The sequence below is a fragment of the Tachyglossus aculeatus genome, chromosome 5 (genome assembly GCF_015852505.1).
Source record: "Tachyglossus aculeatus isolate mTacAcu1 chromosome 5, mTacAcu1.pri, whole genome shotgun sequence".
Classification (NCBI taxonomy): Eukaryota; Metazoa; Chordata; class Mammalia; order Monotremata; family Tachyglossidae; genus Tachyglossus; species Tachyglossus aculeatus.
The window spans coordinates 85513978-85658156 of record NC_052070.1 but is presented as its reverse complement, the minus strand read 5'-3'; the positions used below and the strand labels follow the sequence as shown (position 1 = coordinate 85658156).

At 47.9% G+C, this 144179-nt stretch overlaps 1 protein-coding gene across 3 annotated transcripts; it reads left to right on the top strand.

Annotated features, from left to right (window-relative positions):
* The first annotated feature begins 79531 nt into the window (after positions 1-79531).
* LZTS1 (leucine zipper tumor suppressor 1) lies at positions 79532-143251 on the top strand. Of its 3 annotated transcripts, none has more exons than XM_038747518.1 (5): positions 79532-79574; positions 131127-131608; positions 135928-136758; positions 139684-140299; positions 142250-143251. In XM_038747518.1, exons 2-5 carry the CDS (start codon positions 131264-131266, stop codon positions 142759-142761), a joined length of 2304 nt encoding a protein of 767 aa, XP_038603446.1. In that variant the 5' UTR covers positions 79532-79574; positions 131127-131263; the 3' UTR covers positions 142762-143251. The 3 variants fall into 3 exon arrangements, with proteins under 3 accessions (XP_038603446.1, XP_038603445.1, XP_038603447.1); XM_038747517.1 differs by lacking the exon at positions 79532-79574 and adding an exon at positions 107038-107172; XM_038747519.1 differs by lacking the exons at positions 79532-79574; positions 142250-143251 and adding an exon at positions 107038-107172 and having other exon boundaries at positions 139684-140343.
* The last annotated feature ends 928 nt before the right edge of the window (positions 143252-144179 follow it).

Genomic DNA, 144179 nt, shown 5'->3' with positions numbered 1-144179 from the left:
CCTCTAGACGGTAAGCTCACTGTGGGCAGTAAACGTGTCTTTCAACTTCATTATATTGCACTCTCCCAGGAGTTTAGTACAGTGCTCTGCACACAGTAAGCACTCAATAAATATAATTGATTAATTGAAAGGAAAAAATATCCAGAGATGCAGAGTGGCTCAGTAGCAAGGTCACGTGCCTGGAGATCGGGGATCTGGGCTCTAATTCCGGCTCTGCCAGATGCCCTCTGTGTGACCTTGGGTAAATGTGTCAACTTGTTATGCCTATAGTAAAAGTATAGATATAGTATATATAGTATATATAGTATAGTTATGCCATCTGTAAAATGGTGACTCAATGCCTGTCCTCCCTCCTACTTACACTGTGAGTCCCATGTGGGACAGGGACTGTGTCCAATCTGTCCATCTTGTTTCCAGTATTTTGTATCTTGCACTCCAGTGCTTAATACAGTGCTTGGCATATAATAGGCACTTAAAAATACCATTCAAAAATAGATATGGTCCCTGGCCTTCATGGGGTTCACACTCTAACAATAAAAGAAGGGAGAGGGGATGGATACTGGACACATGAGGAATGATTGAAAAATGAAAACAATTCAAAAGTCAAGGACATAGAGATATCTACATCTATATCCATAAATAGATATCTACATCCATATCTTATCATATATATCTATATCCATAACTATATCTCAAAGGCATTGAGATATCTACATCTATATCCACAAATAGATATAGATGTAGATATCTCAATGCCTTTGAGATATAGTTATGGATATAGATATATATGATAAGATATGGACGTAGATATATGTGTAGATGATATATAGATAATGTGGATGATAGATATAAATACAGAGTTTGAATTGTACTTTCCAAGCACTTAGTACAGTGCTCTGCACACAGTAAGTGCTCAATAAATACGATTGAATGAATGAATTCCTTCTCATCTTTCCATGCATCCCTGGACCACCATTTCTCCGCTCCCAATAATCAATCAATCATATTTACTGAGCACTCATTGCTGTACAGAGCACTGTACTAAGCACTTGGGAGAATACAACATAACAGATTTGGTAGACATGTCCCTGCCCAAGATGAGCTTATAGGCTAGAGCTTACAGTCTACAGCAGTACCTTAACCAGGACTCCGATCATTTCCAACCACACTCCAACCTACATCCTGGTAGCCATAGTTCAATAGTATCAATCAATCAATCAATCATATTTATTGAGCGCTTACTGTGTGCAAAGCACTGTACTAAGTGCTTGGGAAGTACAAGTTGGCAACATATAGATACAGTCCCTACCCAACAGTAGGCTCACAGTCTAAAAGGGGGAGAAATAGTAGCCATAGACATGGGCCCAACATGGTCTAGGACAAAGATCGTGGAACTCAAGTCAGGTTACCTGGGTTCCAATCTCAGTTCTGCCATTGTCCGACTATTTGTGACCCTGGGCCAGTCACTTAACCTCAACTATACTTACATAGAGCCACAAAGAGAGGGGATATCATCTTCATCAGCCATCACTGGGGAGGCAGAAATCAGTGGACACACCACATTTAGACTGTAAGCTCACTGTGGGCAGGGAAGTGTCTGTTTATTGTCATATTGTACTCTCTCAAGGCTTAGTACAGTGCTCTGCACGTAGTAAGTGCTCAATAAATACAGCTGAATGAATGAATGAATGATACCTTAGAAGGCAGTTCCCTCAGTGCTGAGATTTGAATGAGGCTGGGTGTAATGGGATCAGAGGAAGTCCAGAGCCTCTCCAGGCTCTCTGTGTCCCAGTTCCCCAGGTAGGATCACGGTTCGAACCCAACCCCAAGCCTCTGGGGCCCCAGAAGTGAAGGTTCCTGTAGGGTACTTGGGTCGGGGGATGTTTCGGTTCCAGTTCAAAATCTCCAGTATCCCCTGCCCACTGGAATAAACCTTCCAGGGACCCCTTGGCTGGTCCTGTTTTGACCCAAATTCAAGAGTATTGAGTGGAGTCAGTCCAGACCCCAATTCATCTCCCCGCGACTCAGCTGATTGACTCCGAGAGCTTGCTGTCTCACTCTGCTGTCTCTAGGGAGTGTGACCTTTTCTCTACCTTGGAATCAGGAAAAGGGAAAAAAAAAATCATCACACACCCTCCCTTCCTCTTTTTTTTCCAAACTAGCTGTTTCTCTCTCCATATTGAGCTTTTAATCCATTTCAAATAGCTTAAGCCCCACATGGGGAGCAATGAAGTTCTCTCTCTTTCTCTCCTCTCTCTGTACACCTCTGGCTCCATTATTCACATTTCAAATGGACAGATGAGCTTCCTGCTCTATATTCCACCCTACTGTGTTGTCTGGGTCTGATTATGTAAAGTCCCGGGGTTGTTAACGCATCCTATGCATTTAAAACAGAAGCTATGAAATAATGCAAAACGGAAAGAAACTGACTCGCAAGGATAACACGGTGGCTAGAGCCTGATGCAAATTGAAATGGAAAAGATATTAGCCCTAAAGAGTCAAGAACAATAAAAGAATAATCAACTGCATGAAACGAGCAGCTCTGCTTTACTAGGGGTTTCGGTTATTTACCAAAATAAAGCCATTTAAGGGACTCTTGCTAGTGAAAAGGATGCCTCTTTTTACAAATGGGCAGCAAGGGTAAAATAGGGCTTCATTCATCACCCCTCAGTGACACCTTAGTCTTGGACCAAGGCTCCAGGCAGAGAGAGGCACAGCTGCAGAAGAACAGAACACCAGCTCACCTGACAACCGATGGAGAGGCTCTTTCCTGACATTTTGGCCAGTGGAATGGTAATACAAATGAGATCTCAGATGGAGAGTCCAGGAATGGCACAAGAAGTCCAGATGTCATCACGATAATCATTCGCCATCCAGGGCGCTGGGCTCTAATGAACATTAATCGACTGCAGAAAACAAATAACAGAAAGCTTCTCACCTGTTTCCAACAAAAAAAAGGCGTTTGGCTGCTGAAATGGTTAAGGAAAGGGGTTTGTGATGATGAGTTTTTTTTTTTATTAGAACATGTTTTTTTCCTATCAAAATCTTGTGAGATCCTGCAACAGGCACACAGCACAGCGCAGTGGGGAAAGTCTGAATCTCTCAGGGACCTGATGACTCAAGCCTGGTTCTCATGGTTACCCTGATGTCATTAGGAGCCCTGAGGCTTGTGACTAGCCTTGTAGAACAGCATTACCTGCCGGGGTCCACTTGCCCCCTCTGGCTATTACACGCTTATTCATTCCATCAGTTTGGGCATTTTGTGTGGTGATACAAGTTTCAGACAGGCAGACAAAGCAACGGTCATGCTAGTCATTCTACTGTGACACCACGACAACATCGTGAACTCAGCCATGGGAAGGTAATCACAGCTACTATCTTTGACCTATGCTCTTTACATGTTCACCAACGTAAGGCAGTTTTGCACACCGTATTTACTTGTCTATGAGCTACACACATTCGCCAATATATTTACTCTCCCACCCCCTAGACCATGTGGGGCAGGGATGGGGTCCTATATCTACCCCAGGGTTTAGCAGAGTGCTTGGCACATAGCATGCACTTATATACCCCATTTTTTATTTTTTTTTAGGTGACTTGTGGCTTCAGTGGACACTAGAAGGCGGATATAACATTTGTGCCAGCATATTTTAAAGCCCCTGAGAGTGTCAGTCATTTCAATTTTGCTACTTCTTTGACACCCACACACCCATACACATACACACCTATTTGTACACAGATACATATATGTTATTATATGTATATTAAGAGTGTATATATATATGTGTGTGTGTATATATAGCATAATATATATACTCTTATGTATATATATGTGTGTGTACATAGTCTTAATATACATACAACATATATGCACACACATACACATATGTTATTATATGTATATTAAGATTATATAGAGAGAGCATTGTATGTATATATACTCTTAATATACGTATAATAATATATATGTGTGTGTGCATATATAGTATATGTATATTAAGAGTGTATACATATATATACATACATACATACATATATATATATATACTCTTAATTGGGTAGAGTGTAATTGAGCGGATGTATTACTGGCAATCCCTTTTTACCATGGACCCTTAAAATCTTTACAAAGCCTATTATAGCCCTGTCACTTTACAAGTTTTCAATTCTACAACTTTGTGGCATTTTCTTTTTGAAGACTAAGAGAGCTACACTTTTTCTAATTGCTGGTTTTTAGTGGTATTTGTTAAGCGCTTACTATGTGCCAGGCACTGTATTAAGGGCCAGGATAGATAAAGGTAATCAAGTTGGACACAGTCCGTGTCCCACTTGGGGCTCAAAGTCTGAATCCCCACTTTGCAGATGAGGACACCGATGCAGAGAAATTAAGTGACTTACCCAAAGTCACACAATAGGCAAGTCACTAAAATTCTCTGTGCCTCAGTGTCCTCAGCTGTAAAATGGGGATTGATATCTGTTCTCCTTCCTACTTAGACTGTGAGCCCTATTCTGGACAGGGACTGAGTCCAACCGAATTAACTTGTATCTATCCCAGTGCTTAGAACAGTGTTTGGCATGTAGTAAGCACTTAACAACTACCATAAAAAAGTTAAGCACTATCCCAAATTGCTTTCCACCACCTTGATGAGAAGTCAGAGCTGTAATCATAATAATAACAATAATGATAGTACTTGTTAAGCCCTTACTATGTACTGAGCACTGTTCTAATCACTGGGGTAGATACTAGCTAATTAGTTTGGACACAGTCCCGGGTCCCACATGGGGCTCACAGTTCCCCATGAGGGAACTGAGGCCCAGAGAAGTGAAGTGACTTGCCCAAGGTCACACAGCAGACTAGTGGCAGAGCCCGGATTAGAACCCAGGTCCTTCTGACGCTCAGGCCCGTGCTCTATCGACTAGGCCAAGCTGCTTCCAGCATGTGCGGCTAAGGCAGCAGTGGTCACCTGCTTCTCATCAATCAATCAATAGCATTTATTGAGCACTTACTGAGTGCAAAGCACTTGGGATAGTATGATACAACAGAATTGGTGGGCACAATCCCTAATATTCACCCTCCTGGACCCCAGCTGAAGCCAGTGGTGGGAAATACTTGGAGGAGTGTGACACAGGAGGTAAAGGGGGATGCAGACATGGGGTTTGAAGTGGAAAACTTATATACAACCATATACAAAGGAATTGTCAGGCTACTGCCAAAACCTATCATTTAGTCCTTCTCCCCTGCTAGAACATAAGCTCCTTGAGGGGCGGGACCACATGCCCTAACTCTTTTGTACGGTCCACGGGGGTTTGTAGTAATAATGACAATAATAATTGTGTTATTTTCTAAGTGCTTACTATGTGCCATGCACCGTCCTAAGCGCTGGGGTGGATACAAGCAAATCGGGTTGGGCGCGGTCTCTGTCTCACATGGGGCCTATCCCCATTTTAGAGATGAAGTAACCGAGACTGTGAGCCCATTGTTGGGTAGGGAATGTCTCTATTTGTCACCAAATTGCACTTTCCAAGTGCTTAGTACAGTGCTCTGCACACATTAAGCACTCAATAAATACAACTGAATGAACTTGCCCAAGGTCACACAGCACACAGGTGGCAGACCCAGTGCCACCCTCTCCCAGGGATGGGTTTGTTCAGTAATCGGTGCGGCGAGAGAGAGGGCGGGGACAGAAAGCCTGAATTTTATATAAAATTTATTCCTTGAGGTGAATTGAATTATTTAATTGTCTAGATGCAATGAATTGAGCTTCCCTTCTGGGAGGAATGTGATTAATTAGTAATATTCGAGCTTCCCTAACGGGAGGAACACAATCATACATTATTTGTGCGTGGGTGAGGTGGCCAACTCTCACCCATGTGCACGTCCCACTCAGGAAGAATTCACGTGCTTTCCCTGAGGGGGAAGAATCCACTTTCCCACATGGGAGAAATCCACTTACTTTCCCACACGGGAGGAATCCATTACATTACCAGTGCACATGGGAGGAATCCACTTCTGTTCTCTGTCTACGGCTGAGCAACTGGCTCCCACCCACGAACGTTCGGCGAGACACTCACCCGTCCCGCGGCCCTTTCCTCAGTGTGTTGGTTCTGGCTCTAGACTGTGAGCCCACTGTTGGGGAGGGACCGTCTCTATATGTTGCCAACTTGTTCTTCCCAAGTGCTTAGTACAGTGCTCTGCACACAGTAAGTGCTCAATAAATACGATTGAATGAATGAATGAATGGTTACAGAGTGGGCATCTGACCTTCTGGGCAGAGAAAGACACGTGGGTCACTGCTGCTGCGACTGCTCTTGCTGCCGTTGCGCGTCTTGGTGTTCTGTCCCCAGAAGGTCAGAGGCGACAGGTATTTATCACCTGTGCTCCTAAGCCGTTCCAGCTTCCGGCCTCAGTTTATCCAATCTCTGCCATCCCCCCTCCTCCGTACCTAATTTGATTGGCACTGGGGCGAGGGACACCTTCCGTATTCATTCAATCGTATTTATTGAGCACCTATTGTGTGTGCACGCAGTATTCAATCAATCAATCATATTTATTGAGCGCTTACTGTGTGCAGAGCACTATACTAAGCACTTGGGCTGTCAATCTAGCAGTTTTGGTTGTGGGGGTGGTATCTCACCCTCAATTGCAAGTTCCGCCTGCTGGTTCGAGTGGCCATGAGATAGCATTTGACCTTGAGATGGTCGGTAACTCAGGGTCACCTTGGGCCAGTTGGGATTAGAACCCATGACCTAATGGCTCCCAGGCCCCTGCTCTATCCACTGTGTGGTTTATAATAATAATAATAATAATGGAATTTATTAAATGCTTACTATGTGCAAAGCACTGTTCTAAGCGCTGGGGAGGTTTCAAGGGGATGAGGTTGTCCCACAGGGGGCTCACAGTCTTCACCCCCATTTTCCAGATGAGGGAACTGAGGCACAGAGAAGTTAAGCGACTTGCCCAAAGTCACACAGCTGACAAGTGGCAGAGGTGGGATTTGAACCCATGACCTCTGACTCCAAAGCCCGGGCTGTTTCCACTGAGCCACGTGCACACAGTAGATGCTCAATCAGTCAATGAATCAATCAATCATATTTATTGAGTGCTCTCAGTGTGCAGAGCACTGTACTAAGTGCTTGGGAGAATATAATATAGCAGAGTTGGTAGACATATACCCTGTGCATAAGATGCTTACAGTTTAGAGGAATAATACTATGGATTGATTCTAGTTTCCTGATGATTTTGACACCTGTCTACATGTTTTGTTTTGTTGCCTGTCTCCCCCTTCTAGACTGTGAGCCCACTGTTGGGTAGGGACCATCTCTATATGTTGCCAACTTGTACTTCCCAAGCTCTTAGTACAGTGCTCTGCACACAGTAAGTGCTCAATAAATGCGATTGAATGAATGAATGAATGGATGGATGAATGAATGAATAAATATGATTGAATGAATGAATGAATCATACTAGAAAAATAAATAGCATGGATTTATTTGTGGAATGGAGGAAGGAGAATCGCTGAAACCTCACAAAACATAACCTCAGGATGCTCAAATTAACCATCTCTGTCCTTCTCTGTTGGCCCACAGAGACTTACCAAATGGGTAAGGGTTTAGGGTAAGTGTCTACACACCAAACTGGCTCTTACTTTAGCTCCAAGAAGCATTGTGAGAGGGCTGAAAGTCCCTATCTGCCTTCCTGCCCAGAGAAGGATTTTAAGGCCTAGATGCCCGGGTCCAGTACACTTCCCAGGTGGTTCAGCTATCAGAGCGTAATAATAATTGTGGTATTTTTTAAGCACTTACTATGCGCTGAGCACTGGGGTGGTTACAAGCAAATCAGGTTGGATACAGTCCCTGTCCCAAGTGGGGCTCACCGTCTTAATCCCCATTTTACAGATGAGATAACTGAGGGCCAGAGAAGTGAAGTGGCTTGCCCAGGGTCACACTGCAGACAATGGCAGAACCGGGATTAGAACCCAAGACCTTCTGACACCTAGGCCCGTGCCCTACGTCATCACAATGGGAGCATGACTGAGAAGTGCTGACAATCCATGGAAAATCAGTTTTGGATTTGTGGGGAGAAGGCTGAGCAGAGGGTTGTGGGAAGAGGAAAACACAACAAATATTCAGAGATGGTGGAGACGTGCATGCTTCTGGGGATGTGAGAGTGTCGTGTGTGTGTTTGTGTGATCTAAGGCTAGTATGTGGTTGTGTGTGCCTCTGTTTGAGGTGTGCACATATCTCTATGGGGTCCTTATGTGTTCTTCCAAATCTCCGCACTTGTTAAGAACTGGTCTTAAAAGCTTTTTGACTTCACTATTAATTGAGGCTTGGCTGAATTCTAAAATTAGCCTTTGGGGAAATAGTTGAATGTTGACCCCCTGCTTAAAAAGGTCATTGGAATTGTTGGAATTGTTGAGATAGCTTCCTTTACAATAGGAAATGTACTATCTTTCTTGGGCATGCTTTGTGAGTACTCTGTAACCGATACTGCCAGTCTGTAAATGAGAGAGGAAATGAAGGGAAATTCAACTCAAAAGGTCAGGGGCAGGAGTAAATCTGAATTGTCCACCTCCACCTTTCCCTGGAGTTGGGGCTCAGCTTGAAGTCCAAAGGAACTAATGAATGGAAAGGGGATGGCACACTTTCTTAACAAATGCCCTCCTTTCCCCCACATGGATTTGATTTTCACACTACTCCCAACCCCTCAGCACTTATGTACATATCTTTAAATTGTATATTACAAATTATTTATTTGTATGAGCGTCTCCCCCTCTAGACTCTAAGCTCATTTTGGGCGGGGAACTTGTCTGCTAATTCTGTTGCATTGTACTCTTCCAAGCGCTGCATGTAGTCAGCACTCAATAAATGTCATTAATTGGTTGATTGATATTGATAGAGTTTGAGTTTGGATGGTCTTCTAGTCAATAAAGTTTATCTCTTGGTTTAAATTCCCTTCCTGAGAGATTCTTCATTGAAGAAAATTTAGCCTTTGGATTTCTCTCTCTCGCTCTCTCTCTCTCTCTCTCTCTCTCTTACACACACACACACACACACACACACACACACACACACACACCTGTTTTGACCCCCTTACCCAGAACAAGGTTATATTTGAAATAAATCTTATTTAAAAGCCAAATGTGTGGACTTCTTCCCAACGCAAGCCAAATGGTTGAGCTCCTTCTATCTCTAATGAACTGGGGAAGACAACTGCGTGTTTAATACCTAAGCATCACACAGAGTTCGGATACAAATCATCATCTTCTGGGAGTTTAGATTAGCTCATCTCTGCCAAGGTGTCAGAGCCAAACTGCCCTTTGCTGGGGAGGAGGAAAGAGTGGAATGAGGAAGGACGAAGCATTGACTGAGCTGTCCCAGGGTGATGAGTTGAGAATGACAGCTTCATTAGGAACCGGTGACCAACGAAAGCAGAAAGACTGGTATTTTTATTCCTTCATTCACTAGGGCATCATTCCCTCTCCAACCTTCACCTCTCCCCAGCTCAGGTGCTTAATTTTTAAAATAGCAAATGACATTTGCTTTGTAAAGGGCTTCTAGCACCCCAGGAGATTTTCTGCCTTGCTACCTCACTCCCCAACAAAAACCATCTTAACTGTCTCTCCAGGATCTCTCTCTTCCACATGTGGCAAGGGAGAATAACAGCTAGCCCCAAAAGTCTTGAAGGGAAAGAGGGTATTCAGCTGTGCCTTCTGACATAAGACAAACCATTAACATCATCATTCTCATCATCGTCATCCTCAGTCATCATTAACAACAGCACTTATTGTGCACCTACTGAAAACACCTTCTAGACTGTGAGCCCGCTGTTGGGTAGGGACTGTCTCTATATGTTGCCAACTTGTACTTCCCAAGCACTTAGTACAGTGCTCTGCACACCGTAAGCGCTCAATAAATATGACTGAAGGAATGAATGAACACCGTACTGTTTATTCATTCATTCATTCATTTATTCATCCACCAGTCAACCAAGGGTATTCATTGAACACTTACTGTGTGCACAACCATTCATTCATTCATTTATTCATTCTTACATTTGTTTCTAAGGTCTCTGCTATGGGCAGAGAAGTACACAAGACCCTTAGAAACCTACTAATGAGTAAAGAATACTGTTCTTGCCTTCAAGGAGAGAGCAATATAAAAGGGGACTCCAGAGGATGTAATTGTCAAATGCAGAAAAGGTAAGCGAATCGAAGCTTGGATGGACTTGATAAAAACAAAAGCAATAAAATAGATGAAAAAAGAATAAAAACTGATATTCATAACAGAGCTAAAGAGATTGATGGGAAAGCATTGACGTCTTCCCTGACTAATCCCTCATTTCCCTGACTCCAATCCCTTCTGCAATGTCTATGTACGTGGATCTTTATGCTGTGAGCACTTGATAATCACCCCAGTCTCAGCCCCGTAGCACTTATGACCATATCCATAATTTAATTTTTTTCTCTACCTACCCCCTCTAATTTCCTGGTGGATGAGGATTGTGTGTGTCAGCTCAGTTATATTGTACTTTACCAAGTGTTTAGGAGAGCGCTCTGCGCACAGTAAGGGCCCATTCAATAGCACTGATTGATTGAATCAACAGGAACAATGGGGGCTAGTTAGGGAATGCCTCTTGAAAGAGGTCATCTTACAGGAGGAGGAATTTCCAGATGGGGAGGGATGTAGTTTAATGGATCTGAGGGGAAAATGGACCTTGGGCAACCAACTCAACTTCTCTGTGCCTCAGTTAGTTCATCTGTAAAATGGGGATTAAGACTTGGAGCCCCATGTGGGACATATGCTGTGAACAACCTGCTTAGCTTGTATCTAACCCAGGACTTGCTACAGTGCCTGGTCCATAGTAAGCACTTAACAAATACTATTAAAAAAACTAGTTCCACGCAGAGACAAACTTATGAGCAATGGGCTGGATGATGGAGAATCACAGGTTAGCTCCAGATTTTTTATTAGTTGTTGTTCTTTTGATGGTATCTGTTAAGCACTTACTGTGTTCCAGGCATTGTACACTTCTCTGTGCCTGTTAACTAGTCTAAAATGGGGATTAAGACTGTGAGCTCCAAGTGGGATATGGACTGTGTCCACCCTGATTCATTTGTATCTACCTACACTCTTAATACAGTGCCTGGTACATAGTAAGTCCTTAACAAATATCAAAAAAAAAAAAAAAGAAAGGAGGTTGGCCAAGTTGGAAAAGCCTTATAAGGTTTTCAATCTCATGTCCACTGAATTAGGGATCAGGATACCCAGAGCTCGCCCAAGAAAATCCCCTGGTAAGGCATAGTTGCATACTGGGCAAATATCATGGTTCCTTACCAAAGCCAATAGGACACATGGTAATTGTATTTAAGTGCTTACTATGTGCCAAGCACCATACTTGTGCCAAAACACAAAATAATCCGGTCGGACATAGTCCCTATCCCACAGGGGCATAGCCTAAGTGGGAGGGAGTACAGGTATTGAATCCCCACTTTCCAGATGAGGAAACAGGCACAGAGAAGGTAATTGACTTGCCCAATGTCACGCAGCAGGCAAATGGGATTTGGGATAAGAACCAAATTCTCTGATTCCCAAACCTGTGCTCTTTCCGCTATCCACGCTGCTTCCATCACAAGTCAAATTCTTTTGGAATATCAACCTTCACTGCCCTCATCATTGTCCACGCAGCCCCAGTTTAAGCAAACGACTGCGATTTTAAAGACCAAGGGGAAAAGACCTTCCCGCCAAACAGAGGCTAGTGAAGCAGAACCATTTCTAAGTGGAATGATTTCTCCCAACCCAGTCCTTACCGTGAAGTCCCATTAAAAAGCTGCAGAGCCCCAGCATAGAGGCACTATAAATTACAATATTCCAAATGTCGGAGACCAAGAACCGGAATTGGCCATTGGAGTGACTGTGCTCTGCTCCCTGTGAAGGGGCCAAGGCAGACCGTCATTTTGGAGGAGCAGCCAGAGAGGGAACAGATAAAGGGCAAGAGATTAAATAACATACAGGATTTTTCAAAAGATCATCATTTCTTCTTAAAGAGTTGACTACTCACGTTGGAGTCTCTGGACTCTGAAAGGGCAGTAGGAAGTGATTCAGCCAGAGAGAAAAGCTGACAGGCCTGTGCCTAGGAGATTGGCAGGGTCATATTCACACAAAGTTTAATTAATGGGCTAAGGGAGGACCCTAAATTAAAAGTTCAAGTTTCAGAGTTTCTAGGGAGGCATTTTTTTAAAACTGAAACACTCATCAGCACAGAGATGTCTACTTTAACCCATATGTCAGTGAATGTAGTGTATCTCCACTTTCCTACACATCACCAAAGGAGGAGTGGGGGAGGAAACGGGGGGGAGAAGGAGAAGAGGAAGAAGAAGAAGGAGAAGGAACAGAAGGAGAAAGAGAAGAGGAAGATTTGTTTAGTGCACAATAATAAGAGGGAGGGAGAACAGATTTTCCTTTTATACAAATGAGAAAACAGAAGCATAAAAAGTTACGAAACTCTCCCAAGGTGGTGGTGATGGTGGTGGTGGTAGCAGTAAGTATGAGAAGCGGCGTGGCCTAGTGACACTCGGACTTGGGTTCTAATTCCGGCTCCACCACTTATCTGCTGGGTGACCTTGGGCAAGCCACTTAACTTCTCTATGCCTTGATTACCTCATCCGTAAAATGGGGATTAAGACTGTGAGTCCCATGTGGGTTAGGGACTGTGTCCAACCTGATTACCTTGCATCTACTCCAGTGCTTAGAACAGTGCTCGGCACATAGAAAGCGCTTAACAAATACCATAATTATTATTAGTAGTAGTAGTAATAGCAGTAGTAGTTATTAAACACTTACTGTGTGTAGAGTCCTGGACTAAGCTCTGGGAGAGAATATGCAGGTGTGAATTAGACATGCTCCTTGTCCTTTGGTGACTCAGAATCTAAGAGTTTAAGTGAGGAGGAGGAGGGACTGGAGACAGATACATCCGGAGCAATGAAACTTTAAGTCTCTTTTCCCACTCCCTTCTTTATCACCCTGATTTGCCCCCTTTATATACCTTGATCTCAGCCCCATAGCACTTGGGTACATATCAGTAATTTATTTATTTATATTAATGTCTGTCTCCCCCTGCAGACTGTGAGCTTACTGTGGGCAGGGAATTTGTCTACAAACTCTGTTATATTGTACTCTCCCAAGCACACAGAGCAGTGCTCTTCACAAAGAACTCAGTAAATACAATTGACTGATTGGATGGAGGAATCCAAGAGTGGGCAAAGCAGCTTTTAACCCTGGCCCGGTGGGCATAGAGCGAAACTAGGAGGACCTCAGGGGTGGGAGGAAAGGTCACCTAGGTCACACAGAAGGCAAGTTGGGAAGCCAGGAAAAGAACCAAGGTCTCATGACTCCCAGAGCCATTTCACTAGCTCATTCTGCTTCTCAGGGTGATATTTATCCATTACATAAAATCCAGAATGGATATTGAAACTGCACCACAATCTTTGAGCAAAACTCATCCAGTCTCACACACTGCCTTCCTTCCCCTTGGCCAAGTAATGGTTTATGCTGGGGAAAGGAAATGTCAACTCGTAATATGAGCGCTGTGTTTCTCAGAGGGTTGCGAATCTTGAGGTGTAGCCGGATCATGAGGCATGTTATCATCACAATGTTTGGTGGTTGGATTGGGTAGCATACAAAAGAAGGAAAATATGTGAATCCTATCCTTGAAGAGCTTGCGATATAAAAGGATCAACAAGTCTAGCCATGATTAAGATGGGGGAACTGAGCTTAATAAATAAATGGATAAATCTATAACAAACAGATAAGTACATGGGGGTGAGACAATTGAGGTTCTGTTATGAATTATATATTATAAATTATTTATTTACATTAATGTCTGTCTCCCCCTCTAGACTTTAAGCTTTGCTGTGGACAGGGAACATGTCTACCAACACTGTTGTGTTGCACTCTCCCAAATACTTAGTACAGTGTTCTGCACACAGTTAAGCACTCAGTTAAATAACAATGATTGATGATGATGATGATGATGATGATGATGATGATGATGATGATGATGATGATGATGAATGGGGCATTGTTGAAAGCAGCAGTTCGGAGCCAAAGCCACTAGCAGAGCACGGCACACCTTAGGCTTTGAATGTACCAGAGCACATGTCTGATTATGTGGGCAGGGAATGTGTCTGTTTATTGTTATATTGTACTTCCCCAAGCATTCAGTTCAGTGCTTCACACACAGTAAGCATTCAATAAATATGGTCGAATGATAGAAAACATGAGTAGAATTAGGGAGCATCTGACCGGATACTGTGCAAAGGCAGGGTGAGGAAAAGAGGGAGTGCACATGTAGACAGTAGACACAGTAGACAAACCTGCAGCTGAGGATGTGGATGGAAGCTAAGACCCAATTTTCCTTACCGCAGAGATCTACAAGGTTAAAAACTTGTAGGTGTAGCAGTAACTTCCCTCTGTTTCCTGTCAAATTCTAGTTCTGCACTGAGAAGCCAGGGCACTCTACTCTGTATTAATAGCAGCCTTGCCACGTGAAAATCCCCAAGGCTGTATGCAGACAAAATCAAAATTCCAGTTCAATGGGTTCTTGAGCTATGGGTGATGATATGGTCCTTTGCCTAACAACTCACCACATTTCACCTGTCTCTGGGCAGCATAAAGCCTTTGATGTGAATTCTCACTTTCTTTTTTCCCTAAACATTTTTATCAATATTGGCACAGTTGCCCATCTGCTGGGTTGCTAGTAGGAGGATAGTTCACGATATTACGACTTGTTTTAGGGGCTTCATGCCTGGAATGAGTCAGGTTCGACTCAACATTGGTGGTGGCATGGCAGGGTATCTATTAAGGGATTGCTATCAATCAATAAATCAGTGGTCATTATTGAGCACTTACTGCATGATTGCTGAGCACCGTATAAGGTGCTTTGGAGAGAAAAATTCAACAGATTTGGTAGGTCCGATTCCAACCCACAAGGAGCTCAGAGTCTAGACAGGGAAACAGATATTAAAATAAATTACTCCAAGGGAGTAGGAGGTATAAGGATATGTAGCAGAGTGGTTTAGTGAAAAGAAAATGGGACCAGTACTCATACTTGTTGAGCACTTACTGTGTGCAGAGCACTGTACTAAGAACTTAGGTGAGTAAAATATAACAATATAACAGACGCATTCCCTACCCATAACGAACTCTCAATCTGGAAGGCCTAGGTTCTTAATCCTGGCTCTACCAGTGGCCTTCTGTGTGACCCTGGGCAAGTCACTTCTCTGTGCCTCAGTGTAGAATGGGGATTCAATGCCTCTTTTCCCTCCTATTTCGACTGTAAGCACCACAGGGGACAGGGACTGTGTCTGACCTGATTTACTCGTATCTATCCCAGTGCTTAGAACAGTGCTTAACACATAGAAATCACTTAACAAATTCCATAATAATAAAAAATAAATATGTACTAAAGTCTTGTGGAGCTGGGGTTAAGCATCAATAAGAAGAATAATGGTATTTGTTAAGTGCTATGTGCAAAGCACTGTTCTAGGCTCTGGGGAGGTTACAAGGTGATCAGGTTGTCCCACGGGGGACTCACAGTCTTAATCCCCATTTTACACATGAGGTAACTGGGGCACAGAGAAGTTAACTGACTTGCCCAAAGTCACACAGCTGACGGTTGGCAGAGCCGGGATTTGAACCCACGACCTCTGACTCCAAAGCCCGTGCGCTTTCCACTGAGCCACGCTGATTCTCTAGGGTACAGATCCAAGGACAAAGGCAACACAGAATGGAGGTCGAATGGGAGAAATTAGGGCTTAATCAGGAAAGGCCTCTTGGAAGAGGTGTGATTTTAGTCGGGCTTTGAAAATGGGAAGAGTGGTAGTCTGTGGGGAGTGGGGAGTGCATTTCAGGCCATGTGGAGGTTGAGGGCAAGGAGTTGCTAAAGACTGTGAGCCCACTGTTGGGTAGATACTGTCTCTATATGTTGCCACCTTGTACTTCCCAAGCACTTAGTACAGTGCTCTGCACACAGTAAGCGCTCAATAAATAAGATTGATTGATTGATTAATGAGAAAAATGAGAAAAGTGGGAGACCAGCCAAGTGAGGTAGGATGGGGTGAACTGACTGAGTGGTGAACTGTTTAAGTGGCTTTAAGGTCCATGTGGCTTTAAGTTTAGCCCGAAAGCTAGATTGTAAGCTCACTGTGGGCAGGAGCATGTCCACCAACTCTGTTGTATAGTACTCTCATTCTCACTGGAGAATGAGGCGGTTGTTGGGATGATGGGGGGTAGAGGTTGTAGTGGAGTGGGGATGGAAGACACAGTGGTGATGTTAGTGGCGGAGATGTTGGTAGGGGTGATGGAGATGATGGCGGTGGTTGTGGCGTTGGGGGAGGTGAGAATAATGAAGCGTGAGCCTCATTTTTTTCCCCTTTGCCTTGGGGAGTGAAGCAGGAACAATCAGGCCTCCTCCTTGTCCATCCTGCTTGCAGTGGCAATGCAGCTCTGTAGCTGTTCCAAGACACTTCCCCTGCCCTCCTCCCACCTCCGCCAGCTCCACAGCCAATCCGCAAGCGAAAGGGTGCATCCAGAGGGAAGTCAGTGGGCTGCGAAAAAACGGGCATGCCACTCCGGAAAAGGAGCGTATAGGCATTTGTACGAAAAGCACCTCGCTGATCACTTCTTCTCATTTTTTCTGAATTATTGTAATTGCACGCAAACCTCCCCTGTTCCCAACACCGCTTCCAACGGCCAGGACACTTGTTTGGCTCTGGCCCCCAGCGATGCTAATATCGGCCTCTGGATCATTTTTATTCATTTTGTGTGTTTCACTTACGGTACTTCATGTGACTTATGCAACCCCCGAAGCTCATATTTCTATTTGAATTGCAGGGCAAGTAGTAAGTTTTAACATTCCAACTGCACACACATTCTTCTTTCCCTCGAAATGAAAGATCATTTGAACTTTGAATTGCATTAGCATGACATTTTTCTACTAAATTACCCTGGCTGCACTCAACAGCCTGAAAAGAAACAAACATCTTTTAACTCCGCAGGTTACGTGAATGCACAAATACCGGAGGTAATGCAGGCGAGGGGATGCAGAAGTGTTGGCAGGGGTGTGTGTGTGTGTTTGGGGGTGTTTTCCCCTATATTCAGACTCCATCTGCAATACTGGTTCAACAGAGCTGGGTCAGATGTGATCTTGATCCCAACTGGGGAAATGTGTGGAAGGTTTGCAAGGATTAAGCATAATCCAGTTAGGAAATGCTCAGTAAATACGATTGATTGATTGATAGATCGATGGATTGATGTGGAAGAGCCTTTAAAAGATCATCTGTGTCCAGCCAATCCCCTGCATACAGAAAAGAAGACCTATTAAAGTTTTAATTATACTTTTCAGCTCTTAGTTAATTATTTATTGAGAGTCCCCATGGCAAGTCGTGCTGTACTAAGCTCCACAACCGGGGTTAATTATTGGTCCTTTAATGTGGTCTCTTTTCTCCCTCTCCCTTACGCGTCACCCTGATTTTCACCCCTCTCCTCAACCCCCACAGCCCCAAGACACTTCTGTGCATACCCATAGTCTATGTATTTATATTAGTGTCTGTCTCCTTTTAGACTGTAAGCTTGCTGTGAGCAGGGAATGTGTCCGTTATATTATTATTGTACTCTCCCAAGTGCTTTGTTCAGTGCTCTGCGCACAGTCAGTGCTCAATAAATATGGATGATGGACTGGTTGAAGGAGCTTCTAATCTAATAGCGAAGACAAACCCACATAGATAGGTTCAAATTAGACAGTTATTACAATGGAAGGTAACCAGCAGCTCTGGATTTTACCGGAGGAAAACTAGTTAGGAGCATCAATCAATCCATAGTATTTATGGAGGGCAAACTGCATACAGGACACTGTTATAGGGGCTTGGGAGAGTACAATTCATTCATTCATTCAATTGTATTTATTGAGTGCTTACTGTGTGCAGAGCACTGTACTAAGCACTTGGGAAGTACAAGTTGGCAGCATATAGAGACAGTCCCTACCCAACAGTGGGCTCACAGTCTAGAAGGGGGAGACAGACAACAAAACAAAACATATTAACAAAACACAACAATATAACAGACACATTTCCCTGCCCACAACAAACATCTCCTCATTCAAAGGACAGGGGTAAGAGATGCTCCTGTCGCTGATGCCAGTGGCGAAAGCCTTGTTTATCTTGTCTTATGCGGCCAAGTCATCTCTAACCCATAACAACACCATGAAAACATCTCTTCCGGGACACCCCACCTCCATCTGCAATCGTTCTGGTAGTGTATTCATAGAATTTTCTTGGTAAAAAAAAGGGAAGCGGTTTACCAGAGGCTCCTTCCGCGCAGTAAACTTGAGTCTTCACCTTTGACTGTCACCCATACCACTGGTGCCCAACGCAGGTGAGTTTTGCTTTGTAGCAGATTGCCTTTCACTCGCTAGCCACTGCCCAAGCTAGGAATGGAATGGATAGGCCTCTGCTTGACTCTCCCTCCCCTAGTCATTCATTCATTCATTCAATCGCATTTATTGAGCACTAACTGTGTGCACAGCGCTGTACTAAGCACTTGGGAAGTACAATTTGGCAACATATAGAGATGGTCCCTACCCAACAGCAGGCTCACAGTCTAGAAGGGGGAGACAGAGAACAAAACAAAACATATTAACAAAATAAAATAGAATAGTAAATATGTACAAGTAAAATAAATAGAGTAATAAATATGTACCAACATATATATAGGTGCTGTGGGGAGGGGAAGGAGGTAAGGCGGGGGGGATGGGGAGGGGGAGGAGGGGGAGAGGAAGGAGGGGGCTCAGTGTGGGAAGGCCTCCTGGAGGAGGTGAGCTCTCAGTAGGGCTTTGAAGGGAGGAAGAGAGCTAGCTTGGTGGATGTGTGGAGGGAGGGCATTCCAGGCCAGGGAGAGGATGTGGGCTGGGGGTTGGCAGCGGGACAGGTGAGAACGAGGCACAGTCGAGGCTGGTAGAGTCCTGGAAACTTTCCAGGTTCGACCCTGAGAGGTACCGATTCAGGAGAAAGGCTTGTCAGAACCCAGCTCTTTCTGACTCCCAAGTCTGTGCTCTATCCATTAAGCCCCGCTACTTCTCTACTGTTTCTTCCTATATCAACTCAACTCATGCCAATTTACAGATTGCGTTCTACCAAGAACGGATTCATAAAGCAAGAAGACCATTCCTTAATCCCTCCGTCATGGCGTGCCAAAACATATGCTATAGGGCAAATGACTCTGCATACAGTAAGCGCTCAATAAATACAATAGAATGAAACATGCACATTAGGTAGCGATCTATTAGAAGACCCTCCCTCTATCAATCTGTGCACCTTTTCTGCTAAGGAGAAGATCCTGAAAGTCCGAGACAGCTTGGCCACATATAATAATAATGATGGCATTTATTAAGTGCTTACTAAGTGCAAAGCACTGTTCTAAGCACTGGGGAGGTTACAAGGTGATCAGGATGTCCCACGGGGTACTCAGAGTCTTAATCCCCATTTTACAGATGAGGTAACTGAGGCACGGAGAAGTTAAGTGACTTGTCCAAAGTCACACAGCCGACAGTGGCATATGCAGAATAACGTCCCTCAGCGCGCGGATCGACCACGGTCCCGGGCTGAGGTCAGAAGGGACTCCCAGGCGGAAATCCAGGGAAGGTAATGGGAGGCTGGCTTGGTTGGCATTCTGAGCGGGGCCGGTTCCCCGGGACGATTCTGAGGTGCCCGTTGGACACCATGATTCTCTTTCTCGGGAAGCTTTCGGCCTCCCTTGGAGAGGGGACCGGGGCAGATGGCTGGCTGGAAATGAAAAAACCTTTTCTGACATTGGAGATAATTCCCACTCCACCCCTGTGCCAGCCTGCCACCTGGTAGTATGGCTCCTTTCCCGGACACTATTCTTCTAGGCCCAGGTGCCTGCTCTCTGGGACATCACCAGTGCTTTGGGGCTGGGAGGGTTGTGCTCAGATCTTTGGCCCGGGCCTCACGCCACCTGCAGCCCCTATTTTCTCTCTTTTCCTCCCCCATTCATTCATTCGATAGCATTTATTGAGCACTTACTGTGTACAGAGCACTGTACTAAGTGCTTGGGAGAGTACAATATAACAATAAACAAACACATTCCTCGCCCGCAACAAGCTTGCAGGCTCCCCATCCCCCACGTTCCAGCCATCTCCCGCACAAAGTAGACTCCCTTCTAGCTAAAATAGTAATTATGGTATTTATTAAACACTTACTATGTACCAGCGTGGCTCAGTGGAAAGAGCCCAGGCTTTGGAGTCAGAGGTCGTGGGTTCAAATCCCAGCTCCACCACTTGTCAGCTGTGTGACTTTGGGCAAGTCACTTAACTTCTCTGTGCCTCAGTTACCTCACCTGTAAAATGGGGGTGAAGACTGTGAGCCCCTTATGGGACAACCTGATCACCTTGTAACCTCCCCAGTGCTTAGAACAGTGCTTTGCACATAGTACACGCTTAATAAATGCCATCATTATTATTATTACTCTCTGTGCCTCAGTTACCTCATCTATAAAATGGGGATGAAGACTGTAAGCCTCTCATGGGACAACCTGATCACCTTGTAACCACCCCAGCACTTAGAACAGCGCTTTGCACATAATAAGTGCTTAATAAATGCCATCATTATTATTATTATTATTACCAGGCACTGTTCTAAGCACTGGGTTACATACAAGCTAATTAGGTTAGACACAGTCCATGTCCCACACAGGGCTCACAGTCTTCATCCCCATTTTACAGAAGAGGGAACTGAGGCCCAGAGAAGCGAAGCGACTTGCCCAAGTTCACACAGCAGACAATCGGCCCGCTGTTGGGTAGGGACCATCTCTATACGTTGCCAACTTGTATTTCCCAAGCGCTTAGTACAGTGCTCTGCACACAGTTAGCGCTCAATAAATACAACTGAATGAATGAATGAAATGGTTAGAGCTGGGATTAGAACCCAGATCCTTCTGACTCTCCATAGCGCAACCTGGGCCTTAGACTGAGGGAAATGTCTCCCACTCCAGCCAGGCTTTCCATAGCTCTCACAGTGTTTGCAAGCATTTCCTTCTGAAAGGGGAAATTAAAACAAACTGAGAGTTGGAAACACTGTAGACTGTAGCTATAACGATGCATCAATCACATCTCAATAATTGCAAGGTTTTCTGTTAAGGCCCAGCTACCTGCTAGAAAATGGCAGCAATCAGGCTATTGGCAGCAGACAATCAGCCATCATTTGTAATTCTTTATGGCTGCGTGTTCCTTGTTTCCCAGGAATTGGATGCTAATCAATCAGTTGCCGTGGCAACGCAGGACTGCACAGCTATCAATATGGGAAGAGATGGGGGAAATTATAGGGGCGGTGAGTCATGAATGGTGCAAGCCAGAGGGAAGAGGGCTAGGGGAGTGCCCACTGCCGGCACCAGTTCAATCAATCAATCAATTTTATTTATTGAGCACTTACAGTGTACAAGGCACTGAACTAAGCACTCGGGAGAGTACAGTATAATAGAGTTGGTAGATACATTCCCTGCCCTTAATGAGCTTTCAGTCTAGAGGAGGAGACAGACATTACTATAAATGAATAAATAAATTACACATATGTATATAGGTCCTAGGGAGCCGAGATGGGAGGGGGGAGCAACAAAGAAGCAGCATGGCCTAGTGAGTAGAGAATGGACCCAGGAGTCAGAAGGAACTGGGTTCTAATCCCAGCTCTGCCACTTGTCTGCTGTGTGACCTTGGGAAAGTCACTTCACTTCTCTGTGACTCAGTTACCTCACCTGTAAAACAGGGATTAAGTCTGTCAGGTTCATGTCGAGCACGGACTGTGTCCAACCTGATTAGCTTGTACCGACCCCGGTGCCGACGCTGGTACTAAGCACTTAACAAATATTATTATTATTAGCAATAATAGCACTATTTCAATAACAATAACTGATAATAATAATCAAATTGCAAGGATGACGCAGAAGGGGATGGGAGAGGAGGGAATCAGGGTTTAGCTGGGGAAAGGCTCTTGGAGGAGATGTGCTTTTTTTAAGACTTTGAAGGTGGAGAGAGTGATTGTCTGTCAGACGTGAAGAGGGAGGGCATTTCAGGCCAGAGGCTGGATGTGGGTGAGAAGTTGGCAGCGAGATAGATGAGATGAAGAGACAGGGTTAACCAACACTGAACCTCCATCCCCTTAGTGTGTGCTCATAACTGGGAAAGGCTGAGCATCATGGAGAGGGGATTGTAGGGCTCTGATTCTCCTCCCCTCCACACATCCCACCCTAGGGAACCCTTCAGTGGCACCAAGAGAAGTTGGAAGGTGGAAGGATCAGATCAAATCAGAGGAAACATTTTCCACCCGGTGGCTGGTAAGACTATACAGTGTGTTTCCATGGGGAAACCACGCAAGCAAAAATATCAATAGATTCAAATAATATTCAGATCAATTCAACGGCGAGAAATATAGAACCGGTTACCAGAAGGAAGTTAGGAGTGTTAGATAGTAATTACAATAATAATAATAATGGCATTTGCTAAGTGCTTACTATGTGCAAAGCACTGTTCTAAGTGCTGGGGGGGGATACAAGGTGATCAGTCTCACAGTCTTCATCCCCATTTTACAGATGAGGTAACTGAGTCTCAGAGAAGTGAAGTGGAATGCATCCACAATCATAAAGCTGGGTATCCAGGAGGGCAACCACCACATTGCTCTTCTAAGGAACTTAATTTTCCTCTCAGGCAGACATTGTTCTCCTCTGGATGGATTAATGGCATCACTTAGAGAAGCAGGGTGGCACTGTGGATAGAGCACGGGCCTGGGAAATAGAAGGACCTGGGTTTTTAATTCCTGCTCTACCACTTGTCTGCTGTGTGCCCTGAGGCAAATAATTTAACTTCTCTGGGCCTCGGTTACCTCATCTGTAAAATGGGGATTAAAGCTTTGAGCCCCATGTGGGACATGGACTGTGTCCAAACTGATTAGCCTGTATCTACCCCAGTGTTTTGTGCAGTGCCTGGCACAGAAAGAGCTAAACAAATACCATAAAAAATTTTAAAAACCTTAGAATCTTTTGTTCATCTTCCAGAGAAAGGACAGAAGAAAAATGATATGGGATGATTTCAGTAACAGCCAGAATAACCTTCCCTGCTACATTATAAGTAACTCAGGGATCTTAACTCTGTGTGCTCTGCACACAGTAAGCTCTCAATAAATACGATTGATTGATTAACTTCATATTCCCAAGTGATTGGTTCAGTGCTCTGCATAGAGTAAGTATTCAATAAATACCAATAATTGATTGGCAATTTATTTTACTCGCTGGGCATCCTGAACCTTTAGGAATTCTCATTCTATAAGCCTCACCACCCCAAGCCACCCCTTTTCCTTACTACTATGTCAGGAAAAATGGATTCCTTCTGAAATCAAGAAATTCTCTCCTGTAGACAATTACTGTATCCCCCTTCAAAGTCTTACTGAAAGTACCTCCTTCAAGAGGCCTTCCTTTCTCCTTTTCCCTTCTTCCGCTCCCTTCTGCATCACCCTGACTTCCTCCTTTTATTCACTCTCCCCCATCCCCAAACCCAAAGCACTTATGTATGTGTCCATAATTTATATATTTATATTAATGTCTATCTCCCCCTCTAGACTGTAAACTCGCTGTGGTCAGGGAATGTATCTGTAATATTGTATTCTCCCAAGTGCTTAGTACAGTAGGTTGCACATAGTAAGCACTCAATAAATACAATTGATTGATTGATTCTCTCCCCTCACCCTATCTATCCTCAGCCTTCCATTCAAATGCTGCGTTCTCAAAGAATGACAAGATTTTGGCTCCTCAGGCAATTACTGCAAAGATGCCATGGAATTAGAGAAACGAAACTTGAAGTGTGGGGGAATGTGAAAATAGTTACAAACCAATTTATGCATCCAACTATTCTTATGAAAATAATTTCCTACTTTAAACTAAAAGGAAATATTGGCAAAAAAAAATCTTTTAATTGATTTCTTTCCTGTAAAACTCTTCCAAACTTGGGCCCAAGGACCACATGGAGCTGGACAGGGAGAGGGGCAGTTGGGACAACGTGAGGAATGGGTGGTGATTGATCCAGGCCTGGTCATCTCCTTTCTCCTGTCTGGAAGTTGACCTGATCTATCCGGCTTAACATCGGTCAGAGGCTAACCCCTCTGCTTCCAACCTCATTTTTCTCAGAAATGAGAAACAGAGTAGCTTAGTGGAAAGAGCATGGGCCTCGGAGTCAGAGGATCTGGATTCTAATCCCGGCTGTGCCACTTGTCTGCTATGTGATCTTGGATCACTTCACTTTTTGGTGCCTCAGTTACCTTATCTGTAAAATGGTAATTAAGACTGAACATCTATGTGGGACAGGGACTCAGTCCAACCCAATTATCTTACATCTACCCCAGTGCTTAGTATAGTGTTAGGCACATCAATCAATCAATGGTACTTATTGAGTGCATATTCGGTGCAAATTGGGAGAGTACAATACCACAGAATTAGCAGACGCGTTCCCTGCCTATAACAAGCTTCTGGTCTAGAGGTACATGGTAAGAGCATTACAGATACCTTTAAAAAAAAGACCCTCTATTTTTCTAAGGTCTGGTGAGAAGTAGGAAAACAGATCTTCAAAATGCTACAAGGAAGAAAAATGCCCAGTCTTAAGAGCAGGAAGGACCACAGACATGCTGACATATCAGAATGGTCTTATCTTCCTTCAGCTCAGCTTTAACCACTCACCGAGATAGCTCAGAATCTTGGCTACGTCTCCATGTGGATTCTCTCTTGAAAAGAGCTGCATTCATCATGGGCCTCATCTTCATCAGTAGCAGTGGCTTAACATTCTGTGGGTACAAAGTGCAGAAAAGTGAAGTGACCCAAGATGACAGCAGACAAGTGGCAGAGCTGGGATTAGAATCCGGATCCTCTGACTCCGAGGCCCATGCTCTTTCCACTAAGCTACTCTGTTTCTCATTTCTAAGAAAAATGAGGTTGGAAGCACGGAGGTTGGGAGACCACAGAAGAACCCCTGGCCATGATGAGTAAATACTCAAAAGAGAGAGACAAGGAACTGCAGAGGAATAAAATCATTTAAAAGTGTTTAAAAGTGTGAGAACAGGAAGGAAGAATAAACACAGGCAGATAAATAAGTAACAAATAGCATTCCACTTGGAAACTTCTGTCTGTTCCTTGGGACAAAGAGGAGCCAACTGCAAGATGGGAACTGGGTTTCCGATCCTACCGGGATGCATGACTGATTGAAGCGATGTCGCCTGCTGAGACCTGAACATTTGGGTGGGAATTTGATCTTGGGTGTTCGGCCCAGGCAGAGACACTTAATGGCTCAGCCAGACAACTTAGCGGGATCAGATTGCTCTGAAAAGAAAATGATCGACAGGTGCGTTAAAAGTTTATCCAAAATGGGAGGCACAGCCCTAGCATGTATTTCTTTATATCTCTGCTGGTCCACTGCCCCTACTCTAATGAGGAAGGGAGGCGGCCTCAATTCTTCCCTGAAGGAAAGGGCTTGAAAGAGTTGGGCTGCCATTCCTCTGCACTAGTCCTTCCCAGTTTCAGGAATCCCAACCCTGGGTCTACTTGCCCCCGACTTCCAACCGAGTCAGATGAGGCTAAGTGGGCTTGCTGGCTGGACCAAATGTCTCTTTACCTTCAGAGAAGGAAGGGGACAACTTGAGCTCTCTTCTTTCTGGTTAGTTGTTTATACCACTGTCTTCACTTCTTCACCTCCAGCTCCCTCCTTCACCCTCTACAATCGATAAATCAATCGATAGAATGTATCTGAGAGTTTACTGTGTGCAGCGCACTGCACTAAGCACTTGGGAGAGTATCATATACAGAGTTGGTAGATATGTACCCTGCCCACAGTGAGCTTATAGTCTAAAGGGGGAGAAGCCCCCTCTACAACCTGGCCCTTTTACTCCCCTGAAGCCACTTCAAGTTCCCAGTGACCTCCTTCTTTTCAAATCTCTGCAAGAATGTAAGTTCCCTGAGGACATGGATTGACTCTACTAAAGATTGTACTTTCCCACACATCTAGTACAGTGCTTTGCACAGAGTAAGCAATAAACACTAGTGATTGATCCTCCTGGAATTCTTGGCTGCCACTGTGACGCTCTAACCTTGATTTTTTGGCACACTCCTCTCCTGGTTCTCCTACCTCTCCAGCCAATCCTTCTTGATGTCTTTAATCAGCAATTCCCTGCCTCCCACTCCCTAATTGTGAATGTCCCTCAATTCTGGGCCCCCTTCTCTCCTCAATCTACACTCACTCCCTTGAGGAACTCTATCGCCCCAGCCCTCACCTCTCTTCTTCTCTGCAATTTCTCATTTCCCACTGCCTCCAGGTCCCAGCTCGTTGTGGGTAGGGAATCTGTCCATTTATTGTTGTATTCCACTTTCCCAAGTGCTTAGTACAGTGCTCTGTGGATAGAGAACAGGCTTGGGAGTCAGAAGGAACTACGTTCTAACCCTGGCTCTGCCACATGTCTCAATAAATGCGATTGAATGAAAGACTGTTATTCCAGAAACTCAAATGCAACATATCCCAAACTGTCTCATTTTCCCTCCAAAATGTTCTCCTCTGCCTAACTTCCCCATCACAGTTGGCAACATCGCCATCCTTACCATTTCATTAAATCTCTTATTTCTCCAGCCTACATCCCCCCACAATTCCCATTTCAACATTTCTGTCCCCTAAGCACTCGAGTACTTCCCTGAAGCACTCATCATCATCATCATATTGGTATTTATTGAGCACTTACTGCGTGCAGAGCATCGTTCTAAGCACTTAGGACAGTACAACAGAATTGATAGACACATTCCCTGACCACAACATTGCTTCCTCCTACCTCTAAATTTATTTCAGCATGTCTCACTTGTTAGATTGCAAGCTCAATTTATTACTCTATTTCTTTATTTATTTTATTACTACTCTATTTATTTATTTTATCTGTACATATTTATTCTATTTATTTTATTAATATGTTTTGTTTTGTTGTCTGTCTCCCCCTTCTAGACTGTGAGCCCACTGTCGGGTAGGGACTGTCTCTATATGTTGCCAACTTGTACTTCCCAAGTGCTTAGTACAGTGCTCTGCACACAGTAAGCACTCAATAAATACGATTGAATGAATGAATGGAAAGAGCACAGGCTTGGGAGTCAGAGGTCATGGGTTCTAATCCTGGCTCTTTTTATAATGGCATTTATTAAGTGCTTACTATGTGCAAAGCACTGTTCTAAGCACTGGAGAGTTACAAGGTGATCAGTTTATCCCACTGGGGGCTCACAGTCTTAATCACCATTTTACGTATGAGATAACTGAGGCACAGAGAAATTAAGTGACTTGCCCAAAGTCACACAGCCGACAATTGGCAGAGCTGGGATTTCAACCCATGACCTCTGACTCCAAAGCCCATGCTCTTTCCACTGAACCACACTGCTTCTCTAACAAGTGGCTTTGCCACTTGTCAGCTGTGTGACTTTGGGTAAGTCACTTCACCTCTCTATGCCTCAGTTACCTCATCTGTAAAATGGGGATGAAGACTGTGAGCCCCCTTTGGGACAACCTGATCACCTTGTAACCTCCCCAGGGCTTAGAACAGTGCTTTGCACATAATAAGCGCTTAATAAATGCCATCATCATCATTATTATTATTATTATTTGGGGGAAGGAATCATTTCTACTGATTCTATAGAACTCTCCCTAGGGCTTAGTACAGTGCTCTGCACAGAGTAGGAACTTGATAAATACTGCTGATTGACTGACTGAGTTCAGATGAATAATTGCTGCAGTTCCCACCCTTGTGACCAAAAACACTTCCAGTTGAAAGTCGATTTGTTCGGTGAGGCAACCACTCAGACTGCAAATTTACCCGGGGCCAAGAGTCTCCACTGTAGCCCAGTTAAAGCCACCTAGTCCACCCTGAGGCTTGATCAGCTCTGCCACTTGTCAGCTGCATGACCTTGGGCGAGTCACCTAACTTCTTTGTGCCTCAGTTCCCTTACCTGCAAAAGGGGGATTCAATACCTATTCTCCCTCCTACTTGGACTGTGGCCCCCACGGCAGTCAATCATATTTACTGAATGCTTGCTTGGTGCAAAGCATTGTACTAAGTGGTTGGGAGAGTACAATAATAACAACACAACAGACATACTCCCCACCCACAATGAGCTTATAGTCTAGAAGTCTTATATCTACCCTAGCACTTAATATAGTGCTGGGCACATAGTAAGGGATTAACAAATACCACAATTATTATTATTAGCCAAGAGGAGAGGCTAGAAAGCTTCCCACACTGGGCTTCCTAGACACTAAAGAGGCAAGAAAGACAAAAGCAGCTGCAGCATCTTGACCACCACAAAATGTAGAACGTGTTTTCATTTTTTTGTTTTTTAAATATTTAAGTGCTTACTATGTGACAGGCATTGTACTAAACGTTGTGGTAGGTACAAGTTAATCAGGTTAGACATAGTCCATGTCCTACTCAGGGCTCACAGTCTTAATCCCCATTTTATAGATGAGGTTATATTTGGCACAGAGAAGTTAAGTGGTTTGCTCAAGGCCACACAGCAGCCAAGCCATGGAGCCAGAATTAGAACCCAGGTCCTGCTGAATCCCAAGCCCATGCTCTATCCACTAGGCAACGGTGCTTATCTTGGAATATTCACATTGGAACACCATAGCTGCGGCTGTGACTGTAGCCGTGAGTGTGACTTTTGGACTCTGAGGCTCCGGGAGTCCCCCACTTCTAGCCGCAGAACTCTTCTGCTCTTTTTGTTTGGATTTGTCCTAATTTATCCATGTCCTGGTCTTTAATGTTAGTTTTGCTTTCTTATGGTTTAATCTTTTCTGAATATATCTGTTGGCAGTCCATTCTCCTAATTAGGGGTCCCTTGAGGGCCAGGGACCACATCTAAATTCTGACCCGTATATTCTTTCCCAGTGCTTTCTACAGTGCATCGTAGGCACTGCAATCAGTCAATCGGTGGTGTTTTTTGAGTGCTTCCTGTATGCAGAGCATTATATTGAGGTCTTGGGAGAGTGCAAGATAACAAATATAAAAGAATTGGTAGATACATTCCCCGCCCACAACGAGACAATTCATCAATAGTATTTCCATGACCGAGACGTCTCCCAGAGGCCCAGGCCAGACAGAAGTGGGCTTGGCAACGTGACAGACGAGGCTTCTTTCACATGCCAGCGACATTGGACCAAATCAGTCCTCCCCACCCTCCGTATTAATAGACGGCAGATCTCCCAGACCTGATGGATCGTTTTGCCGTTCCTGTGTGAAAACGAGCCAATGGCTAGAACGTGCCTTTGCTTTCCAGTTGCTTTCAATAAGAGCTTGTATTTTTTGATACCATCGGCAGGGAATGAGAGTCCCACGCTGTCCCAGCTTCATGGTTCTGGCCTTCCTCCTCTTCCTCCAGATGCCAACTGCTCTGAGTATCAAAGGAAACCTGATAATAATAATAATAAAAATGATGGCATTTATTAAGCGCTTACTATGTGCAAAGCACTGTTCTAAGCACTGGGGAGATTACAAGGTGATCAGGTTGTCCCACGGGGGGCTCACAGTCTTAATCCCCATTTTACAGATGAGGTAACTGAGACACAGAGAAGTGAAGTGACTTGCCCAAAGCTGACAATTGGCAGAGCCAGGATTTGATCCCATGAACTCTGACTCCAAAGCCCGTGCTCTTTCCACTGAGCCACGCTGCTTCTCTTCAGATAATAATCTGAAGCCACGCTGCTTCAGATAATAATACTGATAATAATTATGGTACTTGTTAAGTGCTCTTTATGTGCCAATCACTGTTCTAAATGCTGGGGTAGATACAAGTTAATTAATTCATTTATTCAGACGTATTTATTGAGTGATTACTGTGTGCACAGCACTGGACTAAGCGCTTGGGAAGTATAAATTGGCAACATATAGAGACGGCCCCTACCCAACAATGGACTCACAGTCTGGAAGGGGGAGACAGACAACAAAACAAAACATGTGGACAGGTGTCAAGTCGTCAGAACAAATAGAATTAAAGTTAAATTAAATTAGGGGAAGAATTAAAGCTCTCCCCCTCCTCCTCCTCTCCATCCCCCCCACCTTACCACCTTCCCTTCCCCACAGCACCTGTATATATGTATATATGTTTGTACGTATTTATTACTCTATTTATTGATTTATTTTACTTGTACATATTTATTCTATTTATTTTATTCTGTTAATATGTTTTGTTTTGTTCTCTGTCTTCCCCTTCTAGACTGTGAGCCCACTGTTGGGTAGGGACCGTCTCTATATGTTGCCAACTTGTACTTCCCAAGCACTTAGTACAGTGCTCTGCACACAGTAAGCGCTCAATAAATACAATTGAATGACTGAATGAACAAATGCACATCATTAACAAAATAAATGGAATAGTAAATATGTACAAGTAAAACAGAGTAATAAATCTGTACAAACATATATACAGGTGCTGTGGGGAGGGGAAGGAGGTAGGGTCGGGGGGATGGGGAGGAGGAGAGGAAAAAGGGGGCTCACTAGTTGGACACAGTCCCTGTCCCATATGGGGTTCACAGTCTGATCCCCATTTGACAGATGAGGTAACTGAGGAACAAAGTTAAGTGACTTGCCCAAGGTCTCACAGCAGACCTGTGGCAGAGCTGGATTAGAACCCAGTTCCTCCTGACTCCCAGTCCTGTTCTCTATCCAGACTGTGAGCACACTGTTGGGTAGGGACCGTCTCTATATGTTGCCAACTTGTACTTCCCAAGCGCTTAGTACAGTGCTCTGCACACAGTAAGCGCTCAATAAATACGATTGAATGAATGAATGAACTGAGCCACGCGGTTTCGACCTGACAAGTATCTCCCCGGCATCCCCCTCATGACAGGTGGGGAGAGTGGAGGGAGAAGCTACTGTCTGGGCCAGAAAGGACAGAGCAAAGGGGAGGGAGGGGATTTAAACCCTCAAAATGATAGATAAAGTCACGAGGAAAGCAGGAAGGCCAGCCCGGAACAGCAGCAGCAGCCTCTCGTGGAGACATAACATCACGTAGCAGCGTCCCAACTGGATCCTCCGTCTGAGAGGCAGGAAATAAGATCGACGCCAAGCTCGAGTGGGGCAGCAGAGACCTAGATTCCATAAAGAGGGAAAAAAAAGTGCTTCTAAATAAAAACCATCTGCCTAAGAACCCATCGGGGCCCCGTTCATCCAAAGTGATTCTCGATTAAGGTTCTGCACGGACTCAGTTCAGACGGCTGGCCAAATCGGTCCAGCGTGGCTCAGTGGAAAGAGCCCGGGTTTGGGAGGCAGAGGTCAGAGATTCAAATCCCATCTCTGTCAATTGTCAGCTATGTGACCTTGGGCAAGTCACTTCACTTCTCTGTGCCTCAGTTCCCTCATCTGTAAAACGGGGATGAAGACTGTGAGCCCCACGTGGGACAATCTGATTACCTTGTATCCTCCCCAGCGCTTAGAACAGTGCTTCACACATAGTAAGCGCTTAACAAATGCCATCATTAATTAATTACTTAAAGTTGTCTTGGGTCCATAGATAAAAAGTGCCCCCTTCACCCCTGTTTTGCAGGACCAGCAGCAAGTTCTTGGGCAGCAACAAAAACAGCCAAAGGAAAATTAAAGAAGCTGAGTGGATGAGACAATCGACAAGTGTCTTCTTGAGCTCCTACAATTTCAGAGAATTGGAGGTCCCTTTGATGTATATGCTAAACAAGAGACCAGGCCTCTGCCCTCAGGAGCTTTCACTTGGGGAATAACAATGTTGCAGTTTGTTACTATGTGCCAAGCACTGTACTAAACGCTGGGGTAGATATAATAATAATGATGGTATTTGTTAAGCGCTTACTATGTGAGAAGCACTGTTCTAAGCCCTGATATGAGATAATCAGGTCAGATACAGTCCCTGTCCCAACTAAGGGGAAAGCAGAATGCATGGTCAATCCTCATTTTACAGAGGAAAAAACTGAAGCCCAGAGAAGTCAAGTGATCTGCCCAAGGTCATACTGCAGGTAAGTCGCAGAGCTGAGATTGGAACCCAGGTCCCCTGCCTCCAGTCCTGTGCTTATTTCCTTAGGCCATGCTGCTTCCCTGGAAAATATAATTTTCCAGCTCACTCTTCACTCTTTCTGAGAGCAGCTGTCTTCCATTTGGTGTCTGACCTGGGCTTAACCAGCTGTTGGGAGAAAATAAATAGAATATTCAATCAATCAATCATATTTATTGAGCGCTTGCTATGTGTAGAGTTTGGTGCTAAGCACTTGGGAGAGTACAATATAACAGTGAACAGTCACATTCCCTGCCTACGATAAGCTTACAGACCAAAGTGGGACAGACATTAATATAAATAAATAAATTATGGATGTGTGCATAAATATGGTGGGCCTGGGTGGGGGATAAAGGGAGCAAGTCAGGGAGACACAGAATCAATCAATCAATCGTATTTATTGAGCACTTACTGTGTGCAGAGCACTGTACTAAGCGCTTGGGAAGTACAAGTTGGCAACATAGAAAGAGGAAATGAGGGCTTAGTCAGGGAAGGCCTCTTGAAGGAGGTGTGCCTTCAATAAGGCTTTGAAGGGGAGAGCGTAATTACCTTTCAGATATGAAAAAGGAGGGTGTTCTAGAGCAGATACATGACGTTAGTGACACAGTGGTAAGAAATGAGACTGAGGTACAGTGAGTAGGTTGTTATTAGAGGAGAAAAGGGTGAGAGCTGGGTTGGAGTAGGAGAATAGTGAGGTGAGGAAGGAGTGGGCAAGGTGATTGAGTGCTTTAAAGCGTTGGTACGGAGTTTCTGTTTGATGCGGAGGTGGGTGGGCAACCACACAGCCAGTTATTCAGTGACCCAGGGGAAAGAACTGTGGAGAGAGGGGAGAGGCTCCAAAGAGGGAAGGGTTGCCCCCAAGCACGGTGGGAGTGAGTGGGAAACCTACACACAACATGGAGAATGTTTTTCAGGAAGGAGGGAGGTCCAGAAGCAATCACTTCATTTCAGTTGTAAATCGGAGCAATGTTTGGAAAGGCCCGGCCCTGTCCAGGCCCCAGGGAGGAGAACAAGAAAGGGATTTGGGGGGGGGGGGGGGGGGGGGGGCATAAAGGAGGAGGAGCAGGAGGAATGAGAAAAAGATCCCTTCAACCTCATCTTGTACTTCCCAAGCGCTTAGTACAGTGCTCTGCACACAGTAAGTGCTCAATAAATATGATTGATTGATTGATTGATCTCTTGCAAGATAATAATACTGATAATAATAATAATTTTGGTATTTGGTAAGCGCTTACTATGTGCCAAGCACTGTTCTAAGCGCTGGGGGAGATACAAGGTGATCAGGTTGTTCCACATGGGGCTCACAGTCTTAATCCCCATTTTCCTGATGAGGTAACCGAGGCACGGAGAAGTTAAGTGACCTGCCCAAAGTCACCCAGCTGACAAGTGGCGGAGCCGGGATTAGAACCCACGACCTCCTACTCCCAAGCCCGCGCTCTTTCCACTGAGCCACGCTGCTTCTCTTTCTCTCCTAATGAGAAGCAGCAGTTCTTAGTGGAAAGAGCAGCGACTTGGGAGTCAGAGAACTTGGGCTTTAGTCACAGCTCTGCCAAACGCTTGCTGTGTGGCCTTGGGCAAGTGACTTAACTATTCTGTGCCTCAATTTCCTCATCTGTAAAACAAGGGATTCGAACAGTGCCTGTTCTCCCTCCTCCTTACACTGGGAGCCCCGTGTGGGACAGGGACTATGTTCAACTGAATCTACCCCAGTTTGGGACACAAACTAAGCACTTAATAAATATTACGATTCCAATACTTATTAGGGTGAGCATGCTAAATATTCAAAAGGCTCTCTACTCAGAGTGCCACAGGACAGAGGCCCACCCTCCCTTTCCCCAGCATAGTAGCTTCAAAGTCGGAACTTGAGCCCCTGGCCCAGGAGAGGGACTACCTAAGGCCCAGCCTCCATCCTCTTCAGCCCTAGGAGGACCCCCACCCCACGTCCTCCCCCTGGCCCCGAATTCCCTCCCTCCACACATCCGCCAAGCTCGCTCTCTTCCTCCCTTCAAAGCCCTACTGAGAGCTCACCTCCTCCAGGAGGCCTTCCCAGACTGACCCTCCTCCTACCTCTCCCCCTCTCCATCGCCCCCTCCTTGCCTCCTTCCCCTCCCCACAGCACCTGTATATACGTATCTATGTTTGTACTTATTTATTACTCTATTTATTTTACTTGGACATACTTATGCTACTTATTTTATTCCGTTAATATCAGTGTCGTATTTATTGAGCGCTGACTGCGTGCAGAGCACTGGACTAAGCGCTTGGGAAGCTCAAGTTGGCAACATACAGAGATGGGTCCCTATCCAACAGTGGGCTCACAGTCTAGAAGGGGGAGGCCGAGAACAAAACCAAACGTATTAACAAAATAAAATAAATAGAATAGATATGTACAAGTAAAATAAATAAATAAATAGATAGATAGATAGATAGATAGATAGATAGATAAATAAATAAATAAATGATACGTTTTGTTTTGTTGTCTGTCCCCCCCTTCTAGACTGCGAGCCCGCTTTTGGGTAGGGACCGTCTCTATAAGTTGCCAACTTGTACTTCCCAAGCGCTTAGTACAGTGCTCTGCACGCAGTAAGCGCTCAGTAAATGCGATTGAATGAATGAATGAATACTATTCTATTTATTTTATTTTGTTAATACGTTTTGTTGTCTGTCTCCCCCCTTCTGGGCTGTGAGCCCGCTGTTGGGTAGGGACCGTCTCTATCTGTTGCCAACTTGTACCTCCCAAGCGCTTAGTCCAGTGCTCTGCACCCAGTAAGCGCTCAATAAATACGACTGAATGAATGAATACTATTCTATTTATTTTATTTTGTTAATACGTTTTGTTTTGTCGTCCGTCTCCCCCCTTCTAGACTGCGAGCCCACTGTTGGGGAGGGACCATCTCTATATGTTTCCCAGTTGTACTTCCCAAGCGCTTAGTACAGTGCTCTGCACACGGTAAGCGCTCAATAAATACGATTGAATGAATGAATGAATGAATGGATGAATGAATGAATGAATGAATGAATGAATGAATGAATGAATGAATGAATGGTCCTCTGTCCTGAAGTTCCAGGGACAAAGTGCCAACTCCCAGTTGGGAGATGTATGGCCATTGGGGGGCGCCACAGGCCAAGCACAGGAGCTCTTCTGGTCTGTGTCTCCAATCTGGCTAACAAAGGGACAGCCCCTTCCCCCTGTCCCCTGCCCATCACACAGACACCCTTTTTGGCAGGGTTTTCACCACGAAATATTCCCTTTATTCCCCACCCATCCCTGGGTTTCCAAATCTCACACACCCCTCGGGAGAAGGAGGAACCTTCAAGAGAAGCAGCGTGGCTCAGTGGAAAGAGCCCGGGCTTCGGAGTCAGAGGTCAGGGGTTCTAATCCAGCCTCCACCACCTGTCGGCTGTGTGACTTTGGGCAAGTCACTTCACTTCTCTGGGCCTCAGTTACCTCATCTGGAAAATGGGGATGAAGACTGTGAGCCCCCCCCGTGGGACAACCTGATCACCTTGTAACCTCCCTAGCGCTTAGAACGGTGCTTTGCACATAGTAAGCGCTTAATAAATGCCATTATTATTATTATTAAGCAGCGTGGCTCAGTGGAAAGAGCAGGGGCTCAGGAGTCCGAGGTCATGAGTTCTAATCCAGGCTCCACCACTTGTCAAATGTGTGACTTTGGGCAAGTCACTTAAATTCTCTGGGCCTCAGGACCCTCATCTGGAAAATGGGGATTAAGACTGTGAGCCCCCCGTGGGACAACCTGATCACCTTGTAACCTCCCTAGCACTTAGAACAGTGCTTTGCACATAGTAAGTGCTTAATAAATGTCATTATTATCATTATTATTATTATTAAGCATCATGACTCAGTGGAAAGAGCAGGGGCTCGGGAGTCCGAGGTCATGGGTTCTAATCCAGGCTCCACCACTTGTCAGCTGTGTGACTTTGGGCAAGTCACTTAAATTCTCTGGGCCTCAGGTCCCTCATCTGGAAAATGGGGATTAAGACTGTGAGCCCTATATGGGACTACCTGATTACCTTGTATCTACCCCAGTGCTTAGAACAATGCTTGGCACGTAGTAAGCGCTTAACAAATAGCATCATTCATTCATTCAATCGTATTTATTGAGTGCTTACTGTGTGCAGAGCACTGTACTAAGCCCTTGGGAAGTACAAGTTGGCAAATATAGAGACGGTCTCTACCAAACAGTGGGCTCATTATTATTACTATTAGTAGTAGTCATTACTAAAAAATAATAATAATTGGAGAAGCACCGTGGCTCAGTGGAAAGAGCCCAGGCTTTGGAGTCAGAGGTCATGGGTTCACATCCCAGCTCCACCAATTGTCAGCTGTGTGACTTTGGGCAAGTCACTTCACTTCTCTGTGCCTCAGTTATCTCATCTGTAAAATGGGGATTAAGACTGTGAGCCCCCATGGGACAACCTGATCACCTTGTAACCTCCTCAGCACTTAGAACAGTGCTTTGCACATAGTAAGCATTTAATAAATGCCATTATTATTGTTAATAATAATAATATTATTATTAACAATAATAATGGCATTTATTAAGTGCTTACTTTGTACCAGGCACTGTACTAAGCACTGGCATGGATACAAGCACATTGAGTTGGACACAGTCCCTGTCCCATGTGGGGCTCAGAGCCTCAATCCTCATTTTACAGATGAGGTAACTGAGGTACAGAGAAGTGACTTGCCCAAGGTCACACAGCAGCCAAGCCGCAGAGCCGGGATTAGAACCCAGGTCCTTCTGGCTCCCAGGCCCATGGTCAATCCACTACACCATGCTGCTTCTCTAACTTTCCAATCTGTCCTATGAAATCACCACCTACAAGTGAATAATAATAAAATAATAACTATTATGGTATGTGTTAAGTGCTTATTGATACAAGATAATTGGGTCAGACACAATCTCTTTCCCACAGAGGGCTCACAGTCTTCATCCCCATTTTACAGATGAGGTAACTGAGGTGCAGAGAAATTAAGTGACTCATCCAAAGGTCAAACAACTAAGTGGGAGAGTGCGATTAGAGCCCAAGTCCACTTACTCCAAGCCACTGGGCCAACTTCCTCCTGCCCAACTCCCTTCTTAACCCTCTGCAATTTGGTTTTGGCCCCCTTCACTCCACTGGCTTCCTCTCCCCTTCCTCTGATCTCTTCATGGTCAGCATTGACTTCCTAGTTGCCAAATCTAACTGGTTCCCCTCCCTCTTAATCCTTTTTGACTCTAGATTGCCTTGGAGTCTGTGGACCATTCCTTTCTCCCGCAAACTTTAGCCAACCTTGGTTTTAGTGGTATTGGCTTACTCACTTGGTTCTCCTCTGACCTCTCTTCTAGATCTCTTTTGCCAGGTCTTCCTCTAGTTTTACCCCTATAAGTGTCCCTTGAGGCTCTGTTCTAGGTCCCCAACTCTTCACTCAACACTCAGGGAGGCTTAATGAGAAGCAATGTGGCCGAGTGGAAAGGGCATAGTCCTAGGACTCAGAGAACCTGGGTTCTAATTCTGGATCTGCCCTTGCCTGCTGTGGGAACTTGGGCAAATCACTTAACTTTCCTGGGACTGGAAACCAGGTCCTCTGTTACTCCCAAACCCATGCTCTTTCCGCTAGGACTTCAATCACAGGAAGGATAGCGAAGTTGGCAGCGCGGATGAAGAAGCCGAGAAAAGGTAGGAAGATGAGAAGTTCAAGTTTGGAGCCATTGAGTTTGAGGTGCCAGCAGTCAAACAAGTGGTGACGTCCTGAAGGAGAGAATTGCCACAGGATTAGATAGTGGATAAATGGTCAAGACTAGAGAGGTAGATTTCCACATCATCCACGGAGGGGGTAGCTGAAGCCACATGAGGGATGAATTCCCTGAGTATCTGTACTAAGGGCTTGGGAGAGTACAATATAACAATAAGCAGACACATCCCCTGTCTGTCAGATTTAAGGAGGGAGGAGAGGGTGTTACACAAGAAACCAAGTACCAAGCCCTTGGGATGCTGTGGTTAGGAGGTAAGAAGCAGAAGAGGAGCCAGCAAAGGAAACAGAGGAGTGGTGAGCAACCAGCACTTAGAACAGTGTTTTGCACATAGTAAGCACTTAACAAATACCATCATTACTATTATTATCCACAAGACCAGGCAGGAAAGAGGGCAAGAAAGTTCACAAGTTGAGGGGCAGCATGAGCCAGAGAACTCCAAGTGAAGGAATAGGAGGAGGAGGAAGGGGAAGAAGAGGGGGAGGAGGAGAAGGAGAAGACGAAATAGGAGGAGGAGGAGAAGAAGAAGAGGGAAAGGGAGGAGGAGGAGAGGGAGGAGGAGAAAAGGAAGGAAGAAGAGATGGAGGAGGGGGAAAGCGAGGAGGAGCAGGAGAAGGGGAGGAGGAGGGGAAGGAGAAGGGGGAAGAGGAGGAGAAGGAGAAAGGGGAGGAGAAGGGGGAGGAGAGGAGGAGGAGAAGGAGGAGAAGAGGGAGGAGGAGGAGGTGGTCAGTTCGACCTTCACAACATCGCTAAAATCTTCCCTTTCCTCTCCATCCAAACTGCTACCAAGTTAATACAATCACTTATCCTATCCTTCCTGGATTACTGCATTAGCCTCCTTGCTGACCTCCCTGCCTCCTGTCTCTCCCCATCCCAGTCCATAATTCATTCTGATGCCCAGATCATTTTTCTACAAAAAAAAAAGCTCAGGACATGTTTCTGCACTCCTCTAGAAACTCCGGCTATTGCCCGTCCACCTCTACATCAAATAAAACTCCTCACAGTTGGCTTCAAAGCACTCAACCAACTTGCCCCCTCCTACCGCACCTCGCTACTCCCCTACAATCCAGCCCTCAAACTTGGCTCTAATGCTAACCTTCTCACTATACCTCTATCTCATTTTAGAGAAGCAGCACGGCTCAGTGGAAAGAGCCCGGGCTTTGGAGACAGAGGTCATGGGTTCAAACCCCAGCTTCGCCAATTGTCAGCTTTGTGACTTTGGGCAAGTCACTTCACTTCTCTGGGCCTCAGTTACCTCATCTGTAAAATGGGGATTAAGACTGTGAGCCCCCCGTGGGACAACTTTATCACCTTGTAACCCCTCCCAGTGCTTAGAACAGTTCTTTGCACATAGTAAGCACTTAATAAATGCCATCATTATTATTATTATTATTTATCTTGCCCTGATCCCTTGCCCAGTTCCTGCCTCTGGCTTGGAACACCCTCCCCTGCCTCCTCAAATCTGACAGACAGGGGCTATGTCTGCATATTGTTACATTGTACTCTCCCAAACCCTTAGTACAGTGCTCTGCACACAGTACGGGGTCAATAAATACGATTGCATGAATGAATGATGAATGAATGAAGAGGAGGAGGAGGAGGAGGAGGAAGAGATTCCCACCAGCTCTGGCCTTGTGGGACAAAACTCGGCAGCAGGAGAAAGAGGGAGTGGGCCACGTGAAGCCCGGCAATTGACAAATAGCTGCTTATTTCCACAGGAAGAGAAGAGAAGGACTAGAGATCCCGGAGGCTTAGTTCTGTAAACAGACAAACTCTTGTCAGCCAGAGCCACAGGTCAGAGGTCGACTGTGAGTCCGTTTTTGGGTAGGGACCGTCTCTCTATGTTGCCAACTTGTACATCCCAAGTGCTTAATACAGTGCTCTGCACACAGTAAGCGCTCAATAAATACAATTGAATGAATGAACAAATGGATGGGACACCACACAAGCAGCCCTAGAGTAAGAAGCCCCTGGCTCCTCACCTCAAGTTCCTCTCTAGCTTCATCCCCCTGACCCCGCAGTCACCATGACCACCATCCCAATGGAAACCTAGGAGGAATCTCCTTTTCTGGCTGTAGAGGCCAATGGCAAACTCTACGGCTTGGGAACGAAAAGTTGGGGGCTGGAAAGAGTCCCCCAAGGAATGCCCCCAGCTCCGCACCTCTCATCCATTCTGCTTTACCAGCATGGCAGCTTCTGCCGCCTGAGCTGATCTGGTGGGAGATATTAAGCGGCTTCTGTTCCCCCGGGGAAGCAGCAGCTGCGGTCCTGGCGCCGGCTGCGGCAGGGGCACGTTGCTGCCTGCCCGGAGCTGGCGGGGCTCCAGTTTCTCCTCTGCCACTCCCCAACTCTCAACCGCTCTCCCCCTGGCCACCCGACCTCTCTGCAGAGGGTCTCTGGGTGCTGCTGGATGCTGGGCGGTGGGCAGAGCTACCATCCAGAGCCTGTCTTATGGGAAACTACCCCGTCACCCCCAGGGGTAGAGGCAGCCAGCCGGAGAAGCAGCTAGTTGCAGCACGCTAAACAGGGACAACCTGTAAACCCAGCTGGGCGCAAGTGGCAACCCATTTCGCCCCCGAGGCAGGGCGGGCGGTGGCGGCCAGTGCTGGCCTGGGAACCAGTTGCCAGCCCAGCCCCTGGGTTTCCCACGGGCAGCAAGGATTTGGCTCGGCCCCGGGGAAGAATTTCAGCATTTGGGCTTCGCTGCTTCCTCTCTCACTGTCACCAGCTCCGAGTTAGCCTGCTCCCTGCCCTAGGCCCAGAGTTACCACCCAGGAGGTCAGCAGAGGGTCATGGGACCCTTTTTCTGATGTTGGAGGAGGAACGTTGTGCAGATGGGGAAAAGAGCCGGCAGAAATTCCAGTGATCCCGGAGAAAGGATTTCGGCAGACTTGCTTTCAGTCTGTCCAGGAGAGAGTAATAGCAATAATAGCAGTAACTGGGATTTGCTAAGCTCTAACTAGGGTCCAGGCATTATCCTAAATGCTGGAGTAGATATAGGTAGCTCCAGTATAATCAGTACAGTCCCTCTACCGCATGGGGCTCACAATCTAGGACGAAGGAGACAGAACAGGCATTAAATCCCAAATTTAAAGATTAGGAAGATGAGGTACTGAGAAGTTGAGCGACTTGGCCTAGGTCACACAACAGGCAAGTGGAGGAGCAGGATTAGAACACAGGTCCTGTGACTTTTTTATGGCATTTGTAAAGCACTTACTATGTGTCAGGCACTGTAGCAAGTGGAGGAGCAGGATTAGAACACAGGTCCTGTGACTTTTTTATGGTATTTGTAAAGCACTTACTATGTGTCAGGCACTGTACCAAACCTGGGGCAATAATAATAATAGTAATAATGGCATTTGTTAAGTGCTTACTATGTGAGATGCACTGTTCTAAGCGCTGGGGGGATACAAGGTGATCAGGTTGTCCCACGAGGGGCTCACAGTCTTAATCCCCATTTTACAGATGAGGGAACTGGGGCCCAGAGAAGTGAAGTGACTTTCCCAGAGTCACACAGCTGACAATTGGCGGAGCCGGGATTTGAACCCATGACCTCTGACTCCAAACCCCGTGCTCTTTCCACTGAGCCACTCTGCTTCTCTAAGATAGATGCAAGCTAGGGTAGATACCAGCTAATCAGGTTGGACATGGTCCCTGTCCCACATGGGGCTCACAGTCTTCATCCCGATTTTACAGATGAGGTAACTGAGGCATAGTGAAGTGACTTGCCCAAGGTCACACAGCTGACAAGTGGCAGAGCTGGGATTGGAACCCAGGTCCTTCTGACTACAAGACTTGTGCTCTATCCACTAGGACATGCTGCTCTGGTGCTTTTTTCACTAGGCCATACCTCTTCTTATAATAATGATGGCATTTGTTCAGCGCTTACTATGTACAAAGCACTGTTCTAAGCACTGGGGGAGATACAAGGACAAGATGATCAGGTTGTCCCACGGGGGGGCTCACAGTCTTCATCCCCATTTTACAGATGAGGGAACTGAGACCCCGAGAAGTTAAGTGGCTTGCCCAAAGTCACACAGCTGACAAGTGGCGGAGCCGGGATTCGAACCCATGACCTCTGACTCCCAAGCCCACGCTCTTTCCACTGAACCACGATGCTCTTCTTCTCTAGATCCATCTCTAGGTGCTAGAGAGGAAAGAGAAGAAATCAGCATTTCTGAATCTTTACCCCAAGTTACACTAGACGCTCTGTTGCAAGATCATGATTATGGACAGTGCTAACTTATGTCTTGACAAAGTACATTTTTTAAACTGCGTCTACATAGCATGTTTTGGACATTGTTTCATGAATCATCCCTGTTGCCTCTGAAAACGACTGGCAACGTTTGACACACCCTATCTCCCTTCGAGAGAAGGGGGATCCAAAGAGGGAAAGTGACTTACCCAAGGTCACGCAGTGAGGCGGGGACAAAGTCGGAATCAGAACGCTGGCATCTCTTTTGAACTCTTTGATTTGGAGGCTGGCTCTTGAACACCTGCTTTGTCGCCTGGGCGCCATTCAGCCAATCTGGGATGCGGGGTGAGGTACTATTACGTCCGTTGATCCACAGCAGGCCTGAGCTTTCACGGGGAGGAAAGGGAGGAGAAGAAGAGAAGGGGGAAGAGAGAGAAAAGAGAAAAATAAGATGCAGGCAGCATGCCGGAGGCTCCTCACCTGCCACTGCTCCGTGAGGAAGGAGAGACGCTTTGAGAAGCTGAATTGCCCTCTTTCAGACTTCCAAGGGAGGAGGCTTTCCCGTAAGCTCCTTGTGGGAAGGGAACACGTCAACCAACTCTGCTCTTCCCACAGTAAGCATCCCTCCTAGGTAGAACGCAACCTGTAAGTTGGTGTAAATTGATTTGGTGAAGGGAGAAACAGTAGAGAAGCAGCATGGCCTTGAGAGTCAGAGGACATGAGTTCTAATCCCAGCTCAACCACTTGTCTGCTGTGGGACCTTTGAGGAGTCACCTAACTTCTCTGGGCTCCAGTTACTTCATCCGTTAAATGGGGATTAAAACTGTGGGCCCTGTGTGGGACAGGGACTGTGCCCATTCTGATCAGGTTGTATCCTAATCAACACTTCCTAATCAGTGCCCACCCCGGCACTTAGTACAGTGCTTGACACATAGTAAGAACTTAACTAATAGTATAACAAAGCACTTAGGACAGTGCTGTGCACACAGTAAGCACTAGGTAAATATGATTAATCGGGGCATCTCTCTCTGAAAGGTGGTGTGCGCCTTTAGCTTAATAAGCAATGGCCTTGTCTCACAGTGTTTCCCACCCCAGGAAACCTGTACCTTCCACCCACAGCTCCCAGAGCCCTGGGGATAGGTGATGTGAGCCAAATGCTCAAATTTTAACCGGTTCCTTCTCCTCTTCCAGTTGTATTCCCAGCAGAAATGGGTGACTAACTATGCTCTTGAAGGGCTCGGCAGACTTCTCGGGGGATCCAAGCCCTTCCATCCCCCACCTCCAGCAAGCTACCACGGATTCCACTGGCCCATCCATTTCACTCACTGGCAGCAGATGGCTCAGGCTCCAATTACATATCTGAGAGGTGGAAAGTTACCAAAGCTACAGCCTTGGAATAGTATTGAAGTGCATAAAAAGAGACTCATCCTTTCATGACACAAAGGAATTGCTCATTTTCAGAGCTTGGATTACAGCACAGAGCATTTTAAGCAAAACGATGGAGCTTTATTGAGTTCTATCAAGGTGACATACTGGCAGCCTCAGGCCCTTTGGAGATGCACCTGTGGTTCGCTCACAGACCTAGAGGATGCTTTCAGAGCCTCATTCCCCAGAGCTGACATGTCAGCCCTGAGGGAGATGGTTGGGGAGGGATGGGAGACAGATAACTGAGAAAAAAAGAAAACCATCGCCTTCTCTCATACCACAGAGGGTCTCTGCTCCCAGCATACTCCAGAGTTGGTAGGCACACTTGGAGCCTTTGTTGTGTATTTGTTTGTATTGTTTTTCAGTATTTCACCACTCCTGATGTGTTTTTCTGCAATTCCTTCTCCCCACTTAAACGCTTAGATTGTGAGCACCCCAAGGGACCTCTGCAATCCCTCCCAGTGCTCTGCAATCCACTAATCAATGATATTTATTAAGCATAGAGCAATGTTGGTAGACATCTTCCAATCCCACAAGGAGCTTACAGTCCTGGAGGGGTGATAGATATTAAAGTAAATTATGGCTAGGTACGTAAGTGTTGTGGTTGCTTGAAAAATACCATTACTACTACTGCTACCGTGTGATACCAACCCAAGAGGAGAGCCAGTCCTTTGAATGAGGATGCCCTGCTAGTGAAGTGGAGAAAAACGCTGGGGGGTTTAAAAAGTCAAGGCCACAAGATCCCACTTCCACAGAAAGGAATGGGAAATAATGCCATTTCCCCAAATCCTCTGACCATCGATGACTTGTTAATCAATCAATTTATCACATTTATTGAGCTCTTACTGCATGCAGAACCCTGTACTAAGCACTTGGGAGAGTATAATGTAACAGAGTTGGAAGATGTGTTCCCTGACTACAAGGAGCTCAGAACCTAGAAGGGGAGCGGACATTAAAATAAATTATGCATATGTGCATAAGCGCTGAGGGGCTGAGGATGGGGGTGAAAAAACGGGGGTGAACAGTGCTTTGCACATAGTAAGCGCTTAATAAATGCCATTAAAAAAAAAAGGCTAGAAATTCAAGTGCAAGGACAACACAGAAGTGAAAGGGAGTAAGAAAAATAAGGGCTTAGTTGGGGTATTTGATGCTCGGGGGTCCCAACTGTCCCAATCCCCAGTGGGTCAACATGTCCTGGAAATCAACCCATTCAGGATCCCAATTAATCACACCTGAATTTTCATGCCAAAATCCCCCACCCCCACCTTCCCCGCCCTTCCCATCATCTCATCAATCAACCAATCTTACTTACTGAGCACTTACTGTGTGTAGATCACTGTGCTAAGCTCTTGGGAACATACAACCTAACAGAGTTGGTAGACTCTGCCCACAAGGAGTTTACGGTCTAATCTCATGTGCGTGCCAGGCCCCCAGAATAACCCTTGATCTCTCACCCTTCCCCAGGAGGATGTTAAATATTCTCTGAATTTACCCCATCAGCATAAGCCTTTGCCTCCCTTCAGTGAAGTTGTTGTACAATGATAAATTAGACCCCCTCATTGGCCAACATCTAGTGAGACAGGGGCTTTGCTGGGAGTGGAGGCAGAACTAAAAGCCCGCATAGCTCCTTGTGTTTTAAAAGATATTAATCTGTGGCTCTACTGAGGTCTCCCCCTCCAGCAGCTTGAGCCCCTTCACACCAGCTGGGGTGGTTCTTGTCGTTTCATGACTCACCGAGAAGAAAGCCTCCATAATTGGCTGGAATGCGCTTTAATTGAGCTTTCTGCGACTGCCTTCATCCCCAGGTGCATCTGGGGACTGAATTTTCAGAGGCTACCTGCTAATTGGCTTTGATGGGGCTTTCAGTTGTAGCCTTCTTTGGAAGTTACACAGAGTCGGGGGTTTCTACTACTTAGCCTTCAATTACTTATTGGGATTTAATAGCGAAGGGTTGGAGGGGGACTCTTCGTAGTAACATTTCCCACATAAGTCGATTCTAATCCAGTGTGTTAGGTGGCTTCAAGAAAAAAACCTACAAAATCTCTTTTCTGCACAATGTCACTGGTCCCAGGCTCTGCCGCAAGCACAGAAGCTCACAATAACTTGACAGAAAATGAACAGAAAGGATAGAGGCCGAGCCTGGTTGATTTCTTATAGACTTAACTGGCCAGTGTCTTTAAGGCCTTGAATTCATGGTAATGAGGGAGGCTGCTTTAATGCTAATTAGCCAGCTGGTAACCAGCAACTGCCTTTCCACTGGGGATTCCAAGCGCTGTCATTTCGCCTTCAATTTTGAGATGTCGGCCAACTAATTGCCTAATAAGAGGCCCTGAGTGGCACCATCCATTTGAGGCAAGTATCTAGTAATAATACCTTATAGAAGTAGGATCGAGGTGGCAGAAATCATAGCAGACACAAATAGAAGTGGAACACGGACTGCTTAGACTCGAACCGGGGCCTACGTGATGACGGACGGTATACACGGCAGGTGTCAGTGGCAGGTTATTTAAGAACCACACACTGAAAGATTATGTTATTTGTAGCTTTTATATAAAAATACATATAATGGTTGAATCTATCAAGGGCTTATGGTGTGCCAAGCACTGTGCGAAGCAGTGGGGTAGATATGAGTTAATCAGGTCAGATGCAGTTCTTGTCCCACATGGGGCACGTGGTCTAAGGGTGGGGCTCACAGCACACACACACTCTCTATTTCTCTCTCTCCTTCTGCGGCCGGAAAGACACACTGTACATTTAAAATTCCTCTGGGTTTGGCTGGGCATATCCCTACAGCCTGCCTGGCTCCCTTTTCCCAAAGATGGCCAGTTATGGAGACATTCTGCTGAGGGTAATTATGGAGGGCTGTGCAGGAACGCTTAATTAGTATACACTTATCTGGTGTTTAGCAAGGAAACCCTAATGACATGAATGCATGCAGAAGAAAGAAATCGAGATGGGATCTGGGACTCTGGCCTCCTCTAGCAGTGAGCCCGTTGTTGGGTAGGAACCATCTCTATATGTTGACGATTTGCACTTCCCAAGAGCTTAGTACAGTGCTCTACATACAGTAAGTGCTCAATAAATATGACTGAATGATTGAATGAATTTGGGCCCCAGGATCCAGAGGTCCAATAAAGTATTCACAAACCCAAGGAGCAGTGGGGAAGACACAATGCAATTCATAAAGGAAGAAAGGTCAAACCCAGCTCAAGGGAAATGGAGAGCCCCTTGTCTGCTGTGTGACCTTTGACAAGTTGCTTCACTTTTCTGCGCCTCAGTTCCCTCATCTGTAAAATGGGGATTAAGACTGTGAGCCCCATGTGGGACAGGGATTGGGTCTAACCTGATTAGTTTGTATCTACCCCAGAGCTTAGTACAGTGCCTGACACATAGAAAGCACTTAAATACCATTTAAAAAAAAAACTCTGAAGAAAGAAGAAAGGGCACCCTTCTGTGGTAACCAGGACCTGATACTCACCATGGGGTCTTTACTGCCACAGTAAAAACTTAAAGCTGGGCTGTCCCGAAAGCGTATTTCTCTTGCCTCCTCTCCCTTCCCCGCCACCAACCACCAAGGAAGAAAGATCCCTTTTTTCATGTGGCTTCTGCAGCAGATTGGCCAGTCCTGGCTACCTTTTCATGCTGACTTCCTATGCTGAGTCAGAATTTTAATCATAATCATTCATTAACGCCATTTATTGAGTGCTGTATACAGAGCGCTGTGCTAAACGCTTGAAGAGCACAATACAACAGAGTTGGTAGGCATGTTCCCTGCCCACAATGAAGATGTCTGTCTCCCCCCTGTTGACTGGAAGGTCCTGCAAGGATCATGTCCACCAACTCCATCATATTGTACTCTCCCAAATGTTTAGTACAGTGCTCAGCACACTGTAAGCACTCAATAAATACCATTCCCCCAATGATAATCTACCACTGCTTGCAAGCTCCTCTTGTTAACCCTCATTCTTACCTCATTCTCAATGAACACATGGAATTTATCCAATGCTTACCGTTCTCCGACCAACTCCTTAGTCAGTCACTCCTGTTTATTGAGTGCTTACTGTTTGCAGAGCACTGTACTAAGCACTTGGGAGAGTACATTATAACAATAAACAGACACATTCCCCGCCCACAGCAAGCTTACAGTCTAGAGGGGGATGTCTCCCACTCCCTGCCACACATGTGAAGAAGGAAAAAAAAAAAAGAAAAGAAAATCTTCCTTCCAGGGATTCTCAGCCCTGCTTCTCCTATAGAGATACACCAGTCCTTAATATCCAGCATTCAGCGTTTCAAACAAGGATAAACCTAAATTGGTTGACGGAGCCATATGTTTCCAGTGCCCTTAGGAATCTCCAGCCAGCTTCCAGTGTGGATTCCCCAGATTTTCTACTTTTTTTTTTCTTCTGGATGCCTGCTGATGACAAGGCTGCAATCCAGTTCCTAAAATAGAAATGGAGGAGCTGGAGGCTGTGCTGAGGAAGCACTGGGCACATGGATTGTACTGCATTGCACTGACTGTGGCTAATAGGTTTAGCTGGCCTTGGGCCCCCTTGCACAGAGACATAACCAGGAGGGAACAGGCCACAAGGGTCTTGCAAACCACAGAGCCCCACTCCTGGGGTGCAACGGGGTGAATTGCTTCCACCGCTCTCCGACTGGCTCATTCCAGGGCTGTGACAAGGCCTGGCATTGTCTGCTGTGTGACCTTGGACAAGTCACTTAACTTCTCTGTGCCTCAGTTATGTCATCTATAAAATGGGGAAAAAGACTGTGACTCCCATGTGGAACACGTGGGACGTGGACTGTGTCCAACCTGATTAACTCGCATCTACCTCACTGCTTAGTACAGTGACTGGCACAAAGTAAATGTTTAACAAATACTACTAAGAATAAAAAAAATTAAAAGCCTGAGAATTTCCAGTTGGGAGTGGAAAAGATCCAAAATGGTCATTTCTGAACTATCCATCCATTAATAATAATAATAATAATGATGATGATGGTATTTGTTAAGCACTTACTATGTGCAATGCACTGTTCTAAGCACTGGGGAGGTTACAAGGTGATCAGGTTGTCCCATGGGGGGCTCACAGTTTTAATCCCCATTTTACAGATGAGGTAACTGAGGCACAGAGAAGTTAAGTGACTTGCCCAAAGTCACACAGTTGACAGTTGAAGGAGCCGGGATTTGAACCCATGACCTCTGACTTCAAAGCCCGGGCTCTTTCCACTGAACCACACTGCTTAATCAATCAATGGTATGTATTGAGTGCTTATTGGGTGCAGAGCATTGCAGTATGCACTTGGGAGAGTTCAATAGAGTTGGTAAATATGATCCTTGCTCTCAATCAGCTTGTGATCTGTTGGCAGAGGCCAACATTAAAATAAATCACAACTAGGGAAAGCAACTACTGTGGGGGGAATTTAAGGGGTACTGGCTTAAATGCATAAGTGATGCAGAAGGGAGGAAGAATATGTTGGGGGAGATGAGACGATAGTCAGGGAAGGCTTCCTGGAGGAGTTATGATTCAACTAGGGTTTTGAAGATAGGGAGAGTAGCTATCAGTAAGATATGAAGGAGGAGGGAGTTTCAAGCAGGAGAGAGAACATGAACAAGGGGTCACTGGTGAGAGAGAGGAGATCAAGGCATAGTAAGAAGGTTGGTTTTAGTAGAGTGAAGTGTGCGGGGTGGGTTGTAGTAGGAGTGAAGTAAGAATAGGTTGGAGGTAGAGGGCTGACTGTGTGCCCTAAAGCCAATGGTGAGAAGTTTCTTTTTGATGAGGAGGTGGTTGGGCAACTGTTGGACTGTATTGAAGAGGCGGGGAGATCTGCACAGAATGATTTTTTAGAAAAACAGTATGGGCAGCAGAGTGAAGTATAGGCTGAATGGAAGAAAGGACGAATGGAGGAGAGGACGGAGGCAGGGTGGACAGTGAGGAGGTTGACGCAATAGCACAGTGGGATATGACAAGGGCTTGGTAAAAGTCTGGATGGACAGAAAGGTAGGACTGATTCTAAAGGGAAAATGAAGATAGAACCAAAGTGATTTGGTGACTGACTGTGCAAACTCAGGAGAGAAATGAGTTAAGGAGAATTCCACGGTTATGGATAGAAAGGATGAAGGTGTTGTCAACTATGATGGGAAAGTCAGTGGGAGGACAGGGTTTGGGTGGAAAGATGAGGGGTTCAGTTTTGGAGGTGTTAAAATTTGAGGTGTCAACCAGGCATCCAAATGGAGATATTCTAAAGACAGGAGGAAATGTGATACTGCAGAGAAGGAGGGAAGTCAGGGCTGGAGAGATACATTTGGGAATCATCAGCGCAGAGATGATAATTGAATCAGTGGGTGTGAATGAGGGACCCCCACAGTTAGGAGGTGGGGGGCAGAGGAGGAGCAGGTGAAAGAGACCAAGAAAGAGCAGACGGAAAGATAAGAGGAGAAGCAGAATATGACAGAGTCAGTTAAACTGAGGTTAGATAGTGTTTCCTGTCCCCATCCCGGCTAAAATTCTGATCCTCTACTCACTCCTGCACTCAACCAAACAACCAGTTACATTTATTGAGAACTAATATGCACGGAGCACTGTACTAAGAGCTTGAGAGTACAGTGCAACAGAGCTGCTCACAGTAAAAAGTTGGCAGAGCTGGGAACCCTCAGCACCAAATGTCCAGCTGATTTCACCTCAGGGCTGTGAAACAGGTGATTGCTCCTCTTGTCCTTGGGAATCTGCTCTTCTGGACCTTGGGATGGTTTAATAATCCCAAAGACAAAGGGGGACAGAGCCCAAGAGGCAACGCTTGTTTTCAGTGGAGCTTGCATAGCTCTCCTCCTCATTCATTCATTCAATCATATTCACTGAGAGCTTACTGTGTGCAGAACACTGTACTAAGCACCGGGGAGAGTACAATACAACAATGGGCACATTCCCTGCCCGCAATGAGCTTACTGTCTAGAGGATGAGCTTACTGCTGGCAGGCAGCAGGAGCCATAGCAGAAGTGAATCTAAACTAAAGGAAGTCCTGAAACTCTTTCCTCTTACTAAAGCAATTGCCATAAACATCAAATTACTTTTTACAGAGCCTATGCCCCTGTTCCCAAGGCAGAACTGGGGCAGGGAGGTTTCTTGTTATTGGTGGAAGGGAGTCTGGGAGAAAAGGGTCAGGGCTGGAGAAACAATAATCTTCCTGAGATGTTGATCTGTGCAAAACCAAGGAGAGATGAGCAGCAGGATAAGAAAAGGAATGTGTCTGTTTATTGTGGTATTGTATTCTCCCAAGTGCTTAGTACAATGCTCTGCACACAGCAAGGGCTCAGTAAATACAACTGAATGAAGGAAAAGGATTCTGGAAGGCCCAGAGGGAGGTAGAAATTCATGGCCCTTCCCAATCCAACTCGAATTGTTATCCTTTTATTGTTATTTTATTTCATCCTCCCTTGGGCACATGCAGGGTACACATCAATCCATCAACCAGTTGTATTTATTGAGTGCTTATTGTGTGCAGAGCACTGTACTCAGCATGTGGGAGAGTAAAATAGAGTCTGTAGACCTGTTCCCTGCCCACGAGGAGCTTACAGTCTAGAGGAGGAAATGCATGCCCCTGTCTTCTTTGAGCACGCTTCAAAGCATCTATTGTGTGCAGAGAGCTGTATGAAGGGCTCAGGAGATTATCAAAAGCTTGATCCCTGCCCTCAGGGAATTTATAATCTAGCAGGAGAGACACAAACACAGATAGGGAGAGTGAAAGAGTGTATAAGGTACTATCATTGGTGTTTCATCATTGCTACTGGGGTTGGGAGAATTTAGGTGCTTAGATAGCAGGCCCAGAAGGGCTAAAGTGGTAATAGGTGCAGAGATTAACCCTGTGCTACTGGGGCTTTCTTAGTCTTAAGCAATAGAAGTGGGAGAGTCAAGAAGGAAATGGGCCAAATGGGCCCCTCTGAAGGTAATAGCTACCTCTCCCCTTTTCTTCTAATTGTTGGCTGTAAAAACAGGGGAGAAAGGTTCTTCCCAAACTGCTGTTAGAGCTCTTTTCTTTTTTATGGCATTTGTTAAGTGCTTAATATGTGTGAAACATTGTTCTGAGCTCTGGGGTAGGACACTGGACAGGGACTGTCCAATCCAATTTGCTTGTATCCATCCCAGCGCTTAGTAGAGTGCCTGATACATAGTAAGTCCTTAACAAATCCCACAATTATTATTCATTCATTCAATTGTATTTATTGAGAGCTTACTGTGTGCACAGCACTGTACTAAGCACTTGGGAAGTACAAGTCAGCAACATATAGAGACGGTCCCTACCCAACAATGGGCTACAAGTTAATTAGGTCAGACACAGACCCCGTCCCACATAGGGTTCACAGTCTAAGGAGGAGGTAACACGGGTATTCAGTCCCCATTTTACAGTTGAGGAAACTGAGGCACAGAGAAGTTAAGTGACTTGCTCAAAGTCAAACAGCAAGCAATTGGCAGATCTGGGATGGGAACCTAGTTCTTCTGACTCTCTGGACTGTGCTTTTTCCATTAGGTCATGCTGCTTCTTCTGATCAACACTGAGGCCTTTAAAAATTAAAGAATCTCATGTGTTTTGTTACTTTAGGTGCACTTCTGCCTGGAGACAGGGGAACGGACTGGATGACCTCTCAAGGTCTTTAGGATCTTAGGCTTCTACGTGGTGCTATGAGCTCTCATTGTGGAGCAGTCACCATCAATGTCATCATCATCACTGGTATTTATTGAGCACTTACTGTTTGCAGAGCACTGTACTAAGTGCTTGGGAGAGTATAATACAACTCCCTGCCCACAAGGAGCTTACAATCTAGAGGGAGTCAAAGTAACTTATAGAAAATGCTTCAGCTTTCTTGACCTTCTAAGAAGCTCCCCTTCCCAGCTCTACCCTGGCAGTTGGTTAGTCAGAGCCAGGTTCTCTGCCCGCTGTTTCATTCATTCATTCATTCAATCATATTTATTGAGTGCTTACTGTGTGCACAGCGCTATACTAAGCACTTGGGAAGTACAAGTTGGCAACATATAAAGTCGGTCCCTACTCAACAACAGGCTCACAGTCTAGAACGGGGAGACAGACAACAAAACAAAACATGTGGACAGGTGTCAAGTCATTAGAATAAATAGAAATAAAGCTAGATGCACATCATTAACAAAATAAATAGAATAGTAAATATGTACAAGTAAAATGGAGTAATAAATCTGTACAAACATATATACAGGCGCTATGGGGAGGGGAAGAAGGTAGGGCTGGGGGATGGGGAGGAGAGGAAAAAGGGGGCTCAGTCTCTATTGCAGCTGGCACCCCATCTCACCCATCTCAACTCACCAGTCCCATCCCACTCCCTTTTCCATCCTAAAACCAGATCTGTGGAAATGGGCATCCTCAGGCCAATTCCTCCTTCTCCTCCTATAATCTCGGCTCTGCCACTGGCCTGCTGAGTGACCTTCAGCTAGTCACTTAACTTCCCTGTACCTCAATTTCCTCATTTGTAAAGTGGGAATTCAATTCCCATACTTCCATCTCCACCCATACTCTCTTCTCCTTAGTCTGTGAGCCCCATGTGGGATAGGGGCTGTGTTCAGTCTATAATAATAGTAATAATGGTATTTATTAAGCACTTACTATGTGCAAAGCACTGTTCTAAGCGCTGGGGAGGATACGAGGTGATCAGGTTGTCCCACGGGGGGCTCACAGTCTTAATCCCCATTTTCCAGATGAGGTAACTGAGGCACAGAGAAGTTAAGTGACTTGCCCAAAGTCACTCAGCTGACAAGTGGCAGAGCTGGGATTTGAACCCACGACCTCTGACTCCAAAGCCCGTGCTCTTTCCACTGAGCCATGCTGTTCCGCCCTAATGATTTTAATCTACCCCAGCATATGATATACATAGTGAGCACTTCAAAAAAACCACAATTATTATTATGAAGGGATGGTCAGTCAATAAGTCAGTCAATCATATATACTGATTACTTACTGTGTGCAGAACACTGTAACAATAGTAATAATTATGGTATTTGTTAAGCACTTACTACGCACCAGGCACTGTACTAAGCACTGGGCTAAGTGCTTGGGTGAGTACAATATAGCAATAAACAGACACATTCCCTGCCCACAACGAGCTTACAGTCTAGAGGGGATCCTGAGCTCTAACTGACATAATGGCAATTCTAAAGAGGCAAGCCCCTCTCAGGGTCGCATCTGGAAAGTTTCCAATGCTCCATAGTTTCCGTAGTCTTGACGATGGGAGGGAGAGTCAGGAAGAGTCATACCCATTCCATTCCTAGCTTGGGTAGTGGCTAGCAAGTGACTCTACTACAAGTCCAACTCACCTGTGCTGGGCAACAGGGTCATGGGAGAGAGTCGAGGGTGGAGACTCAAATTCACTGTGCGGAAGGAGGCAGTGATAAACCACTTCAGTATTTTTACCAAGAAAACTCTACGGATGCACTCCCAGAACAATTGCAGATGGAGGTGGGGTGCTCTGGGATAGATGTGTCCATGGCGTCACTATGGGTCGGAGATGACTCGATAGCATAAATCAAGACAAAGTGACAAGACAAGAGTTGGGGGAGAAGGGAGAGACAGAGAGAGGGAGATTTGAAAGTGTTGAAATGTGTTAGTACTTGACCTTAGTCCTGGTAGGAACAGGTCAAACTCGACTCGCCTGAGTGTAGGATCCTGGGGAGTCCTGCCTTAAGGGGACAGACCTCTGCAGCTCTGGTGGGGGACAGGAGCACGTTTGAAGGGAGGAATCTGTGACTATGGAAACGCCTCTCTGATTGACCGAAGTACACACAAAGATTTCACATCCCTGTCCCAGAGCACACAAGGCTCCCTGGGGGCTGGGGTACTCTCACAGCTGGGGAACATGAAAGGCAGGAAAATGGTAGGGTCACTGGTTAAAAAGCATTAGCCTTTCCCAGTTCCCTGAGATCAGTAACCCCAGCTCCAGAGAAAGCATGAAGAAATTGTCTCCAGGCACCGGAGAGTTTAAGGTGGTGGCGGGCACAGAGAGTCGGAGGGTTGGGAGGGATAGGGAGAGAGGCTGAGAGAAGTTAAAAATCTCTAGCCTGCCACTTCATCTGGGGAGGTGAGGAGGAGGGGGCCGCGTAAACCAGAACCTCCAGCAAAAGGCCCACTGACAAAGGGGAAATTCAGCCCCGGAGAATGTCGTCAGCAGCGGCATCTTTCAAGACAAAGGACAGGGACATATGTATAAATACACTCTCTACTTTCGTGGAGATAAAGGAGATCACTATTCAAGGCGGCACTTGCATTCAAGGATGGTCAGGCGTAGATGGATCTGAACAATTGTTCTTCCTCCCCCTCCCCTCTTTTTTTATAAAGGGAAGCAAAATCATAGCTGCTGTTGTTTTCCGTTTTAATTAAACTGGCTCGGTGTGGCCCCGCTATTGCAAATGCGACAGCCCTGATTGAGCTTCTTTGGGAAGCAGCCGGCAACCATTCCCGGCAGCTGAGAAAATCCCCAAGAGAGAGATGGGGGCGGACAAGAGGATATGACAGGATGGGGGAGGGGAGAGGGGGAAGGGGTGGGGGCGGCTGGATGCCCAGAGGCGAGAGAGAAATGATGCTGCCTTTTCCTGCCTCCCATCATCCACATCTTCTTCCCCATCCTGAGGGACAGCCTTTTGTCCACACTGGGTACCCAAAGGCCATGAACTCCCAGGCCAGGGCAGTCTCTGTTCATCCTGTTTCTGAAGAAACCCTACCATCCACTGCCCTTATCTCATACCGTCTGCCCCCTTTCTCCTCCTCCTCCTGAGCCATTATCCCCAAACCTCAGGTTGCCTGGATGGAGGTTTGCTACCTGTCAGCCTCCGGAGTGGGGGCGGGGAAGAGGGAAGGGCCAGAGCCAGGCTTAGGGGTCTCTGACACATGCTTTACTTAGCTCTCCCTCACCTCTGTCCCCATTTCCTTCCCCTGTTATTTCTAACACTTCAGGCAAATGCAAATAATAACCCTGTTGATGATGGAGAGAGGGGAGGGAAGGATCGATTGTTCTCAGCTCAATATCCCCGCTCACAGCTGCTTTCCCAGCGTGGGGAGCCCTGCCTTTGTACAGTGGAAAATGGGCCCAATTCTGAGCACAAAGAGAGCCCCCACTCCCCACCCCTAGCAGCCCAAGAGCTAACTAACCACTGGAAAGAAGGGGTCAGTGCTCAAGGGGTGGAGGAGCAGTTGTCCCCACAGGGTCTGAGTGGAGGCTCTCCCATTGCCCCTTTCTGTACCCCTATTTTCAAGGCATCTTTCAGGGTGCCCCACTACAGCGGAGGGTGGACAGAATCCCAGTACCCCGTGTCCAGAAACTCTGAGGGACCCTGTCAGATGAGGACTGGGGTTACCCCTGGCTTTCTTACCTGACTCCCCAGGGGAAGTCCGAGTCTCCCCTAAAGGTATGTTTCTGGAATGGTTGCCACAGTTCGGTCAAGGGGGCCAAACCGGGACCGGGCAAAGAGGGAAAAAATGCTACTGATGTTTCTGCTTTGGGATTTTAACTTTTCGCTGTAATTTCGCCTTGTTCAGCTGTTCTCCCCTGCTTTTAGATGGTGGGCTCCTTGCGGGCCAGCCACCACACATGAAATAAAATCCAAGAATCCTTCCCTGGGCTTTGTACAGTGCTTCTCATGTTAGCATGTTTTAAACATAGATATTGATTGTCCTTCCCCACCCCTTTGACTTTTTTTATGGTACTTGTTAAGTGCTTGCTATGTGCCAGTCCCTTCTAGACTGTGAGCCCGCTGGTGGGTAGGGACCGTCTCTCTATATATGTTGCCAACTTGTACTTCCCAAGCGCTTAGTACAGTGCTCTGCATGCAGTAAGCGCTCAATAAATATGATTGAATGAATGCCAGATACTGTACGAAGAGCTGGGTAGATTTTTTTAATCATATTTTTTATGGTATATGTTAAGCGCTTGCTTTGTAATTTGTAATCAAGCGTAGTACAGTGCTCTGCACACAGTAAGCGCTCAATAAATACGATTGATTGATTGATTTATGCCAGACACTGTACTAAATGCTGCTATAGATACAAGATAATCAGGTTGGACACGGTCCATGTCCCATGTCCCACACGGTGCTCACAATCTAAATCTCCATTTTACAGATAAGGTAACAGGGACACAGAGAAGTTAAGTGACTCGCCCATGGTCACATAGCAGACAAGTGGCAGGGCTGAGATTCAAAACCAGGCACTCTAACTCCCAGGCCTGTGCTCTTTCCACCAGGCCACACTGCTTCGGCGGGCCTTCTCCCTGCTGAAACCGATTCAATCAATCAATCATATTTATTGAGTGCTTACTGTGTGCAGAGCATTGTACTAAGCACTTGGGAAGTACAAATTGGCAACATATAGAGACGGTCCCTACCCAACAGTGGGCTCACAGTCTAGAAGGGGGAGACAGAGAACAAAACAAAACATATTCACAAAATAAAATCAATAGAATAAATATATACAAGTAAAATAAATAAATAAATAGAATAATAAATACGATTCAACTCTGTGATGCTTCTACAGCCAAACTGCAGGACCACAGGAATGCTCCCTCCCTCTTCCTCTCGGGGCTTGGTCGCAATTTCTCAGGGCTCCGGAGTGGGAGTTTTGAAAGGACCGAGGGAGGATTGGAAGTTCAAGCTGCAGGCATGGGGGTGTTCCACTCTTCCTCCCAAGACAATAATAAAATCCAACATCCTGCCCAGGTCCGAGTTGAGTCTCAATCCCACATCCATCTGCACGGAGCTGTTCTCTTCTCTCTGAATATGGAGATTTCTGGCTAGGCAGATGCCTTTGGCTTAGCAGGAGAGAGCACACCTCCAATCGGGGAAAGATGGGGACCATCTGTGATTCTGCTCCAGGAATAAGGAAGGCAGAACCACAGGCCTCCAGGGAACCACAGCTCATGAAGAGTTTATGCCAGGATCCCAGTCCCCAGCCTTTCCCCTTCTCAGCTTGGCCCCAGGACTCTCCCATCCCTACACCCCCAACGCTCCATCCGACCCCTGCCTACCTGTCTGACACCAGAGAAAAAGTGCCAAGCCCAATCTCATTTCCTAGAATTTACCCTGGGGAAATCCAGTTGCATTTAAAGGAGGAAGATAAACCCATTATCCAAGTGGTTGGTCCCGACTCCTCTTAGCTTATTCATGCAGCTCTGTCTGCAGGCCCCAGAGAGTGAGGGAGAGGGAAGGGTTTTGAGCAGAATCAGAAATCCTATTGTTCACAACAGGAAACCTAGGCTATGGGGCTGGGAGACTGGACTCCTGGATTCCTCTTTTATTCCCAGTGATAGATAATCAGCATGGCCTAGTGGAAAGAGCAAGGGCCTAAGAGTCAGAAGACCTCGTTTTCAATTCTGGATCTAACACTTGCTTCCTGGGTGACCTTGGGCTAATCACTTAACTTCTCTGTGTCTTGACAGTGGAAAGAGCCTGGGCTTTGGAGTCAGAGATTGTGGGTTCAAATCCCGGCTCCTCCAGTTGTCAGCTGTGTGACTTTGGGCAAGTCACTTAACTTTTCTGGGCCTCAGTTACCTCATTTGTAAAATGGGAGATTAAGACTGTGAGCCCCCTGAGGGACAACTTGATCACCTTGTAACCTCCCCAGCGCTTAGAACAGTGCTTTGCACATCATAAGCGCTTAATAAATGCCATCAGTAGTAGTAGTAGTAGTAGTAGTAGTAGTAGTAGTAGTATTTCCTAATCTGTAAAAGGGGAATTCAGTACCCGTACCCTTTCCTTCTTAGACTGTGGGATAGGGACTGTGTCTGACCTGACTATCTTGTATAATAATAATAATAATGGCATTTATTAAGCACTTATTATGTGCAAAGCACTGTTCTAAGCGCTGATATCTACCCTGGCCCTTATTATAGTGCCCCCAGGGGAAGCAGCTCCTCTCTGGGAGCTGGCTCCCCTCCCAACCTGTGGGATCACCATTTGCAGACTGAACCTTGACCTCCAGTTTGATTGTTTTTCTCCACAGAAAGGCTGGTTTCTCCCGACTTCTGTCGCTTTAAATTCACAGTCTCTGATCTCTCCCACATGCCGAAGGCCAGGAGCGAGTCAGAGAATCAGTCTCCTGGCTGAGATACCAGTGTAGGGGTGGGGGGTGGGGGAAGCAGAGGAGGAGAGGCATGGGCTGGGAGCAACTGTCCAGAGAGGCAGAGCAAAAACCAAGGAATGAGTTGAAAGGCTTTTAAAGGAAGCCTTGGGATCTTTTTTCTGGTTGTCCCGGTGTGTAGTAGGAAAGCCAACACTGTTGTGTCAATGGAGAGAGAGAGGAAGGAGGAGGAGCAGAAGGAAGAGGAAGAAGAACAGGGGAGGCTGGCAAGAAGCAGATAGAGACACTGAATACAGCATCTTGCCCAGCCAGAACAGTGGACTTTCTTCTCAAGTGGCTTCTCCACTGGCCACAGGCCTCAGCTGGGGCTCAGTTAATGACACCAGTGAGCTTAAATATGAAGAAGGTCTGAATCCAAGGCCGTGCAATTCCCAGTTTGGGTTGACGTAGGCAGTTACGGTTGTTAGGAGTGGTTTCAGACCCCGCAGTCCCCAGTTGGGGTTGAGGTGGGCAGCTATGGGAGTGTCCCAGAGCCCTGAGGGGCAGACACCCAGAAGGGGAGTGGGCTCTGTTCCAGAGAAGAGACACTTGTCCATGGGGTGACCTTAGGAAAGTCACTTCACTTCTCTGGGCCTTAGTTATCTCATTGGTAAAATAGGGAATAAGACCATGAGCCCCATGTGGGACAGAAACTATGTCCAACCTGATAAGTTTGTATCTACCCCAGCGCTTAAAACAGTGCTTGGCACACATTAAGTGTTTAACAAATACCAAATTAAAAAACAATAACTAGGTGAGTGAAGCAGGCAGAGGGGAATAAAAACTCCATCCAGTTTGTTCTCCCTGCTGCTTCCAGGGCATTGAGAGAGGACAGCCAAGGAGGATAAAGGGAAAGAGGAGAGAGGGCATCAGTGAAAGATAGATAGGAGCCTAAAGAGAGAGAGAGAGGTGTCATGCCTCAGGCAAGTGACAGCACAAGGCTGCAGACCCACTTCATGAAACAATAAGCTCCGAGATGGAGGAGCTGATTACCTGTAGGCCTCGGGAATGACTAAGCCGAGCCTCAGGGTCTCCCCAGTTTGGAAGGCCCTACCTGCTGAGTAGGGGTCCCTCAGACAGTCTTCAATATTAGTCCAACCTTCTGAGAGAGACCCTCTGTGGGTCAAGAGAGTTGATGGATGAAGCGAAGGCCGGACAAGGATGGAAGCAGAGGGATCCAGAAAAGCCTGTTGTAATGTATTCTCCCAAGTGTTTAGTACAGGACTCTGCACACAGTAAGTGCTCAATAAATATCATTAATGATGGGGAGGAGGAGGAGAGACAAGAGCAGAGCAGCAAACAGATAACTAGAGGCTGAAGATGGCAAATAAGAAAGGGGATGTGTGCTTTACTACTTTTGAAATCAATCAATCAGTAATACGTATTGGCTGCTGACGTGGTGCAGAGCACTGTACTAAGCACAGAAGGTATTAAAGTTAGTAAGCACAATCCCTGCCCCCAACTTGCTTACAATCTAGTAGACTGTACTCTCCCAAGCTCTTAATTCAGTGCCTACCACAGCCCCTGATAAATTGAAGTATTGGAGTTAGAGAAGGGAAGGCCACCTCTGAAGAGAGATAGAGAGAGCAACAGGGGTCACAGTTCTCTCTGCAGTGATAGCAGGGAGGAGTGGGTGAGAAAGGAACAGGCCTAGGATGAAGGGGAATTTACTTAAAGCACAAGCCAAGCTGTGTGACCTTGGGCAAGTCACTTAACTTCTCTATACCTTGGTGACCCAATCTGTAAGATGGGGATTAAGACTGAGAGCCCCGTGTGGGATAGGGACTGTGTCCAACCTGATTAGCTTGTATCAACCCCAGTGCTTAGTATAGGGCCTGGCCCATAGTAGGTGCTTAATGGATGCCATAAAAAACAAAACAAAACAAAAAAACTTCCAGTGGATCAGAGTTTTCAGTGGCTGCATTTCAAAGGGGTTGTAGGATGGGGGATGAGGAAGGGATTGGAGGGCATAAGGGGGAGAATTTAGACTGCGAGCTCATGTGGGACAGGTACTGTGTTGGTCCCTATTATCCTACATTTACCCCATTATTTAGCATAGTGCTTGGGATACAATCAGTGCTTATTTAATAATAATGATAATAATTAAATAAATTGGCAGCTTAAAACTCTGCTGAGCCTTCTCAACAGCCTCAGGATCTCAGAATAAATACAGTGTGGGGCAGAGTGAGGTTGGGGGAGGGAGGTACAGGAGAGATAAGCAAAAGAATCTTACCAGGACCTTGAAACACCCTGGCAAGCATCTGGATAACAATAAACCACTCACAGTAATGGCAGAAGCTCTCCATCACTGGCAACCTTGGCAAAATCTCTGAGTCACCATCAAGGTCACATCTCTATGGGCAACAGAGGATACACAGCGGAGAGAGAATTCTAGACAGGTGTGCCCAGGTTGGGATTGGCACCTGAGGAGAGGCAGAAAGCCAATAGACCAGTCACCAAGGGCGAAGGGGAGCTTTTCCTCCTCATAGATCTTTGCCTGATCACTTTGGTGGCCATCAGACAGTCCCCGCAACTTTACTAAGGCTGTGAACCAAGTGACACAAAGAAATGGAGGTTTCTACTCCTCACTCAGAGATGCCCAAGCATAGTCTTCACATTAGCAGAAGATAGCTACCCCTTCTTCTTTTCATGAGAACATAAAAGATGCCATCTCTGGGTCAGACCAATGATCTACCTGGCCAAGTCTTTTTTTAAAAAATAGTATTTAAGTGCTTTTTATGGTATTTGTAAGGACTTACTATGTGCCAGGCACTGTACTAAGCGCTGGGGTAAATAGAAGTTTGGACATAGTCCCTGTCCCACATGGGGCTCACATTCTTAATCCCCATTTTACAGATGGGCGAATGGAGGCGTGGAGAAGTGAAGCGACTTGCCCAAGGTCACAGAGCAAACAAGTGGCAGATCTGGGATTAGAACCCAGGTCTTTCTAACTCCCAGGCCTATCCACTCTATCTACGAAGCCACGCTGCTTCTCATGCTTGCTATGTACCATGCATTCTTTTTTTTTTAAATGGCATTTGTTAAGTGCTTTACTATGTGCCAGGCACTGTTCTGAGTGCTGGGGTAGATATAAAGTAATCAGGTTTTCCCACGTGGGGCTCACAGTCTTAATTCCCATTTTACAGATGAGGTAACTGAGACACAGAGAAGTTGAGTGACTTGCCCAAAGTCACACAGCTGACAAGCGGTGGAGCAGGATTAGAACCCATGACCTCCGACTCCCAAGCCCGGGCTCTTTCACAAGCTAATCAGGTCAGACACGGTCCCTGTCCCACATGGGGCACACAGTCTTCTCTCTCTGGTTGCTGTAACAGGATATTTGGAGGAAGAGAGTGATGGTTTCTCTCCTGGGCAGCCTTAGTAAGAGATAACCCAACTAATATGCCCAGCTTTTCCCTGCTATATCCACAGCTATTTTTAAAAAAATGGTATTTGTTAAGCACGCACTACATAGGCACTTTACTAAGCACTGGGGAAGATACAAGCTAATCAGGTTGGACACAGTCCCTGTCCTATATGGGGCTCACACTCTTAATCCCCTTGTTGCAGCGGCACAGAGAAGTTAAGTGATTTGCCCAAGGTCACACAGCAGGTTTGTGGAAGAGCTGGGATTAGAACCCATTCCTTCACTCCCAGGCCCTTGCTCTTTCCACTAGGCCACACTGTATATAGTGTCTCATGAGTGTCTCCTTCTAGACTGCGAGCCCGCTGTTGGGTAGGGACCGTTTCTATATGTTGCCAACTTGTACTTCCCAAGCGCTTAGTACAGTGCTCTGCACACGTAAGTGCTCAATAAATGCGATTGATTGGTTGTACTTCCCAAGTGCTTAGTACAGTGCTCTGCACACGTAAGCACTCAATAAATACGATTGAATGAATGAATGAATGAGTAAATAGTACTCATGAAAAGTCTCTTTGAGCAAATTTGTCTACCAATTCTGTTGTATTGTACTCTCCCAAGTGCTTAGTACATTGCTCTGCACAGTGTAAGTGCTCATTAAATGCAACTGATCTATTGTCCTCTCTCTGTAGGTCCCCGCAGCACTACGTGCAGTGCTATGAATGCAGTGGGATTGGCTGGTTCTCATATCCATGGTAGTAAATTTGTGAGACTCCTTGAGCCAGGGTCTCGGACGAACATCAAAACTTCATTGACGACAAATCAATTTTTTTCTACCAATCAGTGCTGTTTCCCTACAAGATGTCAATCTCATCTATCTTACTTGTAAACTCACTGTGGGCAGGGAAGTTGTCTGCTTATTGTTATATTGTACTGTCCCAATTGCTTAGTATAGTGCTGTTCACAAAGTAAGTGCTCGGTAAATGCCACTGATTGATTGATTCCTGGACTAGCTAGCATGTGAACAGTAGCCTGGGGAGAGGTGTAAGTTGCCAAAGAGGGAGAGAGAGAAAGTGAGAGGAAAAAACATGACTCCACACAACCACTGTTGAGGAGGAAATCAAGCGATTCTCTGGAACTCAAATAGTGCTGTGACCAGCTGGCTGAAACTGAAATTGGAACTCAAGACCTCTTATGGCCCAAGTCTCCATCCTCCAAAGACAACACAGTGTTCCCCAAACCTCCGACGACACCTTTGCCCTTCCATCTGGTATTAATGGGACCGCTAGGCTATTTTTTGGGTTGCGGCGATTTCGCTTGCTGTGGAAACGTCAAGACTGGAAGCTAATACAAAATTTCTCTTCCCTTTTCCCGTGAGTGCAGTTCTGTTAAACGATTCCTTTGTGCTCACATTTTTTTTTCCTTCTTTTCAGTTTTAGGTCCCAAAATAGCCTGCTCCACCTGACTGCTTTCAAGTGGAGAAGTGTGGCTCCCCGCGTCGTGGGAGCCTGATGCAAATTGCTGGGGAAGCTGGCTGAGCTTCCAGATAATGAGAGTCTCCAAACCACCCGGACGCCCCGCTGACCTCAGGGGCCCAAACAGCCCCGACAACCTTCTTTATCAGAGGACCCTGGATCTCCCAGCTACCCATCAGCCCGATAGGAAGGGAACCCTCAGATAAGTCAAAAGGCGACCTTCAGGAAGGGACTTTCCGAGATAGGGGAGACAGGTCAAGAGCGGCCTGGCCTTGTGGACGAGGGGAAGCGGGCAAGCTGTGATGATGTGCTGATGTTTTGCAATTACGTGAACTTGTTTGCTTGTCCTTGGGCTCCAAAAGGGAGGGGTTGAGAGTCGGTTTGAGCCAAGGCCGAAGAGAGAGGTTTGTTCGGGGGAGCCCCACTCATCATCGTCATCATCATCAATCGTATTTATTGAGCGCTTACTGTGTGTAGAGCACTGTACTGAGCGCTTGGGAAGTACAAATTGGCAACATATAGAGACAGTCCCTACCCAACAGTGGGCTCACAGTCTAAAAGGGGGAGACAACAGTCTAAAAGGGGGAGACAACAGTCTAAAAGGGGGAGACTCCCATCCCCCTCCCTATCTTGGGCATTCTCTGCCTAGGCGAACTGACTAGTCTAATTGACTAGTCTAACTAATTACTCTTCCCCCCACTTCAAGGCCTTATTGAAGGGATATCACCTCCGAGAGGCCTTCCCTGGTTAAGCCCTCCTTTCCTCTTCTCCCACTCCCTTCTGCATCAACCTGACTTGCTCTCTTTATTCATCCATTCATTCAATCGTATTTATTGAGTGCTTACTGTGTGCAGAGCACTGTAGTAACCGCTTGGGAAGTACAAGTTGGCAAAATATAGAGAGGGTCCCTACCCAACAGTGGTATTCATCCCCTCTCCCAGCCCCGAAGCACTTATGCACTTATCTGTAATTTAATTATATTAATGTCTGTCTCCCCTCTCTAGACTGTAAGCTCGTTATGGGCATGGAATTCATTCATTCAATCATATTTATTGAGTGCTTACTGTGTGCAGAGCACTGTACTAAGCGCTTGGGAAGTACAAGTTGGCAACATACAGAGACGGTCCCTACCCAACAGCGGTATTCATCCCCCCTCATGGCCCCGAAGCACTTATGCACTTATCTGTAATTTAATTATATTAATGTCTGTCTCCCCTCTCTAGACTGTAAGCTCGTTATGGGCATGGAATTCATTCATTCAATCGTATTTATTGAGTGCTTACTGTGTGCAGAGCACTGTACTAAGCGCTTGGGAAGTACAAGTTGGCAACATACAGAGACGGTCCCTACCCAACAGCGGTATTCATCCCCCCTCCCAGCCCCGAAGCACTTATGCACTTATCTGTAATTTAATTATATTAATGTCTGTCTCCCCTCTCTAGACTGTAAGCTCGTTATGGGCATGGAATTCATTCATTCAATCGTATTTATTGAGTGCTTACTGTGTGCAGAGCACTGTACTAAGCGCTTGGGAAGTACAAGTTGGCAACATACAGAGACGGTCCCTACCCAACAGCGGTATTCATCCCCCCTCCCAGCCCCAAAGCACTTATGCACTTATCTGTAATTTAATTATATTAATGTCTGTCTCCCCTCTCTAGACTGTAAGCTCGTTATGGGCATGGAATTCATTCATTCAATCGTATTTATTGAGCGCTTACTGTGTGCAGAGCACTGTACTAAGCGCTTGGGAAGTACAAGTTGGCAACATATAGAGACGGTCCCTACCCAACAGCGGTATTCATCCCCCCTCATGGCCCCGAAGCACTTATGCACTTATCTGTAATTTAATTATATTAATGCCTGTCTCCCCCCTCTAGACTGTAAGCTCGTTATGGGCATGGAATGTATCTGTTATATTGTACTCTCCCAAGCGCTTAGTGCAGTGCTCTGCATACAGTAAGCGCTCAATAAATATGATTGACTGAAATCCCTTTTGCTCTCCAAAACCCTCCCCACTGCCTATGAGATCACCCTTCTGAGAAGAAGTAATAATAATAATAATAATAATGGCATTTTATTAAGCGCTTACTATGTGCAAAGCACTCTTCTAAGCACTGGGGAGGTTACAAGGTGATCAGGTTGTCCCTTGGGGCTCTCAAAGTTTTAATCCCCATTTTACAGATGAGGGAACTGAGGCCCAGAGAAGTGAAGTGACCTGCCCAAAGTCACACAGCTGACAATTGGCAGAGCCGGGATTTGAACCCATGACCTCTGACTCCAAAGCCCGGACTCTTTCCACTGAGCCACGCTGCTTCTCTGAGTGTGGCTTACTGGAAAGAGCACAGGCCCAGAAGTCACAGGACCTGAGTTCTAATCCCTGCTCCACCACTTGTCTGCTGAGTGAGCTCGGGCAAGTCACTTAACTTCTCTGTGCCCAAATTCCCCCCTGTGCAAAATACAGATTAAAACTGTGAGCCCCATGTGGAACAGGGATTGTGTCCAACCTGATTACCTTGTATCTGCCCTAGCACTTAGTACAGTGCTTGGCACACAGTAAATACTTAACAAATATCATTAAAAAAAAAATTCCTCCTGACTTTCTACCCACTTGGATTGTAGAATTTGGGCTCTAGCATATTTTAAGGGGATAGCTCATTGTGGGTGGGGGACGTGACTGCCAAATCTGTTGTATTGTACTCTCCCAAGCACGTAGTATAGTGCTTTGCACACAGTAAGCACTCAATTAATGCCATTGATAAGATGACGGTGATGTGATAATAATACTAACAATAATTATTACAGTATTTGTTAAGCGCTTACTATGTGCCAGGCACTGTACTAAGCACTGGGGTGGATACAAGCAAATCGGGTTGGACATAGTCCCTGTTCCATGTGGGGCTCACGGTCTCAATCCCCATTTTCCAGATGAGGTAACTGAGACACAGAGAAGTTCAGTGACTTACCCAAGGCCACACAGTGGAGCCGGGATTAGAACTCATTAACTAGAACTCGTTAGAACCCATGGCCTTTTGACTTCCAGGCCTTTTCATTCATTCATTCAATCGTATTTATTGAGCGCTTACTGTGTGCAGAGCACTGTACTAAGTGCTTGGGAAGTACAAGTTGGCAACATTTTGTTCTCTGTCTCCTCCTTCTAGACTGTGAGCCCACTGTTGGGTAGGGACCGTCTCTATATATTGCCAGCTTGTACTTCCCAAGCGCTTAGTCCAGTGCTCTGCACACAGTAAGCGCTCAATAAATACGATTGAATGAATGAATGAATATAGAGACGGTCCCTACCCAACAGTGGGCTTACAGTCTAGAAGGGGGAGACAGAGAACAAAACATATTAACAAAATAAAATAAATAGAATAAATATGTACAAATAGAGTAATAAATCCATACAAACATATATACATATATACAGGTGCTGTGGGGAGGGGAAGGAGGTAAGGCAGGGGGGATGGGGAGGGGGAGAGGAAGGAGGGAGCTCAGTCTGGGAAGGCCTCCTGGAGGAGGTGAGCTCTCAGTAGTAACCATGCTACAGCCCCCATGCTGTAACCATTATGCCATGCTGATAATAGAGGGATGGGGGGAAAGCCAGGCCCTTTTTCTAGCAAAACACTCTCCAAAAACTGTCACCTTCCCCAGCCCTGCCCCCTGGATTTGCTGCTGAGCCTTCACAGTGTGCAAAGCCTCCATGAACCAGGCACACAGTGACTCTGAGAAAGCACCTCCCCCTCAGCGTGGTGCAAGTTGGAACAGGATCGAGCCAGGGCTTTAAATAAGATTAATGAGGGTGAGCCAGCCTGCGGTCCTTTGGGATTGCCTCCTATAACCCTTTTCTGAGCTCCACTCTCCTTCCGAAGGCCCGCTGGAACCAGTCCCAAAGCTGTCTTGAGCGGCCCTGGCTCTTCTTCTCAGTGTCCTCCTGCGCTTCTTGATTCGTTTCATCATTGCCACAGGTTGCAGATACCCCCAGATCAGATCTAAAGAGTGAAATGACCCAGACCTGTTCCCCAATTCCTTTCCACCTACCCCATCCTCCCCCCCACCTATCACAGGGCCTCACATCTGACGCTTTCGTGCCCCAGGATGCTCAAGGCTGGAACCGCTTTTAAGTCTTGTTCCTTGACTAGGGGAAGCAACACGGCCTAACGGATAGATCACCGTCCTGGGAATCAGAAGGTCATGGGTTCCAATCCCGGCTCTGCCCCTTTTCTGCTGGGTGATCTTGGGCAGGTCACTTCACTTCTCTGTGCCTCAATTTCCTCAACCCTAAAATGGGGATGAAGACTGTGAGCCCCATGTGGGAGCTGGATTGTGTCCAACCCGATTATTTCAGCATTTAGAACATCGTAAGCGCTTAACACATGCTATTATTATTATTATTATTGACTTCCGTCCTGATTTCCCTAAAGAAGCAGCAGGGCCTAGTGGAAACAGCACAGCCTAGGCATCGGCGTACCTGGGCTCTAATCTTGGCTCCGTCACATGCCTGCTGTGTGACCTTGGCAAGTCATTTACCTTCTCTGGGCCTCAGTTTCCTCATCGGTAAAATGGGAACTCCATTCCCTCTCTGCCCAGAAAAGCTTTCTAAGGTGTCACTGTGACCTTAGATGACTCTTTTGCCCAAGACTCAGTTAAAAGCAAGGATGGGATTTGGCCTCTCAGGGGCACCAGGGTGAAATCTGAGCCAGGATTGGGCCCTTTCTTTCCATCAAGGGGAGGCAGTGAGAACCAGTGAAAAGAGCATGGGTCTGGAGGCAGGAGACCAGGGTTCTAGCCCCAACCCTACTAACGGACTGCTGCTGTATGATCTTGCTAATGAAGCTAATAAATCTCTCACGGCTTAAACTTCTACCTCTGAAATGCTCCCCCCACTTCTCAGATCAGGAGCCTCACCTGGGACAGGGGCCGTATCCAATCTGAATATTTTCTATCTACTCCAGTTCTTAGCAGAGTGCTTTACCAAATAGCGCTAAATAAATGCCATAATTAATCAAAGATACCTGGATGGACCACATCCACTTTAGCGATATAGATGATGATACCCAGACCCTACTTGGGTCAACAGAAAATGGTTTATCCAATCAATCAATAGTATTTATTGAGCACTTTCTGTCTACTAAGCACTTGTCCAGGACGCGGTGGGGAAAGAAAAGGCAGCAGCAAATCCAATGTGCTCAGGCACAAGGCAATTCTACTTTGCTCATGCTGGAAATGAATTCCAAATGCTAGCTCCTGGGATCCCAAAAAGTCTATGATGACAGTATCAGCTGTCCACACACGGAGCTCCCCAGAGCAGCTTCCAGGGAAAAGTGACTGAATGGAACAAAAGTGTCTATTAAATTTCAGGTCACAGGGGCTCAACTACCTCAGATCATCCCTGACTTTTCTTGCAGAGGAGAAGGGAGAACTTGGCACTTGCTTTGTAAGTCTCCCCCTGGATGGGGAAACAAGCCCCTTTCCCAGAGCTCAGTCTCCTATCTTAATGTGCTTAAGTAAATTTAGAGCAGAAGAAAGTTTGAGGTTGACAGACCTCGGTTCAGGGAGCCTTCCTTTGGCAAAGTAGAAAGGTAGTCTCCCTTCCCCATCAAACACTCCTCTCCCCAATCCTGTCTTTCTTCTTTCTCCTCCTTTCCTTCTGCTTCTCCATCTCCTTTTTTTGTTTCCCTTTTCCTTCTCCTCCTTCTCTGTCTCCTTCGGGTTTTCCTTTTCCTTCTCCTCCTCCTCCTTCTTCTCCTGCTCCTTCTTCTCTTCTTCTTTCTTTCCATCCACACACCAGCCCCCAGCTCCAGGCAAACTAGCACTATTTTGGGAAAGATAAATGTTTTCTCTTTCAGGTGAATATCAATTCTGGGTGAGTTTGTTCTGAATGTCCCATCCTCTCCCACTCCACAGCTCTGAGTCAGGGTTGGATAAGAAGAAGGAAAAAGGGAGCAGAGTCTGTTCTGAATGTCCCATCCTCTCCCACTCCACAGCTCTGAGTCAGGGTTGGATAAGAAGAAGAAAAAGGGGAGTAGAGGTGACAGTGAGTAGGAACCATTCACGGTGCCACAACGTGTGGTCTTTACGATGTGAATTATTTCAGAGTGGTCACTTTGATTTTTCTTCTTCAGTGCTGAGCCTCCCTCAGCTGTGGCTTGGGGGTTAGTTGGGCAGCGGGGTAGGGTGGCGGGATGGAAGGGGTCATTGTGAGCCCGCTGTTGAGTAGGGACCGTCTCTATATGTTGCCAATTTGTACTTCCCAAGCGCTTAGTACAGTGCTCTGCACACAGTAAGCGCTCAATAAATACGATTGATGATGATGATGATGATTTAATATCAGGATCAGAATTCAAACTCCAATCTTTCAAGGCCTCTGGAGGGAGAGCAAATGAGAACGTCCCCTTTTTTTGTGCCTGTTCCAGGGGAATTGGCTTGGGTAAGTCAAGGAACTGGGTCCCTGGGCCCGTGGGCTTGGGATCGGAAGCCGGAGCTTCCGAAAGGGGAAACCTTTTCCAGACCCAAGGACACCCAAGAGCAAAGGTAAAGAAGTGTGGAACAGAAGAAAAGAGCCCGTGACCCTGTGAGTCAACAATCATTCCTGGTTCTGAGCCTGAGGAAAAGCAGAAGTCCAGTCTGGACCCCTCTGTATGCAAGTGAAAACCTGAAGAGCGGAAGGAAGGACCGGACACATTCTGGACAAAAGAAAGAGAAGCTGCCTGGGCAGAGCCTGGGGCTGATGGGGCAAACACACCCAGTCATTATGTTACAGCATCCAACCCCACTCAAGTGGCAGGGAGTTAATTATTGCTTTGTACACCCACCTGCTGCAAAACTCATTCCTGAGGCTTACATACACACACAGAACACACCACATGTGTGTGCCATTACACAGCCATCAATATGCAGACCTGCTCCCCCTCCTCCAATACTGCTTGCATAAAACTTCACTTCTTATCGTGTACATATATGCCCGCTAATAGTTAACACGCTTCCATGTCTATCATTCAGTATTCAATTATGAGAGGATCAGGTGCCCTGGACCGTAGCTCATCTTGTTGGTGTCCAACATCAGTCTGTCTGAGAGGCATGTGCTCAGGGGGCAGGGGATGTGTCTGCTGATTCTGTTTTATTGTTCTCTCACAAGTGTTTAGTGCAGTGCTCTGCACATAGCAAATGCTCGGTAAATCCCACCGATTTGATTAATTGACTTCTGTAATGTTGGAAGGGTGAATGACAAAATATATAAATACTTTTACCACCTCACAAGAAAGGTGTTAAATGAATTTGAAGTGTCAGCAGTGCCCGGCCCCAGCCTCCCACCCCCTTTGATCAGTCAGTCAATTAATCAAATCAGTGGGATTTACTGAGCATTTACTATGTGCAGAGCACTGCACTAAACACTTGTGAGAGCGCAATAAAACAGCATCAGCAGACACATCATTGGATAAGGTCCATCCTTCCTGGTTATGATGAGAGAACAAGTTTAGTTGGACAGAGGTGAAACTCCATCTAAACCCACATCCCCATTCTTACATCCCTGTGCAACTCGCTCTTTGACTGGTAGAAAGTTGAACTTGAATCTTTTTTGAAAATAATAATAATAATGGTAATTGCTAAGTGCTTACTATGTGCCAAGCAGTGTTCTAAGGTCCGGGGCAGATACAGGGTAATAAGGTTGTCCCATGTTGGGCTCACAGTCTTAATCCCCATTTTACAGATGAGATAACTGAGGCCCAGAGAAGTGAAGTGACTTGCCCAAAGCCCCACAGCTGACAAGTGGTAGAGCCGGGATTAGAACCCACGATCTCCGACTCCCAAGCCCGGGCTCTTTCTGCTAGGCCATACTGCTTTTCTAACTTTTGTACATTTCTACCTTTTCTGATTCCTTTCAAAATTAGGCAAGGAGAGACTTAAATTCCCCCCAGATATCTTCCCTGCAGGTCGCCTGTCTGACCCACAGACCTAAGGGTTGACTCTCCACACCTTATCCCTTCCAACTTGTGCTTCCCAAGCGCTTAGTCCAGTGCTCTGCACACAGTAAGTGCTCAATAAATAACGATTGATTGATTGATTGATTACGACCTCTTGAAGCTCTGCCAGACTCTTACATGGTTGTGCTACCCAGACCTATCTTTCATCACTTCCACAGGTTCCGTGACTTGTTTTCTTTCCCCAGAGGAGGGGCAGATTAAAAAACAAGTGAGTGAAAATAACAGTAATAAACTCCTTGGCATCTGGAGCACGTGGAGCAAAGCAGGTGAGCTCCGGTTAGGGAAGAGCCTGGAAACAAGGACTGAAAATACATTCCTCTGGAATAGTGGCTGCTACTTTTGGGGGGATTGGGCATCTCCCATCCTGGAAAAATCTTGGGCCTCTGCCCCTCAGGAACTGATAAAAGTGAAGCCCTCAGGAACTGAATAACTGATGGAGAATGGCAGGTTCTTTGCCAAAGAGAAATGGTACAGTGAAAGAAAAAGGGGAAGTGATCCTAGGTAACGGAGGGAAGCTGGGATGAATAAATGAGAGGAGAAAAGAAATGATAGAGAAAGAAAGGAAAGCCGAATTTCGAGGAAGACTTCTCTGAATAAGCTCTCACCCTATTTTCCCTTCTTACTGACTCATCGAAGCACTTGGTCCCACTTTCACAGCACTTATGTATGTACTTCTACTTCGTTGCTTCCCTTAACTGTAATTTATTTTCATGCCTATTTCCCCACTTTACTTATATTTTGTTGCTTCTCTTAACTGGAATTTATTTTCATGCCTATTTCCCCACTTTACAACTGTATCGCGGTATACTCTCCCAAGTGCTTAGTACCTAGTTCTAAGAACTGTTAGTACTGCTCTGCGTATAGTAAGCACTCAATAACAGCATGGCCTAGTGGGAAAAGCCGAGGCATCGGAAGAACTGGGTCTAATCAATCAATCAATCGTATTTATTGAGCACTTACTGTGTGCAGAGCACTGTACTAAGCGCTTGGGAAGTACAACTAAGCGCTTGGGAAGTACAACCCAGGTTCACCACTTACTTTGGACAAGTCACTTGACTTCTCCGGGCTCCCTCATCGGCAAAATGGAGATTCAATCAATACCTCTTCTCTCTCCTACTTGGAAGATGAGCCCCATGCGGGAATTTCTATCTACCCCGCCAAGCTAGCTCTCTTCCTCCCTTCAAAGCCCTACTGAGAGCTCACCTCCTCCAAGAGGCCTTCCCAGACTGAGCCCCCTTTTTCCTCTCCTCCTCCCCATCCCCCCCGCCCTACCTCTTTCCCCTCCCCACAGCACTTGCATATATATTTGTACAGATTTATTCCTCTATTTTACTTGTACATATTTACTATTCTATTGATTTTGTTAATGATGTGCATATAGCTTTAATTCTACTTGTTCTGACGATTTGGACACCTGTCTACACGTTTTGTTTTGTTGTCTGTCTCCCCCTTCCAGTCTGTGAGCCCGTTATTAGGTAGGGACCGTCTCTATATGTTGTCAAATTGTACTTCCCAAGCGCTTAGTACAGTGCTCTGCACACAGTAAGCACTCAATAAATACAATTGAATGAATGAATGAATACCCCAGCCCTTAGTACAGTGCTTGGCACACAGTAAGGGCTTAGCAAATAGCACGGTTTTCGCTATTATACTCTCCCAGATGCTTAGTACATAGTAATAATGAATAATAATGATAGTACTTGTTAAGCACATACTTATGTGCCAAGCACTGATCTAAGTGCTGGGATAGATGCGAGTTTATCAGGTTGGACACAGGCCCTGTCCCACATGGGGCTCACACTCTTCATCCCCATTCTTCAGATGAGATAACAGAGACCCGGAGAAGTGAAATGATTGGCCCAAGGTCACACAGCAGGCATGTGGTAGAGCTGGTATTAGAACCCAGGTCCTTCTGATTCCTAGGCCCTTGCTCTATCCACTAATAATAATAATAATAATAATGGCATTTATTAAGCGCTTACTACGTGCCAGGCACCATACTAAGCACTGGGTATGGCCTAGTGGATAGGGAATAGTAATAATAATAATAATGTTGGTATTTGTTAAGCACTTACTATGTGCAAAGCACTGGGGTAGGTACAAGGTAATCAGGTTGTCCCATGAGGGGCTCACAGTCTTCATCCCCATTTTACAGATGAGGTACCTGAGGCCCAGAGAAGTGAAGTGACTTGCCCAATGTCACACAGCTGACAAGTGGCGGAGCCGGGATTTGAACCCACGACCTCTGACTCCAAAGCCCGGGCTCTTTCCACTGAGCCACGCTGCTTCCCCTAATAGTCCTCAGAGTCAGAAGGTCATGGGTTCTAATCCTGACTCTGCCACTTGTCTGCTGTGTGACCTTGAGCAAGTCACTTCACACCTCTAATAATAATAATAATGGCATTTATAAAGCGCTTACTATGTGCAAAGCACTGTTCTAAGCGCCGGGGAGGTTACCAGGTGGACAGGTTGTCCCTCAGGGGACTCACAGTCTTCATCCCCATTTTACAGATGAGGGAACTGAGGCCCAGAGAAGTGAAGTGACTTGCCCAAAGTCACACAGCTGACAAGAGGCGGAGCGGGGGTTTGAACCCATGACCTCTGACTCCAAAGCCAGTGGTCTTTCCACTGAGCCACGCTGATTCTCTGGGCCTCATTTCCCTCATCTGTAAAATGGGGATTAATACTCAGTCCCTGTCCCGAACCCAGCACTTGTCTGTCTCCCCCTTCTAGACTGTGAGCCCTTTGTTGGGCAGGGACCGTTCTATATGTTGCCAACTCGGACTTCCCAAGCGCTTAGTACAGTGCTCTGCACACAGTAGGCGCTCAATAAATACGATTGAATGAATGAATTAACTTAGAACAGAGCCTGGTACGTAGTAAGAGCTTAACAAGTACCATAATTATTATTACAAGCGAGCTGAGTTGGACGCAGCCCCCGTCCCATGTGGGGCTCACAGTCTTCATCCCCATTTTACAGATGAGGTAAATGAGGCCCAGAGAAGTGAAGCGACTTGCCCAAGGTCACACAGCAGACGAATGGCAGCGGGCTCGTGCTGTTTCTCTATTGCTAGTACAGTTCCGCACACAGTAAAACCGCGTGGCTCAGTGGAAAGAGCCCGGGCTTTGGAGTCAGAGGTCGTGGGTTCAAATCCCGGCTCCGCCACTTGTCTGCTGTGGGACTTTGGGCAAGTCGCTTCACTTCTCCGGGCCTCAGTTCCCTCATCTGGAAAATGGGGATTAAGTCTGTGAGCCCCATGTGGGACAACCTGATCACCTTGTAACCTCCCTAGCGCTTAGAACAGTGCTTTGCACATAGTAAGCGCTTAATAAATGCCATTATTATCATTATTATTATTATTAAGCATCGTGACTCAGTGGAAAGAGCAGGGGCTCGGGAGTCCGAGGTCATGGGTTCTAATCCAGGCTCCACCACTTGTCAGCTGTGTGACTTTGGGCAAGTCACTTAAATTCTCTGGGCCTCAGGTCCCTCATCTGTAAAATGGGGATTAAGTCTGTGAGCCCCATGTGGGACCGCTTGATTACCTTGTATCTACCCCAGCGCTTAGAACAGTGCTTGGCACATAGTAAGCGCTTAATAAATGCCATCATTATCATTATTATTAAAAGCACTCGATAGATATCACTGACTGATTGGGACGGTGATGGGTAAGAATGGCCAAATGAAAGGAGCCATCGGGAGGCAATCCGAGAGGAGGAGAACAGGAAGGGAAGGGGAGCAGCGTGGCTCGGTGGAAAGAGCCCGGGCTTGGGAGTCGGAAGTCGTGGGTTCTAATCCCAGCTCCGCCAGCTGTGTGACTTTGGGCAAATCATTTGACTTCTCTGTGCCTCAGTCACCTCATCTGACAAATGGGGATTCAGACTGTGAGCCCCACGTAAGACAACCTGATTACCCTGTACGTACTCCAGCGCTTAGAACGGTGCTCGGCACATAGTAAGCCCTTAACAAATGCCATCATTATTAATTAGTATTATTATTATTAACAGGGAGGGAAGGGAGATGGTGGGGGGGCGGGGAGAGAAGGGAGAGCTGGAGACCGCGGGACCAAGTCTCCCCCTGCTAGACTGTGAGCCCGCTGTTGGGTAGGAATTGTCTCTATGTGTTGCCGACTTGTACTTCCCAAGCGCTTAGTACAGTGCTCTGCACAAAGTAAGCGCTCGATAAATACGATTGATTGATTGATTGATTGATAAGACGAGTGAATGAATGAATGAAAGGAGAGAGGGGGACAGAAGCCCACCCAGAGGGAGGAAGAGTTGGGGGGCTTGGAAAAGAAAGGGAGCCGGGGGCAGATCTCGGGGCGGGGAGATCAATTGAAGCAATGTGGCTCAGTGGAAAGAGCCCGGGCTTGGGAGTCAGAGGTTCTGAGTTCAAATCCCGGCTCCGCAATTTGTCAGCTGGGTGACTCTGAGCAAGTCACTTCATTTCATTCAATCGTATTTATTGAGCGCTTACTGTGTGCAGGGCACCTGTACTAAGCGCTTGGGAAGTCCAAGTTGGCAACGTATAGAGACGGTCTCTACCCAACAATGGTCTCACAGTCTAGAAGGGGCTCACACTTCTCTGTGCCTCATTTCCCTCATCTGTCCAATAGGGATTAAGACGGTGAGCCCCACGGGGGACAACCTGATCCCCCTGTATCCTCCCCAGCGCTTAGAACAGTGCTTGGCACATAGTAAGCTCTTAACTCCCAGTGCCCTCCCCCTTCCCCCCCCCACAGCACTTGTATATATTTGTACATATTTGTTACTCTATTTGTACATATTCATTACTCTATTTTATTAATGATGTGTATATAACTGTAATTCTGTTTATTCGGGTGGTATTGATGCCTACCTACTTGCTTTGTTGTCTGCCTCCCCCTTCTAGACTGTGAACCCATTGTTGGGTAGTTGTTGGGTAGAGAAGGAGTGTGGCTCAGTAGAGGAGCAGCGTGGCTCAGTGGAAAGAGCCCGGGCTTTGGAGTCAGAGGTCATGGGTTCGAATCCCGGCTACGCCACATGTCTGCTGTGTGACCTTGGGCAAGTCACTTAACTTCTCTGAGCCTCCGTTACCTCATCTGTAAAATGGGGATGAAGACTGTGAGCCCCACGTGGGACAACCTGATCACTTTGTATCCCCCCCCCAGTGCATAGAACAGTGCTTTGCACATAGTAAGCGCTTAACAAATGCCAACATTATTATTATTATTATTGTCTCTGGTGCCGGTTTGTACTTTCCAAGCACTTAGTACAGTGCTCTGCACACAGTAAACGCTCAAAGAAGCAGCGTGGCCCAGTGGAAAGAGCCCGGGCTTTGGAGTAGGAGGTCATGGGTTCAAATCCCATGTTCCGCCAATTGTCAGTTGGGTGACTTTGGTCAAGTCACTTAACTTCTCTGTGCCTCAGTTCCCTCATCTGTAAAATAGGGGTGAAGACTGTGAGCCCCCCGTGGGACAACCTCATCACCTCTTGTAACCTCCCCAGCGCTTAGAACAGTGCTTTGCACACAGTAAGTGCCTAATAAATGCTAACATTATTATTATTATTATTATTATTATTATTATTATTATTATTCTCTGGGCCTCAGTTCCCTCATCTGTCAAATGGGGATTAAGACTGTGAGCCCCCTGTGGGACAACCTGATCACCTTGTAACCTCCCCAGCGCTTAGAACAGTGCTTGGCTCATAGTAAGCGCTTAATGAATGCTATCATTATGATTATTAATAATAAATACGATGGAATGAATGAGTGACAATGCCATCATCGTTATTATTATAAGCCGACGAGCGGACAGCCGGAGCCAATGGGGGGCGAGAGCCGGGAGAGGCCCCGCCCACTCGCCCGAAGCCCCGCCCACAACACCCACTGGCTCCGCCCATTCGTCCGAAGCCCCGCCCACGACGTCCAATGGCCACGCTACTGGCCCGTAGCCACGCCCACCGCGCCAATTGGCCACGCCCACAAGCCCGCTGACCTCCGCCCATTGGCCCGAAGTCCCGCCAAGTAGCCACGCCCACTCACCCGAAGCCCCGCCCACATCACCCGCCCGCTCCGCCCTTTGGCCGAAGCCCCGCCCACGGCATCAAATGGCCACGCCCCTAGCCCGTGGCCCCGCCCACCGCGCCCGCTGGCCCCGCCCCTAGTCCGAAGTCCCGCCCACAACGTCCGATGGCTCCGCCCATTGACCCGAAGCCCCGCCCACGGCAGCGAAAGGCCACGCCCCTGGCCTGAAGCCCCGCCCACCACGCCAGCCGGCTCCGCCCTTCGGCCCACGGCCTCCAATGGCTCCGCTCCTAGCCCGGAGCCCCGCCCACCGCGCCCGCTGGCCCCGCCCACTAGCTCGAAGCCCCTCCCATAACGCCAGCCGGCTCCGCCCATTGGCCCGAAGCCCCGCCCGCCGCGTCCAATGGCCCAACCCCTCGCCTGTAGCTACGCCCACCGCGTCCTCCGGCCCCGCCCCTAGCCCGAAGCCCCGCCCACAAGGCCAGCCGGCTCCGCCCATTGGCCCGAATCCCACCCAAAACGTCCGCTATCTCCGCCCATCGGCCCGAAGCCCCGCCCAAGGCGTCCAATGGCTCCGCTCCTAGCCCGTATCCACGCCCACCGCGTCCTCTAGTCCCGCCCCTAGTCCGGAGCCCCGCCCAGAACGTCCGCTGTCTCCGCCCACTGGCCCGAAGCCCCGCCCATGGCGTCCAATGGCCCCGCCCCTGGCCCCGCCCACAACGGCCGCCGTCCCTCCCCTAGCCCGAAGCCCCGCCCACAGCGCCCGCCGGCTCCGCCCACTGGGCCGAATCCCCGCCCACACCGCCCGCCGGCTCCCCTCGTTGGCCCGAAGCCCCGCCCGCGGCGTCCACTGGCCACGCACCCAGCCCGTAGCCCCGCTCCCCGCGTCCTGCGGCCCCGCCCACTAGCTCGAAGCCCCGCCTACAACACCAGCCGGCTCCGCCCATTGGCCCGAAGCCCCGCCCGCCGCGTCCAATGGCCCAACTCCTAGCCTGTAGCTACTCCCACCGCGTCCTCCGGCCCCGCCCCTAGACCGAAGCCCCGCCCACGACGCCAGCCGGCTCCTCCCATTGGCCCGAAGCCCCGCCCCCGGCGTCCAATGGCTCCGCTCCTAGCCCGTATCCACGCCCACCGCGTCCTCTAGTCCCGCCCCTAGCCCGGAGCCCCGCCCAGAACGTCCGCTGTCTCCGCCCATTGGCCCGAAGCCCCGCCCACGGCGTCAAATGTCCCCGCCCCTAGCCCCGCCCACGAGCGCCGTCCCTCCCCTAGCCCGAAGCCCCGCCCACAACGCCCGCCGGCTCCGCCCACTGGCCCGAAACCCCGCCCACACCGCCCGCCGGCTCCCCTCCTTGGCCCGAAGCCCCGCCCACGGTATCCACTGGCCACGCACCCAGCCCGTATCCGCGCCCACCACGTCCTCCGGCCCCGCCCCTAGCCCGAAGCCCCGCCCACAACGCCAGCCTGCTCCGCCCATTGGCCCGAAGCCCCGCCCTCCGCGTCCAATGGCCTAACCCCTCGCCTGTAGCTACGCCCACCGCGTCCTCCGGCCCCGCCCCTAGCCCGAAGCCCCGCCCACAACGCCAGCCTGCTCCGGCCATTGGCCCGAAGCCCCGCCCGCGGCGTCCAATGGCTCCGCTCCTAGCCAGTATCCACGCCCACCGCGTCCTCTAGTCCCGCCCCTAGCCCGAAGCCCCGCCCAGAGCGTCCGCTGTCTCCGCCCATTGGCCCGAAGCCCCGCCCACGGCGTCCAATGGCCACGCACCTAGCCCGTAGCCCCGCCCCCCGCGTCCTGCGGCCCCGCCCACTCTCCCGAAGCCCCGCCCGCCGGCTCCGCTGATTGGCCCGAAGCCCCTCCCACCCCGCCCGCCGGCTCCGCTGATTGGCCGGAAGCCCCGCCCGCGGCGCCCAATGGCCGCGCCCCTGCCCCTCAGCCCCGCCCCCTCGGAGGTCCCCGCGCGGAGCGGTGCGGAGAGGACCGCAGAGCGTTGCCCGCGGTAACCGCGCGCTCCGCGCTCCATCCTCCGCGCTCCGCCCTCCGCGCTCCGCCCCCCGCCCCCCGCCCCCGGACACAGCCCGGGGACCCCGCGGCCCGCAGCCCGAGCGCCGGGAAGGTAAGATCCGCGCCGCCCCGCAGCCCCCCGGGATCCCACACCCCGCTCACCTCCCATTCATTCAATCCCCTTTATTGAGCACTTACCGGGGGCCTTCCCACTCATTCCGTCCTCCTTATTGAGCACCTTCCGGACGCCTTCCCATTCATTCAGTCGTCACTTCCCAAGCGCTTAGTCCAGTGCCCTGCACACAGTAAGCGCTCAGTAAGGACGAATGAATGGATGAATCCTCCTTATTGAGCACTTTCCGGAGGCCTTCCCATTCATTCAGTCGTCGCTTCCCAAGCGCTTAGTCCAGTGCTCTGCACACAGAAAGCGCTCAATAAATACGACTGAATGAATGAATCCCCTTTATTGAGCACTTTCCGAAGGCCTTCCCAGTCATTCCATCCTCCTTATTGAGCACCTTCTGGAGGCCTCTCCATTCATTCAGTCGTCACTTCCCAAGCGCTTAGTCCCAGTGCTCTGCACACAGTAAGCGCTCAGTAAGGACGATTGAATGAATGAATGAATGAATGAATCCTCCTTATTGAGCACTTTCCGGAGGCCTTCCCATTCATTCAGTCATCACTTCCCAAGCGCTTAGTCCGCTGCTCTGCACACAGTAAGCGCTCAGTAAGGACGATTGAATGAATGAATGAATGAATCGTCTTTATTGAGCACTTTCCGGACGCCTTCCCAGTCATTCCATCCTCCTTATTGAGCACCTTCTGGAGGCCTTCCCATCCCATTCAGTCGTCACTTCCCACGCGCTTAGTCCCAGTGCTCTGCACACAGTATGCGCTCAGTAAGGACGATTGAATGAATGAATGAATCCTCCTTATTGAGCACTTTCCGGAGGCCTTCCCATTCATTCAGTCGTCACTTCCCAAGCGCTTAGTCCGCTGCTCTGCACACATTAAGCGCTAAGGACGATTGAATGAATGAATGAATGAATCGTCTTTATTGAGCACTTTCCGGACGCCTTCCCAGTCATTCATCCTCCTTATTGAGCACTTACCGGAGGCCTTCCCATTCATTCAATCGTCACTTCCCAAGCGCTTAGTCCAGTGCTCTGCACACAGTAAGCGCTAAGGACAATTGAATGAATCGTCTTTATTGAGCACTTACCGGAGGCCTTCCCAGTCATTCCATCCTCCTTATTGAGCACCTTCCGGAGGCCTCTCCATTCATTCAGTCGTCACTTCCCAAGCGCTTAGTCCCAGTGCTCTGCACACAGTAAGCGCTCAGTAAGGACGATTGTATGAATGAATGAATGAATCCTCCTTATTGAGCACTTTCCGGAGGCCTTCCCATTCATTCAGTCGTCACTTCCCAAGCGCTTAGTCCAGTGCTCTGCACACATTAAGTGCTAAGGACGATTGAATGAATGAATGAATGAATCGTCTTTATTGAGCACTTTCTGGACGCCTTCCCAGTCATTCCATCCTCCTTATTGAGCACCTTCCGGAGGCCTTCCCATCCATTCAGTCGTCACTTCCCACGCGCTTAGTCCCAGTGCTCTGCACACAGTATGCGCTCAGTAAGGACGATTGAATGAATGAATGAATCCTCCTTATTGAGCACTTTCCGGAGGCCTCTCCATTCATTCAGTCGTCACTTCCCAATCGCCTAGTCCAGTGCTCTGCACACAGTAAGCGCTCAGTAAGGACGATTGAATGAATGAATGAATGAATCCTCCTTATTGAGCACTTACCGGAGGCCTTCCCACTCTCTCAATCCTTTTTATTGAGCACTTTCCGGAGGCCTTCCCAGTCATTCAGTCGTCCTTATTGAGCGCTTACTGTGTGCGGAGCAGCGGTCCCGAGCGCTTAGTCCAGTGCTCTGCACACACTAAGCGCTCAATAAATACGGCTGAATGAATGAATGAATCGTCTTTATTGAGCACTTGCCGGAGGCCTTCCCATTCATTCAGTCGTCCTTATTGAGCACTTACCGGAGGCCTTCACATTCATTCAGTCGTCACTTCCCAATCGCTTAGTCCAGTGCTCTGCACACAGGAAGCGCTCAGTAAGGACGAATGAATGAATCCTCCTTATTGAGCACTTACTGGAGGCCTTCCCATTCATTCAATCCTCCTTATTGAGCACTTACTGTGTGCGGAGCAGCGGTCCCAAGCGCTTAGTCCAGTGCTCTGCACACAGTAAGTGCTCAGTAAAGACGATTGAATGAATGAATGAATTGTCTATATTGAGCACTCACCGGAGGCCTTCCCATTCCTTCAATCGTCCTTATTGAGCACTTTCCGGAGGCCTTCCCATTCATTCAATCGTCACTTCCCAAGCGCTTAGTCCAGTGCTCTGCACACAGAAAGCGCTCAGTAAAGATGATTGAATGAATGAATCGTCTTTATTGAGCACTTTCCGGAGGCCTTCCCAGTCATTCAGTCGTCACTTCCCAAGCGCTTAGTCCAGTGCTCTGCACACAGTAAGTGCTCAATACAATTGAATGAATGAATGAATCGTCTTTATTGAGCACTTACCGGAGGCCTTCCCATTCATTCAATCGTCTTTATTGAGCGCTTACTGTGTGCAGAGCACTGGACTAAACTGAGCCCCCCCCTTTCCTGTGCTCCTCCTCCCCATAATAATGATAATAATAATGGCATTTATTAAGCGCTTACTATGTGCAAAGCACTGTTCTAAGCGCTGGGGAGGTTACAATAATAATGGCATTTATTAAGCGCTTACTATGTGCAAAGCACTTTTCTAAGCGCTGGGGAGGTTACAGTAATAATGGCATTTATTAAGCGCTTACTATGTGCCAAGCACTGTTCTAAGCGCTGGGGAGGTTACAAGGTGATCAAGTTGTCCCACGGGGGGCTCACTGTCTTAATCCCCATTTGACAGATGAGGGAACTGAGGCCCAGAGAAGCGAAGTGACTTGCCCAAAGTCACCCAGCCGACAAGCGGAGGAGCCGGGATTTGAACCCACGACCTCTGACTCCAAAGCCCGGGCTCTTTCCACTGAGCCACGCTGCTTCCCCATCGCCCCCCTCTCCCTCCCCACAGCACTGGTCTATATTGGTACATAGTCATCACTCTATTCATTTTATTAATGATGTGGCTATAGCTATAATTCTATTTATTCTGCCGGTATTGACGCCTTTCAACTTGTTTTATTTTGCTGTCTGCCTCCCCCTTCTAGACTGTGAGCCCGCTGGTGGGTAGGGACCATCTGTATATGTTGCCGACTTATACTTCCCAAGCGCCTAGTACAGTGCTCCGCACACAGTCAGCGCTCAATAAATACGATTGAATGAATGAATGGTGTATTCATCACTCTATTTTATTAATGATGTGGCTATAGCTATAATTCTATTTATTCTGCTGGTATTGACACCTGTCTCCTTGTTTTGCTGTCAGCCTCCCCCTTCTAAGCTGTGAGCCCGCTGTTGGGTAGGGACTGTCTCTATATGTTGCCGACTTGGACTTCCCAAGCGCTTAGTACAGTGCTCTGCACACAGTCAGCGCTCAATAAATACGATTGAATGAATGAATGAGTGACTAAGCTGAGCCCCCCCTTTTCCTCTGCTCCTCCTCCCCATCGCCCCCCTCCCCCTCCCCACAGCACTGGTCTATATTGGTACATATTCATCACTCTATTTATTTTATTAATGATGTGGATATAGCTATAATTCTATTTATTCTGCTGGTATTGATGCCTGTCTACTTATTTTGCTGTCTGTCTCCCCCTTCTAGACTGGGAGCCCGTTGTTGGGTAGGGACTGTCTCTATATGTTGCCGACAACTTCCCAAGCGCTTAATCCAGTGCTCTGCACACAGTCAGCGCTCAATAAATACGATTGAATGAATGAATGGTGTATATTTGTACATATTTATCACTCTATTCATTTTATTAATGATGTGGATATAGCTATAATTCTATTTATTCTGCTGGTATTGACTCCTGTCTACTTGTTTTGCTGTCTGTCTCCCCCTTCTAAGCTGTGAGCCCGTTGTTGGGTAGGGACTGTCTCTATATGTTGCCAACTTATACTTCCCAAGCGCCTAGTACAGTGCTCTGCACACAGTCAGCGCTCAATAAATACGATTGAATGAATGAATGGTGTATATTTGTACATATTTATCACTCTATTCATTATATTAATCAATCAATCGTATTTATTGAGCGCTTACTTTATGCAGAGCCCTGTACTAGGCGCTTGGGAAGTACAAGATGTACATATTTATCACTCTATTTTATTAATGATGTGGCTATAGCTATAATTCTATTTATTCTGCTGGTATTGACGCCTGTCTACTTGTTTTGCTGTCCGTCTCCCCCTTCTAGACTGGGAGCCCGTTGTTGGGTAGGGACCGTCCCTTTATGTTGCCAACTTAACTTCCCAAGCGCTTAGTCCAGTGCTCTGCACACAGTCAGCGCTCAATAAATACGATTGAATGAATGGTGAATATTTGTACATATTTATCACTATTTTATTAATGCTGTGTATATAGCTATAATTCTATTTATTCTGCTGGCATTGACACCTGTCTACTTGTTTTGCTGTCCGTCTCCCCCTTCTAGACTGCGAGCCCGTTGTTGGGTAGGGACCGTCTCTATATGTTGCCGACTTATACTTCCTAAGCGCTTAGCACAGTGCTCTGCACACAGTAAGTGCTCAACAAATATGATTGAATGACCGAATGAATGAATCATCATCATCAGGGTATTCATTCGGCGCTTACTCTCTACTTCTAGACTGTGAGCCCACTGTTGGGTAGGGACCGTCTCTATATGTTGCCAACTTGGACTTCCCAAGCGCTTAGTGCAGTGCTCTGCACACAGTAAGCGCTCAATAAATATGATTGATTGATTGATTGATCGATTGATTGCCAAGCGCTGAGCAATTTTCCTGCCAGCTATTGTCTAGTCACCCAGGATCAGGGCCGGCCCCGGCTTTGGGCGCTGAGGGAGCGTGCAATCATCATAATGACAGTCCTACTGCCGCCATTGGTCTGCTGGGTGACCTTGGCCAAGTCACTTTACTTCTCTGGGCCTCAGTTTACCCCATCGGTAAAAGGGGTCGACGCAAGCTAATCAGGTTGTCCCACGTGGGGCTCGCCTTCTTCACCCCCATTTCACAGGTGAGGGAACTGAGGCAGAAAGAAGTGAAGCGACTTGCCCAGAGCGACACAGTGGACAAGCGGCGGAGTCAGAATTGGAACTCATGACCCTATAACAAAATATAACAAAACATATTAACAAAATATAACAAAACATATTAACAAAATATAACAAAACATATTAACAAAATAAATAGAATAGATATGTACAAGTAAAATAAATAGAGTAATAAATACATAGAAACATAGACTTGGCTATCCGCTATGCGCTTAGTACAGTCATTCATTCAATCATATTTACAGTGCTCTGCACACAGTAAGCGCTCAATAAATGCGATTGAATGAATGAACCGTGCTGCTTCTGTATTTGTTAAACGCTTACTCTGTGCCAAGCACTGTCCTAAGCGCTGGGGTCAGGTTGTCCCATGTGCGGCTCGCAGTCTTGATCCTCATTTTACGGACGAGGTAACTAAGGCACTGGGAAGTGAAGTGGCTTGCCCAGGGTCACACAGCAGACAAGTGTCAGAGTCAGGATTAGAACCCATGTCCTCCCAAGCCCATGGTCTTTCATTCACTCATTCAATCGTATTTATTGCGCGCTTACTGTGTGCAGAGCACTGTACTAAGCGCTTGGGAAGTCCAAGTTGGCAACATATAGAGACGGTCGCTCCCCAACAGCGGGCTCACAGTCTAGAAGGGGGAGACAGAGAACAAAACTAAACATATTAACAAAATAAAATAAATAGAATAGATATGTACAAGTAAAATAGAGTAATAAATACATAGAAACATATATACATATATATACAAAATAAAATAAATTCATTCATTCAATCGTATTTATTGATCACTTACTGAGTGCAGAGCACTGTACTAAGCGCTTGGGAAGTCCAAGTCAGCAACATATAGAGACGGTCCCTCCCCAACAGCGGGCTCACAGTCTAGAAGAGGGAGACAGGCGACAAAACATATTAACGAAATAAAATAAATTCATTCAATCGTATTTATTGAGGGCTTACTGAGTGCGGAGCACTGTACTAAGCGCTTGGGAAGTCCAAGTCGGCAACATATAGAGCCGGTCCCTCCCCAACAGCGGGCTCCCAGTCTAGAAGGGGGAGACAGGTGACAAAACATATCAACAAAATAAAATAAATTCATTCAATCGTATTTATTGAGCACTTGCTGAGTGCAGAGCACTGTACTAAGCGCTTGGGAAGTCCAAGTTGGCAACATATAGAGTCTCGCCACTAAACCACAGTGATTCCCTAGCCACTTTGCTTCCCTTAGTGCCCGGAAAACGGGGTCAGCCTCATCGTAGGAGGGCAGGCCAGGGCAAAGATAATCAATCAACCAATCAATCGTATTTATTGAGCGCTTACTGTGTGCAGAGCACTGTACTAAGCGCTTGGGAAGTACAAGTTGGCAACATATAGAGACAGTCCCTACCCAACAGTGGGCTCACAGTCTAAAAGATAACAGTTGAAGACCCCCAAATTCTGGGCATGCAGCTGAGGGGACCAGCTCTCCAGGACCGCCAGACCATCCTGAAGCGGAGAAGCAGCACATCCTGATGGAAATAATAATAATGATGGCATTTATTAAGCGCTTACTATGTGCAAAGCACTGTTCTAAGCGCTGGGGAGCTTACAAGGTGATCAGGTTGTCCCACGGGGGGCTCACAGTCTTCACCCCCATTTTACAGATGAGGGAACTGAGGCCCAGAGAAGTTGTGACTTGCCCAAAGTCCCACAGCTGACAATTGGCAGAGCCGGGATTTGAACCCCTGACCTCTGGCTCCAAAGCCCGGGCTCTTTCCACTGAGCCATTCTGGCCCGGGCTTGGGAGTCAGAGGTCGTGGGTTCGAATCCCGGCCCGGCCCCATGTCTGCTGTGTGACCGTGGGCAAGTCACTTCACTTCTCTGGGCCTCAGTTGCCTCATCTGGACAATGGGGATCAAGTTTGTGAACCCCATGAGGGACACGGACTGTGTCCAACCTGAGTACCTCGTATCTACCCCGGCGCATAGAACAATCAATCAATCAATCGTATTTATTGAGCGCTTACTGTGTGCAGAGCACTGTACTAAGCGCTTGGGAAGTACAGTGTTTGGCACGTAGTAAGCCTTCTCTGTGCCTCAGTTACCTCACCTGCAAAATGGGGATTAAGACTCTGAGCCCCCCGTGGGACAACCTGATCACCTTGTATCCGCCTCAGCGCTTAGAACAGTGCTTTGCACATAGTAAGCGCTTAATATGAGAAGCAGCGTGACTCAGTGGAAAGAGCCTGGGCTTGGGAGCCAAAGGTCGTGGGTTCTAATCCCGGCTCCGCCACTTGTCAGCTGTGGGACCGTGGGCAAGTCACTTCATTTCTCTGTGCCTCAGTGACCTCATCTGTAAAATGGGGGTTAAGACTGTGAGCCCCACGTGGGACAACCTGATCACCTTGTATCTCCCCCAGCGCTTAGAACAGTGCTCGGCACATAGTAAGCGCTTAACAAATACCATCATTATTATTATTATGATTAATAAATGCCAACCTGATCATCTTGTATCCGCCTCAGCGCTTAGAACAGTGCTTTGCGCATAGTAAGCGCTTAATAAACGCCATTATTATTATAGTGAGCGTTTTACAAATACCACAATGATGATTATTATTATTATCCACCTGCCACGGCGCCCAGCGCAAACACGGATGGGGTACCACCTCAATCGTTTCCTAAGCGCTTAACAAATACCATCATTATTATTATTAATAATAAATGCCAACCTGATCACCTTGTATCATCAGCAATTGTATTTATTGAGCGCTTACTGTGTGCAGAGCACTGTACTAAGCACTTGGGAAGTACAAGTTGGCAACATATAGAGACAGTCCTACCCAATAGTGGGCTCACAGTCTAAAAGGGGGAGACAGAGAACAAAACCAAACATAATAACAAAGTAAAATAAATAGAATAGATATGTACAAGTAAAATAAATAAATAAATAGAGTGATAAATATGTACAAACATATATACATATATACAGGTGCTGTGGGGAAGGGAATTGCCACCGTGCCCAGCGCAAACACGGATGGGGTACTGCCTCAATCATTTCCTAAGCGCTTTACAAATACCATCATTATTATTATTATTATTAGTAAATGCCAACCTGGTCACCTTGTATCCGCCTCAGCGCTTAGAACAGTGCTTTGCACATAGTAAGCGCTTAATAAGCGCCATTATTATTATAGTGAGCATTTTACAAATACCGCAATGATTATTATTATTATTATTATCCACCTGCCACCGCGCCCAGCGCAAACACGGATGGGGTACCGCCTCAATCGTTTCCTAAGCGCTTAACAGATACCATCGTCATTATTATTATTATTATTAATAAATGCCAACCTGATCACCTTGTATCCGCCTCAGCGCTTAGAACAGTGCTTTGCACATAGTAAGCGCTTAATAAACGCCATTATCATTATAGTGAGTGTTTTACAAATACCGTGATGATGATGATTATTATTATCCACCTGCCAGCGCAAACACGGATGGGGTACCACCTCAATCGTTTCCTAAGCACTTAACAAATACCATCATCATCATCATCATCATTATTATTAATAATAATAATAATAATAAATGCCAACCTGATCACCTTGTATCCGCCTCAGCACTTAGAACAATGCTTTGCACATAGTAAGCGCTTAATAAACTCCATTATTATTATAGTGAGCGTTTTACAAATACCGCAATGATGATCATTATTATTATTATTATTATCCAACTGCCACCGCGCCCAGCGCAAACACGGATGGGGTACCACCTCAGTCGTTTCCTAAGCACTTAACAAATACCATCATCATCATTATTATTATTATTATTATTATAATAAATGCCAACCTGATCACCTTGTATCCACCTCAGCGCTTAGAACAGTGCTTTGCACATAGTAAGCGCTTAATAAACGCCATTATTATTATAGTGAGCGTTTTACAAATACCGCAATGATGATGATTATTATTATTATTATTATCCACCTGCCACCGCGCCCAGCGCAAACACGGATGGGGTGCCGCCTCAGTCTTTTCCTCCGCTTTCTGCATGCCGCAATACACACATGCCGGACTCTAAACTGCAAATGTCTCACGGCATGCTTCCCTCTCAGACAGTCAGGCAATGCACTGTAGCATGCGCTGATAAAGGCCAGGGCCTGCTGGAGATATTTTGGCTTTTTTCTTCAAGGAAGATGTTCTGGTGTGGGGGGCGGGAGGGTCCCCAGGAAAGTTGGAGAGAGTGGAAACTTCCTGGGGTTAAAACAACAACAACAGGGGAGCCAAGCGTGAGTTCCAGGGAACCTCAAGGTCTCCGGGATCCAGCGGAAGGAAACCAAACCTAAATGTGGAAACCCGAAGCAGCAGAGACAGGAGGGCAGTTCTTGGAGGAGGATTTTTTTTTTTGAAATGGGAAATGAAAGAAAAGATCTGTGTATTTACCCGGGGCAAAGGCAATTCCCTGGAGGAGGAGTGGGTGTGATCAGTGATGGAGTGTGTGAGGGGGCTTCTGACAGACAGCCGGTGGGAGCTACTGTGGCACTGCATGGGAGAAGAGTGTTTGATTAACGATGGGGGGGATGAGGGTGGAGGAAGAGAAAAGCTACAGGCCCAGTGGGGAAGAATCCAGCCGCTCGGTACCATATACTAATCCCTGTAACACCTTGTATTTATCTACCCAGCGCCTTTCTTCTGTGCTTCGCAAAGCACGTTTTCCACATTATGTCATGTATTTCTTTTGCGCCCATTATATTCCTGACAGTGAGAAGGGACTAGGGATTAGCCTCTCTACAGATGGGGAAACTGATGCGGCGAACAAAGTCATTTGTTCAATAGCACAGACCCAATCAGCAACAAACCTGCCTATTGAAGCTAGGAGTCCTGGATTCTAGCCCATTCTCCGTACCTTGTAAATGACATTATTTCTCTCTGCATAGAGATGAGGGTTTAATGGGACCTAGGGGAAAGGAAAACATCAGAGCCTATGAAAGCAGGATGTCTGTAGAAGTAGTTGAAGGGAAAGAGAAGACTTCAGGTTTAAGATCGGGCTCATTGTATTATACTTGTAAATAGCATTTCAGGGTGCCGAATATTCATTCATTCAGTGGTATTGAGCACTTACTGTGTGCAGAACACTGTACTAAGCACTTGGGAAAGTATAGTACAACAATAAACAGTGACATTCCCTGTCCACAGTAAGTGCTGGGGGGCTGGTGGATGGGGTGGGGGCAAAGAGAGCAAGTCAGGGTGATGCAGAAGGGAATGGGAGATGAGGAAAGGTGGGGCTTAGTCTGGGAAGCCCTCTGGGAGGAGATGTGCCCTCAGTAAGGCTTGGAAAGGGGGCAGAATAATTGTCTGTCGGAGTAGAGGAGGGAGGGTATTCCAGGCCAGAGGCAGGACGTGGGCCAGGGGTCAGCAGCGGCGAGACAGGAAAGATCGAGGCACGGTGAGAAAGTTAGCACAGATGAGCAGAGCAAAGTGTGTAGGCTGGGTTGTAGAGGAGAAAAGGGCGGTGAAAAGGGCGGTGAAATAGGAGGGGACAAGGTTATGGACTGTTTTAAAGCCGAGGATGAGGAATTTTTGTTTGATTCAGGGGTGGATGGCCAACCAAGGGAGTTTTTGGAGAAAAGGGGTGACATGTCCTCAGTGTTTTTGTAGAAAAAAGATCCAGGCAGCAGAGTGAAGTGTGGACTGGAATGGGGAGAGACCGGAGGCTGGGAGGTCAGCAAGGAGGCTGATGCAGTAATGCAGGCAGAATAGGATGAGTGATAGTATTAACGTGGTGGCAGTTTGGATGGAGAGGAAAAGGGCGGATTTTAGCGATGTCTTGAAGGGGGGACCGGCCCGATTTGGTGACCGACTGACCATTAGATCATCATCATCATCATCAATCGTATTTATTGAGCGCTTACTGTGTGCAGAGCACTGTACTAAGCGCTTGGGAAGCACAAGTTGGCAACATATAGAGATGGTCCCTACCCAACAGTGGGCTCACAGTCTAAAAGGAATCATATACACAACATACTCCCTGTACTCCTAATATCACGCATGTGTTTGTATGTCTCCGTGGACTTGCAGAGTGCGCTTCTAAGTAAATAAGCATGTGATGGGGTGTGAATGCGTGTGCGAGGCTGGATGAAGGTGAGAGTGGAGGAACCGTGCTCTGAGGGTTCAGAGAGAGAGGGTGGTGTCTGTGTGCCGTTGACGGAGAAGGGGGCAATGGTGAGAGGGAGAATATGTGCGGACTTCCGACTCACCTTACCTGTAGAGAGAGTGCCTGATTCAAGACTCTTAATAATTAGCAGTTACTCTGGGACCTCTGCCCCCGAGACTCCCTGCTCCCTCTGTTGCCACCAGTCATCCTGTCCCCCTCCGCTCCATCACAGTTGCCTCCGGGTCAGAAATAGCCAGGGCAGGGTCAAGAGGGTGGCAATTGCCAACACCAGGGAGAAAAGGACAAGTGAGCCTTGGCCTGCACCAGAGCCTCAATACGTTCCTGTCATCGGTAAGCGCTCTGCACACAGTAAGCGCTCAATAAATACAATTGATTGATTAGAACAGGATTCCTCCCCCCACCACCAACCATGACAGACACACACAGAAACTATGAGGTTGTGCTCCTCTAACTGCAGCCCACCTGTTCCAAGTGGCCCCCGCGGGCACTAGCTTTTCGGTATCGGACAGAGAGAGCAGAAGGGGGACTCATTGGACATTGCAGTCAGCCCCCTGGTTCCAAATTTCAAGGTAATAATAATAATAATAATGATGGCATTTGTTAAGTGCTTACTATGTACAAAGCACTGTTCTAAGCGCCGGGGAGGATACAAGGTTGTCCCACTTGGGGCTTACAGTCTTTATCCCCTTTTTACAGATGAGGTAACTGAGGCACAGAGAAGTGACTTGCCCAAAGTCACCCAGCTGACAAGTGGCAGAGGCAGGATTTGAACCCACAGTCTCTGGCTCCCGAGCCCGTGCTCTTCCCACCGAGCCACGCTTGATTCGGGAGGGGCTCAGTAGCCTTGTCGCAGTGTTCAGCCCTCCTAATTAAGAGGAAGAGGAGGATGAGGAGGAGTAGCAGCAGCACTACTTACTGCGCTGCGCTCCCTCTTGTTGCAGTGTTCTCTACTGGGTGCTTGTGAAGCACAGAATTAAAAAAAAAAAACCGGTGTGCTCCCTGCAACAAGGAGTCTACACTCTAAAGAAGGAGTCCGGCGTAAAAATAGTTGAAACTAGAATAAATGTGCCAAATCTAGCTTTAGTCCTTCACTGAATCTCTAAGGAGTGAGCTGAAGTGGAGTTGAGCAGGCACGATTCCCTCTTCCAGCTGCTCAGCACTTCTCTCCGTCTTCTCGCCACAGGCAGGACCCAAAGGGTCACCTCAAAAATTGCCGCAAACAAACAGGGAACTGAGCTGTCTAGTGGTTGGAGTTCGGCGGGAGGGGAGGAAGGGGATCGGATTCCTACCTAACCCTGCGAGTTAGAAGGACCGGGGTTCAAATCCCAGCTCTGCTGGTTGACCTCGGATAAGTCATGTAACTTCTCCGTGCCTCAGTTACCCCATCTATACATTGGGGATTAAGACTGAACCCCATTTGCGACATGGACTGTGTCCAGCACGATTAGCCTGATTCTACCCCAGGGCTTAGAATGGTGTCTGAGACATAGAAGGTGTTTAAGAAATACCGTAAAAAAACCTTTCGTTTGGGTCAGCTGTGTCTGAAATAAGAGGCATCCCTTCCGTTCCAGGCCTCTGTGCCTGAGAGTCGGCGAAGCAGTAAACTGATGGTGCCTGCTAGAGTCTGTCACGGTCTGGATGGGCATCCGGCCAGTTTCCTCCCATGTTTAGCTCTGCCGTCGCACCTCTGGGGTCAACCTGCTATTTCTGTCCTGGACCTCTGGCGACCCAGCTCATTCCTGGCCCCGATGTCCCCTGGATACCGCAGCCCTGTCTAAAGGGCCATAGTTTAATCCATTCTATTTTTTCTCCCTCTTTCAAATAAACAAACCCTAAGCTAAGAATGGCCCGAACTAACTTCCTTTGGGATTCAAGTGGTATTTGAGTCCAAATCCCAAGAGGTGAAAGACCATGGATGAATTCCACCCCCTATTTGGGGAGGGGAGGGAGGGGGAGAAAAAGAGAGAGAGACAAAGAGAGTTTAGCCAACAGCCATTCCTAACTGCTCAAATCAATCGGGAGAGGTGATTTTCTTTTTTTCTTTTAAAAAGTGATCTGCCAAGCTGGAGTCTGAGTAGGCGTAATGTGGGTGGAGTCCAGCACCTGGCACAAAAGCAGTGAAAAGGATGTTCTATCTAAATCGCCAATAGAGTCGCTTCAGTGTCCATTAAATACCCTGGTCCAAGATATTTGCCATAAAGGAAGATTGATTGCTAGGACCATGAGACAAAGACACACACACACTACACAGGCACGTGCGTACCCTCACCCCTACACTGTCACATTCATTCACAAATGCATCACTTTTGCTTGCAGTCAAGAACAGTGATTTCATCATCTTCATTAGTATTTATTGAACACTGTACTGGATGCTTGGGAACACGTAATCTATTGCTTGGAAGATCCCTACCTCAAGGAGTTTCTAATCTACTGGGAAATATTGTGCATACTACCTTCGTCCGCCAATGTGAATCGGAGGGAAAACATAAAAAACAGCCGATAAAATGAATAAATCAATGAATAAATATACAACCAATATACTCATAAGGGTGGTTGATGGGATGACCTGACCAAGGAGATGAGGATGTGATGGAGAATGCTTCCACAAAGATTTTTTTTTTTTTTAGGAGAGGGAAAGGATGGGATCTGATGGATTAAGGTGTGGGGAGGGGCAAGGGAGAAGCACTGCAAATGGTCTGAGGCCCATAGTGGCCTGAGCAAGCCTGATTTAGCAACCCACCCCAGGTCACCCCAGCATCATCAATTGTATTTATTGAGCGCTTACTGTGTGCAGAGCACTGTACTAAGCGCTTGGGAAGTACAAGTTTGCAACATGTAGAGACAGTCCCTACCCAACAGTGGGCTCACAGTCTAAAACTGTGCAGACACACTGGCACTCTCACAAACAACTTGGCTCCATCATGGCCTCACGTACACAAAATGCCTCGGCTCCATTCCTGTGCTATGCCATTTAACAGAACTCATTCTCAGAACACCCAAGCCCGAGGAAATCAGCATCCCTACGCTCGGGCCTATACGGTCAGAGCTGTGCACTTGACCACTGTAAGCCTGTTAGCTTCTAGAGCACCTGGATTCTCCTTACTGCTGCATACCCATCCCAGATACAACACCCTCCTCTTGGCACCTTGGAATGCTAAATCAGTCTCAACTTGCTCTACTCCCACCCACCTCCTTAGTCATTATTCGCTGGCAACATTGGGAGAGTGGGTGTAAGGCAGGCAAACATTGTATTCTTGCTGAAAGAAGAGGGAGAGAGGGAGAGGTACAAGGGAGAGAAAATCATCAGGGAGAGATGTGTGGCCTGAGGACCCAGAGCAGCTACTGTGCAAAGTCCTTCCTCTCTTCCTCACCTACTTTGTGTCGCTTCTTCTACCCCCAGAGTCCTTCCCCCAACCCCTAGTGACCACCGCTGCTGTCTGATCCCCTGCCTGGCAGGGTTCATTCGTGCGCTAAGCATTTGCCCTCGCTTGGCTCAAGGCCTGGGGGTGATTGCACCACTCACCCCCACTTCCTCCAACCCAATATGTGTCGTTAGCACATTCCCCTCTGCCCCACCACTCCCCGGGACTTGCCCATCACCGTAGACGGAAACTTGCTTCACAGGTGTCAGTGGGGTGAAGGCATCACGGGGCCTTCTTCGCTCAGAAGCAAGAGGGGAGACTTGAACCCAGTTCTGGAGAGGGGTTTTGCTCAGACTCTGAGGTCCCGTCCACGTTGGCCTTTCCACTTTGACCAGTGAGCTCTGGGGCAGGACCGAAGCGGTGAGAAAACCTCCTGCACTGGCAGTACCAGAAAGCCTGGCCAGTGGAAAGAAGGAAAAAGAAGGGATGAGCTTGGGAAGAGGGAGGGAAGGGTTGGCCTGGAAAGAGGAAGGAGAGGTGAACCTGGGAAGATTCAGCTGTCAATTCTCTGATGCCCTGGAAAGACATGTTATGTCACATGGCTTATCCAAGATCCCAAGAGAGAAGAAGGGTTCTCTTCTTCTGCTAACTCAGCTCCTTAGGGGTAAGGATCATATCTACCAACTCTGTCGTAGTAGGTGCTCAATAAATATGATCGATCAGTTGATTGATTTGATAAAGTGGAGCCTTGGGGATCCTACTCAAGGAAAGGGAAACAGGTCAGAGGGGGCCCAATTGGTCAGTTAGTCAATCAATCAATCAATCAATCGTATTTATTGAGCGCTTACTATGTGCAGAGCACTGTACTAAGCGCTTGGGAAGTACAAATTGGCATCACATAGAGACAGTCCCTACCCGATAGTGGGCTCACAGTCTAAAAGGGGGAGACAGAGAACAGAACCAAACATACCAACAAAATAAAATAAGTAGGATAGAAATGTACAAGTAAAATAAATAAATAAATAAATAAACAGAGTAATAAATATGTACAACCATATATACATATATACAGGTGCTGTGGGGAGGGGAAGGCGGTAAGGCGGGGGGATGGAGAGGGGGACGAGGGGGAGAGGAAAGAAGGGGACTTCTTAGTCAGGACTCCCCCGGCTGGGACATTGCGTGGGAGCTGAAAAGAGGCTCAGGGGTGGAGACGAGGGGCATTTCTCATTCCAGGAACAAGGATCTGGATTTCAGGAGCTGACCTTGAGCTGACCTTGCAGCATCAGGCAGAGCTAACAGACCGTGACTGGAGTCTTTCTGCATCACCGGCCAGGCTTGTTTACACATTGGAGCAGGGGAAGAAAAAGAGCAGCCTGGCGCAGTCCGTCGTTGGCCTCCTTCTCTCTAGCTTACAGTTCCAGGCTACATTGAGGTACTGGAAGTACAAGTCCTGGTTAAAGTGTAAGCCCCTTAAGGGCAGGGGCTGTGTCTTTTCCTACTGGTGAACATCCCAAATACATAGCAGTACCATGCTCCATACACAGGCGCTCAGTAAGTTCCGTTGAGCATGGTTTAATGGAAAGAGCTTGAGAGTCGCTTAGTACAGTGCTCTGCACACAGTAAGCGCTCAATAAATACGATTGATTGATTGAGAGTCAGAGGACGTGGATTCTAATCCCAGCTCCGCCACTTGTCAGCTGGGTGACTTTGGGTAAGTCACCTAACTTCTCTATGCCTCAGTTACCTCCTCTGTAAAATGGGGATTAAGACTCTGAGCCCCACGTGGGACAACCTAATTACCTTGTACCTACCCCAGCGCTTGGAACAGTGCTTGGCAAATAGTCAGCGCTTAACAAATACTATTATTTGTTGTTATTATTTTTATTATTACCACTGATTGATCTGAGGGACAGGGACTTGCAAATCCAGGCACAAAAAAAACAGCTACTTTTAAGGATGGAGCTCAATGTAACTACACTCCCAATGCTTGGCAAATAGTAAGCACTTAACAAATACTATTACTTGTTGTTATTATTTTTATTATTACCATTGATCTGAGGGACAGGGACCTGCAAATCCAGGCACAAAAAAAACAGCTACTTTTAAGGATGGAGCTCAGTGTAACTACACTCCCAAAACTCTGGCATTGCCAAGTCGTCTAGAAACATCTTTCCGTTAAAGGGATTTCTCCCTGAGCTGGAGGAAAGAAAATGGAGAGGATCAGCATGGTCTGGGGGGAGCTAGTTAGATAAACTCACACTTATGGCCCTCCCAGCCTCAGTGCTGTGGACGCCACCAACTGCATCATCTAAAAGGAAACCGTGCCGTGGAGGTTGGAGTCAGGCCCTGGGGTGGGTGAGGAATGCTCCCCAATCCTGCAGAGGCAGCCTGCTCTCTGCAGATCAGATTTCTCCTGCCCCTGTGCCTCAGTGGCACCACTGACCAACTGGGCGACAGGCAGGTGTGGAAAGGAGAGTGGAAGAGGTGGTTCTCTTTCTTCTCTCTTCCTCTGCACCTGCTCACTAAGGTGAGCCCTCAGCCCCAGGCGGCCCCCGGTAGGATCTCACCACCGCACTCCCTCTGCCCCTGCCTAAGATGCAGCTGCGCCTGATTCCAGAATTTCCACTTTAACAGACTGGCTGAGCCCTGGGAGGGTTGCGGGGGTGGCGGGGGTGTGCTGCTTTCTCCTGAGCTTAGGATCCCCTTGAACCAATCAAATACAGCTCACCTTCAGCCCTGAACAATAATACCATATGGCGTTATTACCGGCTTTTCTCCCGGGAGTACAGAATGTTTCACATTGCAGCCGGACAGACAAGCACCCGCTCTTTGGCTGCTGCCCAGAGTCTGAAGGAAACAGGGCTGAGGGGAGACAAGTCAAGCAGCAGGCCTGACGGAGGCCTTAGCAAGTCTGCCCTTCCTTCCTCTTCCCTCTCTATTGTCCCTCTCTGAAATGGGTATGAGAGAGAGAGCACATATGTGTGTGTGTGTTTTGTCAGAGTTTGAGTTCTCTTAGCCCAGTAATGTGGATAAAAGCAGAAGAAAGTGATGGAGGCGAGGGAGAGAAGACCTAGCATTGGTGAGTGAGGACGGGGCTCCTATTTGGCAGGTTGGTGAAAATTCCTGCACCCTATCTTCAAGGCTGCTTTACAAATAAAGGATCTGAGCAAACAGCTGATAAAGAGCCTGTGTTCTCCCAGCCTCTGCTTCTACTCCAGTTAAAGAGTCTTTGAACCTTTTAAATCAGTCCCATCCAGTCATACATAGTCTGGCGCCTCCTAACATAATCCTAAACACTTTTTTCGGATTAAAACTTTTTCCTTCAGGGATTACGGAAACTTTGCTGCCATGAAAACCCCTTCCATGTTTGCTGTCTTGCTCCCCTGCTTCTCTGTCACCACTTTTTGATTTGTCTGAGCCTGTCAGACTCTTGCAATCTTTTTTCTATATTTGTTAAACACTATGTGCCAGGCACTGTTCTAAGCACTAGGGTAGATATAAAATAATGAGGTTGGGCACAGTCCCTGTCCCACATGGAGCTCACAATCTTAATCCCCATTTTATAGATGAGGTAACTGAGGCACAGAGAAGTGAAGTGACTTGCCCAGGGTCACACGGCAGACAAATGGGACCATACTTTCCATACCCACAGATTTGCTTCCTTGACCCGTCCGCTTAGTGATTCTATTGATTCTTAGTGATTCTGTCTCCCCCTTCTAGACTGTGAGCCCATTGTTGGGCAGGGACCGTCTCTATATGATGCCGACTTGTACTTCCCAAGCGCTTAGTACAGTGCTCTGCACACAGTAAGCGCTCAATACGATTGAATGAATGAATGAATTGACCCTTCTAGGTGTTCTCATTCCGCCTGACAACAAACGAGGGACAACTGAGAGGAGAGTGACTTGGTGACTGGGTCACTCAAGTCTTGAATCTCATTCACAGGTGTCAATCACCCCAACCCAGCCAATGGGGGTCAAGCAGACCATCAGATGGATTTTGGTCCTGCTGATGCCCCTTTCGGTCCCGGGAATTCTGGACAGCTGATGAGTCTGTGGAAGGTTTTTCCAGGCATCGTCCCCCTGGGAGAAGGTGGGCCCATGAATCTTGGCCTGGAACTTCTTTCCAGCCGGTTCTGAGAAACCCACGGTCCCCTCTTGCTGTGCAACATGTGAGGGAACATTTATCTCATCAGAGTGGGCAAGCGGTCGATGGTTTTCTGGGAAGGGGACCCTTTTATTCTCTCTCCCATTCGCACATCCAAAATGGGAAAGTCTCCGGATGTCAAGCAGCGATACACACCCACGTGGGGCAAGCCGACACCGGGGAAGAAATTCCCAGACACGAGACAGATGATATCCCGTCTGTTGGGTCTGTGCAGCCACGCAGGTGGTACGGGACCAGAGGAGGCGGGGAAGACTATTAATGGGGGCAACCATGCAGGGAGGTCCCGAACCTCAAATGCAGAGGAGGGTTCCCGGAGCTTTGCCTGTTGTCGCTGGTGGTGGAATCTGCCAGAGCCAACCCTCCTGTGGGATTCTGGCAGGCCCTTCCCTGGGATTCTGCCAACCCAGCCAGCTTTCCTCTCTGCCTTCTGATAAACTCACCCAGCCCCGAGAGGAGGGGGTTGGGACAGCTTTCCTGGCCTGGACAAGATCATCATCAATCGTATTTACTGAGCGCTTACTATGTGCAGAGCACTGTACTAAGCGCTTGGGAAGTACAAATTGGCAACATATAGAGACAGTCCCTACCCAACAGTGGGCTCACAGTCTAAAAGACAAGATAGTCCCAAGACTCCTGTGCTCATTCAGGGCAAACCCCTGGGAATGTGGGGATGCTAAGCTGTGGAGGCAAGTGGCAAGGCGGAAGGAGCAGAGAGCAAGGGACCTGTTCTTCCTAGCTAAAATAATAATAATGATAATATTTGTTAAGTTCTTACTCTGTGTTAAGCATTGTTCTAAGCACTGGGGTCTGTACAGCCAATCAGGTTAGACACAGTCCCTGTCCCACACAGGGCTCACAGTCTTAATCCCCATTTTATAGATGGGTTAACTGAGGCACGGAGAAGTTAAGTGACTTGCTCAAGGTCACACAGCAGACAAGTGGCAGAGCTGGGATTAGAACCCAGGTCCTCTGCCCTATCCATTAGGCCATGCTGCTCCAGAACTGGCTCCCTAGCAGTCGGTATCTCTGGGTCCTGTCACTGGCGCTCTGTCAAGCAGCAATCTTGGACAGAAAAATAAAGGGAAAGGAAAAACTTCTACCTGTAAGACCAAGTCCGGATTGGTCCGGCCTTCCCTCAGGATGCAGGGGGAGGCCAAAGAGAAGAATGAACCTCACAAGTCCCGAATGCCAAGTTGCCTGGCACAATGCCTGGCATAACCAGGAAAGTCTAGTCTGCTGTGTGACCTTGGGCAAGTCTCTTAACTTCCCTGCATCTGTTACCTTATCTGTAAAATGTGAGCCCCATATGGGATAGAGACTGTGTCCCACCGGATAAACTTGTGTCTATCTCTGCATTTAGTACAGTGCCTGGCACATAGTAAGTGCTTAACAAATCCCACCTTCCTTGCATTCCTGAGATTACAACCAGGGGACCATTGATGATGATGGTATTTATTAAATGCTTAGTATGTTTCCAGCACTGTTCTAAGTTCTGGGATTGATGCAAGGTAATCACATTGGATTAAGTCCCCGTCCCACATGGGGCTGAGTCTAAGTAGGAGGGAGGACAGGTACTGAATCCCCATTTTACAGATGAGGAAACTGAGGCCCAGAGAAGTTAAACGGCTTGCCCAAGGTCACACAGGCAAGTGGCAGAATGAGGATTAGAACCCAGGTCTGTGCTCTTTCCACTAGGCCAAGCTTTCCTCCGGACCAGATCTCCAGACCTTTGCTCTTGAGCTATTTTTCTAGCAGGGAGCAGTCTGGGAGAGTCATAAAATTCTTGGGCTAGACTGAGCCTCACGCTCACCCAATCCATTCCCCTGTCCCCAGGCAGGGTTACACTTAAACCATCCCATGTAGAGATAATAATAATAATTGTGGTATTTAAGAGCTTACTATGTGCCAAGCACTGTTCTGAGCACTGGGGTAGATACAAGGTAATCACGTCGGACATAGTCCCTGTCCCACACGGGGCTCACAATCTTCATCCCCATTTTACAGAGGAAGTAACTGAGGCACAGACAGTGAATTGCCCAAGTTCACGCAGCAGACATGTGGCAGAGCCGGGATTAGAACCTACATCCTCTGAATCCCAGGCCCGTGCGCTTTCCACTGGGCCATACTGCTTCTCCACTCTCCTGCTTTTTCTTGGGACCGCCTCCTGAAATCAGTCCCCCCCATTTTCATGCTGCTCCTGTTTGATTCCTTGCATCATGGTGTGGGCCACTATCTGTGGGTTCCCTTTTCTGTGTTCTTGTGGTGTATTATTAGGGTGTGTTCATATGTATTTTCATATACGCACGTGTGTGCCTACGGATTTTTTTCTTATTGGCCATGGAACGGGAGAGCTTCAGAATCAAGAACTTCCTTTGAGTTCATTTTATCTGCTGTTGATTTGGACTAGGGAGAGGGAGGAAAAAGAAAACACAAAGAAAATCTCCCTTCCTCAGTATTGCAGAGAGGGAGTTTGTGGAGGTTGTACAGATGTATCTGGCTAGCTGCCACATCACAGAAAGCTATAGACGTGTCAGAGGATCTAATCCAGTGTGAAAAATCTCCTAATTGGCATTTAACAAGCAACACTCAGGGAGACCCTGCTTGCTTCTGCCCTCTAAGCACTCACACACTGCCCCACTTTTATCTCGGGACAAAAGTGGCAAGCTGGTCTGATGGTCCTGGCCAGGGGAGGGTACTTCATTCAATCGTATTTATTGAGCGTTCAGTATGTGCAAAGCACTGTACTACGCACTTGGCTTTCCCTCCCTCCCCTTGCTGCTTCCTGGTGGACCAAAGGCATGAGGCTAAATTCTTACTGGGATAATAGCTTAGAAGGAAGGCAGTGACTCTCCCGAATCAATCCGTTCATCAGTCAATCAATGGTATTAATCAAGAGCTTACTATGGGTGAAAGAACCGTGTTAAGCCCTTGAATAACTGAACACCGTGTAGGGGGCTGCCTGGCTCTTAGATTTCTCTGAGTTTGCCAGCCGTCGGGTACAGAATAATAATAATAATGATGATATTAAGTGTTTACTATGTGCCAGACACTGCACTAAGTGCTGCGGTATATACAAGCAAATAGAGGTGGACACAATCCCTTGTGGGGCGCACAGTTTCAATCCACGTTTTACAGACGAGGTAACTGAGGCCCAGAGAAGTGACTTGCCCAAAGTCACACAGCAGACAAGTGGCAGGGCCAGGTTTAGAACCCGTGACCTGGGCCTGACTCCTGTGCTGTATCCACTACACAATAATGCTTCCTACGAGGGTTCGGGAAAACCTCTGGGGTTTTCTATGTCTGTGGGGCTCGAGACTCACCCTTGGGAAGGGAACAGCCTGTCTAAACCTTACCGCGCTGACCGCTCTGCACAGCATTCTCACACACAGACACACAAACCCCCATCCCTCCCCACCCTGGGGGAGTTGAGGAGGAGCCACCCCACGTTCCCCCGGGACAGTCACTGACTTTTCCCTGGGTTCTTCCTTCACTCCGGCTTCATGAGCTGAGCAAGATGGGACATCTTGGGTGGGAAGCAAAAACCACGCCTGCATTCAGCTGTCACCCACCTCGGCATCAGCTGGCAACACAGCTGTGCCAGGAGTCAAAAATAGCGGGTTACGGGTGGGAGGCCTCTTCTCCTTCACACACCGTTTCTCCCCAGAAAGTGAGCCAGAGGTCTGCTAGGGGCAGGTCTCCAGGACGCCCTGACCAGGGTTGGAGAGTCGCCCCACGCCCACAAATGCCACCTTCCAGCCAACTCTCTCACTCTTCGTCCCCTCCCAAACTGTTGTTGCCAGTGCCTGGTACCCAGCATGGCTAAGCTGCTCACAGGAGCGATGTGAGGGAGGGACGTGCCAACGTGTGGACGTCTGGTTTTCCTCCCGCCCTGGTGGGCCCGACCCAGTACTAATGGGAAAACAGTGGAGAGGCTTAAGCTCTCGCTCGACATGGGCCTCGAAGGTCTCATCCAAATTGCTCCCCACCCGCTCAGCTGACCTCCTTTGTGAGGCTCTGAAAGAGGCAAGGGGCACGTTTTTCTCTTGGCAGGAGCACAGCTCTGATTTTCCAGACAGAATTTCCAGCCTCAGGATTGAAAGTTTTGCTCTGGAGCTCAGATAGTAATTTCTCTTGCTTCTTTTCTTGCACCCTTCCAAGCACGGATGCCTGGATCGGCAGGGCCCCCTGTGGGGGCTGGGTCAGCACTGACCTCCCTGTAGTTGGGCAATAAGCGCTTAGTACAGTGCTCCGCACACAGTAAGTGCTCAAAAAATACGATTGAATGAGTGAAGATGGACAAGATCGAGGCATGGGGAAGAGAGAGGTGACTTCCCCAGGTCAAGGGGAGAGTTGGAGGGCAGGCTGGGATTAGCACGGGGCATTGCTGAAGGAGGAGCTGGGAATAGCGCTGTCATGGAAAGTCTCAGGGCCCAGGCCTGGGAAATATAGTGGACTTGGACTAAGCCAGAGACACAGGCAGCATCTCCCCTGAGACGTCAAGAATCAGAGCAGTGAAGAACCAAGAGCCCAAGGAGAAGAGCGGGCAGGGATGGACTAGAAAGCTCCTTTTCTGATGCTTTCCTGGTAACCTCATTTGGATGCGAAGGGGAAAGCGATTGCACGTTTATGCCTGTAATGCGGTCCAGTGGAAAGATCACAGGCTTGGGAGTCAAAGGACTTGGGTTCCAATTTCAGCTCCTCCGCTTGCTTGCAGGGTGACCTTAAGTTAGCCATTTAACTTCTTTGTGCTTCAGTTCCCTCATCTGTAAAATGGGGGCTCATTACCCATTCTCTTTCCCTCGCTTAAATGGTGAGCCTCGTGTGGGGCACGGACTGTGTCCAAACTGATTGTCTCGTATCTACCCCAGTGCTTGGTACAATGACTGGCACATAGTGCTTAACAAATACCACAGTTATTATTAATTGTTTGCAGGGTCCTGAGAGACGGGAGCCAGCAACCAGCAGGGTATATGGTTACATTGTACTGTAGCAAGCGCTTAGTTCAGTGCTTTGCACACAGTAAATGCTCAATAAATACGACAATGAATGAATGAATGGTGCACCCTCAACAGAGGGTAGGCCTGTTCCAACCCTCCTGGCTTGGGCTATTCCATCCCTGTGTCAGTCCGAATCTGGGTGGCGGAGAAGCGTTGAAGCTTGGTGCATTTTCAGGGGGAGGGACATTGATCAGGCCTCCTCAGACAAGGCTCCTGACAACAATTGTGCCCTGATTCCTTTCCAAAGCAGCGATTTAACAATCCCCCAGCTGTGTGTGGGGGAGGCAGAGGAAAGTCAAGAGCCCTCGTACTTCACGGAAACATTAGACTGTCATTCTTCCCCTTCCCTCCCTCCAACTGCCTCTCTTAAAATAGGGCTTTTGGAACCAGAGTTGTTTTCCAGACCATCTCCTTTAGATGTGAGGGGATGATTGAGCCCTCCCCTCCACCCCACAGCAGGGAGGGGGCCACGGTTAAACCTTCTTTCTTGGGTCTGCCACCCCAGCTAGGAAATCAATCAAGGGTGAGAGTTTTAGGCAGGTTAAAAAAAAAAAAAAAATCAAACCAGCAGGCTGCAGGGGCTGGTGCCCGCCTGCATACTGCCAGCCATGCCAGACAAGACACCTGTCATTCTCCTCCTCCTTTAGCTCATTAATAATAATGATAGCATTTATTAAGCGCTTACTCTGTGCAAATCACTGTTCTAAGCGCTAGGGAGGTTACGAGGTGATCAGGTTGTCCCACGGGGGGCTCAGAGTCTTCATCCCCATTTTCCAGATGAGGTGACTGAGGCCCAGAGAAGGGAAGTGACTTGCCCAAAGTCACCCAGCTGACAAGTGGTGGAGCCGGGATTTGAACCCACGGCCTCTGACTCCAAAGCCCGGGCTCTTTCCGCTGAGCCACGCTGCTTCTCCATGGTCTCCGATCTTGCTCCTCTTGTGAAAGGAGAATAAGGAAGTTACTAGAAGTCCCAGCCAGCAAGACCCTGGGACAGGTTTAAGGGAGAATGCAGTCAGTCCATCATATTTTTGAGCGCTTACTGTGTGCACAGCACTGTACTAAGCACTTGGGAGAGTACAATATAACAATAAACAGACACATTCCCTGTCCACAGCAAGCTTAAGAGTCTAGAGGGCAGCTGCTCAAGTGTCTGCCTAGAACACTATAGAGAAATGCCCCATGGGCACGCTTACCCCCACTTCCCTCTACCTCTCCCCTCTCAACGCAAACAGCTCCTCTGCCACTAACGTCCTCAATGTACCTCATTCTCTCCTGTCCCACCGTCATCCCCCGGCCCGGAATGCCCTCCCTCCACACCTCCGCCAAGCTAGCTCTCTTCCTTCATAGCCCTACTGAGAGCTCACCTCCTCCAGGAGGCCTTCCCAGATGAGCCCCCTTTTTCCTCTTCCCCTCCCCATCCCCCCCGCCCTACCTCCTTCCTCTCCCCACAGCACTTGTATATATATTTGTACAGATGTATTACTCTATTTTACTAGTACATATTTACTATTCTATTGATTTTGTTAATGATGTGCATCGAGCTTTAATTCTATTTGTTCTGACGACTCTGACACCTGTCTACATGTTTTGCTTTGTCGTCTGTCTCCCCCTTCTAGACTGTGAACCCGCTGTTGGGTAGGGACCGTCTCTAGATACTTCCCAAGTGCTTAGTACAGTGCTCTGCACACAGTAAGCGCTCAACAAATACGAACGAATGAATGAATCCCAGACCACATGCACAGATCCTCCCACACATACACGGTCACTACACGGCGGTTCGCGCAGCTCCTCACACGCATGGACACACGGGTGAACAAAGGAGAGAACAAAGAAAGCTGCTTTTCCACCTCTTTGTAGGAAAACGCATCTATCTCTCCCAGACACGTATTTCATGTCCCCTCTAGAGTGATGAAAACAATGGCACTTATCCCTCCCACACAGGCAGACAGATCTGAGGAGAGCGGCAGAGGTCAGGGGCAGCAGCTGAACCCCCTTCCACCCGCTGACTCCGGGACGTGGGTTCACGTTACACACTTGGCTTGTTAATCTTATTAAAAGCAGCTCCTCGACAGCTTGGCCCGAAAATCCCCCTCCGAGCTCAGCTTTTGCCCAGTTAGATGGCTCTGATTGTCTCACGGTGGACGCCCTTTTCGTCTGCTCCTCGCCCCGGCTGCATGAGAATGATGAGAAGCCGCGTGGCCTAGTGGGTAGAGCTTGGGCCTGGGAGTTAGAAGGTCATGGGTTCTAATCCTGCCTCTGCCACTAGTCTGCTGTGCGACCCCTTGGGCAAGTCACTTCACTTCTCTGTGCCTCATTTACCACATCTGTAAAATGGGGATTGAGACTGAGACCCACTAGGACGGGGACTGTGTCCAACTGGATTTGCTTGTATCCACTCCAGCGTTTAGAACAGTGCCTGGTACATAGTAAGTGCTTAACAGATAGCATTATTATTATCATTATTACTAATGATATTGGTGGCATTTGTTAAGCGTTTACTATGAGCCCCAGGCCAAGCACTGAAGTAATCCTGTCAGACAGAGTCCGTGTCCCTCATGGGGCTCAGAGTCTAAGAGGAACTCTATTAATGATGTGTATATAGCTATAATTCTATTTATTCCCTCTCTCCATCCCCCCATCTTACCTCCTTCCCTTCCCCACAGCATGTGTATATGTATATGTCTGTACATATTTATTACTCTATTTATTTTACTTGTACATATCTATTCTATTTATTTTGTTAGTATGTTTGGTTTTGTTCTCTGTCTACCCCTTTTAGACTGTGAGCCCACTGTTGGGTAGGGACTGTCTCTATATGTTGCCAACTTGTACTTCCCAAGCGCTTAGTACAGTGCTGTGCACACAGTAAGCGCTCAATAAATATGATTGATTGATTGATTGATTCTGTTTCTAAGCTGTGAGCCCATTGTTGGGTAAGGACCATCTCTATCTGTTGCCGACATACTACCCAAGCGCTTAGTACAGTGCTCTGCACACAGTAAGCGCTCAATAAATACGACTGAATAAATGAATGGTGTATATTTGTACATATTTATCACTTTTATTGATGTATATATAGCTATAACTGTATTTATTCTGCTGGTATTGACGCCTGTCTACTTGTTTTGTTTTGCTGTCTGTCTCCCCCTTCTAAGCTGTGAGCCCGTTGTTGGGTAGGGACCGTCTCTATCCGTTGCCGACTTGTACTTCCCAAGCGCTTAGTACAGTGCTCTGCACACAGTAAGCACTCAATAAATATGATTGAATGAATGAACAGAGATTTAATCCCCATTTTACAGTTGAGAAGACAGCCGCAAGGAATTTGAGAGCCTGGGAGAACAGCAAGAACTACAGTCAGAAAACTCTTTTGCTCAGTTTTACCTTCAACGTAATTCAGTTCCCTGACCCCAGAGGTTTCTGATTTACTTTCTCTCCTGCCAAAGGAAACCCATCACACAGTAAGGAGCCCTGCACACTGGCCCAAGTGACAGGCTGGGCCCGGGCATCCTGCCCATAGCAAATTTCCATTGCCAAGTCCCGTGCACCATGCCAATTCTGTCCACGTGCCCAAACTCCGGTCCGCGGACTTCCACCTGCCAGCCCAAACCTTAATCACTCTATTGCTTTGCTTCAACCTCCGTCTTCCAGGACCAAGCCACTCCAGTCTGCACAGCCAGAGAGGTTTCCCAGCCGGCTCTTGTCCTCCGCACCACCATTCCCAGAGACCGCCCTCACAGCCTGAACGACAAATCACCCCTTGGTTCAGCCGTGAGTCAAGAACGAAATGAGCAGGTCAGACTGTGGGTAAATTTCAGATTGGTATCAGCAGAGGTACCACTCTAATTTAAGTGCTGGAAAGTTCCTGGGGTCAGGCCCTCTACGCAGACAACACCCACACCCATGTTCTCCCCAGGGGAGAAATCCCACGAGACCAGCATTTCCTCATGGCTCATCCTGAGGAGGGGGGTGAAGGTGCTCGTGTTTTTCCCTGTTTGGACAAAATAAGGTGTTGGATGCAACTTCCTAGTCTTGCCTGCCAAAGGAGGACTATCCCTAAAAGAACAGAATGTGAACACGATTGTGACATCTGTCTGTGGTGCACACACACACATCCTGCTTCTTCCCTCTTTTTTCCTGCCTTCTCTTCCTCCCCTCCCACACCCAGCTCATAAAACAAAAGTTAGCAGAGAGGAGAGAGTGGAAATACAGTACAAGCCTAGAGAAGCAGCATTGCCTAGTGGATAGAGCTTGGGCCCAGGAGCCAGAGGAACTGCATTCTAATCTGGACTCTGCCACTTGTCTGCTGGGTGACCTTGGCAAGTCACTTAACTTCTCCGTGCCTCAGTGACCTCCTCTGTAAAGTGGGGATTAAGACTGTGAGCCCCTTGTGGGACATGGATTGTATCCAACCTGATTATCTTTGTATGTACCCCAGTGCTTAGTCCAGTGCCTGGCACCTAGTAAGGGCTTAACAAATACCGTTTTTAAAAAGTCAGTCCATCAACCCTCAGAGAAAAGTTGTCCAGAGAGATCCCTTCTGGGAAAGAGGAGCTATCTCTGGCCCCAGTGACCAGTAAATTGTCCTGTCTGTGGTGTCCTGGACACCGTAAGTATCCAGTTTAGCAGCGTCTGCTCTGAGGCCAACCCTAGCCCCATTATTCTCTTTAATGTCTGTTCCCCTCTCTAGATATTAAGCTCCTTGTGGGCAGGGAACATGCCTGACTTGAACTCACCCAGGCGCTTAGTACGGTGCTCTGCAAACAGTAAGTGCTCATTAAATACCATTGATTGATTAAGAAGGCTCAGAACAGTCCTCCAAACTGCCAGCCTGAGGTGTGGCAAGTGGAATGACAGCGCCTGAAAAAATCAAACCTGAATCATTTGAGATGGCCACATCCAACTGTGAAAGGTTCCAGAACTGGAGCACCTAGAATCGCTCCAGCCCCAACCGAGAGGATCCTGTTTATCCATCAGGGCTTCGGTTGGTGGTCGAATTTCCATTTTTCCATGTCCCATTTTATGGGCTTGACCATTTCTCTTTCATAGTTCAGAAGTAAATTTTGGTTTGGGCCTGGAAGCAAGCAGAGGAGCCCAGCCCGAGAGCGTGGCAGTAGATCTGGAGTCCGTGTGTCCGCCCAGCTGGCTCTGAGCCACTGACAACCGACAAAGCTGGCCCCGGGCACACTGAACTGAGCCGCCCCTGGCACAGGGCCCGTAACTCGGGCACTGTGACCTCCACGCAGACCTCGGTAATGAGCTGCCACCCGTCAGCGTGGATTCTCCTGGAACTCCTTGAAATAACATTAGCGCCGATGGAGTCCCCAGCCATTAAAAGGGGGTGGAACGTGTAATTCAAGCCAGGCCGGCCTTTATCTGAAGTGTCCCCTCCACTAATGGGAAATCAGGGGGGAACACATGTGCACACGCGCCCTTGGGCTTTCGCCTCAATGTGCTCGTGGAGAAGGAATTATCCCAATGAATGTCAGTGAATGGACCAGGACAATGGCTTACAGTGAATGAGTGTGTGGTAATGGGGCCTTTCAGTGGGGCTGAATGACAAGCAAACTCGGGAGGAAGGGTGTTCGTCCGGGACGCGCTCTGCCTCCAGAAAATTAGTCACGGCCTCAACAGCCGGAGGAAATAGGGCCGTCAGAATTGCTGAACTCCTTCCAATTAGCACGATTACTGAGCAAATTGCAGGGGAAGGGGGGGAATGGAGAGGGGCCTGCTGGGGACCACTCCAAGTGCTAACAAGGCCACTTCTTGGGAAATTAGCCGGCTCCTGCGAGTCACTTTCCCTCTGGGAAGGAAGAGGAGGCGGTCGCATTGGCCCCATGTTGCCTCTGCAGAAACCTCTGGGCCCTGGATGATGATGATGATAATAATAATAGCATTTTTTAAGCACTTACTATGTGCCAAGCACTGTACCAAGCGCTGGGGTGGATACAAGCAAATCGGGTTGGACACAGTCACTGTCCCTTGTGGGGCTCATAGTCTCAATTGACCCCAGTTGAGGCACAGAGAAGCAAAGCGACCTGCCCAAGGCCACACAGCAGACACCTGGCAGAGCCGGGATTAGAACCCATGAGATTTTGACGCCCAGGCCCATGCTCTTTCCTCTGACATGCTGCTTCCCTGGGTCATGACGTGGGGCACCCCAGAGAGCTCCGGGGTCCAGGGAAGGGATGACCCCCAGGGAAAGATCAGATCCGGGCTCTCTGAGGAAATAGGCTGCTTTCTCCTCGGCCAGTCTCCCTCCTACCCAGTGGTAGCAAATCCTCTCTGATAAAGGTTCTGTCAGGTGGGGGACCAGCGAGACAATTCTCAACTCTTCCCTAAATGACCCGTCAAAGGGCAAATGGCAGGGCATCAGTCACTCCCTACTTCTTTGCAGCCCAAAGAGATCTCAGAGAGCCTCCCCGCACACTCTGCCTGCCTTTTCCCCAGCGTTAAAGACTCTTTCACTCCAGCCCAGTACTTCCAAACTATGTTATTTGAGAGCCTCCTCTGGGCAGAACACTGTACTGAATGTTTAGGAGAGTACAATAGAGTTAGAAGACACAATTCCCCGTCCTCAAGGAGTTTACAATCCAATGGAGGAGTCGGATATTGGAATACATTATTAATGACAATTATGGCTTGTTAAGCACTTAGTATGTGCCCAGCACTGTTCCAGATGCTGGAGTGGATGCAGGGCAGGGTGGCTCAGGGGAAAGAGCCCGGGCTTTGGAGTCAGGGGTCATGGGTTCAAATCCCACCTCTGCCAGTTGTCAGCTGTGTGACTTTGGGCAAGTCACTTCACTTCTCTGGGCCTCAGTTACCTCATCTGTAAAATGAGGATGAAGACTGTGAGCCCCCAGGGACAACCTGATCACCTTGTAACCTCTCCAGTGCTTAGAACAGTGCTTTGCACATAGTAAGTGCTTAATAAATGCCATTATTATTAGTAGTAGTAGTATAGTAAGCACTTAATAAATGCCATCATTATTATTATTAAGGTAGTCAGGTCGGACACAGTCCCTGTTCCACATGGGGCTCACACTCTTAATTCCCATTTTTACAGACGAGGAAAAGTGAGGCCCAGAGAAGTTAAGTCACTTGCCCAAGTTCACACAGCAGACATTGTGACAGAGCCTGCATTAGAACCCAGATCCTTCTGATCCCCAGGCCCATGTCACTAAGCCACACTGCTCCTCATAGCCACTAAGCCACACTGTAGAAGGGGCAGTCAAACAAATGTAAAGCTATGTACATAAAAGTACAGCAGATGAGGGGAAGAGTGGGTGAAAATCCACGTTCTTACGTGATGTGGAAGTGCTGAAGGGGTAGTGGGTGGGAAGATGAAAGATCAGGGTGGACGTCCCCAAGGACTAATGATTTCAGAAGGGCTTTGAAGATGGGGAGACCATTGGACAGCCTAGTATAAAGAGGGAAAGCATTACAGGTGGAAGGGAGCCCTCTTGAAATAGATGAGAGAACAAGGAGCATTGAGAAGATTGGCTTGAGAGGAACGAAGTGTGCGAATTATGGATGTAGTTTGAAGAGAGTCGATTGAGTGGCTTAAAACCGGTCATCACAAGTTTCCCCATGGTGCCGAGAGGAATGAGTATCTGTTGAAGGTTTTGAGTAGTGGGAAACTTGTGCAGAATTATGTTTTAGAAAAGCGATCCAGGCAGCGGAGTGAAGTACGGACTAAAGCAGGGAGAGACTGGGAGCAGGGAGGTCAGTGAAGAGACTGATGCAGTAGTCGAGTTGGGATAGGAAAAGTGCTTGGACCGGACTGGTGGACACGGAGCAGGCCAGGAAACATTGTAGGCTCATTGTCACCAAGGTATACGTCAGTCTCTTGTTATATTATACTCTCCCATGCGCTTAGTACAGTGCTCTGCACATAGTAAGCGCTCAAAAAATACGATTGATGATGATGATAACAGTAAGCTCTCAATACGATTGAATGAATGAAATGTGACGGGAGAACCTACAGGATTTAGCGACAAACTGGATATGGGGGTTGAAAGAGAGGGAGGAGTCGAAGGTAATGCCAAGATTTTAAACCTGACGGAGCTGATGATGATGTATCCACAGAGATGGGCAATTTAGGTGGAGGACAGGATTTAGGAGGGAAGATGAGTTCGTTTTGGACATGTTGAACTTGAGGTGAGGGTAGGGTATCCATGTAGCAACATCCTGGAGGTAGAAGGAGATCAGTCAGTCATTCATATTGACTGAATGCTTACCAGCACTCTACTAAGCACTTGGGAGGGTAGAATATAATAGAGTTGGTAAACACATTCCCTGCCCACAAGAAGTTTACAGTCTAGAGAGGGAGACAAACATTAAAAAAAAATTGTGGAAATGTACTTAAGTACTGGGGGTTGAGGGTGGGGTGAATACAGGGTACAGATCTGAGGATAATGCAGAAAGGAGAAGTCCTCTTGGAGGAGATGTGATTTTAGTAAGGCTTTGAAGGTGAGAGTGGTGGTCTGTCGGATATGAACGTGAAAGATTGCAGAGAAGGCGAGGGGTTCCGGCTAACGAGGTGAATTGTGGAGTCATCCTCCTACAAACCGTGGGAAGAGATGCCCTACGGGCATCTTCAAAGCCCCCTGAGCCCTCTGCAAAGGGGCAATCCTAGATGCCCAGAGAGGCATGCTTCAGGGTGGCATTTTCTCATCATCAGCCCTCCCCTTGATCTGGGACTCCCAAACCTGGGTGGAGAAGTGAGTCAGAGTCCCTACTGGTCTGCCAAGAAGCTGACAGACCGTGCTGGTTTGGATCCCACATTTGATTCTTGGATTGGTGCTGGAACCAGATGAAACAAGGGGATTTGAAGACAGATGTCCTCTTAGGGATTTGCATGTTTCCAAACCTCAAGCTCAGGTCAGACTATTAATACCCACTAAGGCATACGTATACCTGCCCCTGAGCAGAGAGTTTTTCCAGGTAACGGGTTCTCCCCTGCCTGTGACACTCACACGAAATAAAGAGATCATGGTCTCCATAACCACCGGCTATGATGTAATCTTCTCTCCATTCAACTCCCACCACTTACCAGGCACCCCTCACCCCTTTATTTGCATTATAATCACAGGCAGTGCTCCCCAAAGGTCTTTTTCTTCTATCTCTGCCTCTGCCACTACTACCATCTCTTTCTCTCCTTCTCCCCCTTTCCCTTTCCTTCTCTCATTCCTCACCTCATTCTTTTCCTCTCTTCCCCTCTCCCTCACTGTCTCTTCTGGACCCTGGTATTTTGTTTTTTGTTTCTGTTTCTCTTTCATCCTCTCATCTATCCTGGTCCTTTCCCTTTCTCCCTTTTCCCAGGTCTGAAATGTAACTCATTGGGAAAAACCCAGGTGATGCAGTAGATTAACATGTCCCCCTTTCCCTCCTTGTCTCTCCCCGGACTTCCCACTTAGAGTGAGCACGGAAAAAAGCTCAGATTATGCACAATGAGCCAGTTGCAGCTCCCAAGCTGGATGTGCTACACCAAGTCCAGCAAAGTCACAGCTGTTACCCATCCTTCCTCTGTTTCTAATCCCATCAGACTCAGTGTGGCCGGGGGAATTGGATATTAATTGGATCATATTTAACATTACCTCCCCAAGCCAACCCACACCTCACTCTACACCAGGAAAGGCTGCGCTTGGTGGGGTGATGGAAGTCTCTATCCAGGGTCTGTCGGAAGTTTAATCCAGGAATGGTGCTTACATCCAGACATTTTAGTCATTCATCTGTAATCTTATCTTAGGCAGGCAGACTTGCTCTCTCTCAGACAAAGACCAGGGCATTAAACGTACACACATTCACGGACACTTGAGTCCATAAAGGAACACACACACCCGACATATATAATATGGATTTAGCTTGTTGTGGGCCGGGAATGTTTCTATTTATTGTTGCATTGTACTCTCCCCAGTACTTAGTAAAGTGCTCTGCACACAGTAAACTCTCGGTAAATACGACTGACAGACTGATTCCACTTCTTCAGGAGAAACAACTTACAACAGTAGTGGGTTTCTATAATGACAGAGCGAAAGGTTGTTTAACCTAAATCCCTTGTAATGGAATATGGGTTTAAACAAGGGTGATTTTCAGTAAGCTACTGTGTTCACAAGGACGCAGGGTTATTGGAGAAGCCGAGTCACTGGCAATAGTTTCAGTCATGTATGAAATACTGGAGCCAGATGTGACTGAATATCCATTAAATGCCACCTGACGTGGCAACTGCACAGTCTCACATGCTTGGTGATAACCTCTGGTGATGCACTGTGGTACATCTCTCCCCAAGAAGCTCACTGAACTTTACGGATTTTCAAAATCCAACCCCTTGTCACATCTTCCCTGAGAAGCAGAGGGACAGTGGGAACTGAGCCCCCTCCTTCCTCTCCCCCCCCTCCCTATCACCCCCGCCTTACCTCCTTCCCCTCCCCACAGCACCTGTATATATGTTTGTACATATTTATTACTCTGTTTTACTTATACATATTTACTATTCTATTTATTTTATTGTGTTAATATGTTTTGCTGTCTGTCTCCCCCTTCTAGACTGTGAGCCCGCTGTTGGGGAGGGACCGTCCCTATATGTTGCCAACTTGCACTTCTCAAGCGCTTCGTACAGTGCTCTGCACACAGTAAGCGCTCAATAAATACGATTGAATGAAAATGAATGAATTATTCTCCCTGGTTTACCGAGGGGTAAAGTGGCCCTGGTAGTATCAGCACAGGACTGGCTCGGGGCCTCCTGACTTGCCAATTCAGAGCCAGAGTTATGACTACACAAGAGCGTAAAAGAAAAATAACCTTCTGTCTCAGTCTGAGAGTTCTGCCTGGGCCAAACACCTGCAGTTTTTCTCTTCTCATTTATCATTTCACACTCTTGTCTCTTGCCCCTAAAGTTCCCAGGCATCACCCATGAGATGGAACAGTTTTCTGGGGTCCTGTTGCCACCTCTGAAGAGTCCTAGACTTTATGGTAAAGCAGCAACTTTAGGGCAACCTTCTTATCTGGGTTGGCAACAGGTGCAGCTGCCAGGGTTGCCTCTATTGCTAATCAATCAATAGGTCAATCAGTGGCATTTATTGAGCACTTTCTGCATGCAGAGCACAGAACAAGCATTTGGGAGAGTACACTGTAATTGGTAATTATGATCTCTTCTCCATGCTGGAGAAGCTACATGGCCTAATGGAAATAAAAAGGGACTGGGAGTCAGAGGACTTGGGTTCCAATCCCGGCCCATTAGCTTGCCTGCCTAGTAACTTTTGGTAAATCATTTAATTGCTCTTGGCCTCAGTTTCCTCATCTGTAAAATGGGGATTCAATACCTGTTCTCCCTCAGAGTAGCAGCATGGCCTACTGGAGAGAGCATGGACTTGGAAGTTAGAAGGATCTGGGTTCTAATTCCGGCTCTGCCATTTGTCTGCTCTGTGGCCTTGGGTAAGTCATTTAACTTTCCTGTGCTTGTTACCTCATCTGTAAAATGGGTATTAAGACTGTAAACCCGATGTGCGTTCAACCCAATTTACCCATATCCGCCCCTGCACTTAGTATGGTGCCTGATACACAGTAAACACTTAAATACCATAATTATTATTATCATTATTCTGGGAAAAGGAATCAATCACCTTCGTTGGTCTGTGCAGGGATGAGGAGGTAGCACTGTGGGAGCCTCTGGGATGTCCTCCCGGGTGTGAGGAGTCTACACCACAGGCAGGAAGAGTGAGAGTACAGATCAGCAAGGAATAGAGGAACAAAAGCAGTCAGCGGGAAGGAGAGGTGGCATCTTGGCCAGACAGATTCCTCAGACCATGTTAAGACTCGGCGGGGACAGCCACCGCGGCACAAATACCACACTGGCATCTGCACAGATTCCCCACAGATGGACCCTCCCCACAAACACATACACTCACCGACTACAAGCCCTCCCACTGCTCAACGGATTCAGGTGAAATGGAAGAGACTTCAAGGCATCTCTGAAAATACTCTGGCCTTGGGGTTGTTTTTCCCCCCTGCACGTTTGAGCAGAAACTTTGGCTTCCCTCTGAGCGTTGCTGCCAACCTGTCTTTTCTTAGCCTGAACACCACCACACATGCTTTCTCCTCCCCAGTGCAATCAACCAATCCATCAGTGGTCTTTATTGAGTGTCTGCTGTGTGCAGAGCATCGTGGCTCAGTGGAAAGAGCCCGGGCTTCGGAGTCAGAGGTCATGGATTCTAATCCCTGCTCCACCACTTGTCAGCTGTGTGACTTCGGGCAAGTCACTTAACTTCTCTAAAAGCAGCGTGGCTCAGTGGAAAGAGCACGGGCTTTCGAGTCTGAGGTCATGGGTTCAAATCCCTGCCCTGCCAATAGTCAGCTGTGTGACTTTGGGCAAGTCACTTAACTTCTCTGTGCCTCAGTTACCTCATCTGTAAAAATGGGGATTAAGACTGTGAGCCTCCTGTGGGACAGCCTATCACCTTGTAACCTCCCCAGCATTTAGAACAGTGCTTTGCACATAGTAAGCGCTTAATAAATGCCATCATTATTATTATTATTGCATCTACCCCAGCGCTCAGAACAATGTTTTGCATATAGTAAGCATATAATAAGTACCATTGTTATTATTATCATTTGGAGAGCACAGTACAGTTAGGAGACTCCATGATAATCTGTGCCCTGGAGGAGTTTACACTCTAGTGGGATAATTGGGGTATTTAAGTGCTTTTTTTTTTTAAATGGCATTTGTTAAGTGCTTACTGTGTGCCAGGCACTGTATTAAAGCAGCGTGGCTCAGTGGAAAGAGCTCGGGCTTTGGAGTCAGAGTTCATGGGTTCAAATCCAGGCTCCGCCAACTGTCAGCTGTGTGACTTTGGGCAAGTCACTTCACTTCTCTGTGCCTCAGTTACCTCATCTGTCAAATGGGGATTAAGACTGTGAGCCCCTCGTGGGACAACCTGATCACCTATTAATCTCCCCAGTGCTTAGAACAATGCTTTGCACATAGTAGGCGCTTAATAAATGCCATTATTATTATTATTAAACTGTGGGGTAATAATGATGGTATTTGTTAAGTGCTTACTGTGTGTCAAGAATTGTTCTGAGTTCTGGGGAAGATACAAGCAAATCAGATTGGACAGTCCATATCCCAAGAGGGCCTCACAGCCTTACTGTCCATTTTACAGATGGGGGAACTGGTGCATAGATTGGTGCCAATTCATTCATTCATTGTCGTATTTATTGAGTGCTTACTGTGTGCAGAGCACTGTGCTAAGCTCTTGAGCTTGTGACAGCTGACAATTGTCAGCTGTGTGACTCTGGGCAAGTCACTTAACTTGCCTGTGCCTCCGTGACCTCATCTGTAAAATGGGGATTAAGACCGTGAGCCCCCCCGGTGGGACAACCTGATCACCTTGTAACCTCCCCAGCGCTTAGAACAGTGCCTTGCACATAGTAAGCGCTTAATAAATGCCATCATTATTATTATGGATGGGAAGTGACTTACTCAAGGTCACGTGGCGGACAAGCGGCGGAGCTGGGACCAGAACCAAGGTCCTTCAGACTCCCAGTCTGGTGCTCTATATGCCAGTCCACGCTGCTTCTCTTGGTGTTGCTGTTCCCCCACCTCTCCAGGATGTCAGCTTGCCGGGGGGTTGCTTTCCTCCTCCGTTTCCAAAGCCGCTAGCTCACTGGGCGGGAAGAAGATGCCTGTCAAGGCTGCAACCTGCAGCACCCCCAGATTCACCTCATGCGGAGAAAATGCCGCCAGACCACAGCCTCGTAGGCCGGGAAGGGTCGCCGCCGGCAGCAACGGAAAAAGAAACCTCACAGGTCATCGCCTCTGTGGGCGAACAGACGGCAAATGCTCATCCAGCCTCAGCCCCCGGAGCAACCCTGGGCAAATCACGCAACCGCCCGAGACTTCAGTCTCCACTTCCGTGAGGAAACAGAACCTAAGAAGGCTTTGAGACCACTGAATGGGGAGTTTGTTTCCCTTAGAGTGGAATTACCAGAGGGTATCGGTTGGAGTTAGTTTTATGGTGATTCCTTAAACCACCTTCCCTCTGAAAAAAATCACAGTCTCTCCTACTTCATTTCATCATCAATCATATTTATTGAGCACCTACTATGTGCAGAGCACTGTACTAAGCGCTTGGGAAGTACAAATTGGCAACGTATAGAGACAGTCCCTACCCAACAGTGGGGTCACAGTCTAAAAAGAGAAGCAGCGTGGCTTAGCAGAACACAGGTCTGAGAATCAGCAGGACCTGGTTTCTAACCCCAGCTCCACTACTCTCCTGCTGTGTGATCTTGGACAAGTCACTTCACTTCTCTGGGCCTCAGTTACCTCACCTGTAAAATTGGGATTAAGAATATGAACCCATGTGGGACAGGGACTCCGTATAACCCGATTAATCTGTGTCTACCCCAGCACTTAGAGCAGTCCTTGGCACATATTAAGTGCTTAAACCCACAGTTATTATAAACATCCATTCATTCAATCATATTAAGTGCTTATTGTATGCAGAGTACTGTACTAAGGGCTTGAGAAAGAACAATGTAGCAATAAATAGTGACAATCCCTGCCCTAACATCATCGTTACCATAACTATATACCATTTTTATTCATGTAATTGCCGTAACTTTTCCCTCCCCAGAATAGGAGCAGAGATATTTTGTGGGGATTTAAGTCTAACAATAAGGGGAGCAGAAGAAAACAGAGGGGAAGAAAAAAGGGAGGAGGAAAGGCAGGGAAAGGAAGAGAAGTACATTTCTGTTACACTCTCCCAAATGTTTCATACAGTGAGCACTCAATGAATTGAGGTAACCTTCCTCTTCCTACCTCAGTTCAAAGGAACATTTCAAAATAGAAAAAGGAAAATTTTTCCCGGGCATTCTGACCCTATGCCTCTTCCTACGCTGCCTTACATCACTATCTTTGCTTGCAAAATTAGTCTTTTATTTCCTCCTCAAAAATGGGGTGTGGAAAATTTTGTGGTGGGGGTGATTATGCCAATAAATATGATCCCCAGCTTCACTTGAGCATTTGGCACTTAGTTTGTTTCTAATGCGAGCTAATAGCAAAACTCCCCTTCCCAAGTTAGTGCTCTGTTTTTTCTTGTTTAATTTTTTAATAATAATAACGATGGCATTTATTAAGTGCTTACTATGTGCAAAGCACTGTTCTAAGCGCTGGGGAGGTTGCAAGGTGATCAGGCTGTCCCACGGGGGGCTCACAGTCTTAACCCCCATTTTACAGATGAGGGAACTGAGGCACAGAGAAATGAAGTGACTTGCCCAAAGTCACACAGCTGACGATTGGCGGAGGTGGGATTTGAACTCATGACATCTGACTCCAAAGCCCGGGCTCTTCCCACTGAGCCATGCTGCTTCTCTAATGGTATTTGTTAAGCCCTTACTATGTGCCAGACACTATACTAAGCACTGGAACAGATACAAGGTTGGATACAGCCCATTTCCCATGGGGGATTTACAGTCTTAATCCCCAGTCCAGCGCTTAGAACAGTGTCCAGCGCTTAGAACAGTGCTTTGCACATAGTAAGCGCTTAATAAATGCCATTATTATTATTATTATTTTATAGAGGAAGTAACTGAGGCCTGGAGAAATTAAGTGACTTGCCCCAGGTCACACAGCAGACAAGTGGTGGAACCGGGATTAGAACTCAGTTCTTCTGACTCCCAAACCTGTGCTCTTTCCATTAGGCCACACTGCTTCATAATAATAGCTGTGGTAGGTGTTTAGCATTTACTGTGTACTGAGCACTGGAGTGGATACAAGTTAATCAGTTTGACACAGTCCTTCATTTATTCAATCGTATTTATTGAGTGCTTACTGTGTGCAGAGCACTGTACTAAGCACTTGGGAAGTACAGTGACAGTCATTCATTCATTCAATCGTATTTATTGAGCGCTTACTGTGTGCAGAGCACTGTACTAAGCGCTTGGGAAGTAAAAGTTGGCAACATATAGTTGCTCACAGTCCTTGTCCCACTTGCTCCTTGCCTAAGGAGGAGAAAGAACAGGAATTGAGTCCCCATTTAACAGATGAGGAAACTGAGGCCCAGAGAAGTTAAGTCACAGGCCTGAGGTCACACAGAAACCAAGTGGCCAAACTGGGATTAGAACCCAGGTCCCCTGATTCCCAGGCCCATGCTGGTTCTACTAGCCACACTGCTCTGTTGCTAACCAGTGCTGATGAGGTCACCCCATTCTGATAATGATGGTATTTGTTAAGTGCTTCCTTGGTGCCAGGCACTGTTCTAAGCGCCGTTCTCACCCTGGACCCTTGGGCACCCAGCCCTGGGGAGCAGGGCTAGATGGAGGAGAACCTAAAGGAAGGTACTCTGCTTCAGAGACAGCAGTCACTGATAAAATAGTAACAATAATAATAATAATTATGGGATTTAAGCACTTACCGTGTGCTGTTCTAAGCACTGGAGTAGATACAATTCATTCATTCAATCGTATTTATTGAGCGCTTACTGTGTGCAGAGCACTGTACTAAGCACTTGGGAAGTACAAGTCAATCAGGTGGGGAGGGAATGTCACTTGATTGTTGTATTGTACTTTCCCAAGCGCTTAGTACAGTACTCTGCACATAGGATTGAATGAATGAAAGGTTGAACACAGTTCCTGCCCCACATGGGGCTCACACTCTTAATCCCCGTTTTACATGTGATGTAACTGAGACCCAGAGAAGTGAAGCGACTCGCCCAAGGTCACCCAACAGACATGTGGCGGAGCCAGGATCAGAACCTCGGTCTTCCCAACTCAGAGGCCCGTGCGCTAGCCATTAAGCCACGCTGCGTCTCTGAGGAACGTGCAGGACTCAGCCCAATCCTGCTTGCTGTTGGTCCTGTCTGCTGTGTGACCTTGGGCAAGTCGCTTCACTTCTCTGTGCCTCAGATACCTCGCCCGTAAAATGGGGGTTAAATCCCCTTCCCTCCGACAGACCCCTGAGCCCCATGTGGCACAGGGTCTGTGTCCAACCTGATTATCTACCCCAGTGCTTAGAGCAATAATTGACACATGATAAGCACTTAATCAGTGGTATTTATTGGGCAAGTCACTTCACTTCTCTGGGCCTCAGTTACATCATCTGGAAATGAAGATTAAGATTGTGAGCCCTAATGTGGACAGGGACTTGTGTCTACCCCAGTGCTTAGTACAGTGCCTGGCTCATAGTAAGTGCTTAAATTACCACAATTACTATTATTATTACTATTATTAATAATACCTTATCACTGTGGTTATTATTATTAGCGCCCACCCACAGGGAGCTGCTAGACACCATGGAAGATAAGCGAACACTTGGCGTTACCCGTTACTGTAGATCTGGAAAGCCATTAGCCTTCTGTTCTCCCACACAGGTGATGCCCACAGCAATAGAAACAGCGGTGGGGTGGAATTTGCATGAACTTTGCCTGCAACTGTGGCTTTATCTTAGGATGGGGAAAATCACGTTCCCATGCAAATGTCAACCCCAGCGTCGGAAGCACGGATCGCCCTCTGCCAGGCCCCGGCGCTGGCAGCTCGGGCATCGCAGCACAGCTGGCAGCGTGGAGGCCGACAGCCTCGCACAAAAGGGTGCGGAGCGACAAAACGTTCGCTCTTTCCCGAGCAGTGGGAAGCAGAATTGCCTCTGATTGTTCCCCTCGTTGGAATGACTCAGACGCTGAATGAGTTCCCCTTCGCTTTCTGCTTTTTCCATGAAATCTGAATGCGCTTAATTGTGAGCTGCGTGGGCTCCACCGTTAGCCCACCAGCATCCTACCCCCCTGCTCTCTCCGCACCCCAGGCTGCTGTCTCCTCTTTTCCTTCCTGTACTTTTAGGTCCTCATCCCTCTCCTCTTTTCAGGCTGCTGTCTCCTCTTTTCCTTCCTGTACTTTTAGGTCCCCATCCCTCTCCTCTGTTTCTTTCTTCTTCCCTTTCCTGCTCCTGTCTACTCTTGCATAGCTTAAAAGCTGATCAACTGCTGGGGTGCCCTCCCTCCTCATAAACAATTACTCTTCCTCCCCTTATAGCCTCATTGAAGGCACACCTCCTCCAAGAAGCCTCCCTTTCCTCTGCTCACACTCCCTTCTGCCTCACCCTGACTTGATCCCTTTATTCACTCCTCGCCCCCCAGCTCTTGTGCACATCTCTGTAATTTATTTATTTATATCAATGCCTGTCCCCCGCTCTAGACTGTAACTTTGTAACAGGTAGGGAATGTGTCTCTTTATTGTTATATTGTACTCTTCCAAGTGCTTTGTAGACAGTGAGCGCTCAATGAATACTACTAACAGGGTGCCTTCTTCCCAGCAACCTATTGGAGAAAAGATTAGATTGTTCCGAAGCTGCCCCAGAAGAGCAATAGCAAATTGGAGGGAGGTCAAGGAGAACAAACAGACAAGGGAGGAGGAGGAGGTGGCAGAGGAGGCTTTGGGAGCCTGGAGTCTGGCGCGCGAGCTGGGCCTACTCAAGGCAGGAGGAGGGAAAGCTTGACATGAGGAGCTACACCAAGATTTGGAGCCAATTAACCCAGGCCTCTTCGGTCTCTGGAGGGGGCACAGCTGGGGAAGCTGGCCCAGTGCCAAGCCTTGTGTGGGCAGGCATCCCCCTGAGAAATGACTGTCAGAGGGTTACAAACTGGAACGGTGAGGCCCCCTCCCTAAAACTTCCAAACTCTGGGCCGTCCAAAGGCTGGGCACCTGGGGGTATCGTAGAAAAGATGAACCATGCAAGCAAATTCTAAATCCCCTGGGTGATCAGTGCAGACCTCTTTGTGCCTCACTCTCACAGTCTGGAAAATGGAAAGAGGAATCCCATCCTCCCTGCTTCAAAAGGTGAACTCCCAAAGTCAGGGAGATATGGAAAAAGCCGGGCTTTAGGGCTACGTGGAGAAAAGAGCTATTTGGAAAATGCAAATATTTTTCTGCATTTCCATTGCAGGTAGGATGATACATCAGGGACTCATCGGAGCCCGAGTTGGAGTTGAGGAGGGGAAAAAAAGAGGAAATTCAGGCTGAGCGGCATTACTAGAGTCAGTGTTCACCCCTTGGCCACAGACCATGAACCCGAGAACATTGTGGCTCCCTAGAAAGAAGGCCAGTGATGACCTTCACATATACTGGACACCCAGCTGCGTGTGAAATCATGTGAATCACATAGGGCACACAGCATCATGTAATGGCATCATAGAATATTTTGTGGAAGTTTCTCATTCATTCAATTGTATTTGAGTGCTTACTATGTGCAGAGCACTGTACTCAGCACTTGGAAAGTACAAATCCAAACCTAGACCATTCTCCAGGGCGAGCCCTCAGCACCCGCACTGGCCCCAGTCCCTTTTATCCTCTCTTAGGTCCCTATGAACATGAGCACTGCTGCTTCTTATCCTGAGAGTTCGGCTGCAGTAGTGGTGGAAAATTGCTGGGTGCTGAAACAGAAAATACCCTAAGTGAAGTGGCCCGGCATCGTATAATAATTGTGGTATTTATTAAGCTCCTATGTTCCGTGTGCTAAGCGCTAGGGTAGATGTAAAATAGAGAAGACAGTCCCTGCTCCACGCAGGGCCACAGTCTAGGAGGGAGGGAGGGATTTTATCTCCATTCCACAGATAATAATAATAGTAATAGCATTTATTGAGCACTTACTATGTACAAAGCACTGTTCTAAGCACTCGGGAGGTAACAAGGTGATCAAGTTGTCCCATGGGAGTCTCACAGTCTTAGTCCCCATTTTACAGATGAGGTAACTGAGGCCCAGAGAAGTTAAGTGACTTGCAAAGAGTCACACAGCTGACAAGCGGCGGAGCCGGGATTTGAACCCATGACCTCCGACTCCCAAGCCTGTGCTCTTTCCACTGAGCCACGCTACTTCTCTATGGAAAGATGAGGAAACTGAGATTCATGGAGGTTAAGGGGGTTGCCCCAGGGTACAGACCAGGCAGAGCAAGGATGAGAACCTGTGTCTCCTGATGCCCAGGCCCATGTTCTTTCCACTAGACCACACTGTCTCCCGGAAAGGGCCAGAGCGGGACAGGACCATATCCAAAGGATCCAGACAGACTGAAGACCAGATTGTCCGAAATAGAACTGGTCAAATGGCTGCCCTACGGCTCTTTAGACTAATAATAATAACGATGGCATTTATTAAGCGCTTACTATGTGCAAAGCACTGTTCTAAGCGCTGGGGAGGTTACAAGGTGATCAGGTTGTCCCACGGGGGGCTCACAGCCTTCATCCCCGTTTTACAGATGAGGGAACTGAGGCCCAGAGTAGTGAAGTGACTTGCCCCAAGTCGCAGAGCCGGGATTTGAACCTCCGACTCCAAAGCTCAGGCTCTTTCCACTGAGCCACGCTGACTAGCCCACTGAAACGGCACTTCCAAAAAGTTGGGCCCAGCTCAGCGTCAAATCCCCCAGTTAGGTGTGGGTGAGGGCTGGGCAGTGCCTGGCGGCTGCCCTCTCAACCATCTTGGGCAATTATAGACAAACGCTAGCAATCATCTCTGAATGGAGCAAGAACAGCTCTGAAATACCAACGTGCCCAACACAATGAGCCTGTCACGATGACTCACTCACCCAGACATCGTCCATGTGAGAGTGTATGTTTGTATGTGTGTGCACGCACACAGCTCACAGCACGACACACGCAACCGGCTCTTCACCGCACTGGCATTCAGAGCCCTAAGAGCCTGCAGAAAATCCACCTGCCTGTGCCCGGAGGATGGGGCCACCTGCCATCTGGAGGTGTGGCCAGCCCTCAGAACGGGCAAGTGGCTTGGAAATTATTCCACTTGAGAGATTTTCCTTTTGTTTCTCCCCGCGAGTGCCAGGAACACCCACTTCCAGCCGCGCTGCGCTTTCCGAATCTTTCTTTCCTTCTCTCTCTCTCACACACACCCACCCGACCCACCCAAATAATGAAATCCCTCTGTCCCATCTTGCAGTCTGTTTCCTAAAGCAGCCCCCACACACCTGCACAGGAGGAGCCTCCTCCAGCTCTCCGCCACGCTGGTCCCCAAGGTTTGGCACTGCCCCGGACCGTCGGCGTCCCGGGGAGTGAGTGGTGGGAGTCCAAATCTGCCTGGAGGAAGGGGGTTGGCACAGAGGGATCCACCTCTGACTGTCCTAGCCCTGAATGGAGGCTTCCAGCCCTGTAAACCCCCAACACTCATTCCTCCAGAGCAAGGCTGCTGCTAATTAGGCTTAAATCAACAGCCTCTAGTCCCAGATGGAGTTCCCCAGGGCACTGCTTGATTAAGCAGAGAGGGACACAGCTGAATCTCTGTGGCCTGCAACAGCTGGGTAGACTAAAAGTCCGGAGAAACAGCTTGGCTCAGGGGAAAGATCCGGGGCTTTGTCAGCTGTGTGACTTTGGGCAAGTCACTTCACTTCTCTGGGCCTCAGTGACCTCATCTGGAAAATGGGGATTAAGACTGTGAGCCCCCTGTGGGACAACCCCATCACCTTGTAACCTCCCCAGTGCTTAGAACAGTGCTTTGCACATAGTAAGCACTTAACAAATGCCATCATTATTAATAGTCTCAATAGGTCTTTGGTAGCTCTGGGGAAAAACACAGTGGTTGGACCTGAGCAGGCACTGTGGCCTAGGGGAAAGAGCCCGGGTCTCCAGACTCTCTGCCCAACCCTGCTGCATTCCTGCTGTGTGGCCTTGGGCAAGCCATGGAACTTCTCCTTGCCTCAGTTTCCTCATTTGTAGAATGGGGATAGAATATCCTCTCTTTCTCCCTCTTAGACTGTGAGCCTCAGTGGGATAGGAACTGTACCCAAACTGATTATCTTCTACTTACCCCAACATTTACCACAGTGCTTGGCACATAGTAAGTGCTTTATAGATACCATTATTAGTATTATCCAGGTCAGAGGCACCCTTTGGAGAGTGACTCTTCAGATAGCAAAATAAAGACAAACCTGGGGAATTAACTTTACTATTCATTCTCCCCCGCCTCAGTTTCTTTAGGGGTAAAATGAAACCCGTTTTACCCCTCTTATCACTTAGGATAAGTGTTGGTATAAATCCCCAAATGTCTGTTCTCCCACTGGTGCTCTAAATCTAGGTAAAACATGTCTGTGGAGATGTGAGAAGCAGCGTGGTGCAGTGGAAAGAGCCCGGGCTTTGGAGTCCGGGGTCAGGGGTTCGAATCTTGGCTCTGCCACTTGTCAATCAATCAATCAATCAATCGTATTTATTGAGCGCTTACTGTGTGCAGAGCACTGTACTAAGCGCTTGGGAAGTACAAGTTGGCAACATATAGAGACAGTCCCTACCCAACAGCAGGCTCACAGTCTAGAAGGAGGAGACAGAGAACAAAACCAAACATACTAACAAAATAAAATAAAAAATAAAATAAAAATAAAATAAAAAATAAAATAATATAAAATAAAAAATAAAATAAAATAAGTGTGACTTTGGGTAAGTCACTTAACTTCTCTGTGCCTCAATTCCCACATCTGTAAAATGGGGGATTAAGACTGTGAGCCCCCCCTCCCGTGGGACAACCTGATCTCCTGGTAACCTCCCCAGCACTTAGAACAATGCTTTGCACATAGTAAGCGCTTAATAAATGCCATTATTATTATTATTATTATTATTATTATTATGTGGAGAGTGGAACTTGTATAACTCTGAGAACAGCCCCATGGTGAGGAGACTATTTAAGGACCATAAAGGAAGGAGATGGGTGGGGGATAGGGATGAGGGGAAGTTTAGTTTCTTATTAGAAGATCACAGAAGAGTTCCTAGAGATCAAGATCAAAGCTGCAGAGCACTCCAAATGACCTGGGGTAGGAGGGGGTAGCAAAATGAGGGCTAGATGATTGAGGTGAACTGTGCTTCCCCACTCTCACCTTGTGTCCCTCCTTCCTATTCCCCAAGGAGGTTGTGAGAATAATAATAATAATACTAATTTTCGATTAACATGACCCTTTTCCTTCAAGATCTTCAAGGAAATAGGGATGTTTTTATTGAGCACTTACTGGGGACCAAACACTGGGAGTGAGTATGTGTGTGGGGGGTGGTGATCCAGTTCTGTCCCCAGCCCAGTCCCTGCCAGAGAAGAGAAGCAGTGTGGCCCAGTGGATAGAGCACGGGCCCAGGAATCTGGGTTCTAATCCCGGATCTGCCACTGGTCTGCTGTATGACCTTGGGCAAGTCACTTCATTTCTCTGTGCCTCAGTTCCCTCATCTGCAAAATGGGGATTTAAGACTGTGAGCCCCATGTGGGACAAGGCCTGTGTCCAACCTGATTAGTTTGAATTCATCTCAGCACTTAGTACAGTGCCTGGCACTTAGAAAACCCATAACAAATACTAGTAAATAGAAAAAAACAAAAAGAATTACATCCTAGACACCCGGAAGTCTTGCTGATCCTTCCCCAAGGCAGATTCCCCTGGAGACTAATTTGAATTACTGTTATTCCAATCAAATAGCCTGCAAGATGGGCCCTGCCTGTCCTCTGTGAGAAGGAGAATGAAAGAGGGAAGCAGTCACTCATTCAACGTGACCTTGTGGAAAAAGCACCAGCTTGGGAGTCAGAAGACCTGGGTTCTAATCACAGTTTGTCACTTGCCTATTGGGTGACCTTGGGCAAGTCACGTGACTTCTCTGTGCCTCAGTTTCCTCATCTGTAAACTAAGGATTAAATCTTAACTTCCTCCTACTTAGACTGTGAGCTTCACATGGGAAAGGGACTGTGTCCTATTTGCTTGTAATGCATCAGCCCCAGAGCTATTACTTTGCTTGGCACAGAGTAGGAGCTTAACAAATATCACAATTATTAGCAATAGTAGTAGCAGATATAAATTTACTATCCAGCTGGGACGATAGGTGCTAAAGTAAATTGCAGGGGGCTGGGGGTAGTAGCATACAAAGATACGTACATATGTGCTATGGGGTGTGAGTATCCAAGCTCTTAGGTGACACAGAAGTGCGTAAGTGGAGAATATGGAAGATGAGAGATCAGTTCAGAAGGGCCTTGAAGATGGGGAGAGCTGTGGTCTTCTGGATGATGATGATGATGGTATTTGTTAAGCGCTTACTATGTGCGAAGCACTGTTCTAAGCACTGGGCGGGGGGGGGGGGATACAAGGTGATCAAGTTGTCCCATGGGGGGCTCACAGTCTTAATCCCAATTTTACAGATGAGGTAACTGAGGCTCAGAGAAGTTAAGTGACTTGCCCAAGGTCACACAGCTGACAAGTTGTGATGGGGGAGGGAATTCCAAGCAGAAGGGAGAAAGCTGGAGCAAGCGATCAGTGGCCAGAGACCTGAAAACAAAACACAGTGAGTAGGTGGACTGAGGGGAAGGAAGTATCCTACCTGGGGACTAGTAGGGTAAGAGAGAAGATATGTAACAGGGAAATGGGTCTGTCCACTACATAGCAAGTGAGGAATCCAGGCAGGCTTTCAGTCCCTTGTTAAGTAGTCCCGAGGGTCTCCGAAGTGGCCAACCATCATGATCCTAGGCCTGGGAATCAGAAGGAACTGGGTTCTAATCCTGGCTCTGTCACTTGTCTGCCTTGTGACCTGAGGCAAGTCACTTCACTTCAGGTCTCAGTTGCCTCATCTGTAAAAGGGGGATTAAGACTGTGAGGCCCATATGGGACAGGGACCGTATCCTCTTAGAACAGTGCTTTGCACATAGTAAGCACTTAAGAAATGCCATTAAAAAAAACCCCAATTTGCTTGTATCTATCCCAGCATTTAGTACAGTGTCTGGCACATAGTAAGTGCTTAACAAATACCACAATTATTATTATTATCCCTCTCACTACCTCCTCCCCTTCCATCAACTAAAGGGGAAAGATCCAGTGTCCTGTGGGTGAGGCCAAGCTGTCAGAGAGATTCAGTGGAGGTGGCCTAGTGTTTACTGGGAGTCCAAACCCCTTGGCTTAGATCAGTGCTTTGCACATAGGAAGCGCTTAACAAATACCATCATTATTGTTTGGCTTCTATGCTCGGTTCTGCCAAATTGATTTGGTGAGTTACCCCGGCCAAGGTACTGAACCTGTCTGCATCTCCCGCAGGGAAATGAAGGTAGATGATCCCTGCTCCCTCCCTAAAGCCAAAGGAGAGATGAGGAGTGGATGGCTATAAAGTGCTCTGAGGGCTGGTTGACTTTGCATTGCTCAGAAGCTACTGACCTGATTTGGAAATTCCCAGGCTCTTTCCTGCACTGGCCTATCAGGCATTTCCCTTCCCCTTTGCCCCACACCCTGGAGGTAAATGGAGATTGGGAAAGGAAATGAATCCAACTGGATCTAAGTGGCCCTGTTTTTAATGGTGTTTGTTAAGTGCTTACTATGTGCCAGCTACTGTACTAAAGCTGGGGTAGATACAAGCTAATCAAGTCCGACGCAGCCCTTGTCCCACAGTCTTAATCCCCATTCTACAAAGAGGTAACTGAGGCACAGAGAAGCGAAGTGACTTGCCCAAGGCCACCCAGCAGACAACTGGCAGATCCAGGATTTAAACCCAGGGTCAGAAAGGACTCCTAGCCCTTGCTAGACCACACTGCTTCTTGACAGTGGCTCAGGTGAAGGACTCGGTGGAAGAGGAAGTTGAAAGCATTGGCTAGTAGTAAGGACAACAATTATATTATATATATATATATATATTATTGTTGTAATATATATTAAGCACTTACAAAGTGAAGAGCCCCGTATCAAGTGCTGGGAAAGAATACACAGGTGAGAATCAGACATGGTCCCTGGCATTCATTCATCCATCCAAGCTTATTTATTAAATACTTACTGTGCAGAGCACTGTACTAAGTGCTTGGGAAAGAACAATACAACAGCAAACAGTGACGGTCCCTGCCCACAACAAGCTAAGAGTCTTGAGAGCAGAAAGACAGACGTCAATACAAATAAATAAAATCACAGATATATACATCAGTGCTATGGGGCTGGGAGTTGTGAGAAGAGCAAAGGATGCAAGTCAGGGCGAAGCAGAAGGGAGTGGGAGAGGAGAAAAAGTGGAGTTTATTCTGGGAAGGCCTCTTGGAGGAGATGTGCCTTAAAGAAGGCTTTGAAAGGGTCGGGGGGAGTAATTTTCTGTCGGATTTGAGGAGGGAGGACTTGGGCTAGGGGTTGGCGGCAAGACAGTTGAGATCGAGGCACACTGAGAAGGTTAGCACTAGAAGAGCCAAGTATACAGGCTGGGTTCTAGGAGGAGAGAAACGAGCTCACGACTGGATAATAAAATGGGGGATAAGGGACTGACAACAGACACATGAGGTGATACAAGATGATACAAAGTACTAAGGCAACATAAAGACAAAAACAAAGATAGCTAGAGTACCGTGGCCAGAAGAACAGAATCTAAGGTAGAATTCACTTGCGAATTCTAGTGATCCCCATCCACCAACATCACAGATAAGCAAGCACTGGGTGGACGTGGATCGAAATTGTTTATTTCTATTAATGTCTGTCTCCCCCTCTAGACTGAAAGCTCATTGTGGTCAGGGAACATGTCTACTGACTGGTGTACTCTCCCAAGGGCTTAGTACAGTGCTCTGTATTCATTCATTCATTCCTTCAGTTGTATTTATTGAGTGCTTACTGGGTGCAGAGCACTATATACTAAGTGCTCTTAGTATATACACTATATATATATACACTATATACTAAGACCTTGGAAAAGTATAATACGATAATAAACACATTCCCTGCCCACAGCGAGCTTAAGCGCTCAATATATACCATTGATGATGATGGAAGAATCTTCCTCTAGACTGTAATCTCTCTGTGGGCAGGAAGTATGTCTTTTATTATTTTGTACTCTCCCAAGTGTTTAACACAGTGCTCTGCATACATTAAGCGCTCAATAAATATGATTGACTGACTGACTGGAGAGCAATAGATCAATCAATCAATCAATCAATCAGATGGGCCTGTCACCAGTCCCGATCACCCTCAATCTTCACCGGACCGTCTCCCAAGTGTTTAACACAGTGCTCTGCATACATTAAGCACTCAATAAATATGATTGACTGACTGACTGGAGAGCAATAGATGGGCCTGTCACCGGTCCCGATCACCCTCAATCTTCACCGGACCGTCTCCCAAGTGTTTAACACAGTGCTCTGCATACATTAAGCACTCAATAAATATGATTGACTGACTGACTGGAGAGCAATAGATGGGCCTGTCACCGGTCCCGATCACCCTCAATCTTCACCGGACCGTCTCCCAAGTGTTTAACACAGTGCTCTGCATACATTAAGCGCTCAATAAATATGATTGACTGACTGACTGGAGAGCAATAGATGGGCCTGTCACCGGTCCCGATCAGCCTCAGTCTTCATCAGACCGTCTCCCAAGTGTTTAACACAGTGCTGTGCATACATTAAGCGCTCAATAAATATGATTGACTGACCGACTGGAGAGCAATAGATGGGCCTGTCACCGGTCCCGATCACCCTCAATCTTCATCAGACCGTCTCCCAAGTGTTTAACACAGTGCTCTGCATACATTAAGCGCTCAATAAATATGATTGACTGACCGACTGGATAGCAATAGATGGGCCTGTCACCGGTCCCCATCACCCTCAATCTTCATCAGACCATCTCCCAAGTGTTTAACACAGTGCTGTGCATACATTAAGCGCTCAATAAATATGATTGACTGACTGACTGGAGAGCAATAGATGGGCCGGTCACCGGTCCCGCTCACCCTCAATCTTCACCGGACCGTCTCGACAATGACCTTTCTTCCTGCCCTGACTCTCCCCACTCCAGGTTGCCTACCGCGGCCCCTGCAAGGCCTTGGCTATGACCACGGCCTCTTGGGCGAGCCCAGACGCCTCCTCGCTCCCGCACCGTAACCGGCGGGCCGCCCCATCGACACATCAGGCCCTCCTCAACCCGGAGGCACCATGGGGAGCGTCAGCAGCCTCATCTCCGGCCACAACTTCCACAGCAAGCACTGCCGCGCTTCCCAGTACAAGCTGCGCAAGTCCTCCCACCTGAAGAAGTTGCACAGGTACTCGGACGGGCTGCTGCGATTCGGCTTCTCCCAGGAGTCCGGCCACAGCAAGTCCAGCTCCAAAATGGGCAAGAGCGAAGACTTCTTCTACATCAAGGTCAGCCAGAAGGCACGGGGTTCCCACCGCACGGACTACACCTCGCTGTCCGGCGGGGAGCTCGGGGGCCAGGCCGGGATGGACTTCGGCTCGGCCACGCCGCCCAAGCTCATGCCCTTCTCCAACCAGCTGGAAATGGTGAGTGCGGGGTGGGTGGGGATGGTGAGAGGCGGAAGGGGGGAGAAAGAGGAAAGCCAATCCCCCCCCCAACACGCACACCAAACCTGGAAAGCATTGCCACTACAGGATCCACCGTCCTGTTAAAATTAATAATAATTAGAGTTAAAATTAATAATAATTAATAATTATAATTATATTTAATGATAATAATAAATAATAATAATGATAGTGGTATTTGTTAAGCATTAACTAGTACTAAGTGCTGGATTAGATCTAAGCTAATCAGGTTGGATGCAGGCCCTTCCCACATAGGGCTTGCAGGCTTCGTTCATTCATTCAATCGTATTTACTGAGCGCTTACTGTGTGCACAGCGCTGTACTAAGCGCTTGGAAAGTACAGTTCGGCAACGGATAGAAACAGTCCCCACCCAACAACGGGCTCACAGTCTAGAAGGGGGAGACAGACAATAAAACAAAACTAGTAGTCCGTGAGCCCGCTGTTGGGTAGGGACAGTCTCTCTATGTTGCCAATTTGTACTTCCCAAGCACTTAGTACAGTGCTCTGCACACAGTAAGCGCGCAATAAATACGATTGAATGAAGGAATGAAAGTAGACACCCATTTTGCAGACGAGGGGACTGAGGCACAGAGAAGTGAAGTGACTTGCCCAAGGCCACACAGCAGACAATTGGTGGAGCTCGGATTAGAAACCAAGTCCTTTTGACTCCCAAGCCTGTTCTCTATCCACTAGGCCAGATTCCTCAGCCCGAAGTCTTCAGCCCCACATCAAAAATTGGAATAGTATCAGCACTGAGCCCTGATGATGGACCAAGCACAGAAGTAAGCCTGGGGAGAGCATACGGCCATCCATACGGACCCCATGGTGTGCTCAGTTTTATTATTATTTTTATTCTATAATGATACAATAATATAATTTATTAATAATAATAATAATACTTGTTAAGCACTATTTGCCAAGCACTGTTCTGAGCGCTAGGGTAGATACAAGTTAATCAGGTCAGACAGAGTTCCCGTGCCATATGGGTTTCACCCTCTTATCCCCATTTTACAGATGAGGTAACTGAGGCCCAGAGAAGTGAAGTGACTTGCCGAAGGTCACACAGCAGACATGTGGCGGAGCCAGGATTAGAATCCATGACCTTCTGATTCCCAGGCCCTTGCTGTATCGTGGCACAGTGGAAAGAGCCCGGGCTTTGGAGTCAGAGGTCATGGGTTCACATCCCGGCTCCGCCAACTGTCAGCTGTGTGACTTTGGGCAAGTCACTTCACTTCTCTGGGCCTCAGTTCCCTCATCTGTAAAATGGGGATTAAGAGTGTGAGCCCCGGACAACCTGATCACCTTGTAACCTCCCCAGCGCTTAGAACAGTGCTTTGCACATAGTAAGCGCTTAATAAATGCCATCATCATTATTATTATTATTACTAAACCATGCTGCTTCCCTAGAGAAGCAGAGAGGGTGGAATAGGAAGCTAACACAGCAAGCTCGATTCATACCAAAACAGAACAGTAAAAGCTCACGGGCAGGGCGTTGCTGGTCACCTCGACTCGTCCCCGGCCGCCCCGCCCCAGTGACCCCAATATTTCCAGCATCCCAAGCTTTGTAAAGGGGCATCTGCCCGCCTTCCGCTGTGTGAGGGGGTGAGGGGATTTAGTGCAGCAAATGGCAGAGTCACACCCCGTCTTTTGATTCAGCTTCTCATGGCCACCTCCTTAATAAGCCCCCTTAGTGATGAGGCTTCCTCGTTTCTGCTGGCCCCTCAGCTGTGGTAAACGGCAAATCATCATCATCATCATCAATCATATTTATTGAGTGCTTCCTATGTGCAGATCACTGTACTAAGCGCTTGGGAAGTACAAATAGGCAACATATAGAGACAGTCCCTACCCAACAGTGGGCTCACAGTCTAAAAGGGGACTCCTCCTCCCCATCACCTCCCCCAACCCTCCCAACAGCACTGGTCTATATTTGTACATATTCATCACTCTATTCACTTTATTAATGATGTGGATATAGCTGCAGTCCTATTTATTCTGCTGGTATTGACGCCTGTCTACTTGTTTTGCTGGCAAATAAAACCCGGTCCCTTTTCCACGGGAAAGCCCGGCTGTTCTCTCCCAGAGGCTTTCCGGTTTCCTGCTTCATTTCTTTTCTCGGCTCGACCCTGGGAAAGTGACCTCCTCGTGGCTTTCCTGGGATTCTGTTGGGTAGGGACTGTCTCTGTATGTTGCCAACTTGTCCTTCCCAAGCGCTTAGTACAGTGCTCTGCACACAGTAAGCGCTCAATAAATACGATTGATTGATTGATTGATTGATTCCATGGTGGAGCTGGGATTTATGCTGTCCTAGGAATGATTCCTCTCCCTTTCCTCGCTGTCCAGGAAGTAATGCCTGTCTTCCTTCTCTAGACTGTAAACTCATTATGAGCAGGGAATGTGAATGCTAACTTCTCCCAGTGAGCGGGCAGGGGCTGAGCATTCAGGGAGGGCTGAGCTAGACTGTCAGCTTCTTGAGGGCAGAAATCATGCCTTTTAACTCTATTGTACTCGCTTAAATGCTCAGTACAGTGCTCTGCACACATTGATTGAACCCTCTCAGCCCGGGAGAGCATTGAGGGGAGGACGGGAGAGGCCTCCAAGCATTCCCAGACTGAGCCCCTTCCTTCCTCTCCCCCTCGTCCCCCTCTTCATCCCCCCATCTTACCTCCTTCCCTTCCCCACAGCACCTGTATATATGTATATATGTTTGTACATATTTTTTTACTCTATTTATTTATTTATTTCATTTGTACATATCTATTCTATTTATTTTATTTTGTTAGTATGTTTGGTTTTGTTCTCTGTCTCCCCCTTTTAGACTGTGAGCCCACTGTTGGGTAGGGACTGTCTCTATATGTTGCCAATTTGTACTTCCCAAGCGCTTAGTACAGTGCTCTGCACATAGTAAGCGCTCAATAAATACGATTGATGATGATGATGATGATGATTCCCTGTGCTGAACACCAGTTTGCGAGGGCCAGGCAAGAAGGCTGCTTTGGCCTTCACTTGTCTAGAGATCTATGGGATTAGAGGAGCAGTATGGCCCAGTGGATAGAGCAGGGGCCTGGGAGTACTTTTTACTAGTACATATTTACATATTCTATTTATTTTATTTTGTTAATATGTTTTGTTTTTTTGTCTGTCTCCCCCTTCTAGACTGTGAGCCCACTGTTGGGTAGGGACCGTCTCTATATGTTGCCAACCTGTACTTCCCCAGCGCTTAGTACAGTGCTCTGCACACAGTAAGCGCTCAGTAAATACGATTGAATGAATGAATGAGTCAGTAGGACCTGGGTTCTAGTCCCAGCTGCTCCCCCACTTGTCCGCCGTGTGACCTTGGCCAAGTAGCTTCACTTTTCTGGGCCTCTGTGATCTCATCTGTAAAGTGAGAACTAAGACTCTAATCCCCCTGTGGAACAGGGACCTGATTAGCTTCTACCTACCCCAGCGCTTAGTACAGAGCCCGGCACAGAGTAAGCCCTTAACGAATACCATTTAAAAAAAATAACAAAGAAACCACCAGCCCGAGAGAGTAGCGAGTCACGGATATCTTCTGTCCTGGTGGTCACAGTCCAGGCAGGCAGAGCTGATGAGCCGAATCCAGGAAGACTCCCAGACCAGCGTGGGTCACCTCAGAGGCTCCAAAGCTCCCCTTCCCAGTGCAGGGGCCTTTTCCTCTGCTCCTCCTCCCCATCGCCTCCCCCCACCCTCCCAACAACGCTGGTCTATATTTGTACATATTCATCACTCTATTCACTTTATTAATGATGTGGATATAGCTACAATCCTATTTATTCTGCTGGTATTGACGCCTGTCTACTTGTTTTGCTGTCTATCTGGCCCTTCTAAGCTGTGAGCCCGTTGTTGGGTAGGGACTCTCTTATCTGCTGCCGACTTGGACTTCCCAAGCGCTTAGTCCAGTGCTCTGCCCACAGTCAGCGCTCAGTAAATACGATTGAATGAATGAACGAATGACAGCATCCCTGAGAAGCTGTCTGGGGATCAAAGGTCCCCTTGGGACATCCTGAGGTGGAACTGCTACGGTCACACCTGTCCTTCCAGCTAGAAGATAACGGGGAGGGTCGTTCCTCCCTCTGACAGGGGCAGTGGGGACTGTCCCTATATGCTGCCAACTTGTACTTCCCAAGCGCTCAGTACAGTGCTCTGCACACAGTAAGCACTCAATAAAAACAATTGATTGATTGATTGATTGGCCCCGGGGGAGGAGGGCAGATGCGTCCCCAGAGGCCTGGCTCACCCGGCCCTTCTCCCTTCCCAGGGCTCGGAGAAGAGCGTCGTGAGGCCAACAGCGTTCAAGCCCGTGCTGCCCCGAGGCGGGGGTCTCCTGCACTCCTCCCCGGAGAGCGCCGACCACCAGCTGCACCCCGCTCCTCCTCCGCCACCTCCTCCGGACAAGCCCAGAGAGCAGGAGCCGAAGCCCGCGCTCTACTCCGGGGGCCTGTCCGACTCGGGCCGCAACTCCATGTCCAGCCTTCCCACCCACAGCACCAGCAGCAGCTACCAGCTGGATCCCCTGGTGCCCCTGAACCGCTTCGGGGGCTCCGCCCACAACATCACCCAGTGCGCGGTCCTCCAGGACAGCAACATGATGAGCCTCAAGGCCCTGTCCTTCTCCGACGGGGGCAGCAAGATCACCCAGCCGGGGAAGGGGGCCGGCCGCCGCCCCGCCGCCGCCGCCGCCGCCACCACCTGCGTCCGCTCCCCGCTGTCCACGGACGAGTGCGCGATCCTGGAGCTGGAGCAGAAGCTCCTGGAGCGGGAAGGGGAGCTGCGGGAGCTGCAGTGCAGCCTGGAGGAGAAGGAGCTGGCCTCCTGCCAGGCCTACGAGGAGACCCAGCGGCGCTGCACGGAGGAGCTGGAGGGGCTGAGGCAGAAGTGCGGCCACAAGCTGAAGCAGGCCTCCCAGAAGAGCCAGCGCACGCAGCAGGTGTTGCACCTCCAGGTGCTGCAGCTGCAGCAGGAGAAGCAGCAGCTCCGGGACGAGCTGCAGACCCTCGCCAAGGAGCGGGATCTGCTGGAGACCAAGCTGAGGTCGTACGAGGAGGAGAAGACCAGTTTGGGCCCGGCCCTGGAGGAGACCCAGTGGGAGGTGAGGCGGGGCCGGGCGAGGGGTGGTTCGCGCGCGGGGCAGGGGCTCGAAGGCCCTTGCCCCTCTGGGAAAACGCAAGCATTCATTCACTCGTATTTATCGAGCGCTTACTGTGTGCAGAGCACTGTACTATGCGCTTGGGAGAGTACGACACGACGACAGACACATTCCCTGCCCACAGCGAGCTTACACTGCAGCCCGTGCCATCACAGAATTTTAAAACACCACAGGGCTGGGTGTGGTGGGCGGTGATCCACTCCTGCCCCCAACCCAGTCCCTGCCAGAGATTAACAATACTGATGGTGGCATTTGTCATCATCATCATCAATCGTATTTATTGAGCGCTTACTGTGTGCAGAGCACTGTACTAAGCGCTTGGGATATACAAATTGGCAACACATAGAGACAGTCCCTACCCAACAGTGGGCTCACAGTCTAAAAGAGCGCTTTCTACATGCCGAGCACTGTTCTAAGCGCTGGGGATGATACAGGGTCATCAGGTTGTCCCACATGGGGCTCACAGTCTTAATCCCCATTTTACAGATGAGGCAACTGAGGCACAGAGAAGCCAAGGGACTTGCCCACAGTCACACAGCTGACGAGTGGTGGAGGCGGGATTAGAACCCACGACCTCTGACTCCCAAGCCCGGGCTCTTTCCACTGAGACAGCGTGGCTAGAGAAGCAGCGTGGCTCAGTGGAAAGAGGCACAGGCTTGGGAGTCGGAGGTCAAGGGTTCAAATCCCGGATCTGCCAATTGTCAGCTGTGTGACTTGGGGCAAGTCACTTCACTTCTCTGTGCCTCAGTTCCCTCATCTGTAAAATGGGGATTAAGACTGTGAGCCCCCCGTGGGACAAGTTGATCACCTTGTAACTTCCCCAGCGCTTAGAACAGTGCTTTGCACATAGTAAGTGCTTAATAAATGCCATTATTATTATTATTATTCACCATGCTGCTAAGAGGAGCTGCGTGGCCTAGTGGTCTAGTAGATAGAGCATGGCTCTGTGAGTCCAAAGGATCTGGGTTCTAATCCCAGCTCTGCCACTTGTCTGTTGTGTGACCTTGGGTAATCATTTCTCTGTGCCTCAGTTACCTCATCTGTAAAATGAGGATTAAGACTGAGTTCCATGTGGGACATGGACTGTGTCCAACCTGATTACCTTGTATCTAACCCTAGTGCTTAGAACAGTACCCAGCACATAGTAAGTGCTTAGCAAATATCATGGAGAGAGAGAGAGAGAGAGAGAGAGAGAGAGAGAGAAGCAGCATGGTCTAGAGGAGTGAGCACAGGCCTGGGAATCAGAATATTTTCGTTCTAATCCCAGCTCCACCACTTTGCTGTGTGACCCTGGACAAGTCATTTCACTTCACTGGGCCTCAGTTCCTCAAGTCTAAAATGGGGATTAAATACCTGTTCTCCTTCCTACTTAGACTGGACAATTCATTTCACTTCACTGGGCCTCAGTTCCTCAAGTCTAAAATGGGGATTAAATACCTGTTCTCCTTCCTACTTAGACTGTGAGCCCCTTGTGGGACAGGGATTGGGTACAACTTAATCAATTTGTACCCTCCCCAGTGCTTAAAACTAGGTTTGACACATATTAGTGCTTAACAAGTACCATAAAAAAGTGGTTAACTTAGCCCAGACGTTTCATTTGCATTATTATCTTTTACTCAGTTCCTCTCCAGTCTGGTTTGCAACTGGTCTGTCCCCTTCCCAGTACTTTCATTCACTCAGTCACTCATTCAATCGTATTTATTGAGCGCTTACTGTGTGCAGAGCACTGTACTCAGCGCTTGGGAAGTACAAGTTGGCAGTACTCATATAGCATCAGATGCCTTTCTGTCTGGGATGTTTTATTTTACCATCATTATGATTTCCATGCCCGATCTGCCCCTCCCTCAGCTCCTGCAACAGAATCTTGTGTCTGGGAAGTAGCACGGGGATCCACGGGGATCTGGGAGGGGAAGCAGCTCCAGAAAGAAGGGCTCTATCAGGGGGACTCCTTCTAGCTCCTGTGGATTCCTCGAAAAGATCCCCCCTTGACATTGTTATGGTACCTCACATTCCCTGCATCTGTCAGAGGTGGGTCAGCAGAGGCCCACGAGGCAAGCACAGGAGCCGTCAGTGGCCATTCGATCATCATCATCATCATCAATCGTATTTATTGAGCACTTACTGTGTGCAGGGCACTATACTAAGCGCTTGGGAAGTACAAGTTGGCAACATATAGAGACAGTGGGCTTACTATGTGCAAAGCACTGTTCTAAGAGCTGGGGAGGTTACAAGGTGATCAGCTTGTCCCACGGGGGGCTCACAGTCTTAATCCCCATTTTACAGATGAGGTAACCGAGGCACAGAGAAGTGAAGTGACTTGCCCAAAGTCACACAGCTGACAATTGGCAGAGCCGGGATTTGAACCCACGACCTCTGACTCCAAAGCCCGGGCTCTTTCTACTGAGTCACGCTGCTTCTGCCTCAGATGTTGAGGAGAATCCCGCAAGGGGACCACCCACCAAAGAAGCACCTTGGTGAGGGGTTCATCTGATCTTTTCCCACCTTTCCCAAGGGAGGAAGCCCCACTGGAACTCCCCGGAGAGATTGCGTCCCTCCCCGGATCCCTGTTGTCATGGCAGCGGGACCGCCCCGTCCTCCCGGGCAACCGTTGCCAACTTGTACTTCCCAAGCGCTTAGTACAGTGCTCTGCACACAGTAAGCGCTCAATAAATACGATTGAATGAATGAATGAACTGTTCAGGATAAGCTTGCTGCTCTCAGTAGCTCGGAGCCTTGCAGAGACTGTCTTCCAGCTGAGAATTCCCTTCTCCCCGATTTCCTGGGTCCTGGCAGCCCCCCTCACCGATCCTCCGGTGCCTTTTTCCCCGTCACCTAATCCCCGCCCCGTGCCTCTCTCCCGCACGCCAGGTGTGTCAAAAGTCCGGCGAGATCTCCCTCTTGAAGCAGCAGCTGAAGGACTCCCAGCTGGAGGTCACCACCAAGACCAACGAGATCCTCAGCCTGAAGGCCCAGCTGAAGGAATTGCGCGGGAAGCTGGAGGGGCTGGAGCTGAAGACCCAGGACCTGGAGAGCGCCCTGCGCACCAAGGACCTCGAGCTCGAGGTTTGCGAGAACGAGCTGCAGCGCAAGAAGAACGAGGCGGAGCTGCTGCGGGACAAGGTCAGCCTGCTCGAGCGGGAGCGGCGGGCCGAGGCGGCCCTCCAACAGGAGCGCCGGGACGAGGGGCGGGACCGGCTCCCGGGCCCGGGGGGCTTCCCGGAGGAGATCCCCACCCTCCAGCGGGAGGTCGACAGGCTGCGGGCCGAGCTGCGGGAGGAACGGCAGGGCCACGACCAGATGACGTCCTGCTTCCACCACGAGCGGCAGGTGTGGAAGGAGGAGAAGGAGCAGGTGATCCACTACCAGAAGCAGCTGCAGCAGAGTTACCTGGCCATGTACCAGCGCAACCAGCGCCTGGAGAAGACCCTGCAGCAGCTGGCGCGGGGAGAGGGCGGGGGCGAGCCCTTGGAGATCGACATCGAAGGTGCCGACGTCCCCTACGAAGACATCATAGCCACTGAAATCTGAGGGGGGAGGAGGGGGTGGCGTTTACGCCGGGGGTGCGCGGGGCGGGATGGGACCGGGGGGCCGACGGGCCAGTTGGCTGGCGTTAAGACCGCCGTGGTTCGAGGGGTGGAGAAAGGAGAGGGGCAGGGGGGACACCACGTTGAGAAGAGAGACCACTCCTCCGCCCACCCCCTCTGCAGAGGCTGCCCCGTTACCCCAAAGGAGATGGGATCGGGGACAGTTTAAGGACTCTCCGAAACCTTCGGACCTAGGGGAGTTCCCATGGGCCCTGCAGGTGAACAGAGAGAGTCTACCACCCCACCCCTGGGAGCCTCTGGCCCTCCTCTTCCCGCCAATGCCTTTTCTCCCAGATTCAACAGCTCTGACTCCCTTCTGGGACTGGGAAGGAGCCAAACCGATTCTGACCGGTGATCAGGACAAGCTGGGAGTTTCCCAAAGTCGTGAGGATTGCCCGCCTAGGCAGCATCAGGAAAAGGCTACTCCAGAACCACCGCCACCCCTTGGGCCACCGGCTCGGGGAGGCAGCGGGGAAAGAGCACTGAAGCAGGGCCGGACCCTCGCGGCTTGGAAAGGGAGCAAGGTGCGGGGAGAAAAGCCTTTTTCTCCTGACCAAAAAACTAAAAAAAAGACGACAGATTCACTCCAGGGAATGTCAGTTCCCTGGCAGATACATAATCAGGTGCCAACCTTTGAGTGCCAACGCCACCCCGCACTCCATTCACCCACCTCCGTGACGCTTCCCCTCCATCCCATCTGCCCATCAGGCTGGGGATAGAGTCTGCCAAGGAGGATAGTGAGCTTTGGCCTTGGTGACTTCTCTTCGACGCCAAAGGGTCTGGACTTGAATGGGGAAGGCAAATTGCAAGTCTGGTGTCCCCATTTGGACCTCAAAACAGAATAACCTAGCCTTCTCCTCTCCCTCCCACCAAATGACTCTGCTTGGTTGGCTTGGGTGGGCAGAGACCCTACCTGGTGTGTCATTTCTCTTCTCTTTTTTATGTCTGAGTAGGAAGCTTTCCCCAAAGGTTGGTCTTTAGCCTAAATCCGCTAAACATTCTGGGTTATAGAGCTGTGATTCTTCAGGCTCCCTCTCCCCTGAGCGAATTTGGGCACCTCCTTGGACAGTGACTCCAAGAACATCCCTTTCCAGACCGGGAGCATCCCCAACTAGCACAGAGAGGCGATGATCCCACAAATAGGCAGCTTCCAGAAACCAACCAGCCCTTCACAATCTTTCACCCGCCCTGCTCCCTCTGGAGACGATTTTACTCCAAGGGCAGGCGTTCTTCCCGCCAGCTCCAGTGAGGCAGGGGGAAAATGTTGCATCCTAACACTCCCCTTGTGCACAAAAACCCACCACAGTCAATAGAAGGAAATGCATGACAAGATTATTCTTACCAACCTCACTGCACAAGTATTTACCCACCCAAACGAGCCCTCAGGGAGGTGACCTACAAATGTCTAATGCAGTGCTGCAAATTGCCCCTCAGGGTTCTGACAAAATTTTGAACTCAAATTCCTCTCCCCACTGGCCCTAAGGGTCCGCTTGAGTTTGACTTTGTGAACCCAAGTGACTTCGGGGTACCCGCAGCTTGGTACATAGGACACAGAGCAGGTGAGCGACGCAGAATCCTCTTCCCTCTGTGATAATAGGGGGATGGGAGAGAAGTTGAGAATTCCTGCTAGAAGCCAGAGTTTCATCAGATCACCCTAGGCACTGCGGCTTCAGGAATGTGTCTCGGCTCAGTTTTAGGAACTGAGTTACGTTGGGTGGAATGCCGCTCAAGGAGTACGGACGGGGACGTAGCGATAACGAAGATGGGCCAATCTGCAGGTTGAGGAGTGGGAGTTTCTGAGCATCTTGACTCACTTATTCTCCCCCCTACAACCCTGTCACTCTCTTCAGGTTCCCAGAAGCAAACAGCAGACCTTCCAGGCAGCCGGACTGCTCAGAGCTCTATTTTTGCTTCTAACTGCAGCTGCTACCCCGTGGCAGCCGACTATTTTCAAATCTGTGGATGCCTAGTTGCCACCCAGAGAAATGTTCTTAGAGTCAGCATGAAACTGGGGAGTTTGGATTTAGGTTCCCCGGTATGGAGGAGGAGGAGAAGGTTAGATGTCAGGCCTGGTGTGTCCAGAGAACTTCCTGTCCTGCCACTCTCCTCAGCCTCTTTTCTGGACCACAAAATGTGCCTTTCTCCCCAAGAGTCAGAAAAAGGACTCCTGTTCCCGGGACCCCTCCACACCTCTGTGTCTCTGGTGCCGGGCACCGTCTCCACACTGGGCATGGCTGCCCAGTCCGGCTCGGTGTTCCCCACTGCTGTCCAGACTAACATAGTCCCTCTCCCATCAAGGGCACCTGGAAGTTTGACACTCACTTTGGAAAATTATCGTCTAGAGACCAAATCTGGACCTTAAAACCCACAGGCATAAAGATACTACTGGCAGCTCCCGGCAAATCAGTCATATTTATCATATTTATTGAGTACTTACTGTGCACCGAGCCCCGTACTAAGCACTTGGGAGAGTACCACATAACAGAGTTGGTAGACACATTCCCATTGCAGCCCACTCCCGAATTTATCCAGTTCCAAAAGAACTAGTCATGAATAGGGAACATGTCTGCTAATTCTGTACTCTCCCGAGCCATTAATATAGTTCTGTGCACATCCTAAGTGCTTGATAAACACCATAGATTGAATTCTGGTGTTGGAGCTCTTTAGCAAATAGCCTCTCCTCCCAAACGCTGAGCCCCTGGCACCTTTCAAACCAGCCTGTGCCACCCCATTTGTCTTTTGCTGTCGTTTCCGCCCCTTAGCGATGCCACGGCTCCGTCTCGCCCAGAACTCCCCACCTCCATCTGCAGTCGTTTTGGTGGTGTATCCATAGAGTTTTCTTGATAAAGATGCAGAAGTGGTTTACCATTGCCTCCTTCTGGGCAGTAAACTGAGTCTCGCCCTCGACTCTCTCGCGTGCCGCCGCTGCCCAGCACAGGTGAGTTTTGACCTGTAGCAGATTGCCTTCTACTCGCTAGCCGCTCCCCGAGCTAGGAGTGGAATGGGTATGCCTCCGCTTGACTCTCCCTCCCGTAGTCAAGACTGGAAACTCTCCAGGTACGACCCCGAGAGGGGTGCCAGCCCACTCCCACCCCTCAAATCAAAGGTCCGAAAGTCATTCCCTGGGACTCGGAAGTTAAGGGTAGCCCAAAACCACAGGCCTCTCCCAACTCTGTCAGACCCTGGTTTCTCGAATTCTGCCAAGGATTTCTCTACGTTCCAATAGCCTGCTTTCTCCACCCTTCTTGGCTTATGTTGCCAATTTGTACTTCCCAAGCGCTTAGTCCAGTGCTCTGCACACAGGAAGCGCTCAATAAATACGACTGAATGAATGAACCTTCTACCTAGGGTCCTTCTGCTTGCCCTCCCACCCACCCTCAGCAATCTTAGAGAAGCAGAGTGTCCTGGTGGAAAGAGCATGCGTGGGCTTGGGAGTCAGAGGACCTGGGTTCTAATCTCAGCTCAGCCTCTTGTCTGCTGTGTGACCTTGGGCAAGTCACTTCACTTCTCTGTGCCTCAGTTCCCTCATCTGTAAATTAAGACTGAGCCTCATGTGGGACAGGGGCTGAGTCCAACCCAATTATCTTGTATCTCCCCCAATACTTAGCACTGTGCCTGGCACACAACAAGCGCTTAACAAGTACCACAGTTATTATTATCCTACGTCAGGGCATCCCTGGGGACTGGCCTTTGGCTCTCCCAGGACAAGATCCTAATAGGACCAGTCAATTTATTGAGTGCTCACTGGGTGCAGAGCACTGTACTAAGCATTTGGGAGGG

Coding starts and splice junctions, on each gene's coding strand:
- LZTS1 (XM_038747518.1), top strand. CDS start 131,264: ATGGGGAGCGTCAGCAGCCTCATCTCCGGCCACAACTTCCACAGCAAG. Junction 136,759..139,683: donor TGGAGGAGACCCAGTGGGAG/GTGAGGCGGGGC, acceptor CCCGCACGCCAG/GTGTGTCAAAAGTCCGGCGA. Junction 140,300..142,249: donor CTTGGAGATCGACATCGAAG/GTGCCGACGTCC, acceptor CACTCTCTTCAG/GTTCCCAGAAGCAAACAGCA.